The sequence below is a fragment of the Rhipicephalus sanguineus genome, chromosome 5 (assembly GCF_013339695.2).
Source record: "Rhipicephalus sanguineus isolate Rsan-2018 chromosome 5, BIME_Rsan_1.4, whole genome shotgun sequence".
NCBI classification, from domain to species: domain Eukaryota; kingdom Metazoa; phylum Arthropoda; class Arachnida; order Ixodida; family Ixodidae; genus Rhipicephalus; species Rhipicephalus sanguineus.
The window spans coordinates 181,111,182-181,247,261 of NC_051180.1; the positions used below are offsets into that span (position 1 = coordinate 181,111,182).

The 136,080-nt window shown below is 46.0% G+C and overlaps 4 protein-coding genes across 9 annotated transcripts; 2 read left to right on the top strand and 2 right to left on the bottom strand.

Annotated features, from left to right (window-relative positions):
- Nucleotides 1-16,923: 16,923 nt before the first annotated feature.
- LOC119394487 (TRAF3-interacting protein 1) lies at nucleotides 16,924-43,004 on the bottom strand. Of its 3 annotated transcripts, none has more exons than XM_037661790.2 (15): nucleotides 42,508-43,004; nucleotides 42,360-42,428; nucleotides 42,244-42,292; nucleotides 42,002-42,114; nucleotides 41,819-41,914; nucleotides 41,390-41,737; nucleotides 41,256-41,309; nucleotides 39,827-39,944; nucleotides 39,491-39,590; nucleotides 32,715-32,810; nucleotides 30,443-30,557; nucleotides 29,541-29,589; nucleotides 25,687-25,775; nucleotides 23,019-23,224; nucleotides 16,924-17,162 (listed from the first exon to the last, which is right to left on the bottom strand). In XM_037661790.2, the coding sequence occupies exons 1-15, from the start codon at nucleotides 42,640-42,642 to the stop codon at nucleotides 17,003-17,005; spliced, it is 1,797 nt and encodes a 598-aa protein (XP_037517718.1). In that variant the 5' UTR covers nucleotides 42,643-43,004; the 3' UTR covers nucleotides 16,924-17,002. The 3 variants fall into 3 exon arrangements, with proteins under 3 accessions (XP_037517718.1, XP_049271753.1, XP_049271754.1); XM_049415796.1 differs by having other exon boundaries at nucleotides 25,687-25,771; nucleotides 29,537-29,589; XM_049415797.1 differs by having other exon boundaries at nucleotides 17,019-17,154.
- LOC119394488 (protein AAR2 homolog) lies at nucleotides 42,972-66,221 on the top strand. Its single transcript, XM_037661791.2, has 4 exons — nucleotides 42,972-43,093; nucleotides 51,372-51,667; nucleotides 58,014-58,374; nucleotides 64,190-66,221. The coding sequence occupies exons 1-4, from the start codon at nucleotides 43,086-43,088 to the stop codon at nucleotides 64,698-64,700; spliced, it is 1,176 nt and encodes a 391-aa protein (XP_037517719.1). The 5' UTR covers nucleotides 42,972-43,085; the 3' UTR covers nucleotides 64,701-66,221.
- Nucleotides 66,222-75,438: 9,217 nt separating this feature from the next.
- Nucleotides 75,439-79,008, bottom strand: LOC119394490 (cyclin-dependent kinase 7). The gene is made up of 2 exons (XM_037661792.2): nucleotides 78,379-79,008; nucleotides 75,439-75,998 (listed from the first exon to the last, which is right to left on the bottom strand). Exons 1-2 carry the CDS (start codon nucleotides 78,883-78,885, stop codon nucleotides 75,450-75,452), a joined length of 1,056 nt encoding a protein of 351 aa, XP_037517720.1. The 5' UTR covers nucleotides 78,886-79,008; the 3' UTR covers nucleotides 75,439-75,449.
- A 3,249-nt stretch (nucleotides 79,009-82,257) lies between these two features.
- Nucleotides 82,258-108,264, top strand: LOC119394491 (ankyrin repeat and SAM domain-containing protein 3). 4 transcript variants are annotated; one of them, XM_037661793.2, is made up of 8 exons: nucleotides 82,259-82,638; nucleotides 86,508-86,703; nucleotides 89,754-89,875; nucleotides 94,152-94,233; nucleotides 94,562-94,646; nucleotides 96,759-96,842; nucleotides 103,903-104,059; nucleotides 107,686-108,264. In XM_037661793.2, the coding sequence occupies exons 1-8, from the start codon at nucleotides 82,508-82,510 to the stop codon at nucleotides 107,789-107,791; spliced, it is 963 nt and encodes a 320-aa protein (XP_037517721.1). In that variant the 5' UTR covers nucleotides 82,259-82,507; the 3' UTR covers nucleotides 107,792-108,264. The 4 variants fall into 4 exon arrangements, with proteins under 4 accessions (XP_037517722.1, XP_037517721.1, XP_037517723.1 ...); XM_037661795.2 differs by having other exon boundaries at nucleotides 82,261-82,767; XM_037661794.1 differs by lacking the exon at nucleotides 96,759-96,842 and having other exon boundaries at nucleotides 82,258-82,638.
- Nucleotides 108,265-136,080: the final 27,816 nt, after the last annotated feature.

Genomic DNA, 136,080 nt, shown 5'->3' on the forward strand with positions numbered 1-136,080 from the left:
CCACTGGTTTTGAACCTGTGGGGGCGATGGCCCCCACTGCCCCCCCGGTTCCGGAGTCCCTGCATGGCTGTGCCGTAAGAACATAGGTCGGCAAACTCACTCATGAGTCGACTCACTCAGACTCACTCAGACTCATATCGAGACGTGAGTCTGAGTCTCAGTGACTCCGGGTGAGTAGAGTTTTTGTGAGTCTGAGTCCGAGTGAGTTCGGTCGGGAAAAATTTTGGTGAGTCTGAGTCCGAGTGAGTCCGGTAGAAAAAAATTTTGGCGAGTCTGAGTCCGAGTGAGCCCAAAGGCCAAAATATATTGCATGAGTGAGTCTGAGTGAGCTCCACATTTTTTGCCGACCTATGGTCCTGTCTACTCAACTTCAGCATTGCTATCAGCCTTATGTCGTCTCACGTTTATACTCACGTATAGTCCCACATACTTCAACGCGCTACCGTTCATAGGTCAGCTCAATATTTATTGATCAGATGCGTGAGTTGAGGAGGGAGAGGGGGAGGAGTCGCCTTGACCTCTCCCCCCAAACTTTTTCACGGGAAGTTACTGATAAAAATATCTCGTGTTACTGATAAAAACATCTCATTCAATAAAAAGGTCCTTATTGAACTACAAACTCAGATCACTCGTATTTGAAGGTACGAAATCAAAAGATGCTAAGTAGCGCACCGATTATGCGAGATATTGGCGTTAAAGAGCATTGACATTATGCTAGAAAAAGGCTAATTATAGGCTAGCGGACTCATGAGTCGACTCACTCAGACTCACTCAGACTCAGATCGAGCCGTGAGCCTGAGTCTGAGTGAGTTCGAATGAATTATATTTTGGTGAGCTCCACATTTTTTGCCGACCTATGCGTACGAAGAACTTAGAATGGGCTAATCGTTCGAGTTATTACTATTCACTTGCTAGCCCGGTAGTGAATTTCACTAACCCGCATTTTATTATCTTCCATTGCCAAGACGGTAGTGCTTTTGTGACTAGTAAACGGTTAGTATTAGGTTAGTGATGTTGCCGGCCTTTGTTTTTTAAGAGTTTAGCTGCCAGGAGGGGACAGGAGAAAATGGTTTTGATTACTTCCCGAAATTTTCTAAAGTTAAAAATGCGATACATTTGCGAAAAAAAATGGCGAAGTCGAGTGTTGTGCTTCAAATGCAGTGTTTTCTTGTTCCTTTTTTAGCTAGTTACGGCACGGCCGGGCTAGACTGCACGTGCGCGCTCGCTAAGGAAAGAAGCGTGCGCACGTGCAGTCTACCCGGCCAGGCCTCCCAAGCTCGGCCAGGGGACGCTGCGTCGCGCGCGTTTCGCCGCCTTTCTTGCAAAAACCGGTCGCTGCTCTCCCCGCACCTGCCTTTTGACTGCGCTGTCTCAGCACGTTCACGCACCTTGCACGCGCTGTTCTCTGCTCGCCTTGCACGTGCAGCTTCACTTGTCGCTTGCTCTAAAGCCCCTCCATGCGTTTTCCGCCGGCTTGCTCTGAAGGTTTAGAAAGGTGGAAAAGATGGAAAAAACGTTTTCACGGTGTAAATCTCACCAGAGGAGAGCGGTTGATCGACCACCTTTGCGGGACCGAGCAGGTCGTCAAGGACGATGCTGTTTGGGCGAGCGCTACGTGCGTGCCGATGGTGAAAGGCCACATTTCTATGACATGAATAGGGAGGTGACTGCGCGAGTTCTGTAATTATATGTTACCGGTAAAACACACCTTCGTTGCGGCAGTCGTGTCTGCTCGGAGCTGTCAGCAAACAACCACCACGCTTTCGCGTGCGCTTTCGATTGATAACTTTCGATTGCTTGGATGCCAAGTTTGTCGCGTGTCTTTAAATTTATTATGAGCTCAGCGTGAAGAGCATAAATTTACATCTGCCCTGGCAGGATCGCAATGCGCATGCAGTGTTCAGTTTCGTGGGAGTTTCACTTTTGCCGAGGTTTGCATCGGATGATAACAACGTCGGATCGCCTTGAATTTTTTTAGAGCTCCCTTGGATAGCATAATGATGCGAGCAAAAAATGTTTCGTACCCACTTCGACCAAGCATGTTTCTTGCAGAGTCTTGTTTCATTTTGGATAATATCGAAGCCTGATAATGCACCTTGTTCGCTGATTCGAATGTCACTTTGGTTGTTTCGACAGCTCGCTTTGTCAGCATCATACTATACAATACCCACTGGGATCGCGCATATTTATGATAATGCCGAGCTTTGTGCCCGATGCTAAGCCCGTCTGATTTCGCGAAGCCATCGAAAATTAAAGTCATTTCAATCACATTAAAGTTATTTCAATCAATCGAAAATTTAATTGCCGCCTTGGTTTTTTTGTTAACTCGTTTCCAAAGCGGCAGCTGTATATCGCCCGCGGCTCGCGCGCATGCAAGCCTATAATATTTTACTATTCGAAACCATGACATTATTATGAGTCACGCCGTGGTGGGGGACTTCGGATTAATTTCGGCCACCTGGGATTCTTTAACGTGCACTTAAATCTAAGTACGCCGGTGTTACTGCATTTCGCTCCCTTCGAAATGCAGGTGCCGTATGCGGGAATCGAACCCATGACCTCGAACTTAGCAGCGCAACACCTCAGCCTGCTAAGCAATCACGGCGTGTTGCATGCAAGGCCAATTAATATAAACGCTCAGTGCAAACATGCAGCTTAATTCTGTTTACAGTTAGCCGCGACAGGAAATGTACCGCAATCAGCTGAATAAAACACTTGCAGTACTCACGGTGCGGTATTTAAACTGTTGTGCATTAAGCCAACATGCTCCGCTGCTGTCACATTACAAATGGTTGACTCGGAAACAAGCGCGCAATCTCGAAATGTACAGCGGTTGTCTATTTGTTGTAGCTTCGGTTCACAAACGCACTTCCCTTTCAAATGAGCACGATCATCGCGTTTCTCCCCATTAATAGTTCGTAATACTGTGTAGAACAAAAAATTGCTTCAAGGTGACAAGACTGCGAAAGCTCCTCTCTTAGTGCGGCTAACTGCCATAATCCACTCTTGACGCCTCTGCTCCTCGCACTGCTTGCATTGCAAACGGTAGAACTTGACGAGGAGTTTTTGGCTCTTCATCATTTTTAAACTTCTGTGACAGTTCACAATGCAGCAGGGCTGCGTGCCTGCTTTCCAGTACGACGAAGGAGCTGCACCCATAGCGTGAAAAATGCGAAATAAAAGCCCCGGGGAGCACGTTCTCCGCGCGCGCAATGGGAAAACCAAGCAAGCGCGCCCGGTCCGAGCTACCAGAGGTTTCCTTTCTCTCCGCTGGGGCGGTGGACGGCGCTGCGCAAACTTGAGCGTTAGAGTGCCTCGATGCGCTCGTTCGCCTCCGCTCCGTTCAGGGTGGAGACAAGCGCGTCGTCTGCTACAGCGGTCGCCATTACTGATCCCAATCGTCAAGGCGCGCACTGCCGGCGCGCGGATTCGCAGCCTTTTGCTCTCGAGTAAAAACACTTTGTGCTGGATTTGCCCTCGCAAACGCAAAATCGTTCACGGAAGTCGCTAGTTAAAAGTTTCCAGACATGCATCAGAACAAGTAATCGAATACTTTGCGCCTAAAGGTGTCGCAGAACGCAGTGATACTCCCTGCCAGCGCGGCCGCTGGGCTGTGGCTGAGCGGCGCACAGCTGCTTTGGATCCCTGAGAGCTGCAGGCATCACTATTTACTTTTATACTTTGCGGGTATATATGTTCGTGCGGTGTCTTTTTGAAGGCACGACAGTTTAGCTTTATTCAGGAAAGTTAAAGATGCGGAATACTGTCTATTAGAAAGCAATAATTGAAAGGTATCATTCCCGGGACTGCCGAAACGAAAAGCGGTGCAATAATGCGCCTTACATAAAGGCGCAGAATGTATGCTTTCATGTACGTCTGAAATTATTCCAGCTCGAATTCTCGAAACGAGACACGCAGTATTGAGACGCGCAATGCAAATTGCGCGTCTTTCTTAAGCAATCTTTCTTAATTTGAGCGAGAAACGCACCTAGTGAAGCGAACGAATTAGCGAAATATAAAAATTTGAAGACAGCGCGCGCAGGTTTGACGGCTACATTAGAGATATGGAGTGAAAATAAACTTAGATGGAATATACCGGAGCGCAACGTTTCCATCCCATTCATCATTACGGGCTCTCTCTGCACTTGATGTGCAGAGAGAGAATGTTGTCAACATAGCAAACGCACATTTTCAGAGTGCCATACACACAGCATTTCCCAACATCCATCACCAGTGATCAATTTGGTGACGTGAGAGTCCCAAGGTCTACTCGCTGTTCAGCTAAATCTTAAAGCGATTGGAATCCGCGCGCAGGTTCCGAGGCTGCTATTATATGTGACCGATTGCCGGATGTATGCGTCTTCGTGTCCTCTTATTGAATACCTATTTTAAAATATGGCTGTATTTCCCATTTCGAAAAAATACCAGCGAAATTGCAGTAAGCATCAGAATGTCGTTTATTAATCGCAGCGGAAACGACTATACTTATGTAATGTTTCAATGTTTTTCAGCGCTGTGAATGCCGCGTTGAAACTAATGACCGCGTATGGTAATGTACACAAGAAAGCGTTTGTTCAGAGAAAGCAATTCTGGCAAATTATTCCACCGGATAACAAAAAATAACATTCTCGATTTCTAGTTCCTGCTAGGAAAGAAATCACAACTCGTACCAAATACTTGCAGTTCACTATAGACGCGACAATATTCATTATCACACCTTCGTGCATAAGAAAAAAACAAAAGGAGATGCTCGCGACAATGAAAGCACGTTTTCCAAGCACACCACGAAAACAGCGCCAAATTTATGCGAATGGTTCAAACGCGATAAAACCATTTGGCATTACCAGTTCGCTCAACGTTCGATCGTGTTCAAGTGCGACATTGCGCGCTGAAGAGGCACCAACTCGCACTCAAAACCACGGCACACACATAACTTACAATAGTCTATTCTGTGACTGCGTTACTAGTAACATATACGCCGTTTCAGAAATCGTCCCAAAAGCACCCGACGTAGCAAAGGAAAGGTGATGGGAAACAGCAACAAAGCTTGCAATACACACGCTGCACACACGAGAGGCATTCGTCGGCTGCCACTTGTCACGCTTTATCCTCACTGTCCATAAAAGTCTTCTTTTAGGATCCCTTGGGAAAGAAAACATCTTCCAACCATTCCTAAAATGGTTCGTGCACTGTGGCACGCAACATCCAGTCATCCTGCGGGACTCGCGGCGGAGCAGACGGGCGACAAGGCGGTAGGCGCAGCATGCACGTTTAACCAAAGCGCGGCGTGGGCTAAAACATGGCGGACGCGCGAGTCGAGGCGGCGTCGACCCTTTCAAAGAATGACCGCACTCTAAGCGGGGGCGCGCGCATCGAGGCACTCTATTGAGCGTGGGAGCTACCGTATGGCGGTACCGCTCCTCCTTTCCCGGTCGTCGACCTTTTGCCAGTGAAGGCACGTCCTACCTTCCCGCAAGTTCTCCTTTAGTGTCTTTCCTCCTCTCTGTCTTCTTTTCATCCCCTTTCCCCGTGTGTGTACTGGTTGAGGTGTCCTATTCGAGAGACAGTTATCGTGCACACCAAACCCCACTTCTTATTTCTGAACAGAATCACCTATATAAACCCCAACACCACAAAAGCTTTTTCAAAAATTACTGTGGGGTTGTCACGCCTGATCGTTGCCTGTCAGCCTACACATTGTTAACGAGACACCTGTCGTTTGGGGTACGCACTGTCACTGGAACGGGGAGCGGCAAAAGAACCAGCGGGAAAGGAGGAACGCTACCATACTGCCTTACCGATTTGTGTACCGTATTTCAGTAACTTGCTAAAACGCTCTATTAGTGTTTTTAGCAAGTTACGCTAATACCGTGCCCTATACGGTATTACCGCACCACTCCTCCTTTCTCTCTTGTGCATTTGCCGCTCCTAATTCTAGTGAGGGTACATCAGCTCTACAAATGCTTTTCTTCAAAAATGACTATGAAATTGTCACGTCTAAGTGCTGCCTCTCAGTCTTTGTATGGTGAAGGAGGAACCTGTTGTTCGGGGGACCCACAGTAACTGGTACGGGGAGCTGCAAAAACACAACGAGCTAGAAAGGAGGAGTGGTGCGGTAATACCGTACCATATATGGCACGGTATTACCGTAATTTTCTAAAACGCTCTATTCGTTTCTTGTATTGCTACCACGCTTGCAAACGATTTTGTACGTTTGTGTAATCATTTGTACCGTTTGAAAATGAAAACTGTTTTACAATTTCTTATCTGCACTTCTGAAACCATTCCAAAAGAAATGTTGAAAAAAAAATTCAGCTTTGTTTTGCCTACATCTTTTTCTTCGATAGTGAAAAACGTTTAGTGCGAATTTCCTTTCTTTTTACAGTTACTGTGAAGAATGAAGCGGGCGAGTACTAAAACGATCGACAGTTTCTTCCGTCCAGCTGCCAAGAAGACTCGCCAAGAAGACTCTCAAGCCAGTCGTACGGAGACTCCATTCCCCGCTCCTTCGTTGCACGTAGATGAGATTGATGCGAATGTTGTCTGCATGCAGAATGCCGAACACGAAAGCAAAAGATCGGACGCCACGCTCTTGACAGCCAGCGACAGTGGAGGCACTGCCATGGTGTCGGGTTCTTTGGACATTGCAAACTTCGTGGAAAAGCAAGTTGACAACTCCTCCAAGAGGTGTTTGCTGGAGTCCCATTGGCAGCCGCCACAAAATTATAGCTTCCCGCACTCCATCCACAAGAAAGGGGGCAAAGAGGAAAAAAGATATTTGAGCAGTGCACATTTGCTTAAATTTAAGTGGCTTGTTCTGTCGAACAGTCAGAAAGGTCTATATTGCAAATACTGCGCATTGTTCGCAACAGGCGCCGTTGGAGGCTACCAAAGAAATGTTCCACTTCAGAAACTTGTGACGAGACCGCTCAGGACATTTGCGAGGCTACTAGGCAAGGATGGCGATCTTCCTCGGCATGAAGCCACCAGATACCACAAGGAAGCAGTGGAAGCCGCAAAAAACTTTCTTGCTTGTGCTGGTGCACCGGAAAGAGATGTCGCGAACCAAGTGTCCAAACAGCGTCTACTTCAAGTGACTGAGAATAGAAACCGTCTGATACCCATCATAGAAAGCATCATATTTCTAGGGCGTCAAGGCATACCGCTTCGTGGACATAGAGACGATGGCTCGCTTCTCGACAACTCACAAGAGGCTTCACCAGTCGCTAACGAGGGAAACTTTCGTGAACTATTGCGCTTTCGGGTCTCCAGTGGTGACAAGGAACTCGAGAGGCATCTCGCCAATGCGTCATCTCGGGCAACATATATAAGCAAGACAACCCAGAATGAACTAATCACGTGCTGTGCGGAAGAAGTGCTTTCTATGATAATTCAACAGGTACAAGAATCCGGCATGTACAGTGTTATGTTTGATGAAACTACTGACGTTGCTCATATGTCACAATTGTGTCTTGTTCTGCGATATGTCCACAACAACGTCATTCGAGAAGACTTCGTACAGTTCGTAGACATTCGTAGTGATATTGGTAGCACGGCTGTTGGCTCTGGCATAAGTGAGCCCGTTGTGACAGGAATAACGCTCGGGCAACAAGTTATTAAGGCACTGAAGGCATTAGGAGTTGATCTCGAAAAGTGCGTTGGTATAGGTACCGATGGCTGCAGCGTCATGGTCTCTCAGATTTGTGGCGCTGTATCTGAAATTAAACGCTCGGCACCCAATGCTGTGCACTGTCCTTGCTTCAACCACGCACTAAACTTGTCGCTGTCAAAATCATCAAGGCTACAGTCCATTAGAAATGCTGTTGGTGTTATGAAAGAGGTGATTTCTTTTTTTACAGCGTCACCGAAACGAAATATTGTTTTGAAAACCATCCTTGGTGGTCAACTGAAAGGTCTTTGCGAAACGAGATGGATTGAGAGGCACGACGGCGTTATGAGATTTCGTGATTCGCTTGGGAGCGTGGCCAAGGCTTTGGAGAGCATTTCCACTTGGACTGAAATGCACAGTTCGGCGAAAGCTAAAACGCTCCTTGCCGCCATAAAAGACGGCGAATTCCTGGTTACTATTATCTGCTTGGCCGACATGCTGGCCCATACGCTTCCGCTCAGTCGTCTCTTCCAGAGACAGTGTATTGACGTCCGAACGGCCAAGAACGCATTGGTGGACACCATGGCTGTTCTTGATAAGCGAAGAGTGGACTCTGCCGAAACATTTTCGCAACTCTACAAGGACGCCGTCGTCCTGGCAGATGAACTGGAAACAGAGATTCGGTCGCCACGCATTACTAAAAGACAGACGTACAGATGCAACGCCCCTATGCCTGATGTAGAGAGCTACTATAGGACGGCAGTCTACGCTCCATTACTGGACAATGTGTTGACTGACTTAAAATCGCGATTCACTGTTGAGGCGGAAAGTGCCTACGAACTTTTTCTTTTTGTGCCGTCCCAAAGTCACGCCACAAAAGAGGACGACAAAAAGTATCTCGCAAACATTTCTCGGCGCTATTCCGCTTTCATGGGCACAAATGTGTCAACGACAGCAAAGATGGCTGAAGCTGAGCTAGGTTTATGGCGACAGAAATGGATGCGCGAGGCCGAAGACGGAAGGGAAGTTCCCACTACCGCTGCGGGAGCACTGGACACGTGCGACAGGGAAATCTTTCCTTTAATTCACACATTTCTTCAGATACTGGCCACTCTACCCGTAAGTGTGGCCAGTGCCGAAAGGTCTTTTTCTGCTTTACGACGTCTGAAGACGTGGATGCGCTCTCAAATGGGTGAAGAGCGTTTGACTGGGCTGGCATTATTACATGCTCATAGGGACATTACCATTGACACGAGTAAAGTGATTGAGCGGTTCGCAACCAAATGTAGCGGACAGCGGAGGTTAGAGCTTGTGATTTAACCAGCCTCCATAGTTTGAGTCTTTACAAGCTTAATTGCCGAAGATGCCAACCCCGCATGCTTTTCTAACAAACCTGTGAACCTTTTTATCACGAATATACACATTCATTCGTGTGTAAATATCGTTTTTCTGCTGCACATGTTTCTTTCCGACTTTTGTTTTGTTGGTTAAGATTGCCGCCTTTTCTTATGCTACAGGGGTCGTAGCTGTCCTTGAAACCCTTGAAAACCCTGGAATTTTGAAATACCACTTTTAAGGCCTTGAAAACTCTTAAATTCTTGTAGGTCCCTAAATGTCCTTGAATTTTGTCAATACACTTTTGTTGAGCCAATTTTTAGCAATTGCATTTTGGATAGTTCTGTGCCAATAATCGAGCTCATATTACACGGTTCCAATTCGCTATGACATTAATTTAGAATTTGAAAGTATTTAAAAAGAACGAACAGACATATTCTAACACATGTAACCCGCTTTAAAGATGGTTTCACTGCAACACGGGACTGCTGTGCCGAAAAACCACCTTGTCAGGGGAAATCCGTCCCAGCGCGAAGCCACACTTCTGCACTTCAGTCATTCCTTTTATTATCGTCTTATATTGCTTACGTATGAGAAATTTTAAAACTTAAATTATTTTTCCACATATAGTTTGCATCCTACTACAATTCAAATCCCGCTACTATATGAAATCACTACAAAATTATTCGACACTAATTGCCATTCACTTTGAGCCTAGAAAGTTATGTTTGCACGAGCCTACTTTTGATCAGAGGGTTGACGAGGATTTTATTTTGTGGCAGTAGAGAGTGAAGGGAGCCCGACCCCTTTGCATATGTGTGTGTGTGTGGGCATATATGCTCAACAGGTGAACGTGTTCATCGCCTAGTTGGTACTTGCTATATGTGACATAATTGCCCCTAAAATGTCACAAAATAAGTTGCAAGTGCTGCCCATGTTGTCATGTTTGTGTTTTTTCCTGCGTTTTTGTGTTATATTAGCGGCGATTATGTCTTATATACATATAAGTTGAAAAAATTTTAAGGCTGGCAATGCACATTTTGTGTATGTGTCATGTGCACACGCGCTCACGCAATACATCCATATTGTGAGGTGAATCAGTTTAAGCAACTTAGCAGAATAACACTGAAACCCGTGGAAAACAGTGTAAAAAATATGAGCGAAAAAGGAACGGTGAGAATTCCTTTAGTTAGCTATTAATTGTGAAAATGTTCCTTGTGTGCAATGAAGGATGTGCTTCATGCTGTAAAAGCTGGTGTTTCCTTTTTCTACGATCTCAACAAGTGTTGCTTGAAGTCCTTGAAAATTCTTCGTTAGGTGCTTGAAAGTCCTTAAAAACCCTTGAATTGTTTTCTTCAAAGTTGCCATCAACCCTGTATAATGCAGTTATGTTTACTTTTAGTAAACATTATTGTAGTTGTTTTGTATCACTCTAGATACCTCATTGTACTTCTTGTGTATGACTCATGAATGATGAGTGTCGCTCTACTTTCCTATGTACAAAGCTCGGTGAGACTTCGTGTAAACGTACAAATCGCCGCTCTATGCTGGTTAATGCTGCTTGCGTGATTTGCATTCTCTCTTGTGTTCATATTTGTCGCCGATATTACTCAGATTCCTGCGTAAACTTTTAGGTTTTTGTGATATTACAAGATTTGACCATGCCCACCATGTCAATAAATTGTTTTCAAAACTGCACGTGGTTTTCTACGAGATATTATTTTAGATAATGAAATGGCACTGAGCAATGCAACTGAGAACAAAAATAATGAGCATTTGGTTACTAACGTGAAGTTTTAAAGTTGGGCAACGCCCCCCCCCCCCCCCTCCCCCCCCCCCCCAACAACCAACCGCCGCCCCCCAAAGCAAGCGCCTGGATCCGCCCCTGCTCACGTCCACTCACACTCATGAGTACTCACTCATACTCACACTCACGTCCACTCACACTCATGAGTACTCTCATACTCATACTCACAACGTTCAAATGAGTGTGAGTGAGTGTGAGTGAGTGCACTCATGAGTGAGTGTGCCGAGCTATGTCTATCTTTCAGCTTCTTGGAACATGAATTACAATCCTTACCAACCCCCGATAGTCTCTTATGCAAACGTGAACAGATAGTCGCAAGTTTACTAGGTGCGGACAAAGCCACGCGCACCCCATATCTGTTTCCTACGTTCTTCAGGCAGTGCGAAAACTTATGTACATAAGGTACAACCACCAGCCTATTTTCCTTGCGCAGTTGTTCTGTTGTCTTTTTAGCCTTATTGGCACCCTTAACCCACTTGACCAGATTATGGCAGGCTCTCACGATTTCCGTGTCCAGACAGCCGGCCATCTGCAATTTCTCTATCTGGCTCACGAAACTCTCCTTTAGAGAATGACTGCACGTTTTCTGGAGCACGGCGCGCAGTGCCGCGTACACGATACCGGATTTCACCGCCTTCGAATGGCCAGACGAAAAGTTCAAGATCGCCTTTAAAGAGCGTGGTTTATATAACCAGCACAAGTGGTCCTTCTCAAATCTAAGTCTATAGTGTCCAGGAACTGAAGTTCCGCGTCAGCGGGTAGCTCACAAGTAAATTTCAACCCCATACCGCATGCCGTAAAAATCCTTAGAATACTATCTATCCTGTTATGCTGACTGTCACATTCAGTGATGACTAAGAAATCGTCAACATATCGGAAGACCCGTACGGCCAAACTACCTAAGCTGTGGGCTATTACTTTGTCAACGCGGCTAAGGAAAATATGGCTTAGGATCGGGGCCACCCTCGACCCAATACAGATTCCTGACTTCTGAGCAAAGAAGTTCCCTCTCCATTCAACCAACATGGATCGCAAATAAAACGACAGCATTTCCAGAAAACTTTCCACAGAAGTACCACATTTGTCAATAAAGACAAGCTCGTCATTATCGTCAACAATACAAGACTTAACCCCCTGCATGATTTCACTGTGAGGTATCGAATAAAACATATCTTCAATATCTATGCTAAAAGCGGTGCAGGAACCAGGGTTATGATCCTTCAGAAAATCAACGACACCTTCTGAACTCTTCACCGACAATGGATCATGGACATTCAATGACTCAAGTTGTGTTTGTAGGAAACCCGACACTTCGTGCTGCCATGTTCCTCTTTCTGAAATAATTGCCCTGAACGGGGAGTCTTGTTTGTGGGTTTTCACCGAGAAAAAAAAAGGCTCCACTGTGGCTCCACTGTGTGAGGCGACCTGAAGGGTCCTTTAAGTTAGCTAGCCAACACAATGCGTGATGGTCGCTCACAACTTTGAAGGTCCTGCCGTTGAGGTAGGGGCGAAACTTGGATGCAGCCCAGATGATCGCTAGGCACTCCTTTTTTGTTGTGGAATAGTTCGTTTCTGCCTTTGATAGCGACCGGCTAGCATAACTGATGACCTTTTCCTGCCCGTCAGTCTTCTGCACAAATCCACACTGACGCTGCTTGCGTCAGTGTGGATTTCCGTATCGGCGTATTCGTCGAAATGCGCTAGTATCGGAGGCATCTGAAGGCGTCGTTTCAGTTCTTCAAATGCTTCGATTTGCGCCGTTTCCCACTTGAATGGCACGTCGGTCTTCGTGAGGTGAGTTAGTGGTTCGGCGATTCGTGAAAATTCCTTGACGAAGCGCCTGTAGTAGGCGCACAAGCCGAGAAAACAGCGCACGGCTTTCATGTCGGTGGGGGGCGGGAAGGCAGCGATGGCAGCTGTTTTCCGCGGGTCTGGGCGAACACCACCCTTGCTGATCACGTGACCCAAAAACAGTAGCTCCTCGTATGCAAAGCGGCACTTCTCAGGCTTCAAGGTGAGGCCAGAGGTCTTGACTGCTTGTAGTACAGCGTCAAGGCGCCGGAGGTGTTCGTCGAAGCTTGAGGCAAACACAGTGACGTCGTCCAAGTACACAAGGCAAGTCTGCCACTTCAATCCAGCCAGCACCTTGTCCATAACGCCCTCGAACGTCGCAGGTGCCGAGCAAAGGCCGAAGGGCATAACCTTGAACTCGAAGAGGCTGTCTGGTGTTATAAAGGCTGTCTTCTCTCGGTCTCTCTCGTCGACTCCGATTTGCCAATAGCCGGTCTTGAGGTCCATCGACGAAAAGCACCTCGCATTGTAGAGTCGATCCAGGGTGTCGCCTATCCGTGGGAGAGGGTAAACGTCCTTCTTCGTGATTTTGTTGACAGAGTGAACAAAATCACAGAGTGGTCACAGAGTGGCAGAGTGAAGTAATGACCTAGCCTCACACAATGCGAATTACATAACTAGTGGGTCGTAGCTCCCAACCCATTACAAAGGGCTCAGCCGTAATTCTTCATCGTCATCATCTGTCGCATCAACAAAGTGCACATAATGCGCCTTACAGATGGTAGCTCGCTTCTCCGAAGAATGACGAATAATGGCGTAGTGGGTGCTTCCCAACATCACAAAAATTATGATTTGTGGCGAAGTGGGTACGTTGCTAGTGTACTTGCCCCAAGAGAGTTTATAACGGCTCTAGAAATGCCGCTCTTCCAGCTTTCACTGTGACTGTGCTGCGCTTTCCGCGCAGGCCTGGTGTTTTTTTTTCTCTGGCCTCCTACTTTTTGCTTTGACATCATATTGTTCGTGGCGAAAATAAAGGCTGATTGATTGATTTATTGAAGTAGTAGTTGACACACTGTCTGACGGTGTCCACATCACTCAAAAAGATAAACCATAAAGTACTACAGAAGCGCCCACCTCACTTTCATGGAAAATTTCATTAATTTAGATATGGGCATTTGTCCAATCGAACCAGCCAAAATCAAGATGGTGGCCAGCAAGAAGTTTTGAGGCAGTGCTACGGTGGCTATGAAATTGAATAAAGCATGTTTATGTTGAAATTTTGAATGACGGGGTGCACTAACGCCTACTCATTGTCACTAAACCCAGCGACCTACCCTTCCCAGTTGGTGCAAAATGCGAGGTCAATGCATTTGTCGCTGATACTTGCGCGACTTGAACAGACCACTGGCTCTTATGTGGCTGCAAGTCGGTTATTCAAGTGCCCGTTTTCGCTGCTGTTCAATGCAACACTGACCTCACACCCCTTGAAGGATCGGACGACCATCTCTTTGGACACAGCAGCCCAAGCCGTTGACACAGAGTCCAGCAAGTCTTGGCTTCCGGAGGTTCCCTTTAGGAGTCTGCTCTTCCTTCCTCGTGAACTCAGTCCATGACATGCGGAGGGAGTCCTTGAATGACTTATTCCACTGGACGTCCACCGGCTGCACAATTCCCATACATCCTCCTGGAATGTACAGGCTCGAGCGCTTTTAGAGTGAACACAGCTCAGCGTGGCAGCGTTCTGCGAAGTGTCAGTGCATCCGGCGCAGCTGGGCATTGAAATGAACTGGTGCAGGAGCGTGCTGCTGTTGCTGTACTACAGCAGAGCAAGATCGGCATGCTCCAGCAGACGACGCGAAGTACCTCCTGTGGGTCCTTGTACACCTGCATTGCTTCGCTTCGATGCACGGCCACGCCAGATGGACTGGTGCTCTGGAGAGCGCTGCCACATTGAGCTGTGTTCATCCTAACAGTGGACGAGCCTGTACACGATGTCCGTGCTGGTGGCCTTTGCTGCATCAACAACGGCCTTTGTTTTGTGGGTGTGGACTTGGTCGACGATGAGTAAGCGGCAAACATTGTCCTTGTTGGTACACCAAGTACAGCTGAAGCACTCCGGGTACTTTTCGGTTATCCTTGCACCCAGCATTCCTCCGTTCTATCACGTGATACAACAGAAGATGGATAGAAAATTGGGCAAATTGGATACGTTTATAGTTTACAGTGCAAAAGTACGCGGACAAGGAGGAGACCAGATGACAGGAGCGCCGTTGTTGTCTGGTCTCCTCGTCGTCTGTGTCTTTTTGCACTGTAAGCTGTCAAGAAACAGAAAAGCCACACACATATAAGCAATGATGGCAAAGTCCACATGGCCTCTCAGTCGTCACATCTGAGCACAGCTGTGAATCTTGTACTGTTCCAGCCGCCGTGAACTCCAGACGTGTATATCAAGTTAGTTTTCTCAGGGACGCAGCTCTCACCATGTATAGTAAATAGAGAGCGACGTAGCGGCCCTCCTCCTCCTCCTCCTCGACAACACCGCCTCCCTCGGAGCAGTCTGCTCGAGGCTGTAACTGTGAGCAGCTTAATAAAGTTTCTCTTCCACAGGGGCGGCGCCAGGACTTTTTTACTGGGGGGGGCACCCACGACAAGTGGTTTCCTTCAGGGGGGCAGGGAGGCTGGGAACATGCATTTTAATTTGACTATGCTTGCTCTTGGGGGGGCAAAGGGGGGGCAGGCGGAAATTATGGGGGGCTCCAGCCCCCCCAAACCCCCCACTGGCGCCGCCCCTGCTCTTCCACCCTCTGATCCTGCGTTCTTGATATACAACGTAAACCACGAACAACAGAAGAATATGTTAAAAGGGACCCTGCCACTCTTTTCCAGATAATTGTCAAAGGACTTCATCAAAAGAATTTTTAGAATTCATCAAGTATGAACCGAGTTGCAGGCATTTGTCACCTTTTGTACCAGCAAGCGTGCTGAAAGCTACGCAGGAGTGGATGACAATATGACAGCAAGTTATGCCCGTTCATCAGTGCATGTCATGACCTCAAGCACTTTCTTTTCTTCGTTTTTCTCTGAACGCATGGCTTACTTTCAGCGTGATCGTGAGCACGCTGGTGTAATTGTGTACTGCGTGTAATTCTAGTGCTATAGAGCGCAGTGCGGGCAAGTCGCGGCATCCTGTGGTGGCTTCGACTTGCGGCACTCGGTGAAATCTGTGGAAATTTCTCAACCGTGCATCAGACCAAATGACGTCATTATTATTTCCCTGTGTGCCATATTGTATACGAATGTGATGTATGGCAAAATTTTGTCCTTATTCTTGTGCTCCACATTGACATACATGCAGAGCATGTCTCCAGTAGTCCTGTTGAGGCATTCAGTGTTTCTCGCATGGTGTTTAATTTTTCTAATGTTTAGCTCTTCCTCCCTTCATTCTATCTGGTTTGTTTGTGGTAGCCAGTGCCTTGTTTTCTCTTTGTATGCATTTCAGTGTTTCATTATAATAAATTTCATTTGGAAGATAGTTGTTGCCTGTGTCTTTCTGTGTCCATGTTATTACAGTTGCGCCGTGTACCCTTGAAGTAATTGGTTTCAGAATGGTGGGTGTTGTAGCAGATTAAACCAGATCACTTGCCTGTTTCCTGTCTTGGTGCCTTGCTTCTGACATCAACTGCAGCCTCTGAAATTATCTTTATTGTCATCAATTTCTGTAGCCTACATCTGAATTGCTACTTGGCAGTCCTGACATAGTCGTCCTGATATCATCAGGAACATAGCCTTCACATCTCGACCAGCAATCTGTGCGTAACATCTTGTAGTAGATTGTCGCGCACAATGTCACTCTAGATAGCATTGGTGTCACAAATTTCCTTGTTTACATTGTAGTGGATGATAATGGTGTGATCAACACATTCTGTTGACCTGCCTGATGAACATTGTTTCCACGTACTGCGAGTTTTCATAATTTCACGACTTCCTTTGGCAAGTTGTGATGCATTTGGAAGTTTTGTATGTTTAGTATTATGGTGGGCATAACACAGCTAAATGAGATTCTTTTTACCTACTAATGCAATATTATTGTGCTAGTTCGTTGAGAGCTTTTGAAACTTTTGAAATACAAGAGACGATCTCATTAGGCATGTTTCCTGTATTTTCTGTCAGCTTCTTGCTTAAACTCTTTTGTCAGTGAAATAGTTTTATTTACCTTTATGATTTCATAGTGGGTTCTGTAGTTTTCTGAGGTCTCACTTAATGTGCATTGCATAAGCTAGCTGACGTCCATCGCATAAGCTAGCTGTGTAACATTTATTCCAGGTTTGAGCACAGGAATTTTCAGCACTATGTTGCTGCAGCAAGGCCAACAAAGTGAACACGTCAATTAGTGCATTTATTTCAATCTCACTCGGGAAATAACAGCTTTAAGGCTGAGCCTTGCCAAACATGAGAGAGCTTTAGCGACCAAGGTTTGCAGCAGCGAGCATCTTCTCCAAATGTTCGGCATTGCTAAAGATGGCTGCCCTTGTTGCCGAGATTTCCTCGAGCTCGTCACCAATGCGCTGGTCCAGCTCTTCCAAGTTCTGTCGTAGAGGCTCCAGGATTGAGTCTGTTGCACTTCAAGAGAAAAAGATTTCACTAGCATTGCTCAGTTCACTGCAAAACAGTTGAACAAAAAAATTGCCCTACAAGACTCAACACACTGCTTACCAGTCGTGTAATGAAGTCAAAAAGTGACTAATTGCACTGTGCACTCCTTTATATGACTGCCAAGAATAATGACAATGGCATTAGGAAGCCTAATGTCAAAAGTCTACCTTTTCACTTCTATGTTCAAGGAACATAGAAATGAAAAGGAATAAGGTGTGTAACTATGCAGTAGCCATATTATCCTAAATGTTGAAGGAATTTTGACAATGGCCGAACAGCACCACATAGTGAATCCCAGCAATCAATAGTGTGCAGACTATCTCTATCTGAATACATTGGTGAGCAAGGTTTAGACCATGGTGACTTGGAGTTTAAGATTGGTTGGCAGCAGTTAGGAGACCGTAATTGGAGAGGCAGCATAGCAAATTAATAAACATAAGCAATACAGTAATTTTACTGACTCGTTCTTCAACCAAACTGAAAGTGATTGAAGATTAGATGCGTGAATAGCTGATGAAAGTGAAAAATTAAGTTCTTGTTGACGATAAACTAAGTGTGTGGCTTTTGTTTTCATGGTCTCGATTGCGTGAACCTCGTAATGTTTATATGGGTTCCAGATGCAAGAAGCACGTTCTAAAACAGCACATATCAGAGATTTGTGTATTAATAGCTTGGTTTCGTTTGTTGTCTTTGTTAATGTACTGCATGACTCACCCAAGTTTAATCGTTCAATATGTTCAAACTAGACTCAATATGTTCAAACCACGACATGTTAGAAGTGAAAATTAGCAGTCAGGTATTTGTAATGGCTCATCTTCGTCAGCAAAACAGTGATTAAAAACATAAGGGAACTATTTTGTAGAAAATGATGCTATAGCATCTTTTCTTAAAATTCACTTACCTAGTCATGCACCAATTATGAAACGTGAATGAATTGTCGGGGCAATCATGATCATTGGGAGAAGTAATGACATATTATACAAAATGCGGTCATCAGTGTACAGAAGGACTTTAGATGCCCGATTACTCAGTAAATTGTTAAGCAAAATTAGTGGAATGAACAAAGAGCCCTGTGGCACTCCTGAAGTTTGTGGGAACTGTGCCATACAGAAAATGGGCATCTGCAGACGTTGTTCATTTGAAGAATAGACTGTTGGGCGAGTTGGTATTCCACGATGTGCTTGTGCTGTTGTTTTGTCCTCCCTTTGTCTACATTTTTTTCCTGAAAATTGTTCATTTGGTTTTTCATCCTATTTGCTCTTGCGGTATAAATGAAGGGCCAGAAAGGCGACACTCGCTTATAAAGCCTTCATCACATCATGCGCAGACATGACAAGACTTCCACTGTCACAGTTGCCGCGCCATGTAGTGGATGCTGCATGTCAATTCTTGTGATGGTCACTTGACGGGATTAGAAATTCCCACATGTTACATTTCTTATATCTGAGTTGGTAGAATTAAAGCAAATGAACTATGTGCATACATAAGGAAAATTTGAAATCCATGAAACCAAAAGTGGGGTTTTTAATGCAATATTTAGTTTATGGAGCATCTTGGAGTGAAGTACACTGCCAAATGATTGGCAAATGTCAATTAATATGGCTTTCATATGATATCCTAAATATATATTGATAAAAATGTTGTGAGCAGTGTAAACTTGGTTATTTCAGCTACCATGCTGTGATTGCTCTGAAACCTGAGTTGAAGATGGGTTAGAAGGTTATTGTTTTCAAAAAAATCTATAAATTGTTCAATAATAATGTGTTTCAGCGTCTTTCATGCATTTGCCATTAGTGATAGGGACCTGTAATTCGTTAAAAGTTGATTGTCACCTGATTGCGCCATGAAAGAACTTTAGCCACCTTCCATGATGACCGAATTTTACCCCTACTCAGTGAAGTTCTCACGAGATAGCATACAAAAAGTTAGAAATTCTATCAGGTTAAAGGATTTCTTGGTGTTCAGATTCAAGATGTCCAGAATGTTTTTCTGATGTAATGTCAACATTGTTAATCATGTGTCAAATCATGAGGGAAGGTCAGAATGACTAATTTATCGCTAGTGAAGACAGGCCAAAAGTGTTAGAAAACTATTGAAAGTGTTCGAAATGATTGAGGTTGTTTAATCTATAAATGAAGTAGCGATGTTTCGCTGGGTGAGATCGACCTCCAGATGTTCCTACCTAGGGTTAGTGTTAAGGAAATCCAGAAGCTGGATTCCATAGAGGAAACATTTTGTAGCAACTGTTTTGTGATGCAGTTTTTCCTTTGTGTGAATAGAGCATGACTCTGTGGATTACCAGAGAATTTTGAATGCCTTAGCCTTGCAACATGGTGTGATAATTGCAGTCAGTCAGGATTAATCCAAGATATGTAATTATTAGAAGTGTGGTTAATTGGGCCAGTTGGTATGGATTCATTGTGGGTTCAGTGCAGAAAAACAAATGAAACACAGGAAGAGTAAAGATCACAAACAAGTGCTGACTTTCAACTGAAGCTTTATTCCTAAAAACAAGCCATTATAAATGAAATGACAAAATTACATGGAGTCTGCGCAACAGTGGGAGGGATTTTCGCCTCCCATGGCATGTCGTCATTCTATCCCAAGATAAGTTGGTTCTTTTTTGTCGCTGTCATGTAATCATGCATGTGTGGGACAGACAAGGTGCTGTCTTAACACGAGACTTGGAGAGCGTCATAATTCCCCGTTAGGACTGGCAGGCAGTGGCGTAGCCAGGGGGGCCCTGAAATTTTTTTCTGCCATGTGTTACAGAGCAGGGAATGACACTCGACCATGAGGCTGTGCTATCACAGCAGCAAAGGTTTAGCCTAGTTGGTGGTGGTTCACGATTTCTTCTTGTGCTTCGGATTACGAGACAGGGACTACAGGACAGGTGGTGCGCAATCAGCAAAGCCTCTGTGACATTGCACAAAAAACTTATCTGGGGATAATGATGACATGCCATGGGAGGCGAGGCCCGTGAATCCCTCCCACTGTTGCACAGACTCCGTGTAATTTTGTCCTTTTCTTTACAACAGCTTGTTTTTAGGAATAAAGCTTCAGTTGAAAGTCAGCGCTCATTTGTGTTCTTTACTCTTCCTGTGTTTCGTTTGTTTTTTTGTTTTTTCACTGCAGCCACAGTGGATGTTATTAGTATTTTTTTGTTTTCATAAAACAACTGACGCAGGACCAACATCACCTGATGTAGTAAGCACAAACAAGAAATCAAAGCAGTTTGCTAGCTCATCAATAATTGAGACATTATCAGCTTTATGAATGTCCGTATAAAAGGGGCTTGCAGTATGGAAGACATAAGGACAGGATCAGATATTCCAGCTATAATTTCACAATGATAGCCTGAATGTCTGCAATGATAAATACTATGTCTAGAATAACGTTGAGTTGCATAAAATTGTGCAAAAGCCGTCTTAAGCCAAGAGACAAGACGTTCAGTAGGTCTCTCTCATATTGTCCCGTGGTAGGGATAGTGAAAAATGCAGTAAACTCGTAAGTATCGAGCTGTTTAGTGGGTGAAGCTGTGCCCAGCAAAACAAAGCACTCACATACAATGATGGTGTGAGCACGATTGTTGGTCATCAAGAGCCTGACCTACAGACCCAATGCATTGGATTGCTGTACATGAATTGCTGAACATGAATTGCTGTACATAATCACTGCTGCCTGTGTGCATTTCAGAATGTACTACACTGTTTGAACCGTACATATAATCTGTTCAGAATAGCCTAAAACATTTGAGGATTTTAACACACATTTCATTCATTCTAGTTGGTACAGATCCATAATAGTACCACATTTACTTGAATCTAGGCCGCCCTCGATTGCAGCAAAACGGCAAGTTGGGCCAGTTGGTTGGGATTCATTTTTTTTTCTTTCACTCGGTTACAGCGCAACACACACGAGGGCAATGGAAGGAAAACGGACAACACAGCGCTGTAGGCCGACCCCCGAAATTCGCAAGGCCAGAAAAAAAAACTTAATCATAGTACTCGAATCTAAGCTGACACCCCCACTTTCGCACATTGTTTTTTCAAAAAAAACATCGGCTTAGATTCGAGTAAATACGGTAGGTAACGTAAATTTATTACAAATGCACAAACACTGTCATGTCATTGCAGTGTGGCTCTCTTAGCTGCACCTCTCTAAAGTGGAACGTCATTCAGAAGTTTCCTTGCACAAAATCTTGCAAGGAGACAGGTTGCACTGGGAACCTACGTGAAACATGTTGTATTCCTCTGGCGGTAGGCTTGCATTTTCAAAATACAGTCGATGCCTGCTAATTCTATCTCGGCTAATTTGGCGTCTCGCTTAATAATCTGAATGCAGTGAGAAGTTATGCATTGCTATGGAGAGAAAAGTTGTTTATCTCAAATGAGAAAGCACGCTGATTCAGTTTGACACCCACTCATACCCACAGCAGTTGCTAAATACTCGTGAATATCAAGAAATTAAGCAGACTGCTTTCCTAGGCATAAAGCTGTTTTATTTCAATATGTAGTGGCTGGCACTCTTGTGCATAAAGCCGTTTGCTCCTGCTTGTGTCATGTCTGCATACTCAGCCATTTGCTTTGCCTGTGTAAAGTTGCATGGCAGTTACACAGCACTGTCTATCGAGGTCAAGAATTTTTTCAGGATTTCTTTATTGATGTAGTGAAAGATTTAAATTTGTTGATTTTTCCGCCCTTTGTTAATTCGACCTTTTAGATAACTAGACTTTACTTTCGCTATTGCAAAGGCTGAATTAATGGGAGTCTGATGTATAGGTGTGACGTGAGCACCCACTTCAGAATTTAGCCAGTTTTGTCCATACAATTAAATTCACCATAATCTACCACACATATACTATATGACACTTATGACAGACCACACGAGTGTCGTATACTCAACACCTTCGATATGCGGCAGAGCCAAATTACAGTTACGTTAAAGTGTGAACATGTTGCCATGCACGCAGTAATATTACTGAAGGTATTTTGTTTTGTTTTTCGCATGCATAAATAGAGCATGCCGATTTTGCATTGTTGTCTTGCAGGCATTGGTCACGATGACCGTTACTCTTGAATTTTCAGGCACCTAGTGGAAAATTTGTATTATTGTCACGAGCTAACTCGGCATGCTTTATTGAAAACAAAAGTAAAACAATAAATGAGACTGCTTCCACAAGCGATCATGTATCAGCTCATTAGATAGTGAAAAAGGAATTATGCGGGCTACCATGTCCTGGTAAGGCATGTTGTAATTGGTTTTGTGTTCATACTACACTGTAGCAATTTTGGATAGAAATTCAGCACTTTAAAACATTAAAAATCACATGAAAAGCAAATGAAATACAAAGGAGGAATCATTGAAGTGTGCCAGGTCAGAAATGTCATGCTTCAAAAAATATAGATAACTACATCTTTCACTTCATGACACTTAGCATTCTTACAGCAGTAACATTATATAGAAGAGTGAAGTGGGTCGTTAAAGAAAAAAACAGCTGCCTAATACTGAGAGTGGTTGTGAAATTGTTGATGTCGGGAATGAAGGCGGTGGTTGTCCCTTTCGACAAGTGGCATGGCTACGTGGAAATCTGCACGTGTGCTACATCCATTGCACATTCTCACTTGTTCGGGTTCTTTTTCTCGCTTAATCTATCCGTGCCATCTGCTCCGCTTTGGTCAGAAAGACAAGAGGTCGCTGCTTTCTGCCTCAGACACTGTTCTTGTGCTGGGCCTTTTTGTCTCCTCTTTTTGGTCTTGCTGCCAATGTTTCATTTGGCACCTTGAGTCCTTTCAAAGAAGGCCAACATAGGAGCCTTAATACCTTTGCTCAGAGCTGTAAGCCTGCAGATTCTTGGTGTGCTCCTCCTTCCATGAGCTCAACTCCATGTTCATGGAGTCCAGGTCCTCGGAAAGTAAGTCCAGTAGCTTTCCCAGTGGCAGCGCTCCTCGGCTGACCGCTTGAATGTGCTGTCGGAGGGCATCCATCTTGTCCTGTCCTGGTGCTTTCGAAACAATGCCTGGCATAACCTGTAATGAAAGACGCACTTGATGGTGTCAATATAAGAAATCATCATTGCCAGCCAATGACAAGATGAAGGCCTGTCCCATCAATCTCCCCTTACAGCTGTCTCATGTTCTCTGACCAAAGGAATTTCAGTGGGGAGGAATGTAAAATGCTCCTGTTCAGTAACAATCACACTTAACCTCAACACATCTTAAGTGCCTTCTTGCTTCTTCTACGAGTGGTGCTGGAGATTTCCCCTAAGTGTGCCTTGAATGTGCCAGCTTAATTTTTCTGAACCCCTCAATGCTTCTCCTTACTGTTCTTGTTCATTAATGTGAGGTTACTACGAATGAGTTTTCGTCGTGTCAATTGAATCTGACGGCTGTCTGGCTGTTCATCTGTCGGGTGACCGCTCAGTCTGCTGATATGGAGCTCCCACAGTCAGCATGCTGCAGTGGTTCTCATCTATGTACTCTACACATAGCTGCTTCCTGCTCTTAGTACCTCATCACCTCTCTGGGGTATAATCTGCACAGTGAAAAGAGATGGATATCAAATTTATTTTAAGTAGCAGAGTTAATAGGACGCAGAAGCACTACTCTAAACCGAGTACTCCTTAAAAACTCTATACTAATGCACTTGGACAGAAACTCGTTTTTTTTTAATTTTGTGGCGGATAATCAAAGCTGGTATTCCACTGTCAATTTGAAAGTACCGACTCGTGTAAAGGCCACACCTCCAGCTTGGTAGCAAGCATGAAATTTAGAAAAGAGCCAACAAAATAAAGATCATTGGACGAATAGTACATCGCTCGTTTGTTTGTGGATGCTTAGCATATGATTTGCAGTGTCATTGGAAATGATTGTGAAAAACTAATAAAGTAACAGAAATTTTCAACGCCTTAGATGGCACCAAAGGTGACATGGTCCATGAATGTGCTAACAAATTTGGCGTAAGGAGCAGTAGCTGTGAGATTGAAGGTGAATAGCCAAGTGTGTGATGTGCATAAGTGAGTGAATACAGCTACTATGTATGCAGAAGACTACATTTTTTCTTGTGGTGGCGGGCAGGCATGGAGGATTACAGTAGTTGTTATAGTCGTAGTTGTGAAAAGAATTGGATGAAAAAGTTTGGTTCCTGTAAGGGCTGCACCTCATCAAAATCATGAAAAATAAAGTGTGGTCTGTATGTTATGTACTTGTATTTGGGTCACTTTGGTGCAGGTGAAGTCTTTGAAACTTGCCAAGCTGCCTGTGCTTCTTTCACAATGCAATTCCCTTGGCTGATAAATGGCTGAAGAGACGAGAGTAGACACTACCAAAGTTTACATTTGAGCGGACTGGTGGGAGAATACTTTTCATTTATGCATTTTTTTTATTTGTGCACCAGGCCTCCTCTGAGGAAAGAGCGGCCATTTACTAGTGTGAAAGGAGTGATGTACCGATACATTTTAACTTTACAACCCTCCTTACTGCAAGTAGTACCTACCAAGGAGGTGCACTGCGTGATGCAAGTGCTTGACTTTTGTCATCCTTGCCGTCAACTTTTTCTGCCGACACTTTGTGTAGTTGGACAGGTTTACATGCTGTGGTGGAGTATTGGTTGGACTGTGGAGAGGATGATGTAAGCGTCGAGGAACGGGAGAGGGATCGCACCAACATGCTTCATGTACACTCATTCCCACAGTGCTTGGAGTCTGCACGATATTTAACGTGTTCTCTTTTTTCACCGACTGTAATACGGTGCTGCATGCAAGGTGACCACTCCCTTTGTCTCTGCTTGCCTCCTCTGTCGCCAGCTGTGCAACCTGGAGTTCCTCCATCAAAGCAAAAAGGTTCTGTGACTCTCTCTGATCAGCTACTTCAGTCATCATCTCTGAATGCTTTCAAATGTGAATTGAAATGTTTTATTTTGTGCAAATAGTTCCTTCCCCAATAATGTGTCCTGCTGTTTAGTTCTGACTTTTTCACTTATTGCCAAATGTTTCCACTTCATTCCACAATGCACGTATACGATTGCTCATATTTTTGTTCATTTTTACTGCGTTAAACCGCCTTTGTCCACAAATAATCTTTTTGTTAGCCGAGGATTGCATTCGTTTGACTTTGGGATGTCTGTGTCACTAATTATCTTTGGGTGAACTTATTAAACTGAAACTGGTCTGTTTTGATCTGGAAGCAGCCAACATTCCACAAGTGCATTGTAAAAGCTGCCCTCTGTGTCACTAATATTGAAAGCATCCTTACAGAATGGCAGCAACAGGTAGCACAAGTTCCTTTGTAGGAAAATGTAACAAAATAGCATTTTTTTTTTCATTGTTGGAAATGTTTCTGTTATCTGTGGCTGATTGTAGTAGCACCAGTGGCTTGCTTGCTTTCTTGCTAATGGGGTCTCAGATCTTGATAAGACTAACTATCACCTTGGACACCTTGGATCTCTCATCTACCATCCCTTTAAAGGTAAATGCAGCTGTGAGGGCATTTACATGTTCTGCAGTTGTAAAGCCCGTAGATGGCCGCTGGCTTCCTTGTTCCAACTCTTTCTTTGCTTCGAGGATCTGCTTTACCAGGCTTCCTGCAAGCAAGAGGCAATATGCTGTCAGAATGGCTTTGGAGAACTTTATGCTGGCAACAAGCCTGTTTGACAGCAACATATATAATCTCCAGAGTACACGTGACATTTCATTGCACTCAAACCTCAATTTGTATCACAGACACAATAGCATTTTTCGATATAACAAAATCAAAATAGAGTGTCTCTTTGTGTAGGAAACATATACATATGCTTATAATTAGAGCTGTGCGAATAGCAAAATTTTGGGTGCGAAGCGAATTCTAATATTGAAGTGTGAGTGCGAATCGAATCGAATATTTTTTAAATATTTCTCGAATATTTCTAGAATATATTTCAAATACTTTGAAGTAAAATTGCAGTTAGAGAGGATTCAAGCATATTCTTATGAGATAGCAACATGAAAGTGTTTCTTTTCGCTAGGTTGATGAAGCACCAGTTTTCTTATCAAGAATGAGGCAATGTAGAGGCCGAATTCTATTTATGTACATGATTTGGTGCAACCAAAGTGTTGCCAACAACACTTCCCACGTGATAGGCAAAGATGCCATTTCCTCAGCCTCTCCTCCTCTTTCAACTTCCGTGGAAGCCCAACTGATGTGGCGGACAAGGCTGTGCTCTCTTCAAGTCCGGAGTTCCAAATCTGCCTCGTAGACGTCGATATATAAGAACATCTGAAATTTTGGATGCTAAAAAGCTTCGGCTTCCGATTTTTCTGACTTCCTGCCCAAATTTCAGGTCCAAAACAACATTAATTGAGCCCCCACCTCTGCCACATCTTTTATCTCCATGTTGGAACCAGCGTTTTCTTGAGTTAATACATTTGCGACCGTAGCGGAGCTTGAAAGGCAGCTTTGCCGCAATACCGGAGTGTGATGAGGTGAAGCATATTGAAAATCTAGGGACCACTTCCAATCGGACGTTGACTGTGTCTTGGCAAAGTTCGACCGTAACAGAGCTTGAAAGGCAGCTTTGCCGCAATACCGGGGTGGGATGAAGTGAAGCATATTGAAAACCTGGGGACCACTTCCAATCGGACGTTGACTGTTTTGGCGAAGTTCGACCGTAACGGAGCTTGAAAGGTGGCTTTGCCGCAATACGAGAGTGTAATGAGGTGAAGCATATTGAAAATCTGAAGGGGTCACTTTCAATCGGACGTTGACTGTATTTGTTTTTGGGAAGTTCGAATAGTTCGAATAGTAAAATTCCAGTGCGAATCGAATCGAATAGCAAACAAAAATATTCGAAATTTCGAATATTCGCACACCGCTGCTTATAATAAATGTTGAATATAATGATGGTATTTTCATGCGAAATGCAACTTGTTTGTAATAAAGTTGGACTGTATTGAGGACATCCAAGGCATTTCTAGCACAAGTGGGGAACTTGGTGTCGAAGTTTGAGTGGAAGGTCTTGGTGTGACATAGCATCTCCAAACTGTCTAAACGAAGCATTATTCCGAACATGCTAATATTGGAGCTTTATTGTTCAGAATTAAATTACATTCAAAGGCCAAAAAAGACTGAAAAGGAACAAATATAGCAAGCTTCGTGTTGAGTTTCATATGTTCTTGTGCCACTGCCTATGTAACTTAATAATTTGGTTTAGTTGCTAATTACCTCAAACCAAGGAAGCCCTTTCTTTAACATACTGTGACACATATCGCCCTGCTTTGGTGTAAAACTGTATGTCGTCCTGACTGTTGTGTTTGCTGTTAAACTAAGGTGTGACAAGTGGAAGGTCACTTCTGCCTGCGAGTGCAGCTCTGAAAGTCTTCATAAAATGGCAAGGATGTGGTTAACATCACAAAAGCATTGTTTGTTTGTCTCTACGAAACCCGATAACCTTCTCATTCTGCTTTGCATTAGCACAGAGATGTATTCTGAAAGCTGGAATGCATTCTCTGATGGAAGCCTTCCGCCAAAGTCCCAAAGTCACTCCGGTATCGTTAAAATCATTGTTGAAATGTCAAAATTCTGTGAGGGCAGTCTAAAGGCAAATATTGTCAAGCCAAAATGACAAGCCAAAATGACAGAGATGATTGTTCCAAGGTGTAAAAAGCATCATTTTTGCTGAGAACAAAACAAGAAACAGGTACAGTGCAGATGTTGGATTTGGTATGTGCCACTGATGTGGTATAAAGAGTCATTGTGTAACATGTCTTGTTCATAAAAGTGAACCATAGATGACCACTGACAATGAAAGTTGACACTGCATTTCAATGTGCAAAGCTAATGCAGTTAGGTTAATTGATGTCTTTCTGACGCTCACAGTACCTAAAAGTATGGCCTTAATAAAATGGTCTCTCTTAGGAAAGTGTTGCTGGTGTTGCAATGTGGACGCAGGGTGCCTACAGGTCTTTTGAAACCCGTGAAAACCCTTGGTTTCTTTTCTCGGTTTACGCTGCTTTTCTTGGGCCGCATTCCACTTTTCCACTGGCTGTCTCCTGCTTCTCTTGTGAGCACTTCAAACCCTAAGCTCCTGCACTGCTCTTTATTCCAGCAAGTGGTGCACAAAGATGAAGTCCATTTAACTCGTACTTCAAGAAAGTAAAGTGGGGAAGCTCATAAACACCACCCACTACGAGGCAGTCCCAGCAAGGTCAGATATTGACAGCGTAATTTTTGTGTCGCTAGTGCTATGTGCAGTGCTGGAAAGCATTGCTGTAGTAAAGATGTGCTACATGGGATGCTCAAAGGCAGTGCTTTGAAAATTCTTGAATACCCTTGATTTTCTGAAAGCTGTACAAACCCTGGGACATCGCCTGTTGGTGAACTCACTTGTTGCATTATTCTGTCAGTGCCATTTGCGAGCGTGTCCTCCAAATAGGCATTGCTGCTCGGCCTCTGATGTTTCTGGCAAATCTAAGTAAATTATGTCACTAAACAACTGGAAGTGGGAAAAAATTGTGAACACCCTTCAGTTTCAATTCTGTCTGCGAACGATCAAGTCTTTTCCTGTTATAAAAGAAGCATTGTGAGCATTCGAGAAGGGCATTCAAACAATATACCACAGAGCCAATCTCTGCCTCTAGTGTGCCTTTACCGGCCAACAGCAACAAACTAAACTTAGGGCCTTGTATAAACCCGTGTATCCAACAGGACAATATGAAACAGCCTTCATGCAAAATTTTACTGAAGAAACACAAGTGGCTGCTCTACGAAAAATCTCTCAGAAACAGATGTTCATGAGACCAAAAGTGGGAAGACAAACAGCGTCATTATTTAATGCCTGATCCCAGAATATCAAGGTCTACTTTGGCTTCTAGGCTTTGCATCTGTGATTAGGTGGTGTTTGTGGTGCAGTACAAATATTGGAGACGACGTGCTGGGACTTGTGCAATTTTTATAAATAACCCAGTGTTCATTAGAGAATCATGAGCTTTGCAGAGCACATACTCGTTCATAACCAATGTAGGCCAAAAGAAACTTCAATACTATGGGCATTGAAAAACTCAGACTCTAAGGGTAACATGCAATAATAGTAATAATATCTGGGGCTTAACGTCCCAAAACCACGATATGATTATGAGGGTCACCATAGTGAAGGGGTCCGGAAGTTTTGACCACCTGGGGTTCTTTAACGTGCACCTAAATCTAAGTACACGGGCCTCAAACATTTTCGCCTCCATCGAAAATGCAGCCGCCGCAGCTGGGATTCGATACCGCGACCTTCGGGTCAGCAGTCGAATGCCATAACCACTAGACCACCATGGCGGGGCAAGGGTAACATGCAAGCTTATTTGGCGAAGTGAATTGATGGACTTGCCTTGCTCGGACTCTGGAAGGTGTTCTGCTTCAGGAGTGTTCAGCTTAGCCTGCGTAAGTGCGGCCATTAATGTCTGCTCTGTCCTGTTTCAGCTTTGGCCCATGTTCAGCCAAGGGCACACCATAATACAGTCAAATGTCAATATAGTGAACATAGATATAACAGCTTATATGTAGTATACAACAAAGCAAATCTTATTTCGTTGATATCAGCATAATGAATACGTGCTTACAACAGATACAGAATATAATGAACTGCAAGAGGGTACGGTGTTGGGCTAGTTGGTGCTGCATAGTTTGAAGTGAATGACAGCGTGTAAAACAAGGACGAAGAAAGCACGAACGACACCAGCGCTGACTGTTACTGAACGCTGGTGTCGTTCGTGCTCTCTTCGTCCTTGTTTTACACGCTGTCGTTCACTTTCAAATAATGAACTGGCCTTCTTTTTTTTTTTGTAGGATGCTAGAATTTGACAATGAAGTTTGGTTGTACTTTGGTTGCTGAACACGCTGGAGAAAATTAACACAAGACATTGTTTCATCTTAACTTTCATGCCAAAATCTCAGTCTCAGTACATCAGCATTGTGAAAATTTTCAGTGTGCTGCTAGGAAACGGAAGACAACATAGATAGAATCACAGGGCACAACGCAAGCGCGAAAGTGTTGCACTTGTGTTGTCCCCTGTGATTTTATCTATATCGCCTTCCGTTTCCTAGCAGCGTGCTTCACAATGTACAACCAACTGGCCCCTGCCCTGGCTCTTCTAACATCAGCATTATTACAAGAAGTGCAACATAGTATACTTTCTATGCATGCACCCTTGGCTTCAACTCAATCCAAACGTGAGACATGACAGGGGCATGTACTAAATTCAGTTTGTCCCAAAAAAACATTTTGCTCACTAGGACTGGTTCAATTGTAGACTCGGTGATCACAAATTCATCATCTTTGTCGTCTTCATTTTTGTCCTCACTCGTGTCCAGAATTACGTTTTCAACTGGCTTGGCGGTCGGAGCCCTGTAACGTGAGCACATTATTATTATTTTTTAATGGAAGCACATACTGCAGAAGAAGACGCACTGAAGAGTGCTGGCAAGGGTGCTAAGCTAAAGACAGACAAATAGATTGAGCTATATTGTGCCATACTGCGTCTATGACTTCGTTTGCTGTCTTTAGCTAAAACAGATGCTTGGGCGAGTTGGTTCATATTTAGGAACGGTAAAACAGCACTAAAGAGATGGAACACACAGAAAGATGCACAAATACTGCGCTGTCTTTAATTTAATGTTGGAGCTTTTGCTAGCAGTTCTGACAGCAAGTCTAGGATTCCTGACAAAATTTACAATAGATTGGCAAATTAAAAAAAAGAAAAACTGAGCCTCAGTTCTTTAACTTCTGTGCACTAAAAAACAGGCATTTTGGTTTTCTAAACATTTTTTTAAAATTTATTTTGGCACATGAATGCACCAGCAGGACACATCTGTTTACACCGTATAACTGCACCTAAATTTTTCAAATGTCTTGTGCCGTAGCGCGATAATATAGAGCCATAGGTGAAGCTTATGTTTGTGGAACTAAAAGCATATTGCCATAATTAATAGCAGCTAATCAGCTTTGCCCATTTAGGACAGATCGAATTAGGCGGCCCACTCTATTTTGTAATCTGAATTAAAAAACTGTAAACTTGATGCTTAATTCTTTTTTTCATTTATTACTGTCACAAGGCAGTAGTGGGTTAGAGGTCATAGAGTGACCCGCCATGTGAGGGAGACGAAGTTGGAGAACGACGAAATGATTAGGGGGCAGGCCTCGAAGTTCTGTGTTGGTTTTCTGAGAAAATGCAGGCAGGCGTACCCAGCACCTCCAACAATAATTTCACAATAAAACATATATTTACATATATTTACAAGCAGGAGCATTGGCGGGTGTCAGATGGACATCCGCTTATTCAAGGACAATACCTATTCAAAGAAAGATAAGTTAAATGCTTAAATAAAAAAATTTCTCTCAGAAGTTGGTAGATCCTAGTTTTCTCTTTCAAATGCAATGAACTCCTTCAAAGTCATTTTCGTTCGTACCAGAAAGGAATTATTTCTTTGTCAAAAAACATGCAATTTCAGTGAAGCCATTTTGCGAGCTGACATTGGTGTCACAAATAAAACTTGTTTTTCTTTCTTTATTTGATGCCTTTGTTCTTTTAATGAGTGATATGCAAACAAATCTGAATTAAAAAACTGTAAACAAGTAGCCTAAAGCATCTGCTTCTTCAGCCCTATCATTCTTTCCTTCATTCATAGCGAGGGTCTCGTTCTGGCAGACTTGATGCTTTCAGGTGGCATGCGAGGGATTATTGGTCAGCTGCCTGCTCGTAATAAGTTCATGTGCTACGTGACGCCAACAGACAGAAAAACAGTGTTCCACACTCGCCATCATGGCTACTGGCGGCGCTGACTGACGCTCCCACGTTTAAAATACACATATATACCCCATAAAGTGGACGGGAAGATGGCCGCCGCGGTAGCTCAGTTGGTAGAGCATCGGATGCGTTATTCGAAGGTCGCAGGTTCGGTCCCTGCCCGCGGCAAGTTATCTTTTCGTTCACTTTTCTTTCTTCACATTTACATTACATTTACTACTAATAACATCCCCTATACTTTCCTTGGCATTATTGTCTGTTAGTGCTCATTAATATTGTGTATAACAAAGAAAAACGAGCCCTTAAAATTTCCACTTCTTTCCTTCTTGCCTACATTGAATGTTAAGGGGCAATATGAAATGAGGCTTGCTTGTCTAGTACCTCGATAACTACTACTGAGGAATTTTATAAACATGTTATCACTGTGATGAGCACAGCTTAAGACTTGAGACATTCACAACAAGCATTCATTTTCCTCACATTCCTAGGTTGTCTATGACAATGATAAATACACTTCACTTGTTAGTCTGAATGCATTTGGGTTGTGCCAAATAGAAGCAGTAGCTAATATTATCAACAGCCAAAGCATATTTGTTTGCAGGGTACCTAGACTGCCTGAAGAGTGTTATGCAGAAAGAACAAGTTTTGGGATCATATCTCGATTTCACATCTTGTCCTGATAGGTATATCTTTTAATAAAAGAAAGAAGAAATAAATAAAAGAAAGGTAATTCATGAATGAGGTTGTCAATTGCCTACCTGATGGCTGGAGTGCTATCAGCCGAGTTTTCCCTCTTTCGAATTCTTGGTGCAGCCGGTCTGGAACTTCGAGGTCGTGACGACCTCAATGTTGACCTGCCGGATTGAATAAGGAAAAGTTAAAGTTAACTTTCGCAACTGCTATTTATTGACACTCCCAGAAATGTGCAGGAAAAAAATAGACACCTTTCTTGCATTCCTACATTGGGCAAACGGGACGTTGCATCAATGACAGACTGAGGGAGCATGCTAATAGAATAGATAAGAGTGACAGTGCACATCTTCCTGTGCATTGTAACGCCTGCTGCTGTGTAACGTGCTTTGTGCGAGTGCCGATTCTCAGCAAACGTAAGAAACAGACTGCCGTATAGTTGTTGGAAGCCTTCTATATCAAAGAGGAAAGGGTCTCAGTGGCACATCTATAGCACTGTGTTCTTCAGAAATGCACTTTCCTGATACAGTAGAACCCCGCTGATACGTTTTTGAAGGGACCGTAGGAAATAAACGTAAGAGACGGGAAACGTAAGAGCCGAAAAACAGGAAAAAACGGCAAAATATTTAGTGGTACAGAATTTTATTTCAATTCTTACGAGCAGCACGAAAATTGGCGCGCTCAGCCGCGATCTAGTCGATGGATAGAAACGCGGAGCTTAGGACGGCCTCATCCACAGAAATGTAATCAACGTATGTGAACACCAACAGCTGTAGGCATGAAAGAACTAAGCACACACAATCACGACCGGCGCGGCGAGTCCGACCGCGAACCGCACGCACGACCACGCGAGCTCCAACCAGCTCGAACTCCTCCCGTTCTCCGACAAATAACGATGATGATGAGTCTACGCCAACGCGATGGCAGAAGTGAATGTCAATCTCGAAGGCCTTGCTTTCGCAAGCAATTACGTCATAAACGCCATGTTGGTGCAATACAAATCTCAGAGGCTATGCTTTTGTCAATAGTAAATGCCAATCTCGAAGGCCTTGCTTTTGCGAGCAGTTACGTCATAGACGCCATCTTTGCAATTTGAATCTCGAAGGCCATGCTTTTGTTTGCATCAATTGAAAGATTCTGTTGCTTGCGCCTCTCATGCGGCTAATATTACGGTCAAACGAGGCCAAAGTGCGTGAAAATGCACCATGGCCGCTCTCTCTGGTAGTCACTCGGTCGGCTCCGAGCGCACTTCGCGACGTATCATACGGGAACGGTCCGACAGTTACGACGTAACAGCGGGGTTCCCAATACATTGTATCCTATGGGAGCTATGCCGGGACCGGCGGAAAACGACGTAACAGCCGGGAAAACGCAGCAGTGAGGAACGTAACAGCGGGGTTCTACTGTAGTATGTGATGTCGATCATGTTGTTCCACGTCATACCTTGGCTCTTTATGCATGTGCGGAAGGTGTTTTTCTTTCTGTGCGCTTCTGGGAGCATCATTAAAGAGTTGGTAGCTGGCACTTCAGTTTCTTCTCTTTTCTATCCCCCTTTTCACGAAATATGATTTGCGCCACAGTCAAACATACCTAAGCAATTTCAATTAAACCAGGCACATGCATACCAACCTGCCTGTGACAGTGTGACACTCTTTTACGGAGATAATGCATCTCTCTGTCGCTCAGTGCGATTGATGGTGAGCTGACACATGAAGGCTCCCTATGGAATATATCGCAAAAGCATTGTAGATTTCTTGGTTGTGGTTATCATAATAGCAGCTCACGATGCGCATCTGGTCAAAGTTTGGGGTGCAACCCCACTCTGCATCACGAATCACTAAATCGCTTTCTGTTTCTGCTTTGAGGTTAGAATGCTATTGCGGACAGTCATCAATTAATGCAGTGGCCTGTCTGTCCAACGTAGTGATGCCTGCCACAAGACGTGGGTATCTCGCAGACGATTTCAGCCTAGCATGGAACTTTTGCCCACCTTCTGTCCACCTTACAAATAGATAGAATGGAGAGTACAAAAGGATAGTCCTACCAATCTTAGATTACGCCATTATCATACGGGACCCTTTTACTAAGATTTACTAAATTAGAAAAAGTAAAAAGAAGAGCGGTGCATTTCATATAAAATAACTTTTCAAGGACTCCTATGACAAGCCTTTTAAACAGAGCTCAACTTTCACCCTTATCATTAAGATACTGTAATTCGTGGCTTAAAGGGGTCCTGCAACATTTTTCCAAGTAATCATTGAATGTCTTCATTCAAGGAGTTTATTGCCTCATGAATCGACTGCCACAAAAATGTTTAGAATCCGTAAAGTACGAGCAGAATTACAGGGATTTGTCGCATGCTTTGAGTTCTTTCTCCCTCCTTTCGTACCAGCGAGCATGCTGAAAGCTATGCAGGGTGGGGGTGGGAGTCGGGGAACAACAAGAAGGCAAGAAGCTTTTCCTTTTTTCTTTGAACGCATGGCCCACTTTCAGTGTGATCACGAGCGTGCGAGCATGCGGGCACATTGCGCCATCCTGCGGTGGCCACAGTAACTATGCAGCACACAATGCTCAAACCAGTTAATGGCCATGGACATTGGCTTCATGGTGCAGTCATTTGGGCTTATGTGGCATCATTTGTCGAGATAAGATGGAACGATTTCTAGCTGACTTCAATAATTAATTGTAAATTCCAGACCGCGTGCTGCACTATAATGTTTTGCTCGCATGTTCTTGGGAGCCTTGACTACTGGTTGGCAGTGTTTTCTGAAAAAGTGTGGCAGGGCCTCTTTAAAGGCCAACTCCGGCGATTTTTTGGCCATGTCAAAGTAATGGTGCTTTTATGTTCCTGAGACGCTCCTGTTACGGGCCCGATAGCAGAAATACTCGGCAAATTGGAGAATAATTTTAAATAAGCAAAAAAGCGCAACACCGAAACCGAAACCCAACCGAGTGTACTGTCAACGTGTGACGTAGACGTTGTTACGAAAGAACCGGAAGTCGTGCAAGGCATGCCGGTCACACCGGCGCGGAGTATGAAAACTGTGACAGCCGGCACGACCAGCGAAGCGCCGGCCAAACCAACGCTGTCTGTCGCCTTGTGCACAGCAGACGCTCGCTGTAGCGGCCTAAGCGCCGAAGTTAACGGTGCCCTCGGCTGCGTCACTTCCGCCACCTTGCCAATACTGACGTCACAGACGCAATGTTGCCAATAATTGTGGGAAGCCAGGAGGGCGTTTGCAGACAATCTTTAAAATTCATTTGCAAACAATCTGCGCATGTCTCAAGCCTGTAATTTGGCATAAATGACGGAAACGTACAAAAGAACGTACCCAGCAAATTTCACTGAGATCCATCGACCTCGAAAAATCACCGGAGTTGGCCTTTAAGTCTGCGTATCAACTATCAAGTAAAAAATGGTCATTATAAAATCAACATTACCTCCTTTACTACACGCAATAATTGATTTAAGTATTCATTCTTTCCTTGCACCTAATCAACTGGAATAAACTAACTAATACAATTGTTGCAGCACCCTCGTTGCCATTGTTTTCTTCAAAATCAGAAACTGTGGTTCCTACTTGAATTGTGTTGCATTCAGCTGTACATACTTCTACGCTTGTAATCTTCTATTTTTTATGGTATCCACATTTTGAGCTTGCAGGTGAGAGTTTGTATCAGCTGTATATATTGTATAACCTGTGGATATTGTATGTCCATGGATTCGCCATTGTGCAAAACTAACTTGATGTAGCACACTGCTAAAATCACCGAATGGAGATTGCAGTATGTGTAAATAAAAACAAAATAAACCAAACGAGTTGCATATTTTTTCACACATCTTCACTTCTGGGTAGGAAACACAATTTTATGGGTGCCAAACAAACTACTCTGACTCATCTTGTGCAGTGACCATACTGATCCTGTGAGAGATGGCGTGCAAGTAAGGAATCGCGGCCACTATTAGCCCGTCACCCACTAGCGTAGCTTCTGTTTTTGTACAACGACTTCTACCGAGCTTGTCGCCCGAAGTTTCATCAATCAATTTGACGCACAGGTTACATCTATCAGGGTTGTGCCCATCTTTCTTGCCCTGTCTGGTCACACTGTTTCTTGAAATGAAGATTTACAAACAAGCTCAAACCCTATTAGAGGGTACAAGAGAATATGACCGAATGATTAAAGAATTCGCAAGCACAGGGTGGTGTGATTACACAAAACATAGTGGCGATGCAATCAGAGGTTTTTAAAAAAGGAGTTTTGTCATGTACTTGGCTATGTGGAGTAGATAAACCCGACTTCCAGTTGCTTCCCAGTACAAGGTTAACTCCTGTTCGAAGATTGGCAACTTCCTTTCTAAGGTAATGACAACACCCAGACCAAACCAGTTTTACTTCATGTTTGGTAGTATTTAGGCAAATTCTTTTGTTACATGTGTAGCCACCTTAAATAATCTTTGTGTAGGAAGAATAGCCTCTCGTGACTTCTGTAACTTGATTGTTTCTGTACCTGTGAAGGGCGATGATATTTACTTAAATCTTTCAATGAAATTTGGAACTGAAAATTGACTACATTTTGTGTTGTAAACTACCTTTGAATAATATGAGCCTGTTCAGTGGCCTGTTAGGCAAACAACAAGATTCTTTTGAACGCACTTATTACTAATCTGAAAACGAAAATGAGAATTGTCTGTAAATGAGAGTGCCTGTCTGAAGGAAGTGGAAGAGATTCTTAGCAGGAATTGCAGCAGTTATTTGCAATTACTGAACAACGGGAATTGTGAAGAATGTGACAAGGAATAGATAATATCTGGGGTTTTACATGCCAAAACTGCGATATGATTGTGAGTCACGCCGTAGTGGAGGGCTCCGGAAATTTCGACCCCTGTGGTTGTTTAACGTGCACTGACACGGGCCTCTAGCATTTCACCTCCATCGAAACGCCTGGAACCGAACCCGCAATACGATAAGAGTGCTAGAGGCAGGCCCGTAGCCAGGAATTTTTTTCGGGGGGGGGGCCCCACTTGCTGAAAGCCTTGACTATTTGAGAAAAAACGCCTATTTTCATGATTTATTTTTGACAAAACACCATGTAGTATCATAAAAATTTCGGGGGGGGGGGGGGGCGGGCCTCCTGGCCCCCCCCCCTCCCCCCTCTGGCTATGGGCCTGGCTAGAGGATATAAAGGTGACTCTTCCGTAGTGCTACTGGACCTAACCTAGCCCAGCCTAACCTAACCTAACCTAACCTAGCCTCGGTCACTGCAAGGCGTAGATCAGCATCGATGGCATTGTGGCCGAGAAGATTCCCGTGTTAGTGGTTCCAGACGACGCACAAGGTGTCGACCTACTGGTGGGCAGAACCTTCACCGACCTGCCCTTCGTCACTTATGGTCAGAAGCACGTTCCGCTTCTTCCACCTAAACGACTGTCCTTTCTCAGATCTAGTGCCATTGAAAACACAGTCAAACCTGAAACTGAGATGCAGAGAAGGTGAGCTACGATTAAAGGATACGGTGAATTTGATCACTATGTCCACCGATCGCTCTGTCACAAGCCCTGTCATTTCTCAGTGCTCTGGACGTGATGTGCTGCTCGACAAAATAGATGGAAAAATCGCAGTGCCAATATGCTCCACAAGTGGCAGTGAGAATGTCATCCAAAAAGGACAGCCCTTGGAGCGAGCCAGCAAAGTTGAAGTTTTGTGCATCCACGACAACAATAGCCGGGATGTCATCCACACTTGTAGTAAGAACGGCTCCCACGAAGAAGTGCAGAAAATGCGACCTGTTGTTGAGTCAAAAGTCAATGTTGGCAGTGCTGTAACTGAAGCCCAACGCTCAGAGCAGGCGGAAAAACGCAACGAATTCGGAGAATGTTTTGCTATGAATCCTTCGGAGTTAGGATGCACAACAGTACTGGAAATGGATATCCAGGAAGCAAGCTCTTTGCAACGAGACCTTACAAGACAAATGCAGAAGGACGTGAAGCTCTTGTTATCACGCAAGTTTTGCCAGCGGACATCTACCACTAACCGAAGAATCCCAAGAAGGCCAAGAAAAGCCAGTGCGATAACGTTCTCAGTGCAAAGGCTCGTTACCCATTACCATCCAGGCTAGGAGGCTATGTGTCGTGATTTTATTTTATTTTTGCCTGTGCATCTGAAGAACTGCATTGTGCCGTGTGCTTGTGTTGTATGAACCTTTGCTTTTTTTCTCCCCATTTCATTTTTTGTGGCTTTCCGCATCGTCAAGCCAGTCAAGATGGCCGGAAGAGTTCAAGAAATGCTGTGTGCTGTGAACAAATCTCTAGCGTTAGTTGTTGGATTTAGTGTTCGTGTGTTCTTGTTTTTTCTAAACTTGTCAGATGTGAGCAATCTTGTTTTTTTAAACTGTACGTCATTTACGTAGTTCAATGGGAGGATAGCCGAGCGTGTTTATGCAAAATGAGTCAAATAACTTTTGTCGAGGTCGCCTTAACGAGGACGTTAAGGGTTTCAGGACGGCCGCTATAGTGCCTCTATGAGAAGCACGGTTTCTGGTCTGAGCAGTGGAAGAAGATGACGACGTTGATGAGTGGGACTCTCGTGCTGTTCGCCTGTGTGGCATCGTGTAGCCTGTGTGGCTCCCGAGTTATTGAGTTTAATTAAATTATTCTATATCTTCCTACTACGTCTCGGGACTGCTACGACGCCCGAAGACAACATTACCTAACAGACGAGCAACAACAAAAAAGAAACCAATGACAATGAGCAAAGTACAATCAATTCAAATTTGTGTGGATTTTAACTTCAACCAGTGCAGATTATTTAACTGCACATTTACTCTAAAGTAGTGAATTGCTTACCGAGACAGTGGTCTCTCGACTTCTTGCACAGTTTTGTTTTCAGGCTCGGGAGGTGCCAATAAGTGGTCGGCTTGTAACGTCATTTCATGGTTGCTGTTTGCTGAAGAGGAAAACAAGATTTCGGACCTCCTATCAGTAGTTTAGGTTGCCATCACGAAGCAGTGCTCACTAATCTCTCATGTAATAGATAGCGTTTGTATCTTTTATGCATTTTTACCAGAGAGGTACAAAATTATGCATGGAATGTCATCTTTAATGTCTCTACACATACAGCTTCTCTTAAATTACAATTCTCAAACATACTCTGAACAAATAATAAAAATAAGTTTCTCTTACATGTAGGCAGCTTATCCTGGTGACCTTCACTACTGCTTTCGGGAATTTGCTCCTTGTGAGATGACCGCTTTGTACTACGTGGACGTTTCACTTCGGCTTCGTCATCTTGAATATTGGGCTGTAGAATATTGAGGAAACGGTCTACTGATCATAGCTGATAAAACGTCTCACTTTCTTTTTTACATTAATGACCCTAGTTGCATGTAGACAAGCACCAAGAGGCAGCAGCATCAGGTGCACAAAAAGCACACTTTTGTGAGGTTTTTCGATACAGTCAAACCTTTTTAAAATGTACTATAGAGTTATGTTTGTATTTTATTCAATGTTAAAAGAAAGTGTGCTGAGATTATTTTCACAATTTTTCCAGAGATTTTTTTCCAGAACTCAAGCTTTTCACCAAAAAAAGGCTAGTGAAAGTAGATTAAGCCAGAGATGCACATGACAGTGATGGTGCGGTTATGAGCCAATGTGCACTCTAACGAAAAAACAAAAAACAACATTGTGCATCATCGTTCTATCTACAGTACATCTTTACTTTTCTCCTCATTTCTCACTTCTTCGAGGTAATTCATTTAAAAATATCAAAATACCCATACAAAACATCCCTTCTGGTAATTCATTTTTCTTAACAAACTTATTGGGCACGTATTTCGCTTTTAAATGATATTATTACCAAAGATGATGCATGACATTTTTTTTGTTCTCTGTCCCCACGTGGGAGGCTAGGCACTCAAACTGCTGGTTCTCAATAAAATTTATTCCTCCTCCTTTTCTTTTTAATAACCCTGTAAATAATATTACGGTGCTTGCTTGAGTATGAGACAAAATGCTTTCCTGTTTTTACTGGTTATGCTTTTGTTTACCCCTATGTAGTAAGTCAATAAATCACGCTGACACTGGTAAAACTGTTTATCTCAACATGTATATTGTCCTTTACACTATTTATTATGCAGTTTTGTGTCTTGTATAACAATGTTAGTAATATAGCATTTGAATACGAGCCAGTTGGTACATATACATACCTCAAACAGTGCAAAATAGAGCATCAACAAGAAGACACAGGACTAGCGCTGTTTGTTGTTATGATCCATGTTACATCCCCCACTATAGTGTTCTTTTTTTCTACATCATCTTGTGGTTATGTAGGTAGAATGTGTAGAATAAATATATAAAATGACGATAAAAAGCTTAATTACACTCAATTCTAGTTGAGGTGATGTATGTCAGACAAAGATGAAAATGATATATATCTGATATTCATCACACGCATTCTGATATTCACCATATTCATTGAATATGCTGATATTTGCAAAAAGCAGTTTAGGTTGCATAACAAGATGAAATTTGTGCACATCGTTAGACATAGAGATGCCTGAAGTGAAATGCATTTGCAGAAGGCATTAACATAGTTCAAACAATGGCAACTTACATTGACTGCCTGTGGCTGCAAGTCAGTCTTGTCTACCTTTGCAACAACTTGATCCTGAAATGCACATGTGGAGAGGGGGAACCCGCATGTTTAATTCACACTGAGACTTTGTCCCTCCCCAACAGGTACCTCACCTGTTCAAGCTTAGAAATTCCGTTGGGCAAAGCTGACGGAGCAGTAGCTGCAGGCTCTTTCACCTCCTTGGATGATTTTTTCTTCGAGCTAGTCTTAGGCCGTTCACTGCCGGTCTGCTGCACATCATCGCCCTCTGGAGCGGCATGTGCCGTCTTGCGTGCATCAGGCTCTCTAGATTTCGACCTGTGCTCTCCCGAAGTCTTGTCTAACTTGGACGACTTGCTGCTAGATGAGCTCTTCTCCTTTTGCACCGAGGATGTTGACTTCTTGTCTTTACTTGGGTCAGTTTCACTTGCTATTTTTCTTGACTTACGTTCACCGTCAGACTTTTTTGAGACTTTCACTGGCTGGAAAGCAAAATGATGTGATGGGAGGCTTAGTGAATCGGGTACTAAATATTAATGCGATTGACATAAGATTGTTCTCACCTCTTTCTTTTTGCCCGTGTCTTTTTTCTCAGGTTTGCTTGGTGCAGGAGGTTTTTCACCAGTTAGAACCCTTTTCACAGCATCACTAGAGTCCACCTGTGTTTTTTTTTTTTGTACAAAAATAAGAAGCTGTAAATTAAATGAAGTGCTTAATGGCTATCTTATCACGTCTCGTGAGGTCACCTTTTTGGCTGCTAACTTTGCGAGTACTTGAAGAAACTCGTTGGTTTTGTCCGGTTCGTGTCCAGCAACTATTTTTGATGGTCGCACAGGCAACGCCGACCCACTTACTATACCTAGTACAGAGTTCAACGTCAGACAAAATAGAGTGTCATAACTAAGCATGATTGTAAGCATGCGTGCACATATTTTGGAGTTATCCTAAACTTAAGTTCAAAAACATGTGATGACTGTAATACACTTACCAACAGCATCAATGGCCTTCTGTAAAAATGCAATTTTACTTTCCTTGTCCTGGAACAGTGTGTAGAAAATTACATAAACCACGTCGAGGAAGAAGAAAAAGTCGTTTTCGACTTGCCTTTATATTCTCTGACGTAAGCTCATCCTGGTTGTACAGTCCATCTAAAAAACTTGTTGCCTTGATGACCTGCAAAATAATAATTTCGCTGGTGCTATCCGTGGTCGCAGAGTAGCGACATGAAAATAACTTCTCCATGCGTGCTTACGTTATGAATAACGTCATGCAGAAATCGGAACGGTGGTTTCTTGAGCAGTTTTTCTTGCAGAGGTGGCTTCTTTATCACAGATCCTAAGAGGTCTTGCGTTTTCTTAATTACCTTAGCGCTTACCTCCTCGTCCATCGTGCGTCTAATTATTGACGCGCAGGTAGGCTAGCTTGGCGAAGAGAAAGTGATCACATCTTTGGCGGGGCCGAGGAACGCGCGGAATCCGGCAACGTAGTTTCAGTTTAGGATTCATCTCCATGACAACGAAATGGGGAAAAAGGTTACCCACAGGCTCGTATCTCGGCAGTGTAAACAAAATCTCTAACAAATAGCGCTTATCTCGAATAATACAAATATACAATGAACACTAACCTGCAAACATAGTTCTGCGCTCAGAAGAGTTTGCTGCTTCGGCGAAAGTAAATTGTTCGTTGCCGAAACTGAGGTTTCCATTACGCGGCTGCATCAAAAATTCGAACAGTCTGCGGTCTCGTCTTGCGCTTTCGTAGTGCCGGCCTGTGGTTTTGCGAAGAAGTGTAAATTTGCGCAGACTTTGCAAGAAGGACATTGCAGAAATAATGGCTGAGTGAGTATGTTTCCCAGCCTTTGTTTGGCTGTAATGGAGTTAATAGCCGAGTCTGATCTGCCTAGCGAAAAGCGCGGCGAGCTAAAGGGGGACGCGTATTCGCACTAGCCTGTGTATCCGCGTTTCTAATTAACGATTAACTGTTTTTTATATTCCTGCTTTGTTTTTACACCGCGGTTTTAACGTCACCGAAGGCGCATAGCGTAGGAAAGAAAATGTGCCGTCCATCTCGGACGTCAGAGGTTGCCCTTCTACTGCGGGCTTCTGAGCGATCCGGGCTTTCAACAACTGAAAACGAAAAAAAGTCTCGCTTGTAGTAACAAGCGTCTTGAAGACGATCTTAAGCCGCTGGTGCTTGCTCAGTTAAGCAGCGTACCTCTTAAGCGTGGTGATTTAACAACTCTCGGTAATGACCGGAGAGCGTTCGCTTGCTAAATGTTGCATACGGCTTGCACGGCGCCGTTCATTTTTTGATCACCGATACTACACTTAAGGCGTTTCGTTAACTCTCGTCACTTTGTTTCCTTGAGGTAATGCGCCTTTGTGCAGAAAATGGTTAACCAGACCGCTGCAGTTTTTCATCTAAAAGAGGCATATCTGAGGTTGCAAAAATCCCCTCAGTTAACGATAATGTGGGCACAGGCGAGATCCTATGCTCTCACGTTTGATTCAGTGTTAATTTATAGTTTATTTACCTTTAATTCATGAAACTTAACACTTCATTCACTGTTATGTGACATATTGTTCATTTTTATTTATTTTAATTGACGGGAGCTTTGTTCACGGACTTGTGAACAAGGTTGCAATCAGTTTAAGATGGAAGCTGTTGATGGAAGTGATGGAAGCTGTTGAGATAAAAAGTAGAGCTGTGCGAATAGCAAAATTTTGGGTGCGAAGCGAATTCGAATAATAAAGATTGAGTGCGAATCGAATCGAATAATTTCGAATAATTTTCGAATATTTCTCAAACATTTTTCGAATAATTCGAAGTGAAATTACAGAAAAAGTTGCAGAGAATCCCTAAGTATGTTCTTGTGAGATCGCAACATGAAAGTGTTTCTTTTCGCTAGGTTGATGAAGCGCTGGTGGGGTCATATTTCATAGTTGTCTTTCTTATCAAGAGTGAGGCAATGTAGAGGCCGAATTGTATTTATGTACATGATTTGGTGCAACCAAAGTGTTGCCGACAACACTTTACACGTGATAGGCAGAGATGCCATTTCCTCAGCCTCTCCTCCTCTTTCAACTGCTGTGGAAGGCCAACTGATGTGGCGGACAAGGGTGTGCTCCCTTCAAGTCCAGAGTTCCAAATCTGCCTCGTAGACGTCGATATATAAGAACATCTGAAATTTTGGATGCTAAAAAGCCTCGGCTTCCGATTTTTCGGACTTCCTGCCCAAATTTCAGGTCCAAAACAGCTTTACTTAAGCCCCCAACTCTGCCACATCTTTCATCTCCATGTTGGAACCAGCGCTTTCTTGAGTTAATACATTTGCGACCGTAGCGGAGCTTGAAAGGCAGCTTTGCCGCAATACAGGGGTGTGATGAGGTGAAGCATATTGAAAATCTAGGGACCACTTTCAACCGGACTTTGTCTCTTGGCTAAGTTCGACCGTAACGGAGCTTGAAAGGCAGCTTTGCCGCAATACGAGAGTGTAATGAGGTGAAGCATATTGAAAATCTAGGGACCACTTCCAATCAGACGTTCACTGTCTCTTGCCCGAGTTCGACCGTAACGGAGCTTAAAAGGCAGCTTTGTCGCAATACGGGGGTGTGATGAGGTGAAGCATATTGAAAATCTAGGGACCATTTCCAACCGGATTTTGTCTCTTGGCTAAGTTCAAACGTAACGGAGCTTGAAAGGCAGCTTTGCCGCAATACGAGAGTGTAATGAGGTGAAGCATATTGAAAATCTGAAGGGGTCACTTTCAACCGGACGTTGACTGCATTTGTCTTAGGGAAGTTCGAATAGTTCGAATAGTAAAATTTCAGTGCGAATCGAATCTAATAGCAAACACTATTCGAAAAATATTCGAAATTTCGAATATTCGCACACCCCTAATAAAAAGTCTGGATGAATCGTGTGTGCCCTTTTCTACTTGCATCTAGCAGGACCTGTTTTGCGTGTGCAGTATGGCATATTTTCTTCTGTTTGTTCTTGTACAGCCTTCAACTTACTCTGTACGAAATAAACCGTCAGTTGTTGGTCTCCTCTTCCTTGTTGCTCGTGTTCTTTAGTGCCGCTTGCTGCTAAACAATGCACTTTTTTGAAAGCCTCTCTTACCTTCCCATTGCTCTGTTGGAGCCTCTCTTCACTTCTGCAGAGAGTGAGCTACGTGTACCTAAACTGTAAAAAACAGCATATGTTGCCCAATGGCTCCCTCTATCAAAACGTTGCCTCCAGCCATGCTGCATTAAACCTCCATGATCCTTGAACACTGTTTTATTTATATTCTTCACTTAAGCGTGACACTGCAGCCCACAGTTCCTGGTTTTCATTTGTCCTCCTCCACTTGCTAGGCATGCCACTTTTACCATGAGCTGCTGCAGTGCCCCATTGGTTACAGTGTTTGGCTTCCGACTCTAAAGACGCAGCCGAACTGGATTGAAATCACGTCTAAAGACGCGATTTCGATCCTGGCTGCTAGAAGTCTCATTTCGATGGACGTGAAATGCTAGAATCCCGTGTACTGTGTGATGCCAGTGCATGTTAAAGAACCCCGGGTGGTCTAAATTATTCGGAGCCCTCTGCTACGGTGCAGAAGAACATGTTTCTGGGCAAGTTGGTTCTTGCTAACTGACATTTTTGTAGCGCTTAAGCACAGTCACAAGAGAAAGGAACACGTGGTGACGGGACAGCACCTGTCCCGTCGTCATGTGTTCCTTTTTTTTTCTGATTGTGCTTAAGCGCCACAAAAATGTCACTCCATTATGGTGTCTCCCATAGCTCGAGTCATTCTGGGATGTTAAATCCGGTAAACCAAGCAACCGACTTTTACCATGTGACACTAAGCCAATTGTCAGTCCTATAATGAAGGAATGAACACAATGACAGGGGGCTAAACGATCATCATCACGAGCGGAGGCACCACGAGATCTGCGTTCGAACACCGCCATCTTCTTCGCCCTGTGTTCTACTGCCTGTTTCTTAGGCTTGTCCAATAAACCTCGTTACATTTGGTGGATCGTGCCGGGTACCCCCATCGCCTACGCCCTGGAACTCCGATCCCGCACATTGCCGTCGACCATGCTAGCTCATGCTGCCCAACAGACGCCACCTCTCGCAGCCGCTGCCTGCCCCGGGCCGGTTCACCAGCGAGACCCCCCGATATTTGCGGGAACAGAAGACCAGGACGTCGAGGACTGGCTGTCGTCCTACGAAAAAGTGAGTGGACCCAGCCGGTGGGATGACGCTGCGAAGTTGAGCACTGTCAACTTTTACCTCGCCAACGTGGCGAAGCTATGGTACACGAATCACGAGTCTGAGTTCGAGAACTGGGGCGCTTTCAAGGAGGCAATATCAGCCGTTTTCGGTCACCCTGCCGTACGAAGTTACGCGCCGAACAACGTCTGCGCACGCGGGCACAGGAACCAGGTGAAACTTTCACCGCCTATATCGAGGACATCATCGATCTCTGCAGGCGCGTCGATGCCTCAATGAGCGAAAGTGCCAAGATACAGCACATCATGAAGGGTGTCGACGACGTTTTCCAGATGCTCCTCGCAAAGTCTCCTAGCACTGTTTCCGAAGTTGTGACTCTGTGCCAGAGCTATGACGAATTGAGGAGGCAACGAGCTCTCACGCGACGTTCATCCCAGACGATCCAACCAGTCACTGCACTGGACGTCATGCCTGACCAGTCCTACCTTCTCACACAAATGAAAGACTTCGTGTGTGAGGAAGTGGCTCGTCAGCTTTCTCTCCTGCCTTTTGCTCAGCGTCAAGAGCTCTCACAGCAGCAGCCACTGCGGCACCCAACCCCGTTGGCTCCCGTGCTCCAACATGCACTTCAGGAACAGATTTCCGAGGCCATGCCGGTGCCCTTTCCGCAACACCCTGTCACCGCGCCTCTTACCTACGCTGAGGCAGTAAAGCGGCAGCAGCCCTACCAGCCCTCGCCCTTCCGTGGTGTGCCGCATACCTCAGCCTCAACTCAGCTGTCCGCCCCATGGGCTCCTCCCATCGCTGCAAATGCCTGGCGAACGCGTGATAACCGGCCGATCTGCTTCGTATGCGGCGGCCCTGGCCATATCGCCCGATACTGCCGTCGTCGCGTGCCAGGATACACTAACGCCCAATCACAGAACAACTCTATGAACCGTCCTCCCCTGTCTCGTTACGAAAGTCGGGATCCTCAATCAAGCACGTTCTCACGTGACTACCCGCAACCTACGTCTCGTCGTTCACTGTCACCCCGTCGCCGCTCCTTGTCACCAATGCGTCGTCGGCCAGCCCCTGAAAATGAGGGAAACTAGCCGCTGCAGTTCAGGAGGCAAGAACTGCGCTGTCAAAATGCTCAAGTCCTCGAACTTTGCCGTCGAATATTGTCGAAGTTTTTGTAGAAGGCACTCATGCATATGCGCTTGTCGATACCGGTGCTGCCGTTTCCGTTATAGACGCCAAACTTTGCCGCAAGCTCCGAAAAGTGACCACGCCTCTTGATAAGATGTCCTTACGAACAGCGAATGGAGAACCTGTTCAGCCAATAGCCGCCTGTACTGCCCGACTGATCATCGCGAAGGACCACTACATTGTTGAGTTTATCGTCCTTTCATCCTGCTCGCACGACATCATACTTGGCTGGGATTTTTTATTGCGTCATCATGCTGTTATAAATTGTGCCAAGTCTGAACTTGAACTCCTCCCGTTCTACGACCAGCCCTACAACCACACTCAGCAAGCTGCACGCAAGCTAGTCGTGAAAGAAGACACTGAAATTCCCCCGACAGCGGCTCTTCTGCTACCCGTCTTCTACGCCGGCATTTGTGATGAAGCTGCCTTCTTTGAGCCATCAAGCCTCTTGCTCAGTCGGAAACCTCTTCTTCTGCCTTATTCGACCCTCTCCATTTCTTAAGGGAACAGCGTTCTCTGCGTCACCAATCCCTTTCCGTATCCCATCCAACTGTTTAAAGGTGAATCTCTTGGACGCGTGCAGGCCATTGACAAAGGACAAATTTTCACCACACACCAAGATTCATCTGGCATCGACCTCGAAGCTATCGGTGCCCTCAACCCTTCTGATGTACCACCTTCCGACCTATTCAATTCGTCGATCGCAGACGGACTGTCGCCATCTGAACGCTCTGATCTTCTCCACCTGCTGTACCAGTTCCGCGAATCTTTCGACGTTGCTCAACCTGCCCTGGGACGAACGTCTACCATTCTTCACTACATCGACACAGGCTCCAACGTGCCAGTGCGACAGCGACCATACCGTGTTTCCGCCACCGAACGTCAAGTTATTACCGAAAAGGTTGATGATATGCTTAAACGCGACGTTATTCGACCTTCACAAAGTCCGTGGGCATCACCTGTGGTTCTAGTTAAAAAGAAGGATGGTTCGATTCGCTTCTACGTGGATTACTGGCGCTTAAATAAGGTCACTCGGAAAGACGTGTACCCTTTGCCCAGGATTGACGACGCCCTTGATTGTTTACAAGGAGCCGAGTTTTTTTCATCATTAGATTTGCGTTCAGGTTATTGGCAAGTGCCCTTAGCAGATGCCGATCGTCCAAAGACAGCCTTCGTCACACCTGACGGTTTATATGAATTCAATGTCATGCCCTTCGGCCTCTGCAATGTGCTGGCCACCTTCGAGCGCATGATGGATTCGGTTCTGCAGGTTTTGAAATGGAACATATGTCTCTGCTACCTCGATGATATTGTTGTTTTTGCGCCAGACTTCGCAACACATCTTGTATGCCTGAAACATGTCCTGACGTGTCTGAAGAATGCTCAGCTCCAACTGAATCTCAAGAAATGCCGCTTCGCTGCGCGGCAACTCACGATTCTCGGTCACGTCGTATCCAAGGACGGCATACTTCCTAAATTGCGCGCTGTCGCTGACTTCCCCAAACCGACGACTGTAAAGCAGTTACGGAGCTTCATAGGATTATGCTACGCCTCTATAATTGCGCCTTTGACCCAGCTTTTAAGCAGCGCCACCGATGTCTCGTCTTGGTCCTCCGACTGTGAAAAAGCGTTCTCTACTCTTCGCCGTCTCCTGACATCACCACCTATACTGCGCCACTACGACCCTACGGCTGCAACTGAGGTGCACACAGACGCCAGCGGTGTCGGCCTCGGTGCGGTTCTCGCGCAACGAAAGCCTGGGTTTCCTGAGTATGTCGTCGCATACGCAAGCAGAATGCTCACCAAGGCTGAGTCAAACTACAGCGTTACTGAAAAAGAATGCTTGGCGATAATTTGGGCCCTTGTCAAGTTCCGCCCATACCTATATGGCCGCACGTTTGATGTGGTTACGGACCACCATGCATTATGTTGGTTGTCTTCGCTGAAGGATCCGTCAGGTCGCCTTGCTCGTTGGGCTCTCCGACTTCAAGAGTATGACATCCGCGTCGTATACCGTTCTGGCCGCAAGCACGCCGATGCTGATGCGCTCTCGCGGTCACCACTATCCACTCAGACTGCATCCCTCTCCTCTATCGAACACGGTGTCAGATCTTGACGTTAACACCGTCTCCTCTGCCCAGCGTAACGATCCATGGACAGCTTCGCTTCTTGACGTGTTATCTGAGGCACCCACACTTCCAACCACCCGAGCACTGCGACGCCAGGCTTCACACTTCAGCATTCGAGACGGCCTCTTGTACCGGCGCAACTATTCCCCAGATGGCAGGAAGTGGCTTCTCGTTATTCCTCGAACGCTGCGTTCAACAATCTGCGTGTCCTTTCACTCCGACCCGCAATGTGCTCACGCCGGTGTCTTCAAGACTTATGAGCGCTTGCGGAAACGGTATTACTGGCGCGGAATGTTCACCTATGTTCGTCAGTTCATTCGTGGCTGCCACGAGTGTCAGCGACGGAAACAACCACCGCATCCCGCAGCAGGTTCACTACAGCCGTTTCCGTGCCCAGACCGCCCATTCGACCGCGTCGGAATTGACCTTTATGGACCATTGCCATTGACAACGGCAGGTAACCGATGGGCAATTTTTGCTGTGGACCACCTTACACGGTACGCCGAAACCGCTGCTCTTCCCACGGCCACCGCTCAGGACGTTGCATCTTTCATCCTCAATCGGTTTGTGCTCCGTCATGGTCCTCCTCGTGAACTCCTCAGTAACCGTGGCCGTGTATTTCTCTCCGATGTAATTCAAGCACTTATCCACCAGTGCCATATTGTACACCGGACGAGTACCGCCTACCACCCTCAGACGAACGGTCTCACTGAGCGGTTTAATCGGACCCTGGGCGACATGCTCGCGACGCATGTTGCATCTGACCAAACAAACTGGGACCTGGTTCTTCCATTTGTGACCTATGCTTATAACACCGCTACGCAAGTCACAACCGGATTTTCCCCATTCTTCCTTCTGTATGGTCGCCAACCGACGCACACTATCGACACTTTGCTGCCATACGCACCAGATGCATCCGAGTGCACGACCGTGTCAGAAGCCGCCCGTCACGCTGAAGAATGCCGCCAACTAGCCAAGCATCTTACTACAACAAACCAACGACGCCAGAAAGAGGCCCGCGATGACGACCACCCTCCTGCCGCAACGTTCGCACCTGGATCACTTGTATGGCTGCATGTACCGTCCTGCGCACCTGGTTTGTCTGCCAAACTACTTTCAAATTGCCATGGTCCCTACCGCGTAGTCGAGCGCACATCACCTGTCAATTACGCCATTGAACCGCTTACGCAGCTTGGCGACCGTCGTCGGCGTGGACATGATATTGTTCACGTAGATCGCTTGAAGCCGTACTTCGACCCGCTCGTTTCCACTTGTTAGATCGCCAGGATGGCTTCATCTTTCTCGACGGGGGCAATTATAATGAAGGAACGAACACAGTGACAGGGGGCTAAACGATCATCATCACGAGTGGAGGCACCACGAGATCTGCGTTCGAACACCACCATCTTCTTTGCCCTGTGTTCTACTGCCTGTTTCTTAGGCTTGTCCAATAAACCTCATTACAGTCCTATCAACCCACGTGCTTCTGGGACCACCTCAAAGCAGTGTTGCCATGTTGTGGTCCTTTAGAACTTGTTCAGATTCCAGTCTGTGATGGTGGACTTTGTGTTTGCAGGGCAACTGAAGGCGCCAGCAATGTCCAGGTAGATCCGGCTGTAGTGGACCGGTTGTTGCTGCAGGGTGCCACCCTAGTGTTTTTGGACGTGCCACCCGGCACCGAGTTTGGCCTTGACATGTCCACAAACGTGGTTGGGGACAAGTTTCGGGGCGTTAAATTAATTCCTGCAGGCTTGCATTTTGTGCACTACAGCGCCGTGAGCAAGACTGGCACAGCTGCACCCCGCACTGGCTTCTTCCACTACTTTGAGAAAGGCGAAATGCTCGTCAAGAAGTGGGACAAAGCCACTGAGGGTGAGATTTTTTTCTGTTTTGTATGATTGCCTTCTTTCATGCATTGTTTCTGTCACTAAACATTGATTTGTTAGTACTGATGTCATGTGGTGCAGTCTTTCTTCTTGCTCCATCATTGACTGTTTTTTTTTGCCTTTCTTGCTATTTTTGCAGTAGGCATTGTCATATTCATGGGTGTAAATATAGAGCAACTTGCTAGGGTAATTTTGTTGAATTTATCAATGCCGTCAGCTGCATTAAGGCTACTTAGAAGGAAAAGCAAAAGTTCGCGAACATAAGGTTGTGCAAACATCTAGATGTGAAAGAAAAAAAAAAGAGGTTTGCCTGTGTTGCAGTGCAGTGGGTGCAGTTATACATGCAGCTAGTCTTCCAGCATTTCACCCTCTTCACAGACGTGTGCACAGCAGTCTTGTGTTGAGAAAAAAAATGTATTAATGAAAGAGGTAGTCCTATCCGGCTGTTTGTGTATTACCATGGACTTCATTTAACCACTTTCACCTCAGTTCAGGTTTATAGGCAAGCTGCAGTGCCTGGTGTCAGCAGGGCATGGCTGGCTGCTAGAGGTGTGAGTGCACCTGTTCAGTGTGCTGTTTTATTTTTTGTGCATGTTATTTTTTTTTGCAGCTTAGACAATTATGAAGTTGTACAAACCCGCCAAGTCTGTTTATTGCGTGCTATGGACATCTTTCATGCCTGTGGACACTGCAGCACTACCGGCTGTAGTCCTTGGCATGATTAAATGATAAATTTGGAAACGTATTTGAAGCGCTCTGAGTTCTTTGCATGTAATAGTATATATTACTAGATGTGAAGGACTTTGCCACCTGCCATGCTGGCTTCGTGGCTATTAAAGGGACCCTGCTGTACTTTCTGATCACTGTCAGAAAACATTAGCAGTCTGTAGTCAACTATTACTGCACTACACGCAGCAAGGAACTTACAATATTGTGTAAAAAAAAAAACTGCTTGCTGCTTTCTTTGCAATGTTGTCATTAAGAATGCAGCTAGTGGCCTTGTCAGATTTCTTGATCACAAGGACATTGCCAGTGATAGTACTATTGATAATCTTCCCTGCCACAGAAGAGCGGGCCTCGTTCACACCTTATAAGTACCTCGGTGTTCACATTTCTTCTAACCTGTCCTGGAAAACTCACATCGATCATATCATAAATAACGCCAATTGCATGCTTGGGTATCTTCGCAGGAACTTTTATCATTCATCCAGTTCAATAAAATTACTGCTTTATAAAACACTGGTTCGCTCGAAATTAGAGTACTCTGCATCAGTCTGGAGCCCTGGCATTGATTCACTCATTTCAGACTTGGAAGCTGTGCAAAACCGTGCCTGTCGTTTCATACTCTCTATCACCGAACAAGTAGCGTAACTGCCATGAAATTAAGTTTGTCCCTCCCTCCTCTCTCTCATCGCAGGTCTGTAGCCTCATTATGTCTTTTTCATAAAATTTACTGCAACAACTATCTGAAAAACAAATTACTCACAAGGCCCTTGTACATATCAGCTCGCATTGATCACCGCAATAAAGTTGGGACTCCATCTTGTCACACTAAATGTTTTCATGACTCATTCGTACCCAGAACTTGTGTCAGTTGGAATGCCCTTCCCCATGACATTTCTGGCATAGCAGATATTAATATGTTTCGTAATTTATGCTTGTTACTCTTTGTATAATTTCTTTTTCTCTCATTATCAAACTTGTTCTCGTGTATTCCCGCTGCTATTTTCCCTTGTCTTGTTGTGAGTTTTCGCCAGCCACTTTGTATTTTTACGTTTTTTTGTTCCTTTATGATTTGCTGTTTATTGTATTCTTTATGTATCCCCACTCCCCTCTGTAATTAATGCCTTCGGGCCCTGAAGGTACAATAAATAAATAAATAAATAATACCGCTCTTCCCAAAAATGAGTCCATTTTGAACCAAATGCTTCGGCATTGCTGCAGTCAAGCTATCCCAATACCTTCCACATAATTTTCTGTGGCATCAACAAAATGTGTGGGGAAAAAAAAACAAATTTCAAAGTTTCAATTTTGGTTTGGTGTGGCTTCGATGCTCGCAGCACTGAAAAGAGTGTGTGTTATTTTGGATGTTTAGAAATCTTGCAGTGGCAGGAAGTGCAGCTCTCCTTCGAGTCTAGAGCAGCAGTTTTCTGTGGAACGATCAAACTCAGATGATTACAGCATGTAGTTGTATCAGTACCGTACATGGGGATAGTCATGACTGCTACAATACGATATCGCAGATGTGCAAGTATACGTATCTTTGATATCAGAGAGACCCAAAAATTACTTCACATCTGCTCTTCCAGTCTCGATCAGCCGTCATCTGCTAAATGTAGAGCTGTGCGAATAGCAAAATTTTGGGTGTGAAGCGAATTCGAATATTGAAGTGCAAGTGCGAATCGAATCGAATATTTTTCGAATATTTCTCAAATATTTTTCGAATACTTCCAAACGAAATTCCAGAAAAAAAGTTAGAGAGGAATACTAAGCATATTTTTATGAGATAGCAACATGAAGGTGTTTCTTTTCGCTAGGTTGATGAAGCAGGGTGGTGTTTCATAGTTGTCTTATCAAGGATGAGGCAACATAGAGGCCGAATTCAATTTATGTACATGATTTGGTGCAACCAAAGTGTTGCCGACAACAGTTTACACGTGATAGGCAAAGATGCCATTTCCTCAGCCTCTCCTCCTCTTTCCTCTTCTGTGGAAGCCCAACTGATGTGGCGGACAAGGGTGTGCTCCCTTCAAGTCCGGAGTTCCAAATCTGCCTCGTAGACATCGATGTATAAGAACATCTGAAATTTTGGATGCTAAAAAGCTTCGGCTTCCGATTTTTCGGACTTCCTGCCCAAATTTCAGGTCCAAAACAACATTGAGCTCCCACCTCTGCCACATCTTTCATCTCCATGTTGGAACCAGCGTTTTCTGGAGTTAGTATATTTGCGACCGTAGCAGACTTTGAAAGGCAGCTTTGCCGCAGTACCGGGCTGTGATGAGGTGAAGCGTATTGAAAATCTAGGGACCACTTCCAATCGGACGTTGACTGTGTCTTGGCAAAGTTCAACCGTAACGGAGCTTGAAAGGCAGCTTTGCCGCAATACCAGGGCGTGATGAGGTGAAGCATATTGAAAGTCTAGGGACCACTTCCAATCGGAGAGAGAGAGAATGACTTTATTCAGAATATCCTGAGGAGGCCGACCCGGAGCCGTTAGGCCCCTAAGTCAGCCTGGAGGCTCCGCCCAGGATCGTTGACCGTGTCTTGGCAAAGTTCGACCGTAGCAGAGCTTGAAAGGCAGCTTTGCCGCAATACCGCGATGTGATGAGGTGAAGCATATTTAAAATCTAGGGACCACTTCCAATCGGACGTTGACTGTGCCTTGACAGAGTTCGACCGTAACGGTGCTTGAAAGGCAGCTTTGCCACAATACTAGAGTATAATGAGGTGAAGCATATTAAAAATCTGAAGGGGTCACTTTCAATCGGACGTTGACTGTATTTGTTTTTGGGAAGTTCGAATAGTTCGAATAGTAAAATTCCAGTGCGAATTGAATCGAATAGCAAACACTATTCGAAAAATATTCGAAATTTCAAATATTCGCACACCCCTAGCTAAATGTTAAGTCTTCCCCTCTGCTCGTGTGATGTGGAATCTGCCGTACTACATGTATATACTCATTCAAAACACCATGTGACTGCGCCTGCTGTGACGGCACTTACCGATGCATATAGTCATCTCCAAAACCACCAACACGCTCGCTAGTGCATGATGCATGGTGAAGTATTGTTTGGGTGTTGTCCTGCCCTCTTGCCATTTTGTTCAACAAAGTGTTGAACGTGCCTTGTGTGGGTGGTCTGATTATCATTTTCTGTGTGTTACTTGGCGTGGATAGTGCTTACATAAGCTCATAAAGAAGTTGAGCTGTGTATTACTGCCTTTCAGATGGCAGACAGGAAATCTTTGGGAAATTTTACTATTGTTTTCCAATTAATGGGGTTACTATACGTCTTTGGGGCAACTGCAAGTGAAAATAGCATCGGTGAAATGCAGTGCAAGATAAACACAGACGAGTAAGAACACAGGACTTATCCTTGTCTGTGCTTATTTCATGCTTCTATGGAATATACAACTGCGGACATATCTACTAGCGTGAAAAACACACAAAGGACGAGGAAAAGACGGCAGACAGGATGCAGCAGCCTCCTGCGCAGCTTGTGATTTCCTGTTTCTTGTGGAAGTAAATGATCAGTGGAAGTTAGCGCTGCCACCTTTTACCTCGTCCTTTGTGTGTCTGCAGTTAATACGCACCAACTAGCCCAACTCGCTTCTCTAATATACAAGCATGATTAAAATCCTGTTTCTGTATACTTGTGACCGCATGGCATTGAAAATGATTGCTTAACACTAGGGGGTGTGCAAACATCAGATTGTTTATCTTCGAAGCATAATTCAAGTAATGAAAACGGGTGGATAGCTGCTTGGTATGTTTGGAAAGCAGCGACACCGTTGTGCATATCACCATTTCCCCAGACAATAAAAACAGCTGTTTGCTCGATACACTAGTGCCGGTGTGTTAATCTTGTCGTCATAGTTTTATCCTCGAAGTGTGCTTTCTCAACTCAGAGGAGCAATGACACCTGATTCGCACAGTGTTCATTGCAGGCCTTCGTCTTAGGATAACCCAAAGTAATGCTGGGTTTTCTTATTTTTAGTGGCATAACCAATGAGTGAGACCCTTGTTTGTCCAAGCACTTCCGGTTTTGCAAATATTCAGAAAAAGTCTATATTGGAGCATAAATTCACTTCAGAAAAGGGCCAGTTAACTGTCAGGATAATTTTTGGAAAATAATTGAATGAGTTCATTGAAAGAGCAGGCGGTTTTCTTGCGAGCAGCTAGAATTCATTTTAAAAAGACAAGGTGTGCAAACACAGACACAAGAAATAAGTCAGGACACCACAAACGCCGACTAACAACTGAAGAGACGCACAACGGCGGAAAAGAAAGGAGGCACGAAAACTTGTCTGCGCATGCCCATGCAACAGGTGAACCTATCAATCCGGCATGCCTGGGGGTCTACGGGGAAGATAACTGTTGAGGCATTTGATTTCATCTTTATGCAAGTTAATCGACGGTTGGCTCACGCATGCGCTACCACTATTCTCGATATGCCATGCTTCAATCATCAGGCTCGTTTTTTCATTTCTATGCCAGTACAACACTGCGCATTCATGTTCGTGTCTGCACGCCCTGTCTTTTTAGAATGAATACTTACCAACTAGCTCAGCTCTCTGTTATTCTCAGTTAGGATTGTTGCGACACCTGGCGCAGCAGGTCTCAACCACTGGCTTCTTTCTACGTGGCCTCTGAGATCCGTTTTGGCAGTTAACCCAAGGAATGCTCCAGGGCTCATGAACGCCGACGTGCAAGTGCCCGACACCTATGTCAAGGGTCCAATTTATTTAGACATTTCTTCTTAATTTTCATAATGTTTTGGTGGGTTTGTTCAGTTCTACACTCTATTGCAACAATGTGCTTGGCCTCATACAAAGTGCCATGCTCTGGCCGCTACACTTGAATACTTGCACAAGATTTGCAAAAGCACAATGAGGGGGAATGTGGCAACTGGAACTAATTTGTCTATGCGTGCATCGAATTGAGTCCAGTTGTGCAATTCCTTGTGCTGATTTCAATGCTCGTTACAAAGTTTTGTGGTGTTCGAATAGTAAAGGTGCCTTGTGAATCAAGTGCCGAACTATTCGAATAGCATATTTGAAGTTTCGAATATTCGCACACCCCTAGTCAACACGTGTTGACCAGTCGATTGATTCATGTTCTGGTGCATCTTTTAGACTTCTCAGAGGTACTGTTTCATATTGATTTGGACAGATTGTGATGTGCTGTTAGGGAGAAGTAATTGAACAAGGAATGTTGCTGTAGCCAGCATTTCGACAAGAGGGCTTGCCTTGGTCTGGGCGAATTCTGTACTCAAGCTTTTCCTGAACATCCGTCTCGTTTGTAGTGCCATCTGGGAGAGTGTGCTTTTGCATTGTAATCTGGTACTCTCTCTTAACGGAGCCATTTTCTTTGTAATAATAATAATTGTTGGGGTTTTATGTCCCAAAACCACGATACGATTACGAGGGTCACCATTGTGGAGGGCTCCAGAAATTTTTACCATCCGGTGTTCTTTACCGTACATGGGCCTTCGGCATTCCACCTCCATCGAAATGCGTCTGTCATGGCCAGGGCCATTTGATTTGTGTAGTCGCAATAGGTTGTACTGGAATACCTTTGGGTGCTGAAAGTGAGTGAAGGCCTGTCTGTGCAGACATATCGCCAGAGCCAGTGGAGAAGGACGAGGTGGAGCGTCTGCGCTGTAACTTGAGAGGCGACCTGGACCAGTACCTGGCTGTGTTTGCGTACGCCGAGTGGCGCCGCTGGATTTCCCTCACAAAGCACGTCAGCAGGGGAGTGCTGGAGCGGCTGCAGCCCGAGAGGAGTGTCATCTATTCGGCCACGCCTTTTGAGCCGCTCGACTTCTGTTCGCGTCGAGGTGGCGACCTGGCCTCGGTCGATTCCAGGGGTGACTGTGGCGAGGACATCAGGCTGTCCGAGAGGGCCAGGGAGCTGCTCGAGCTGAAAGAGGTGCCCGAGTGCAGGATACGTTACACAGAGATCCCCAAGAAGAGGTGCGTTCTCAGATCAGGTTTGCTGTTCAGCAGTACTGGAAATGATCATTTGCTACTAAGGAGGTTGTAAATGCCAGTGCACACAAAAAATGTATGAACATGCAGTTTTGTACAGACTCAAAAACAAAGAAATGCATCTTATGCTTTAGGTGTGGCATATCAGTAAAAGTGTGTGTGTGAGCCAGTGTTTTAGCAATTTCATAAAGGAGAAATGTCATGCTTAAGTTAAGTAGTTAGCTTAAGTTAAGTAGTTACCTCTTGTGTTGGCCCGCACGTGTGAGAGAGTTAATAGCCAGTGCTTGTGTTGTCTGTTTTTAAGGGCGAAGCTCCTTTGGGTGTGGGTCTGTCCCTCCTCTGTAGTATGTAGTAGTAGTAGTAGGTAGCCACCTCTAGTTCTTGGAGTGTTCACTAGATGGCGTTGTCATAGCCACCTCTAGTTCTCAGAAAGATCCCTAGATGGCGCGGAGGCGCTCGCTGTGTTTCCCCCCTCTCGCCTCGCGAGGCCGACGCAGGCAGCGTTTGCTAGCGAGTTTCTTGATTGAAAAACCGACTGCTCGCACTGCACAACCGTTCACTGACCACCCCGTATATATACGCACTGGATTTTGACCTCCAAGGTAGTGCCTGTGTGAGATTTCTCCTGTGCATGATTAAACAATAAAAATTCACAGCGCACATGTAAAATTAAAGTGAACTGCAAGTCGCCATGACTCTCATCGACCCTTTAGTATAAACACGCCCGATCTTGCATCGATGATGTACTGGGCAGAATTCACGGAAGAATCACATATGGTGTGTTTCATTAGTGGAAGGCAATCGTTCGATTTAGTGCGGCGACGTATGCTAGGGGGACCGTTGTAATGAAGGGACCACGTAAACCAACAGTACAATAAAAGTTTGATGTTTAATATATACACGGTGTTTCTCACGTGTTTACTTGATCATATACTGGGTGAATTACTCGGAGTATTCACGGTTTACCGATGATTCCCTCCGGAGCTTTGCCCTACTCATCATCATTCACCCCGTGGATATGCTGTGGATTTTCTTCTCTTGTATTTGTGTCCACATGCCTTACTTCTGTGATGAAAGTGTCAGGCTGGAGGTTCATATGCTGAATACAAAGGTAATCTTTCATAGTCTGGCAAGGGAATGGGAATTTGTGATTGGCACCAAACCCCAAGAAACTGTGTGAGAGGATGCCCATCTGTCCAATCAGTCACAGGTGGCCCTCATTGCACAAAGTAACTTTGCAAAAAGATAAATATGAGTTTGACTGCATATGGCGTGAAGTAACAAGCAACAGTTGGCAGGTACATCTATCCTTGATAACAAAATTGTACAATCGTTGCATTCTATTGTTTCTACCATATGGGACAGGAACTTGAAGGGTAACAGAGAAGATTGACCAGAAGCTCAAAAAAAAGAAGACTTGGTTCGGGGCTAGCTGATTCACAAAGCTTAAAGGGGCTGTCTACTGCTCGGAAAAATTTTTCTTTGTGGTGAAAATGAGAAGATCGTTCGTCACATCGGCGGCAACAAAGAAAGGAATTATATTTTTAATTTGATGTTGAAAATCGTGTAAGAATGACCGCTAGCGTCACCCAACGGCGATGTGGTTCAATCTGCTGGTAGGACAAGAAATCCTCGCAGGTAGACTCATTTTGCTTAAAAACAAACATGTATAACTTGAAATTGTATTTTACGCGCTTGAGGCACCTTTCGGTTGCGTCAGATAGTAATTTTTTGCCTTTTTTTTTCTCGCGCATCCAAAAAGGTGCCCGGTGGCGCTGTTTGCAACGCCTTCTTCGATTTCTTCTGCTTCAACTCCTGCGCTATGCCATCCGGCTCTCCGTGCTGGTCGTACTGTGCTGCTGTATTGTTGTTAGGATGTCTCACATGTGCTGCGCTGTGAAGGCGCGCATATATTGTCTCTTTTTGATGAATCGACTTGGCTTGGATTGCGGCAGCAGTGCTAAAATAAACGCATAGACTGCGATTACAGCAAAACAAGTGTTCTGTAATCGTATGATAAGGCTTCATTTAACCGCTAGTGCGCTGAAAACGACTGTTACATTCGTTACTATAGTGTTCCACGAAAATAGAGTAATCCTATAGAAATCACATGTGCTTTTGCTTTTAATTTTTACCGGTACTACAATCGTCATCGCGACCACAAACCAGTGTTGTGGGCATGGTTCATGCCAATGGAAGAAGACCGAACGCAGATAGAAAAATTCTCTTTTAAAAATTTCTACTCACTTTCTAGAGAAACCGCTGCAAGGTTGGACACTTCAGATGGTATGCTTTCTATTGCGGTACAAAACAGAAAAGCGATGAAGGACGGTAGACAGTCCCTTTAAAGGACCCCTGGCAGCAAAACTGCACACTCGAGATGTTTGTGTTGTTGGCACCAGTTTGCTAGACACTAGACTTCTAAGCACGAGGCCATAGATTTCAAACTGTGTACCTCTGACGTCTTTCTTTTCGAATTTATTCATTTCTTTCTTGAAGCGATGCTCTTATAACTCGCAGATTTCGGCGGCGTCATAAGCGAAAAAACCGGCACTGGCGAATGTAAAGAAATGTGGCCCTAGAATGTGCACCGGTTTTGTGCATATTTGAATGCACCATTTTCCAATAATTGGTGCTCTCTCAATCACGGGCTTGTCGGCGATCAGCTGTTTGTGATATGGCAGTATGATCTTTTATCGAGGTGACTTATCAATTCACGTTGCTGCATTTCATTGTTACCTGTGCTGTAACAACAGAAGTGTCGTGGATGAAAGCGCAATTCCTGGCATGGACGAAGGAAACAGGAGGGAGCATTGCACAATGCAATAGAAAGAAATAAAGAGAAGTGGTATGTTAGGCACGCGGACGCAAAATTTTGCTTGCCTCCATTTTCTCGATGGGCCGAGGGCTCCTGAATTTCGTGCAGTGAAACTGTCTTTGGGGACCCTGTGCTGGTGTCGTCCGGGCTTCACTAAAGCAGGTTGTGTGATCAGGGGGAAAGGAGGACCCTGGTGAGAAGGGAAAGGGAAGGAGGTCTCATGGTCGAGCAGGTGTGACTGATAGGGGAAGTGAATAAAGAAAACTAATCAAATAAAATAAACTTTCTTGGTGAGGCGGGGTATGAACCCAGGCTCTCTCAATACAAAGACAAGTGTCATACACCACTGTGTGATGGGGAATTTATGGGAAGCCTATGAGGGCCGATGATCACGTGACGAGGAGGACGAGGAGGTCACGTGATCGACTGCTGAGTGGGAGTGTGACAGGAGGATAACGAATGGCATTTGTGGAAATAGCTAATCAAATAAAATAAACTTTTTTGGTGAGGCGGGGTATGAACCCAGGCTCTCTCAATACAAAGACAAGTGTCATACACCACTGTGTGATGGGGAATTTATGGGAAGCCTATGAGGGCCGATGATCACGTGACGAGGAGGACGAGGAGGTCACGTGATCGACTGCTGAGTGGGAGTGTGACAGGAGGATAACGAATGGCATTTGTGGAAAATAGGTCAACCGTAGAGGAGGCAGCTAGACCCCTGCGATCACATTTCATGGTTTGTCCCGAGCGAATGCATTGCGTGCTGGCAGTGTTGGCGCTCCTGTATATCATACTCCCCGAGTGTTACGCACGCAGTGCTGCATTAGAGTCTTTTAGCAAGTTACGGAAATATGGTACGCAAATATGGTAAGGCAGTACGGTAATGCTCTTCCTTTCTCGCTCGTTGTGCTTTTGCTGGTGAAGGCACACCAACACCACAAAAGCTTTTTCAAAGATTACTGTGGGGTTGTCATGCCCCGTTGTTGCCTGTCAGCCTACGCATTATTAACGAGGAACCCGTAGTTTGGGGGACGCAGTGTCACTCGAACTGGGAGCGGCTTAAGCACAACAAGCGGGAAAAGAGGAGCGCTACCGTATTTGCGTACCGTGTTTCCGTAACTTGCTAAAAGGCTCTATCGTCTGCTCTTGCATGGCATTACGAGAGTTGTGGTCGTGGTGGAACGCGACTATCGTGGCCATGCATGTCATGCACGGCAGCTGCGCTTGCAATGCTGCATGTGTTCTAGCACTGCCGTGATAGTAATACACAAGATGTCAGAATGAAATGTTCTTCATTTTGGTTTTAGTTTCTTTCCACTGAAAAGGTTCCGTTCCGTAATGGTTTTTATTTGTATACAAAAAAATTTGAAATTAAAGCAATGATAAAACATGGTATTTATTTTTCCTCTTTAATGAATTACCAATTTTCAGAGCAGGCCGAATGCTTTGCTTGCTGGGGAGTGAGCATGATGTCAGAAGCAGCACGCCATTGAGTGATAGGCGAGGCTGCTGTTCTTATAAAACAAACTTCAGTGCTGAGAATGCCCTCTCCACGCTGGCCTGTGTGACCGGCACACCAAGAACTAGTTGCAATGATATATACAGCTCCGGATGTCATTCTTTTCGTTCTTCTCAAAATTTTGCACATCTTTAATTTGGAATCCCTGCCTGATATGTGCATGAATGCTCATGTTACATGACCTCGGTTGTTCCGGATTGCCAAGTTTTCTCTTAAACCAAAAACCGATAAATATTTCGGTTTCACTTCAAAACAAGATAATAGATGACGTTTTGGTTACGTTTTTGTTTTGGTCAAAAATATCGTTCTTAGTGTTTTCCTTTTTGGTTTCTATTCCGTTCCGTTCGGGCGAGGTGGAATGGGCCATGCCCGCACTTAACGCTCTTAAACGCTGCCATAGCGTGCGCCTGGGAATGAGCATATCGCGCAGGACTTAGCCTGAAGAGCATAGAGGCAACACAGAAATCCTTAGCGATAATATTGCCGAAAATGTGGGAGTAAAATGTAATGCCTAATGAAATGGGCGACAGTCCGACATTTTCACGCCGTGGAACTGGCTGGACTTCTTTTTTTGCATCAGTCTTCTTTACAGCGATTACTGAGGTGAAGACAGAGCACAGGTGTGAGCTTGCGCAGACAAGGAACGGGTGGATAACACAGTCTTGTGAGGGTGATGTGTCCCAGCAGCAATGCCTCTCTCCTCACGTGGTGCACCAGCAAGTATCATTCCTTCTCAGCTTTGTGGGAGCACGCACATTACGTGGTGTTGCAACCAATGGGAATATAGGTGCTCTTTTGCAGGGACAGATGCTGGCTTTTTCACTCCAGCAAATGTTTTGAAGCAGGCCAGGATGTGCAATGTTTCACATAGTACCACGGCAGCTTGTCAGTCCCTCTTAGCTTGAGCTGCACTGATAACAAGGCGTTGCTTATCGCTTGCCTCTCTTCCTTCTGTGCTGCAGTTATGCTCACACATTGTGGTTGGCATCTTTCAGATGCCCGAAATTTCATCCCACTATAATTTTGCACAGGTATGGGTAAACATTCGATTTTGCATTGTTGCTTATCGTTAACGTTAGTCAGATGCAGATTCATAATCTTTATCGTCTGACGTTGTGTCTTGCTTTCATGATGCCTCTTATAAGGATCTGACCATTTGGCACAGGAAATGACGTGCTTTCACTGCGGTCTTCATGGCATTTTATATTTTTTGAAAGTGAACTGCACATGGCCAACAGGGGACACACCTAAAGTCTTTTTGGTTACTCACAATTAGCTAAACATTTGTTGAATATGTGCGAGTTTGCTGCTCGACTTACACCAGGAGATTCACAATGCGTACATACTCCAAATTTTGTTCTAAATGACTTCACGAGATCAACATATTCAACGGTGTGGATGAACAGAACAGCAGTTCCTATTGCCTTTCCTGTTGAACATAAACTCTCTTCCTTTTGTAGGCACCCGAGTGACTCGACACCAGCGGAGATCACCAAGCACGGTATGGACTCGAGCTATGTGTTGGAGCAGCTGCTAGCTACCTGGCCGCACAAGGAGGACCTGCTGGGTGAACTGCAGTTTGTGTTTGTGTGCTTTCTGGTGGGGCACGTCTATCCGTGCTTTGAACAATGGCAGAAACTCGTGCGCATCTTCTGCACGAGCAGCGAGGCCATCGACCGGCATCCAGATCTCTTCAGCAACCTGGTCTCCGTGTTGCACTTTCAGCTGCGCGAGGTCCCCTGCGACTTCTTTGTTGACATTGTGTCCAGAAAGAACTTTCTCACCGAGGCCCTGGCCTCGCTCTTCCGAAACATCGCAGAGTCTAATCTGCCCGACGATTCACCGACGACGTTAAAGATGAAGGCCAACCGTTTCAAGATAAGTTTGACCAAGTTGATGGGCTGGAGCTTCGAGCAAGAAGTGCCCGAGGAAGAATGTCCTGTTGTGGTGGAATTGCCGGGCGGAAACTGAAACGCTGTGACTGTGAGGACAACAACATGTGGGAAAGAATGGAGTTTCACAGACATGCCAATTTAGGAACAGGAAAGCTATCAGCTACCTCTTGTTCTGTTCTACTATCTTGAAATGTTGGCTTGACATGTGATAGTGTTAATTCAGAAATGGGGCACTACCACTATGACTCTGGTTTGCAAACTACTCGAGTGGCATGCTACAATTTCTTGGAGATTGGGTCAGTGTGTAATCGATGAACAAGACTAAGGTGGCTGGTCAGCTGGCTCATTAGAAATGCCGTAAATGCATGTGTAACTATGCAGAGTAGTACTGGTACAGAAGATATGACAAATGTTTGTGACACATCTGCTGGTAATTTGTGTATGTTATCACCTTTTATGTGTTTTATGTGCCGAACACTTTGGCTAAAATTCTTCAAAGTGCTAGACAAAAGTAGCTTTCTATTGAAAGTAATTTCTATTGGAAGCACATTTTTAGTGTGCGCACTGCTAAGCAGTTGGTGGTGATTCAATTCTTGACATTGCGAGTGATTTTAACCATTGGCTGTATACATGTAGTACTGGACAGAAATGACACACTTTTATGTAAAAGAGAGTGGTTTTCTATAAACAAGCTTTTCTTCTAAAGCATCAGCAATGCAGTTTGAAGACTAAGGCAATAATAAACAAAAAAAACAAACAAAATAATGTTTGGGTAAGTGTAAAAAAAAGCCTTCACAGAGGATAAGAAGTGTTGAATCAAGAAGCAGGAATTTTTTCTTCTTTTTGAGGTGACAGTACCATGAAGCACGCCAGTATCCGATTTGCGATATGGCAGTGCTTTTCATTGCTGTAACTGTGCTTGCAGGCTGCTGATGCATTTGTCATTCGACATTGAATGAAAAGTTTGAGTGAGAGTCCATTTGTCATTGTGTTTTCATTATTTCACGATTCCACTTTGCTAAAAATCTTTTCATGACACAGAGTATTACAAAGAGGAACTTGTGGGAACCTCATTCTAATCAAGTATGGCAGTACTGCACAAACAAGTGCCTTCGATCCATCCCCATAAATGTGTGCTACCCCAAATGAGCAGTACTTTCGTTTCTTTGACTATTCTCAGTAACTAATTGTATGTGCCATTGCATCCTATGCAATGGTCTTTTTTTCAATGATGGGACCATGCACAAGGTACTTGTGCAGTGTGCTAATCATTTAATGTATTGGTCTTGTAAAATATTAACATATGATCTACAAATTACATTAAGAAACAAAATGAATTAGCCTATTGAAATGGATTTCTCAGCGATCACTAGTCAGCACTTGTCGACTTCATGTTGTGTGTTTGGTGGTTTGTCAGAATGTTTAATTTCATTTACTCAGTTCATTTGCTGTGATAGCCGTTACTACTGCTTTGTGGGCATAAGCCCTGGCGGAGGTAAACGTAATGCGCCATTGTGTGCGAGACTAATTTCTGAAATGTTTTCTCGCTGTACACCTTGCGTGTTCTCACTGTAATAAAACCTGGTTGTTGACGTGTGGTATATTGCATTAATTTAGTGCACAATGATGAGCAACTTAACAGGCTCCTTGTAGCCATGGATGATCTGGTTGGGAAGTGCCAATATCCTTTTGTAGCTAGTAGTTCCAGCCAGCCACCAAAAATGGGTCGTGGTGCTGTCACTCTGGCCTTTCCCACCTAGATCAAATGATTTCTTTGCATGCAGGGTTTATCCAAGCGAACTAGCTTTTAAAATGGTCGTCCTCTACATTCTTAAGCGTGCTTTTTCCGCTTGATCAGGTCTAATGGTTAGAGCATATGGTTTATGTGCTCCAGCTGTCGGGAACCTATTTCTACATTTACTTGTATTCATCGGCTTCATTATACACAACTTTGGTGTCCTAGATGGTACCACAATCCCTCTCAATCTCTGCAGCTCGCCTCACCCAAAATATGCCTGTTTGTCCAGGCTGTGGAACTGTCTTCCTGCCAATGATGTGCATCACTCCAGCCACACTCTGTCCAAGGCATTCATCGAAACCATTACCGACTAGTTATGCCCACCCTTCGTGTATGAATAGACAAGGGCATGAAGGAAGGAGCCATCGGCATTGTGTTAGGGTTGGAGGGATGCATGCACGATTTTGCAGGGGAAGTAGCTCTGGAATGCTTACCCATTAAAAGAGTAGCAAGCCTATGGGCTTGCATTCCCGCTAGAAATGCCACTGCCAGTACCACCATCGCCTGCCAAGCCACAAACTAGGCTGCTGCTGTGCACAGTCTCATTGGGACGTCAATGTGCGGCCGCCACAACCACTGCTGGATCGGACTTCTATCGATCAACCGTGCTGGCCGCCGCCTCGGTGTCAATCACCGATGCCAAATTGGTATAAATGCTGCACATCCCGAAGAAAGAATATCAAATCATATTACCTGCAGGAGACAGAAAATGTGTCTACAAGCTGCTTCAGGTCACTATCGCTGGCAGTCCACAAGAAAGTTAGCCACTGTTTTATAGCATAAGCTGTTACGAGCTCGCTACAATGGCCGATTTTGGTGGCGATGTCTGCTGGTGTCTGTGTCAGTTGCAGCTGTTGCGCATAATTGGAAGGAAAAAAAATGGCTTGAGCTGGAGTCAAACCCAAGTATTATAACTAATTAATGAAACATAATTAACGAAAAAGTTAGTAGTGGCTACTCCAGTCTACTGGGAACAATATGCACTAAGTTTGCTTTGCATAATGCTGCTCCTCTCTTTTAAAATCGTGCTGCGTGATAGTTGGGAGACCCTGTACATATGTTGCAATTCCAACACCTTGTGGCATATATTAGTGGCATTAGTATTGGTGGCATATTTTAAAGGAGTGCTGACACAAAAGTTTTAAGTCTTGTTTTTTCTGTTGCAATAAGTAGCTAAAGACCCACTCATCATGCCTAGAAACCTTGTCGGAGACGTTTTCATAGCACCCAGCCACAGTTTTGACTTCAGAATGCGCAGAAAGAGGTAGGACGCAGAGCAATTTTCATGTAAAAATAGCTGGCTACATGAGCCCACAAAGCCGCGTGTATATGAGCCCCATGCTGACAACTATTTTCAACAAAGGCTTCCAGGTGCCGCTATAGTCCCCACTGGGATGTTGTAAATATGCGTGACACCCCCCCCCCAAATGCACTGCTGAGGCAAGAATGGCAGCCTTTGTACTTCCATGAAAGCCCATAAAGGAAATGCTCCCTCTTTCTGTTGAAAAGGTCTGCTAAAAGAGTGCTTGCAAGGAGCATGGCAGCCAACGAAACCTTGTGATGCAGGCGGTTGTTAACATTGAAAACAAGTGGATGTCAATTCCATTAGGTGGTGCATTTTGTGTGCACTTGCATGACACTCACTTTAAAATTGATTTTTAATCTGTTATAGGCTATATTGGTCGTTGATATTCCATAGATGATGTGTGTATGTCCACACAAATCTATCCCACAAGTTATCTCGCCTTTAAATTAAGTGCGCAATTATTTGACGTCATTTCAGCCCTTTTCTGCCAATGCACCTCTCTGAACTAAAGAAGGGAAGTATAAAGAGCATTGTTTGTAGCTGTTGATGTGTTGCAATTATGAGATAAAGGTTGAACGACCCTTGTTGTGGGTGCGATCTCAACTGGGGGCAGCTATTTTTCCATCCAAATTGCTTTCCAAGGCTTCATTAATACTCTCCATGTCTCTTGCTTATGTTAACTGCACACTGCTGCCTTTAAACCCCAAGGACTGACAATGTTTTTATCTACTTTTGAAAACCTATTTCTAGCACTGCAACAAAATATGTAATTGTCTCCACAATATTTTTGCGTGCCGCACACATCCTAACACCCTGAAAGCAATAATCATCGTGATCTAATTTATATGCCTTCACCTCCATTAACACGGTGTGTCCGAATCCCCATGCAAGCTTTGTTCACTGTCAACGAGAAGCATCCTGATGAGAAACAAAGAGCCCATTGCGACGTGAAGCACCATAATGGATATGTGAAACCGTGTATGGCAATACTGCACTGCAGGCTACATGGGACAGACTAACAGATGCCTGTGACAACATGTCAACAGTGTTAGGCAACATTTTCTAGCCTTACATTTCATTTATTATACCCTTCAGGGCCAGAGGGGGAGCAGTAATTCACAAAAAAGAAAAGGGAGAGCTGGTGGCCTTCCCCCTGCTCACCATCACATCCCACTTCTTGCTATCCTATGCTATGCTTTACCCTCTCCCCCACTTCCCACCCCCTTTCTATGCTTTCTCTCTCTTTCTATCCTCTTCTCATTCTGTTGCCCATAGCAATGCAATAATATAGTTCTCGTAAATGCTTGTTCTGCTAGTGTGCCTGGATAGCCAAATGGTTACGATGCTCCCCTTAGGATCGTGGGTTCAAATCCTGCCTCACCTAGAAATTTCTCTCTCTCTACTCCTTCTCTCACCCATCAGAGTTATTGCATTCCATGCTGGACAAATCGGCGTACATGTTTTGCGAGCGAAGCAGAAGATGAGGACGAAAAGAGCGTGTGCCGATTCATGATAATTTCTGTTCGCGACTAATGGGGCTTAAAGGTCAACTCCGGCGATTTTTGGCCATGTCAAAGTAACGGTGCTTTTATGTTCCTGAGACGCCCCTTTTACAGGCCCGATAGCAGAAATACTCGGCAAATTGGAGAATAATTTAAATAAGCAAAAAAAGCGCAACACCGAAACCGAAACCCAACCGAGTGTACTGTCTACGTATGACGTAGACATTGTTACGAACAAACCGGAAGTCGTGTAAGGCATGCCGGTCACGCCGGCGCGGAGTATGAAAACTGTGACAGCCGGGACAAGTAGGCGCACAGTGGTGAGGTGAGCACGCCGCGCATCAGCTGTAATGTTTGCGACTGACAGTGCCGCATCTGATAATGACAGTGTCTCGGCCAGCACAGCTGACGCTCGCTGTAGCAGCCAAAGTTAGCGGTGCCCTCGGCTGTGTCACTTCCGCCGCCTTCCCAACAGTGACTTCACAGATGCAATGTTGCCAATAATTGTGGGAAGCCAGGAGAGCGTTTGCAGACAATCTTTAAAATTCATTTGCAAACAATCTGCGCATGTCTCAAGCCTGTAATTTGGCATAAATGATGGAAACGTGCAAAGGAACGTACCCAGCGAATTTCATTGAGATCCATCACTCTAAAAATCGCCGGAGTTGGCCTTTAATGCACAGTTAATAATTAATGAGAAGGAAATTGGGAGAATGGCAAGTGAATCAACGGTGGGTAAACAAGATGACGATAGTTTCTGTTTGCAACTAACGGGGTTTCTCCAAGCTTAAACAGCTCATAATCGTTAATGTCTACAATGTCTGCGGGAAGATTATTCCAGTCATATGGCAAAAATGATTGATGGAAATATACTGTACTGCATGTAATGAATCCGACTGTGTGACGATGGTCTGTGTGACATAAGCCAATTGAGGTATGAGGCATTCGCGTAGTGTAGGAAGATGATACATTTGATAAAACAAAGCAATATGTCACACTTATCTGCTCAGTCAAAATGATGGGAGGGAAAGGTTTGATTTCATGGTAGTTATACTTGCTGAACGACGATAATTAGTGTGAATGAAAGGTGCGGAGTTGTTTTGGACCATCTCCAGACAAGTAACTAAGTTTTCATGAGTAGGGTCCCACACGGGTGTAGCATAGATGTAGCACGGGTGTAGCATAGAAGTTTAGATCACATTAGTGTTTTATACAGCAAGAGTTTCAAGGAAGAAGGAATTGCATAAAAATTTCAAAGTAAATAGCCTAGCATGCGGCTAGCTGTGTTATGTGTTCGATATGCATAGACCAGTTTAAAAACATTAAGTGGTCAACAAATATGTAATGTAATGCTTGATGTAATGTAAACACCTAGGTATTTATATGACATTACTGATTAAAAAAATTTTTTATCAATGTGGCATGGTGGTGGGCAGGTACATTTTCTGAAAGCATGCATGACTTTGCACTTAATAATATTTAGTTGCCTTAACCATTTTTACACCAACATGCGACTGCACGATGATCAGACTGGAGTAAGGAACTGTCATGAGAATTGGTTATCTCTCTTTGAAAATAACACAGTCATCTGCAAATAGTAGAATATTAGAGTTTCCAATGGATGGGAGATCATTAATATAGATTAAGAATAATAAGGGCCCTAGGACTTTAGGAATGCCTGAATGCATATTTGTAAACCCAGAGTCAAAGCCATTAGTGGAAACAAATTGTGAGCAATTAAGAAGAAAGCACACAATCCATTCAAGTAAATTGCAGTCAATATTAAGCGTATTTAGTTTGAGCAGTTGTACTAGTTTATGACACCTTTTTTTGAATGCCTTAAAAAATCTAAGAATATGCAATTGGCGATTGATGATCGGTCTAGACTGTAGAGTTTAATGTAATTCATGAGTAAAGGATATTAACCAAGTTTCACACGAGTAATATTTTCCAAAACCGTGTTAGATTCAAGACAACTAACAATGTTTCTGAACACTCCCCGTAACAATATGCTCAAACATATTTTACAACACCTACTGGTTAGAGAAATGGGACGAGAGATGTTTTGATGCTAGACTTATGAATCGGTATAATCTTCCCAATTTTCCACTCATTGGGTAGAATGGACTTGCGAAGAGATTGCTGGAAATGTTTGGCTAGTATTAAGGCAGTATAGCTTGAAGTGTTCTTGAACAACTTATACTAAAATTATCACAACCGGGAGCTGAACGAAGGCAGAGTTCATCAGTGAGCTTAAAGGGACCCTAAAGAGCAAAACGATTTTTCTCATATTAGTAAAGTACTCTTTCACGATACCAAAAACACCACGCTTGCTGTGAGAAGACGCTTAGTAAGTGAGAATAAACGCAAAAACAAAATGTGGCTGGCGAAGCCACCTTGAAGTTTCCGCACCATTCACCGTGACGCTCATGTTTTGACGGCACCTACTAGGGACTACGTAATTCCTAATCGGTAAAAATGAAGTACATTGTCCTCTGAGGGGGCCATAGACTTAACATACTAAGTTTGGGGTAATTTTGTTGAGCCAATGGCACCAAAATACGATAAATACACTTTGAAATTCGTGACGTTCCGTGGGGAGATTTCAGCGTGAAATTTAAAAATGTAACTTTGAACTTGATTTTCTCCTCTATGATGGCGAAATTAACGACATTAGAGTTCTTAGAGCACAATTTATCGATTTAAACCGATTCATTGTTTCTCTTTAGTGTCCTTAAGAACACCGAATGTACTGATTCGTATAGGCGGCATAGTTGCAAAGGTATGGCTGCGAGTTGTAGCTGTATGAACAGAAATGGCTGAGAAAGTTCTTGGCAAATGTGTGGTTACGAACTGTAGTACAAATGTATGAAGAAATTGGGTCACCAGAAGAATCAGTCGAGGTGATAGTGTCATCGTTTGAGGGCAGTGCATGTGAATTAAAATGTTTTTTCGCACCTTTAAGAGCTTGTATGTATATCACCGACACTGTCGTGTGCGATGCCCAACTTTCACTAATAGGCAGAAGCTTTCTGGCGCAAATAAACACCTGATATGACTGTAACAGGGAGCACTTGTGTTGTTGGTTATGATGCATTGTGGAATGCACTATTCAGTGAGTTGAGTGATCTTAGCTGAAAACATGTTCCAGTTAGCTTGGACACTCCGGTCATCAAAAAAGTCAAGAAAAATATCAGTGAAAGTAGAAAGTTCATTGTTGATTGCCCTAAAATTGCCTCTGTTGTAGTTATGAATTATTTTTTTTGTCAGTTTTCAGATAAGCTAAAATAATGGCAAAATGGAGTAGCAAGTGATCGCTAAGACCTGAAATGTATGTTGTGGGCAATATTATATTGGGGCTAGATTTTAGGATTATGTCTAATGTGTTTGCAGCGCGAGCAGCTATTCTGGTTGCTTGTGTATACACTTGTTGCAAAGAAAATACCGAGCAAACATTTACGAATTCACTAGCTTGGGATGACTGCGGAAATATTGAAGAGGAATGGAAGCAACGATGTTAATAGCATCTTGAAGTTCATTACTGAATGTAGGCAAGGATATGGTTACATTGCAGCATGTGCGGCTTCTCCCCCACGCGTTTGAACACACAAAAGTGATTTTTTTCACACATGGACAAACACACGCGCATCATTGCCCAATAAGCTAGCATAACACGAAAAAAAATACCCATTCATTAAGCCATCCTTGCCCCAAAGGTAGGTTAAATGAGCGCAAACAGTGGGCGATGATGAATCTCTCATGTTTCTTCTGTTTTCCATCTGTATTAAACGTTTAGATAAACCTTCGATTTGCGCTCATCATCTTTTCCCTTTGTCCTGCTTTGTGCTGCACCACCTTAGCATGCTTCCAACCGATTTATTATTTCCAGAAAAACAGCCCTAGATGTTTAGCCATACAGCTGTAGGCACCGACTGACCCAGCAATGTGTTTTACTGCCTGGCTAATATTTACCTTTACGCTTTTGCCTTTCTTGTCTCACAGCCTGCATTGTAGCCTGTGTACTGAATGGAAAGTTGTCTGTTCAGTTCTGCCATTGAGAATAAACATCTTGTCTATACAAGTGAACAGCCCAGTTGGCATCCCCCATATGTCTGGTCCTTTTGATATTTTACACGGTGCTTTTCTAACCTTGAAAGATAACAACACCATGTTTTCTCGTACAGCTTATTCTGTAGTTTATTTTACTACGACAGCAATTATATAGACACTCTCGGCAGGTTTTTGCCATTGTCATCATGTTCCGCACGAGTATATGCATCCCTCCAATCCCTCCAGTGTGACCTGGATCGCATTAACAACTGGTGTAAATCATGGCTAATGACTCTTAACATTTCAAAATGTAAAATTATCTCATTTACCTGTATATCAGTTCGTTCGCTCTTTTCTTACAACATCAATAACAACACATTGGCTAGGACCACATGGTATAAATATCTAGGCGTTCACCTCACACAAAATCTTTCCTGGGTCGACCATATAACTACCATTTCTGCGAATGCTTCTAGATCATTGGGGTATCTTCATCGCAACCTACATTCCACTACTCCTCACGTGCGTAAACAGGCCTACCAAATATTTGTCCAACCCCAGTTAGAATACACATCATCCATTTGGTCACCTCATCCAAAATATTTAGTACAGAAGTTAGAAGCTGTTTAGAACAGGGCTTGTCGCTTTATCACACGGAATTATAACAACTTGTCCAGTGTAACCCAGCTAAAGCTTGAACTTTCACTCCATCCGTTAACAATACGTCGTGACATTGCGCTTTTGTCTCTCTTTCATAAATATGTCACTGCCACTCGATCACCGCTAGCACAATTACAACGTTCCTCTCACTTATCGCACAAATTACACAATGACTTCAGCTACACCTGTGTTTACGGCACCGCTAGTGCTTTTAACTACTTGTCACTCCCGCGTGCCATACGACTGTGGAATGATCTTCCAAACAGCATCGCCATTCAGCGTAATCACGATAAATTTCACGAGCATTTTATCAACCATTTCAGTGATTATGCTTAGCTGGTTCATTTGCTCCATGATTCATGCATCCCCCCTTTATCTTTTTCATCATCAAAGTTATGCTGTTGCATTAAGTTTTGTTTGTTATCCCGACTAGTGCCGGTAAAACTGCGTAGTCTGTTTCACTACGCATCATTCGATCTGTCCAACACGCTGTTGAATTTCTTGTATGTGTTTCAAACTTTCCTACTCATGTGACATACATATGACTAGTTTTTGTACTTGGACATTTTTTGCTGTTGTTGTTGATGTTGTTCCGCATTGTTCTTACTGGCTTGATGTTAACTCAATTTGTTCTTACTTTGTATCGCCCCCCTTACACAATACCTTGGCGAGGCCTGTAAGGTACTTGTAAATAAATAAATAATAAATATAAAACCAACAAAAAAAATTGTCCCGATGAAAAATTTTCCAAAGTGCGCAACCGGGGATTTCAACTCGCAACCACTTGCTACGTGGCACGACGCATTAAGGCCCTCAGCCACAACTGATATATACCCCAACCAACAGCAAGCTGCTTACTATATGCACCATTTATGGTTGGTGGTACGCACATCTCGGAGGTGCTTCAGTCTGTCAGAGGCTTGTTCACCATCAGCCGCAAGATGGCGCACTTTAAAGGGCACCATGTCTTTCATCGTGGCGCATGGATATAGGAGCTGGAGGGCGTTCGGACTTCTACTTGCAGAGTGTGGTCGCCTGTGCTCACACGCTTATGTTAAAGTGGGGTCCAACAGACGGCTCTAAGTTTAGTACACGTTGTGCTCTCATTGCAAAGTTTGCGTTGAAGCCATAGAAAGCATGGAGGTCACTTCACTCACTGCAACTGCTAAAGAAGTGAGCTGCTAGCCTTTCTTCATATAACATTCCAATTCGTTACTGTCACACTCATCGCTTCACCACTTGCGGCGAAACTGAGACTTTTATTTAGAGGCTTGGTGTTTAGAACACACCAACACCTGGTTTTTACTTCAGGCACATCTGCCTGGATATTGTATATTTGTTGGACCTGAACCAAATCACAACAACCAAATTAATGCCAGTGACCCAACTCATAAATGCATTTTGGAATAAAAGCTACATCTTATTCTAAGCCAAACACATGTGACATCGGTGCAGTGCAGCAGTCAAGGCTTTGCACAGACAATGAAACGCACACACATTTGAGAGGCATCAAAATACAAGTTTCTTAATAACGCTAGGGTCATCGCCGCCCTTGTGGGCTCGTTTCAATCCGTGGTTACTGTTTCCGTTGCCACTGCTACTACTGCTGGTGGCACCACCGTTCCTCTTTTGCACCACTGCAGCTGGCAGTGGCAAGTTGGGCCCCTCGGTTGGCGGAGGGCGATTGGCGAAGTATGGCATCTGCAGCGCTTCGGCACAAGTGCAGCGAGACAGTGGGTTGATGGCCAGCATGCGTCCAATCACGTCGAGAAGATCGTCTCCGGCGGCCGTGAAGATGTGACGGAAGGGCGTGCCAGGAAAACTGCGGAACTGCACGTAGTCGGGCAATGCCGGCATACCGGGCCAGTCCTTCTCGGAGGGTGTGCCCAGAGTCTGGAAGATGCGGCTCAACTGGTCCAAGTCGGAGTCTCCGGGCAAGAAGGGCACTCGCAGCAGCAACTCGGCCAGAATGCACCCGACTGCCCACATGTCGATGCCAGTGCCGTAGATGCGTGCACCGAATAGCAGTTCCGGTGCACGGTACCACCTGGTCACCACCTGCATGCCACACTTGGTTCAGTTTGCTTCTTTACAGTGCTAGCAAACTCTGGAAGTGATCACACAGATGCCATTTTGTAACTAAGTCTACATAGCCTCCCCTAACCCTTGCTGTGCTCTGATACCCTGCCACTTTCTGGCAGGATATAAAATGATCGTGTAGGCCCTATCAGATGCCAATAAAATCTATGACATCATGGTGAACTGATGCGGGATCTTCTTAGTATTTTCTTTTTGCACGTTTTCTTGCTTACCAAGGACCTTCTCGAGGTTATCCCGGTGCTTTCGGTACTGTGAAATTGTAATTTACTAGTATGAGAAAAATTGCATTACTCTTTACTGTCTCTTTAAATTACAAAGAACCAAACAGTGATGCCAAGCGTACCAATGATGCAGATCGAGCGATGCAATAGCCATTGCACGATATGTGTGCAAACGTAGCCATAGCATATGCAAGACCTCTAAAGGTGTTAGAATAACAGTGTATGTGCCATTATCCTGGCTGCAAGTAGTTTTCTCTAGCTAGAAACAGTAGAGTTCAAAAGATCAAAAGAGCTGCAACTGAAAAGTGGCTTCCAGGAAGCATTCATGTTTGGTTGTTTTACTGCAATATCAGAACTCATCAAGTTCATGGAAGTTGTAAAACTCGCCCAAATTCCCCCCCCCCCCCCCTCATGTCACGAAGTTGCAAAACTTCAGAAAACAGTTAGCATATAGAAGTGCAGAGAAGGTGCATAATATGCCAGCTGGATGATCCAACAGCAGCAAATCAAGAAGCTGGTCACTCAATCAAAACAAACTCAATATGTTTTGTGTGGTGCAAGTAATGAAAGTAATAGAAGGCTCCACGGAATTCTATAAACTGCCTCAACCTGCCACAGTGGGGCTGTGGATTTGCCCCGCTAGTTCCTTGACCAGTGGCTGCATTGCAAGGGAAGCAGAAAAAAAAAGGAACCCTTGGTTCAAACAAACCAAGGTGCTCGAAATCGAACCAGTCTGCCACTATGGCACCTTTCAGGGTCAACTCCAACAATCAATTTAGCAGTGTGGGTTTCTGGGCCAGTTGGCACATGATGACAGAGTGAAGGGTTCCAGCACATTACGACGCGAGCACACAAAGAGAGGTGCACAGGACAAAAGGCTGGACTTGCAGCTGCAGTTCATTACGAGAGGGTATTCCTTAGAACACAGCCGCGCATGTGTAAAGAATCAACAGCAGTAATCATGCTAACATACAGTCTAACATGCTCCACCCCTATTTTTATGACTTTTAACCAGCCCTTAAACACGTGCACTACATGGTAAAACAATAGTTTCGTCAGATATTGAAACTCCTTATCTGTGAGATGCACCGAACGTTCACTGACACTCAGCGCCCAACTTCCTGATGTGGAAAGCTTCGTATATTTCCCTTTCCAGCCTATATGTTACCTTCACTCAATCGAAACACTGCCAAAAAGTGGTCTGCATCGGCACCTCTTGCAATGCGAGGGAAAGTAATAGACTGGAAAAGGAAATATGTGAAGCTTTCCACATCAGAAAGTTGGTGCTGAATTATGTGTCAGTGAACCTTCGGTGCATCTCACTGACAAGGAGCCTGTAACTTCACCATGTAGTGCACGTGTTAAGGCCGGTTAAAAGTGATAAAAAATGAGGGTGGAGCATGTTAGATTGTATGTTAGCACGATTACTGCTGCTGGTTCTTTACTCATGCGTGGCGGTGTTCTAGGGAATAACTTCTTTTAATGAGCTTCAGCTGCAAGTCCTGTGCGCCTCTCTTGCGTCTTAACGTGCTGGAACTTTGTCCAACAATCAAGTTGCCCAGTGGTCATATACAGCGCACATCCGAATGCTTCGATGGTGGGTCATACCGGACGTCCTTAGTACTCCAAGCTGTCTCGCGATGACTGACGATTACTACCGTGCACAGACGTTCGTCGCCCACCAAGGCTTCCCGTGCAAGCTACACATTCTTCGGTTAGCATGGTCAACGGGAAAACTTCATCTGATACAAAAGACTGGGGCTTATTTGCCAGTTGGGCAATCTCATTGGCGTCTGACTTGACCGTGGCAACACAAGCACGAAACCCGGAAGAAAAAAAAAATCTAATGTTTCTTCCAAAGCTCGCGTGTTTTGTTGTTGTCGTACACTTTTTTAAATCTCGATAGATTGCGAATTTGATTCTTTCGACTGCAGCCCTATCACAACTACAACGTGACATGAAAGAGCGTATGTTTGGGCATGTTGGTAATTCACGTTTCACTTTTTGAGCGCACAAAGGAGCACGGACGAAAAGGCGTCGCTTTTCGTCCTTGTTCCTTTGTGCGCTCAAGAAGTGAAACGTGGTATGATTTTGTTCGCCGCAGTGAATGCCCGTACCTGGTGGGTATAGATGCGTGTGGGTGAGCCGAAGAACTTTGCAAGGCCGAAATCGGCGATTTTGAGCACACCCCGGTCATCGAGCAAGAGGTTGTTGGGCTTCAAGTCACGGTGCAGAATCCAGCTAAGGTGTAGATACTCCAGTCCCTGTAACGTTTGCAGGGTGTAGGACTTGATGTGTCCCGCGGTCAGCACTATGCTCGTGTCCTTGATGATGGCTTCCAGGTCAGTTACCATGAAGTCAAAAACAAGCGACACGTTGGACCGGTGCCCGAACACATCGTAAAGGCCTATGATATTTGGATGAGAGAGCTCCTGCAGCAGCTTGATCTCACGCAAAGCTGTTCGGTTAATGCCATCTTTGGCCTCGGCTCGCGTTCCTAGCTTGATCTTCTTGACGGCGACTATCTCATCTTTCAAGACGTCCCTAGCCTTGTAGACAGTGGCGAACTGCCCCTCTCCGAGGAACTCGATCTTTTCGTATCTCTTTGTCCTGTCGTCAGACATGGTTCGAGGACAGCGCGAACCACTCACACAATGAACTTTGCCGCTGTTGATTTACTAGTCATGGCTAGTACTCGTAATACGCACAACAGCGTTCATCCACCATGCACCGGCATAAACATTCACGCTGACGCTGCTAGAGTGACCTAGAATAGGGGGAGTGTCCAAAGCGCCGCGCGAATACATGGAAGGAGCGAGGGCCTTTTGCGGTGAACTTCCGCGCCGCGGCGCTGCCGTGCCGGACCCGTGGGCTTTCTCCGCGGCGGAAGCCGCGTCAAAGCGGCGGGCGTCTGCTACGCGCGTGATATTTTGGCCGCTAGTAGCTAAAATTGCGGAAACTTGGGCAATATTTAATACTGCGTCACTGCAACATAATACTGCAGCGACTCATCACACAGAGAGCGCGTTTGTTCGTCTGTGTGTTGTGAAACGGAGATTTTGTATATATCCTTTCAGCTGGTTTGTCACCGCATTGGTCCACACTTCCGCAGCTGTTTGAGGAACGCATCCTGCGCGCACTTCATCGTGAGAAAAGACGCTTAACTTACTTTCGTGTGGAATGACGAACGTAAATTTGCTGCAGGAAAGAATAAACTGGAGATAACCAGGAGAACGTAGTACATATGCACGTAGTAACTAGCTCATGCATGCTAACGCGTTTGCACCCTTCATATCCTATCTTTTATTTCGCGCATTCAATTTGTTTTACAAGGCTGCCTCCGGCGCTCTGCTGTTTCAAGCCATTTCATGCGAAGCCGAATGTGTTAGTCGGCGCGGCCGCGGTACCAAAAGTAAAAAATTACTCGCGTAACTCGCGTCTCGTTCACTTGGTATGCACGAAAATTGGCACAGAGGGGCACGAATGTACGTATGCCCAACACGACCGATAGGTCATGGCATCACTAACTTGACATGCTTGCCATTCGCGTAACGACTAACAATAATAATATGATGTGTGGCGCGCAAACCCGCTTTCTGTAGCCAGAAATAATTCTGACGATGTGTGGTCTGACGATTTTATTTCAGTCAGGTTATAAAAAAATTGGTGGTCACCAATATCGATGTCAACATGTTAGAGTTACCCATACATATTGAAGAACTGACCGCATAGGTAAAATGTATGCGAAAAAATTACATGAAAAAAAAAAACATGGTCCCTTATGCATTCGCCTGAGATGACTCGAAAACGAAAGCCATCGTCTTTTTCGTCAGTCAATGCACTGAACCTCCCTCGCCCCACTCCGAAAGCTTTCTGCACATAACGTGGTTTCGACTGCACATAACGTGGTTTCGACAGGATCGAAGGCATTGCAAGCTTTCTGCACCTCACCTGCTTTTACATTGCATCCGTGATCGGCCCCCGATCACGGAGGCAATGCAAAGCGACTATGTCATGTGATGGCGTCATCATATGACGTCATAGTGACGTCACAAGTTCTTTCGACGTCATCGCGTGGTGATTTTGTGCATCACTCGTGCTGGCTACGCGGGACTCCGGCGGTCAATTTTCGTGTTTAATGATGTTTAGCCTTAAAAAAAAAGACAAACCAAAGAAAATGAAACGATACCAGTGCAATATCGTGTATGCCTCACTTCATGTTACGAGCGATCGCCCGAAAACAAACGTGATTCTCAGTTCAGAGCATCTGATTGCACGCGTCTGCGGGACAAAAGAGGCTTGCTTTACCCGTCTGGTCATCTCCTTATATTTATTCAAGAGATGAGCAGACTCGCTATTTAGGTACTCCGTAGCTTCAGCACGAACTTGAGTTGGACGCTATAATGATTGAGGTCATCACGAAAAAGCGGGAAATTGCGGTCGGGTGCCCTGCTGGCGCGCACTCAACTGCCGCAGAAACTTGTATTTTATGTAACTACTCGTCCACATCTTTTCGTAAAGTCTCTGAACCGGGCGAATGCTAAGCTCCGAGAACCGTGAGAACATCTGAAGTTGAGAATGAGTTGTTTGAAATTGTTTTCATTTCGTATGGTTAAGGCTTGAAGCAATGCACGCATCTTGCGCGAACGTTTCATACTGACGTTCAGCGATCCAATGCAACATGCGATAATATATATATATAATATTATCGCATGTTGCATTTTTTCTGGCTAGGTACATAAGGGATCTCTGCATTTGAACAATTTTCTGAAGTGATTGAGATATTACACTTTTATTTGTCAATTTCTTACCGTATTTTCGTTCAGACAGCTTGTGCAGCAAGAACGGGAGCATTTGTAACTTTGTTTCATGATATCTGGATATTTGTTAAGCATTTTCTACATTACGCCTGTTATGCAAAAACTTGTGGAATAAGGTTAGTTTACCTGGCATTGCTTTTCTTTCAAATGTTTGCGCACGGTGAACCTTGTCTTACGCTACCACAGGAGCAAAAATAAGCCAACAGCATTGCGGTCGTATGGCCGTCTCTACTATTTTTTTTCTTTTTTTCGTTTCCCTTGCGTCTTCCCGGTGTGCTCCGTCCATAATATAGAGCTAGTGGAGGCTAACGAATTGTCGAATAAAGCGGTGTGCATATGGCTAGCAAACCAGTGGTGACCATGAGTAAAAAGCACGTAGTGTAGCGGTCACTGCGCGCAAGTATTTCAGCTGACTGCGCGTGCAATTTATTTTTTTTTATTACTCTTAATTCGCGCATGCGTGATGCTATTGCCCGATTACTCGTGCGAATAAGGTTTTTTTTTTCGTTCTTTGCTTGTGCGTGTCTGTTTTGCGCGTTTTTACACACGCACCAGCGTTCTCTAACTCTGTGACTGGAACTACGCCACGCTGATGCCGCTTGACACACTGATTTTTTGCGTTCTGTTGTTGCCCCAGCACTAACACAACGCCTAAAGATGGATAAGCTCCATTCCGCACCGCATTAGAAAAGTTAAGTAGACTTCAAGTGCCCTGTGCGGAAACGCGGCGCAAAAGACTACAGCGCGTAGCAGACGCCCCTCGCTTTCCGCGCGCTTCCCGAGCGCGGAAAGCCCACGGGTCCGGCGCAGTAGCGGCGCGGCGCGGGAGTTCACGGCAAAAGGCCCACGCGGGAGCCGGTGCTTTGGACACTCCCCCTATTCTAGGTCACTCTAGACGCTGCCGTCGAAACACGCATGCAACAACTTGACTTACGGATTGACCGCTACCGGCTACTATAGCAACCAACCCAAAGTCGTTGAGTATCAAAATTGACAAATAGTTGTGGCAAGTTATCAAATGTATAAAGATCAACACTTAAGACAAGAATATTGAATTTTCTTGCACTCGTTTAGAGTAACTTTTCTGCATTACCGGTAATTGCTAATTACTAATTAGTACTGTCTACGACGCTGTGGCCTAGCCACTGCTGGCCGTAACCACCTAATCATGCTCGAAAACGAAAGTAAGAGAGAGAGTTTCTTTAACTGGCCCACGGAATAAGCACTGCGTCAGTGCGTTTTAATAGATATTGGAGACTCTTATGGTTGCAGCATAGTTCTGTGGTTGCGGCAACCAGAAGGAAACGTCGGTGCTCGGAAAGGTTCTCCCTGTTCGTGTGCCGCGGTGTTTGCATTGGTCACGTCGGCTGTAGCTGCTACGGCAGAAGCGTCACTTGCTCGGTGTGAACTTGTGCCGTCATCGCAAATGTCGCTGGACGTGACCACCCTGCCGACGTGGATGTCAGCGAGCGAGTTGGAAAGTGCTGCTTCGTTCGATGTCCACACTGCGGCAACTTTCGGCCACGCGTCGCGCGTGCGAGAGCTCTTGAACACGAGGCAAGTTCTGACAGCCTCTTCGTGTGACATGACCCGCCGGTCGGCATGACACTTGACGCGAGTTTGCGCGCCGCTAGCGCTCAAGTTAAGCGCTTGAATGGTCACATATTAGCTGCGCACAAAACAAAGGTAGTGCTCCAATATATTATGTAGTACAGTACAATCAATATAGAAACATTCTATATTTTCATATTATTATTATTATTAACTTTGTTTTGTCCTGTGCTTTCCACTTTCGTGCTCAAACGCCTAGTTTTTCTTGCACCAATTGCGCATATTTGTAAGATAAATTGCTATTTTATTCCTACTGCTAGCCTGTATTTCATTCAATGCATTTTACATCCGTTTGCACAGTCATCTGAGTACTTGAGTGTACACGCAAATCCTGACAGGAAGGATAAAAATGGTAGGATTAGTGTTCCATGGTTATTCTTCCCTTCGTCTGAGTGCAGAATGTCGTGTTGTTGAATTTTGCATATGAAAACCTACTTTTCTCCATTACAGTGTGTTCCCAATTTCCTCGTGGCACCCTTTAGCCTGTTTGGCCCTTGTAATATTTGGCTTAATTATGTTAGAATTCCTATTGTTAATTGTCACCCCTTGCTCAGAAGCAGCTACTAATAATTATAGTGTAGGTGTAGCACCACTCGTCACTGAGAAAGCAAGAAAAATAATTGGAATAAAATCATTGCATTTTCTTCACTCTTGCTTTGTGGGATGTGTAAAAAGAGATTTGTGTGCCATGCACTGCATGCACTTAAAGAATTCCTGACATTCAAAATTCATCCACAGTTCTTTACTGCTCTGCCTAATTTTAACACGTGAGACACCAGAATTTATCATTTTTTTGCCACATATTCTCCGGACGTATAGTGTAGTTGCCAGCTTTTGCAAAATTTATTGTTACGGGTTTTGTAAAAGTATACATGAAAATGAGTCACAGAAATCTTAAAGGTAAAAGTTCCGCAAGGGGGGAACATTTTGCCCATTCAGTCAATAGTAGCACGGACATGCATGTTTGTAACTCAGGAAATAAACATTGCAGTTGAAGAAAACACTTGAAGAAAACACTTGACTTTCTCTGGGAGTCAAAGCTGACACCACCATTTTTCTGTAGCAGTTTTTTTTTTTTTCACAAACTGCACTAATGAGAATTGATTGACTGTACAAAGCACACGAAAGAGATACAGTGAAACCTCGGTGATACGATCACAGCTCATACGAATTTTTCGTTGGTCCCGGCCAAGGCCCATTGGCCTGCAAGGTAACGGAGTACGATTGTTGCGAACCGATTTTCACCCAGTGATGTTTGATACGAACGTACGTACGCCCAGGTATACGAAGAGGTGCTGTCGTGGAAGACGCGCCAAGCACGTGCGGGCGCGCGAATGCAAGCATGGGCATGCGCGCCACACCGCCAAATCGTCAGAAGCACGGTGTAAGAAAAACACTTTCCTTACGGTCAGAATAAACCTTCACAGATGCGTCACGGCATCTGAAATTGTGTGCGCGAATCTTTGAGACTCTTATGTGCTTCCGTGTGCCTTCGCCTTTAGATTACAGAGGCCATTAGCGCCATGCTTTCTTTTCTAACGCGTCGATGCGAGCTGCTGTTGTTGTACTGTGTTTACACGTGCCTGCCTCGTGCATCAGACGTCCTATCAAAGGTGGACGAGGACCGAAAAAGGCGAGGACGGTCTTGGTGAAGGAGTGAGGCCTCACGACATCAACACGCGCGACTATTGAGGTCGCACTTGTGCGGGCATGGCCGTAAATCTCCTAAAAAACATCCCCAACACCTCTGCAATAACAAAATCATAACACAGAACTATGGTTCTGTAATTTTGTGGCCTTGAGCCATCGCGTCACAGCGCTTCTTTTGTTACTTTCGCTGCAGTACTCCGGTGTCATGCAAGAAAGCATACTAAAATTTAGAATTATAATAATAATATCTGGGGTTTAACGTCCCAAAACCACGATATGATTATGAGAGACGCCGTAGTGGAGGGCTCCGGAAATTTCGACCACCTGGGGTTCTTTAACGTGCACCTAAATCTAAGCACACGGGCCTCAAACATTTTCGCCTCCATCGAAAATGCAGCCGCCGCGGCCAGGATACGACCCCGCGACCTTCGGGTCAGCCGCCGAGCGCCGTAACCACTAGACCACCGTGGCGGGGCAAAAATTTAGAATTGGCTACTGCTGTCGCGGGTCACAATGCACCTGGTGCATTATTTAAATACGCGCGTATGGGCCGTATATTTACAAGCGCTCGTATGATTTCCAACATCTAAAAACTTAACTGACAATCACTCAGGGTTCTTCCTGACGTTGCTGCGGCCCTGAAAAACGATAAATGAAAATGTACGCCAGCTTTCTTTTGTCGCATGCTAATTTTCCATGCTTTCTGGTGATACGAATTTCGGATGATACGAATATTTTTGGTTGTCCCGTGAGATTCATATCACCGAGGTTTCACTGTATGTGCTCGTAGCGGAAGTTTACTGAAAGGATGGTAGGCTGAGTGGACTTGCTATCCCACATGCAGGGAAGGGTTTGTTGGAGTGAAAGGTAAGTTGTGAGTACTGATCAGTCATGCACATTACTCAATGCGTAGCTTATCTACAATCCTCATGTCTACTAGCGGCGCTGACTAACAACCCTAGATTGAAATGCACATATATACCCCATAAAGTGGACGGGAGAACGACCACCGCCATAGCCCATTGCTAGAGCATTGGACATGTTATTCAAAGGTCACAGGTTCGGTCCGTGCCGGCATCAAGTTGTCTTTTTGTAGACTTTACTTTCTTCACATTTGCATCATAATTACTACAAGTAACATTCTCTATACTTTCCTTGGCTTTCATTTCTATTAGTTCTAACTAATGTTGTGCCTAGCAAAGAAAAATCAGCCCTTAAAATACCCCTTCTTTCGTTTATATCTGCAATTGAGCATTCACATTTGTACTGTAGAACAACTAAAAGGAAAAAAAGAATGTTATGCCTGGTTATACATAGCTGGAAGGATTGGTCAAGTTTCGACATAGGGTTTTATCCATGCTCCAAGGTGAATTTTTCGTCATCTGTGAAGATTTCATCCAGAGTGTAAGGAAAAAGCTAGGTTTTTACCAGCCCGGCTGCTTTGTCAGGTTACTTTCCCGATTTCTAAGAAAGTCAGCTGGAGTAAAATTCTCTTGCAGTTGATGTTTGAAGGCATACGTGGGATTTTGAGGCCAAAAGGGCATCGAGATAAAGAAAATGGAAGTCGGGTAGCTTAATGTTCACAGCAGGCGAGGAGGATTGCGTGGTTGCCAAGGGAAGAAATAGCACAGTCGAGGATGGCAGATCGAAAAAAAAAACGAGAATTTACAGCTAGAAATAAAGGGCTTTACAGGAAAGCTGTTATTGCAACTAGAAGTGCTTTGAAAGATGAGTGGCAAGAAGAAAAGGTTCTGCTTATTGTCTTAACTTTTAAATTCCTCCACTCTGCCTAACGTAATAGCTGAAAATGAGAAGTTTTAAATACAGCATTCCCAAAGGGTATTTGCATATTTAGAATGCCATGTCGCGCTTGCATTTCTTTTCCTAGCATGGCACACTTAAAATTGGAGAGAGTGGTGGTCTGATGGCACCTTATAGGTTGGTTAAACTTCAGCTGACATATCTTGCAGTGGAATTCATGTCTCGTGCATTATAAAGCTTCAAGGAAGTTGGAGGTGCTCTTATTTTACTGACAGTATCGTGGTAAACTTTGCCTTGATTCTGCCGGCCTGTACGAGTCTGCTGGACTTTTAAAGAAAGAAGTGAGCGATACGTCTTCAGTCGGGCTCTGCTTTCAGCTTCGACAGCTTGACCTCTCCGTGCAGGAGAGATGTGGACGCGCCGAATCGTGGCGGCTGGACGCCCCTGATGCATGCTGCCTGTTCCGGCCAGCGGGACACGCTGCGGCTGCTGCTGGAGCTAGGCGCCAATGTTAACCTGCGCGGTGGGGGGCACGAACGCACGGCCACCACAGTTGCGGCCATGTATGGACGTCATCGGTGCATTGCCCTTCTTCACCAGGTGGTGCAAGCAGTGCCGATTTCACGAGGGTTGTCTTGAGCAGACTTGTTCAATCGTACCAGTTGCAAAACTCCCAAGCCCAGACATACCGATGGACAAATCTGCAGAGGTTAGTGAACCAATGCATCATCTGGCAGCTTCAATGCAAAACACTGCAGTTTTTAATGTCATTGTGGTGGGAAATAGAAAAAGTGCTTTCAAGAAAGGGTGAACACTTCCATGACCACTATATCATTTGCAAGACATCAGTCGCAAACCCGGACACAATGCTTTTTTTTTTAACTTGTAGTCCTTCGCAACGCAGAACACTCGCCATATATTAGTTTATCCCACAGCCAACTGCTGAAACCCAAATTTGCAGACCTCCATAACTTTGACCAGTGCCGTGTGCGTGTTCTGATACATGGGGCCTTTGGGGTGTTTCGCAAGTCGTATGATTGAACAAGTCTAGTTTTGATCTCCTAGGTTTGCCATATTTTATTGAGACCCCAAGGAGAAAAATCATCATCATCATCAGCATGTCTACGCCCACTGCAGGGCGAAGGCCTCTCCCATGTTCCGCCAATCAACCCGGTCCTGTGCTTTCTGCTGCCACGTTATAGCTGCAAACTTCTTAATCTCATCTACCCACCTAATTTTCTGTCTCCCCCTCACGCGTTTGCCATCTCTTAGAATCCAGTCAGTTACCCTTAGTGACCACCGGTTATCCTGCCGAGGTGCTACGTGCCCGGCCCATATCCATTTCTTCTTCTTGATTTCAACTATGATGTCCTTAACCCCCGTTTGTTCCCTGACCCACTCTGCTCTCTTCCTGTCTCTTAAGGTTACACCTATCATTTTCCTTTCCATCGCTCGCTGCGTCGTCCTCAATTTAAGTTGAACCCTCTTTGTAAGTCTCCAGGTTCCTGCTCTGCTGGTGAGGATCAGGTAACATCAGACCTGTTGAAAGACGGGGGAGAGATTATGTTAGAAAAACTGGCCACCCTGTATACGAAGTGTCTCTTGACGGGGAGGATACCAGAATCTTGGAAGAATGCCAACATCATCTTGATCCATAAGAAAGGGGACGTCAAGGACCTGAAAAATTACAGGCCCATCAGCTTACTGTCCGTTGTCTACAAGCTATTTACAAAAGTAATTGCTAACAGAATTAATACGACATCAGAGTTTAATCAACCAAGGGACCAGGCAGGCATTCGTACAGGATTCTCAACAATAGACCATATTCATACTATCAATCAGGTGATAGAGAAATGCGCGGAATACAACCAACCCCTATACATAGCCTTCATAGATTACGAGAAGGCATTTGATTCGGTGGAGACATCAGCAGTCATGCAGGCACTGTGAAATCAGGGCATCGACGAAGCCTATATAAACATAATGGAAGAAATCTACAGCGGATCCACAGCCACCATAGTCCTCCATAAAGAAAGCGACAGAATCCCAATAAAGAAGGGCGTACGGCAGGGAGACACGATCTCTCCAATGCTATTCATTGCGTGTCTACAGGAGGTTTTCAGGGCCCTAGATTGGGAGGAATTAGGGATAACAGTTTATGGAGAGTATCTCACTAACCTGCAATTCGCTGATGACATTGCATTGATGAGTAACGCGGGAGACGAATTACAGCTCATGATTACTGAACTGGATACGGAAAGTAGAAGAGTAGGTCTGTAAATTATTATGCATAAAACTAAAGTAATGTGGAACAATCTTGGCAGAGAACAGCGCTTTGCGATAGGTGGCGAGACACTGGAAGTTATAAAGGAGTACGTCTACTTAGGACAGGTAGTAACCGCAGAGCCGAACCATGAGAGTGAAATAACTAGAAGAATAAGAATGGGATGGGGCTCATTCAGCAAGCATTATCAAATCATGAATGGTAGTGTACCACTATCCCTCAAGAGGAAGGTGTATAACAGCTGCATCTTACCGGTACTTACCTATGGAGAAAAATAAGTTGGGCCACATTGAAGAAGCCCTGCCAGACTTTTCTTAGTTATCGGACAATGTTATTACACTTTGTTGCCTAAGAAATCTTTTGCTGCAAAAATTTTCAACTCTGTCAAGTATATGCCACGTTATGAGCGCTCTGGAAACTACACATGGGGATATGGCAACAGAGTGATGCACCAACCAAATGCTACGTTGTCGCACGTTATGGCCTTGAACGATTTCTTTTTCTTTAACCGTGCTGGCTACATCCTCTGTCTGCCTGTTCTACTTCGTGATAGCATTTCTTTTGCTCCTCTGCATATTTGATAAGCGTTGACTGGCTAGCCTGCTTCAGACTTCTTTTGTCTTCATCAGTTAATGTGTCAACTGTGTTGGTACGTTCAGTCTTGAGCATCATGACTCACTGGTATTGATCGGCAATAGTTGAATGAAGGAAGTAAGATGGAAAATTTTAATGAGCTACTTCAATGCAGTTGCATGCATCACCGCCATCATCACTATAGCAACTTTTGATGCTAGGCTGGTTCAGCAGTGATGTATCGAACAAAATGTTGATTCAAGCCAAATAGCCACAGGCAACAAAGATCACATGACTGAAGCAAACAGATTAATAAAAATTATTTTGAAGCACATTTGGCAGCAAGCACTCCCAAGTGATGAATGACTTAACAGTATGCTTGAATATGATATGATTATGATTGATACCTCAAGGTTAATTATGTATGATTGATGCTACATAATCAATGCACTGTGTCTGTATTTAGGATAACAAAAGAAGCGTGAACATGGGGCATTTGTGGCCCATGGAAAGAAGATTTTGAACCACGTAAGAGGCCTAGTTGCACATAGTGTAAATGTAGAGTAGCCTAATAATACTGAGTTGAGTGCCTATACCCAAATTATATTTGGCCCTGAAATAGTGAAGTACAAGGACAACAATAATAGCATTTTAGCACGATTGATAAGCATTTGTTCAGTATTCAGGCGTAGCTTCCGCCTACCATGTATGACATCCAGTAGATAGTCGGCTGACGATAAGCATACCCGTGAAGGACGAATAGCCAGTCACCTGTGCCCACCTTGTCGCCCAGTATGGCGCCGACCTTGAGCTGAGGGACTGCGAAGACCGCACGGCTCTCTTCCATGCCGCTGCTTTGGGCCACGCTGCGGTGGTGCAACTGCTGGTCGATCTGGGGGCCAACATCAACTGCGAGTAAGCAGACTCCCGAGCTCATAGGCTGTTCCTTGACTTGACCCAGATGAATGTCATGCAGGAACAACACAAGTCCAGAATAAGCCATTTTTTATTGCAGCGGAGAAAGTAGTCTTGTCCTTATTGTTAATAAGAGTAAAGGGAAGTGAAAGTGTAGTTTTTTGTGATAAATTTAGTTATGAGGTGTAACATCATGAAACTGCACAATGGATTTTGAGGGACACCATAGTGGGGAATTGATTTCGACCACCTGCCGCTCTTTAATGCACACCCAAGTGATCTTCCATGTTGCACTTTATTGACAGTACTTTGGCTGACTCATAAGATGTGTTTGCAAGCAGGTTCTTGTACAAGTCATTGGCATCTACTCTCCGGACACCTTGGGAGGTGCCACATGTTAGGGTCAGCTTTGCTTTTATTTGTATGGTTTTCCATTGACGGTTGCTTGCTTCAGAAAGCTGACCCAGTCAGTGCGCACTTTTAGTTGATTTTTGTTGATCAGTAAATAGTTGATTGGAGTGATTGATAATGTCTCCAACTATTGGGCATCCTATATGAGATACCATGCTAAAGGGCTGTGGACTCTGCCACCTGACAGCCTTTAAAGAGTTCCTCAACCACCCTGTGTGCTTGGTATTTACGAGGGCGGTCCGATAAGTACTTAGCCTCACCGCGAGAGCGCGACTCTATCGCATGAGACATATACTGACGTTAAGTACGCTCTCTTAGAGGGACACATGCGAAGGTCCAGTCGAATCGGGCTAGCGGTTTTGTTTTGGCCACTTGAGGAAGCAGGTGATGTTCGTGTGTCCGTCAAAAATGGAAAAAGAGCAATATCGGTCGGTGATTAAATTTTTGTTTTTGGAAGGGAAATCGTGCAGCGAAATCAAAGAGCAACTGGATGCCGTCTACGGTGAGTCTTCTCCTTCGATGGCAACCGTAAAAAATTGGTTCGATGAGTTTAAACATGGTCGCATGTCGGTTTTTGATGAGCCTCGCCCAGGGGCCCCGCAAACGGCTACCACGGCCGATAACGTGGCAAAAATCCACGACCTCGTATTGGCAGACCGCCGACTGAAGGTGCGCGAGATAGCTGAGACAGTAGGCATCTCAAAAGACCGCGTGGGTCATATCCTACATGAAATTTTGGGCATGAGAAAGCTGTCGGCGCGATGGGTGCCGCATTTGCTCACTCCGGACAACAAGCGCGTCCGTGAGACCACTTCAGAGCAGTGTTTTAAGCTGTTTAAGCATAATCCGAAGGAGTTCTTGCGTCGTTTTGTGAGCGTCGATGAAACATGGTTCCACTGGTACACACCAGAGACCAAAGAACAGTCGAAACAGTGGACTGCACACGGAAAACCTGCTCCGAAGAAGGCGAAGACTGTCGCATTGGCCGGAAAGGTGATGGCCACCATTTTCTGGGATTCTCAAGGTGGGATCTTCGTCAACTACCTTGAGAAGGGCAAAACGGTGACAGGACCCTACTACGCTGAATTACTGGGCTGATTCGACGCCGAAATGCGAAAAAAACGGCGACATTTGGTGAAGAAAAAGGTGCTCTTCCACCATGACAATGCGCCAGCTCACACCTGCGCCGTCGCCATGGCTAAGTTAATCGAACTAGGCTTCGAAATGGTGCCCCATCTAGCGTATTTTCCATATTTGGCCCCGAGTGATTTCTTCTTGTTTCCCAACTTGAAAAAATCACTCGCCGGACAAAAATGTGAGTCGAATGAAGAAGTTATCGCCGCCACAGAAGCCTACTTTGCAGCTCAGGAGAAAACGTATTTTTCTGACGGGATCGAGAAGTTGGAGGATCGCTGGATCAAGTGTATAGAGTTGAAAGGGGACTACGTTGAGAAATAAATCGACACCATTCCAAAATTTTCGTTTTTCTTTTGAAGGCTAAGTACTTATCGGACCGCCCTCGTAAAATGCTGTGGAATGCATTTCATGCCTTCCATACAGTCAAGAGAATTTTTGAGAAAGATTTTGCAGAAGTGAAGAAGATATTGTGAGCCCCCTGCTTCCCTTTTGCATTCTCTCTCAACACCCTTTGTTGTGACAGAGCAGGACTCTGGTGGGGTGGCGCCATTGGAGTTTCCCTTCACTCTGCATTTCTTTACTTTCTGCACAACTTGACTGTGCTGATGGGCAATGTTTGCAGCCTGCATTTCCAGTTGCCTGATGGACAGGTACAAGTGCCTCGTGGGTGATGGCAACGGCCACCAATGTACCGTAAAATCCGAAGCAAGTGCCCTTCCCCTTCAGCAAGTTGAAATTACCAGCAAAGTGGAAAGGGGAGGGGGGGCTTTCCGGGAATGGGAAAGCACCCCCCCACCCTCCACTTGCTTTTTGCATCGGTGCATTTACGATGCTTTGCGCATTGGTGCATTTACGAAATATAGCGATTCACATTTCACATTACGAATTTTTGTTGCAAAAAGTAAGAAATAAGATTTTGACAAGTTACTCACTGTCGACCAAAACTTCGTTGTCAACTTCCATTGTAAGTTTGCAAAGTACAAACACTGCACACAATGCTGCTGAAGCGACCGTAGCTGACTGGCATCCACACTTCAGGGTTTAGTCTGTTCGCTGCTAGGAGCCGACGCTGTTCGATCTCATGGCCAATATCATGGGTTAAAGACCAATATTGCCAAGGAGGCATTCTACGACAACTCCAGAGGCAGTGGGCTGCCGTGCAAAGCTCGAAGTGGTGTGCTCAGGACATGCTCGCTACGAGCCAAATTCGCTGCTGAACTGGACACAACATGCCCCTTGTGGCAGCATGCAGAAGGGACGATCTGGCATATCGGGCTAGAATGTACTGGCTGCATCCTGCGGTGCCTGGTCCTTGGGAATCTACTACCTCATGGCAAAATGCGATGGGTGCAACGAGCAACAACAGTGGTGTGCTGTCGACGGTACTCATCTTCCACGGAATCGGTGAGCCGCCCAGCAGTAGCTGTGGAGGATATGAAGTGGCGGCTCAAGCACTGGTGGAGAAAACAGGCCGAGCAGATGGGAGCGTCGTACAGAGTGTTAATGCGGGCTTGTTGGTACATACTGAACTACGGGTAAACAGCACTACAACGGGACAAAGAAAGAAGGAACAGGACCAAGCAGTAGCAGTGGCTGTGGTGCGTCAACAAGGGCACACCGAAAAGCACTCATGTCTTTTGTCTTTTTTGCCCTCCTTTCAATTTTCGCTAAGTTTAACCTTTCCCTCCTCTTTCCTTTTTAGCCCGATCCGGCACAGCTTGTTGATCTCCTGCTTCAAAGGCAGAAGACGTCATCGTCTTATCACTCTGAGGCTGGGCACTGGCGCGCTGTCTCTGCATTGTATTGCTCCTCCAGTCCGCTGTTTGATTTCCTCGGTCACATGTACATGGGCACGGAAGCGTGTACACTTACACCTAGCTAGACAGGTATACCATGCTACGTGTGGTTGGGCCTTTACATCCTGTGTGTGTGACTTGTTTTCAGTGGTGCATATACATCAATAGCTGGCATAACAGCATGCCGATAAATCCCGTGCTCGGAGTGTTCTAACTCATTGCTGCACACAAGCTGAGTAAGGTGTGAGGTCACTCGTGATATTAAAAATTTATCTAAAGAAACGAGGCACAAATGGTGCAATGCTAAAAGGGCAGTGCAACCAACAGTGGCACAACAGGGAGGAATCTGTACTGTTTCAGGAACTTTTACTACTGGAAAGTTTATAAGAAATAGGGACCTGCGGCCGTAGTACTATTCAAACCCCTCCAAGGCTGTGATGAAGATGCTAGTAGTTGCTTTCTTTTTTTTGCAGTGCCACCGTGGTTAATGCAGATTCTTAACTTTCAACTTGCAGCGAAAAAACACAGAAAAGATAGGCAGAGAGAGCACTGAACAGAGCACTCTGTCCCCTCTCTGTTTCTTGTGCTGTAAGTTGAACCTTAAGATTATGCTTCACAAACAGTGTTAATGCAGAACGTCTGCTGCTCTCGATTGCCCATGCCTCGCATCTTCTCTTATTCACACATCATCTAGTGGCTATAAAATGTATCATGCAATTGCAGTTTGATGACATGCTGCATGCCCAGTTATAGCATTTTCTGGGAACAGGCAAAGAAAGAAAAAAAGCCTAACTGTATTAGGTCATAAATTGTGTTCCTAATGGCGAACATTGTCACCAAGGAAATCTAAAAAAATGGAAATGTACAGATGCGATTGTACTTATTTCCTGCAGTTTGTTTTAATTCATCAGATTGATGTTTTTTGATTTCAGAGAACACTTCAGTGGGCACAGTCCCTTAAGCATAGCCACTGACCAAAACCACGAGAGTGTGGTGGAGATCCTCCTGAATGCAGTGAGTTTTTTTTATAAATAACAGAACAGTTTAAAACCAAATAAGAGATGATCCTTACACATTCATGTTTGAAGCTCACCTAAGTGCAGCTGTCATATGCTGCAGAAAATCTGCCTTTTCATATAAAGGAAAGCTTTGGTGCTTGCAGTCAGCAGACTTCAGTGTCTTTTTTTTTTAAATTTTAGCAAATGTTATTAAAGCAACGCAGTTGATGACAGGCCAAGCAATTGCTATGTTGTAATGCATTTATGTGAAACTCTCAATACAAACATTTTCTCTAATGTTGATTACACTAAATGTGTCGACATTTCCTTTTGCTTAATTGCAGGGCTCAAGGTTCGCATGTACCACAACAAATGGAAGCAGTTTTCACCCTTTACAACCAAGCAATATTTCCAAAACATCACCTTGTGGTAAGATATTAACAGCAGTTTTTGTCCCATTACTGCATGGCAAAACCACCTTTGTCAGTCATGCTTATCTTTCTCTACAGGCTTGATGATTGTTAGTGGGAACAGAATGAACTGCATAAAACAGACTGCACATAATTATACAATTTCTTCTTTAAATAGAAGTGTCTTGCATGAACCAAGAACTTGGTTTCTGCTCCAACCACATTTTCTCTGTTTCACTATTGTCTGCTGCAAATGGGATTGCTGTGAACACATCTGGGGTGGGCGAAGCATGCAGGGAAGGGTGTTTCAGCTCCACTAACGTGAAAACTGTGGAGGGGCGAAGCATGCAGTGTGAACCGGTGCTTCCCACAGCAAAATCACTGCTAATGGGCAATGAGAGACAGAAGAAAGATTAGACACAGAGACCCACAGTCCGCTTTTAGTTAATGTGCATACTGTGAATCTTTATTGTTCAACTACGCACAAGAGAAATCTCCCACTGGCACTACATTGCAGGTCAAGATCCAGTGCCTATATATATGGGGTGGCCGGTGAACGGTTGTGCAGTGCTAGCAGTCGGTTTTTTCAATCAAGAAACTCACTAGCAGACGCTGCCTGCGTCGGCGTTGTCTCTCACGGGCGAGGGCACGTTCTCGTTCCCTGCGAGCTGGTAGTTCAGTGTTCATTGAAGAAAGAGCGTTTCCATAGTCAACGCGCGTTGTTCGCTCTCTCATGCCACACGGCGAGTGCTGAGGCAGTGGTGCCCTCTCTTGTGCTCAAGCAAATGGACCGTCCCGACAGCGGACGACGATGCACGATGCACACCGGCATGCCGAGAGCCTAAGGCGCTTCGCCCCTAAAAAAAATTGCTGCAAATACTCCACTGGCTAGTCAGAGGTGCCTTTTTTTTCCAAGAAGGCAATACATGAGTCGTGATCCTATAGAGGCCCTTACGGAGAGTTTTAAAAAAAATGAAATTCTTCATTCCACTGATCAGGCACAGAACTTGTAGACATTCTGTGTGCGTGAACATTACGTTTTAGCACAGTATAAGTTCAGATGAGACCCATTGAGTATATTTGTGGTGTTTAAGTATGTACTGAGGAATGAATTTATGCATAGCGCTCAATATAAGCTCCACAACTTATCCAACAACAGCCTCAATTATAATAATAGCTTATTCCATATTGGGGTGTTGTACATATCGGGTCTCTTGAAACCAATAAACAATCTTGCGTGACCAGTCCCAGCATCATCAGCATGCAAAAAAAAAATGGCAACAAAAGTTGCATGATTCACATATTATGTTGTATATAAGGAATGGCAGGAACCCAACCGACAGCAACTACAAACAAACAGGAGACATAGAAATGTGAAAGAAAAAACACAGCACGCACATGAAGTTTCATAATAGCTTTTTTAGGCTGTGTTTTGTGGTTGTAGAAAAAACATCATGAGGGATATTATTAGTGATTACGGGAATATAGACACACCTTCTGTCTTAGCTATATCTTGTGTAATTAGCGCTTGACATCTCTTGGCATTTTCTTACGATTAACACTCATATTTAGTGTAGGCCTGTGCGAATATTTGAATGCTTTAAATATTTAAAAAATATTTGAGCATTTCGAATATTCAAACGAATATTAGTGTGCGCTTCGACAATTATGTAATATTTTTTAAATTTCAGAGTATTCGACACGAATAAATAGACGTATTTTACTGCATGTAACCCACCTGAAAAGGTTGTTTCACTGCAGCATGGGATTGCTGTTTCGCCAAACCACATTGTCACAAAGGTGTTACAAGGTTATGTGTGCATATTACTTGAACCCAGATTAATTTTATGTTAAATGTAGCATGTTATGCTGGCTTATATGGGCTAAGTACGGTAATTTTTAAAACTAGTGTGTTTCACTGCCTGTAATATGCACCCTACTACTATACATATCTCGAATTTGCTTTGAAACCATTCGCTTTGACTTCACTTTAAACCAAAGAAGTGACATTTGTGCGAGGCTAATTTGGTGTCATAAGGAGGCTGTTATGTAGTGTACATTATTTGCAAACACAGTCTCCTATGACATACACAACTATGCATTGTAATGAAAGTAATGATTGCGCCTGCAGGTCGTGCCAGGAGGTCACAAGAGGTTGAGAGTCTGGTTCGTCGTTGTGCCAATTTAGCTGTGGAAGGAACGTCACCACGTCCTAGTGAGAGCTCCGTCTGACATTTTGTTCCCGAGAATCTCTCTTTTACGCAAGAGAACTCTCCTTGAAAGAACGTCTCTGTATGTAATGGAACGGGCATGCCCCTATATTAATAGCTAACACAAATGTAGGCATGCGCTCAGTTTTGCTTTGTGAAATATTGAACCACTTGTCTCTTTCTGCCATATGTTTCGGCCTTTTGTGCATGTTGTAGATATGTATACATTTCTAAAGGCAATACACGCATGCAATGCACCTAAACATCATCTCAGACTTTTGAAGGGGCCCTGCAACACTTTTTGAGCATGATCAGAAAACGCTGCCGATCGATAAACGAGGCTTTCGACAACGTGTGAGGGAAACATTATAGTGCAGCACACTTCCTGCAATTTACAATTAATTCTCAATGTCAGCTAGAACTCGCCCACTTTTCTCTTGAGAAATGATGCCATAAACGCAATGTCCACGGCCATTGAGCATCGTGAGTGGCATAGTTACCGGTGGCCACCGCAGAATGCCGCGACATGCCTCCGCGCGTGCTCGCAATCACACTAACCGTAAGCCGTGTGTCATAATGCGTGCAGAGGAACGGACGTAGATCCTTACCCCCTTGTCTCCCCCCCCCCCTGCGTAGCTTTCAGTGCGCTTGCTGGTACGAAAGAAGAGAGAAAGCACTTAAAGCGTGTAAGAAATCCCTTCCGCTCGTACTTGATGAATATGTGAGGGAATAAACTCCTTCAATGAAGCCATTCAGTGATTACTTGGATAAGTGTTGCAGGGCTCCTTTAAGTCACTGCAAAGTACCACTTCAACAAGAAACTGCAAATGAGCCAGCAGTTTTACTGGAAGAACTATGTTAACCTCGCATTCTTACTTTTGCTACATTATGTGTAATAATAATGGGCCTCTTCATGTACCGCTGTGTATGACCGGTGTACACTTAAGGAAAGGAGATGATTCTTAAGGGCTCGTTAACCTTTGTTAGACACAGTATTAATGAGAACTAACAGACAATAATGCCAAGGAAAGTATAGGGGGTGTTACCTGTAGTCTTTAGAATATAAATGTGAAGTAAAGTGGACGAAAAGATAACTTGCCACCGGCAGGGACCGAACCTGCAACCTTCGAATAACGCGTCCGATGCTCTACCACTGAGCTACGGCGGCAGTCATCCTCCCGTCCACTTTGTGGGGTACATATGTGGATTTAAACCTAGGAGTGTTAGTCAGCGCCAATCACAGCCATGGCTGCGAGTGTGGAACACTCTTTTTTCTGCCTGTTGGTGTCACGTAGCACGTGACGCCAACAGGCAGAACAACAGGCAGAAGGTGGTGTACACTTAGATGCACCTCATGCATGTGTCACTCATGATGTTCACTGTGCAGACAGGGGAACAGCCAAGTGGGAGTTTCAAAGGGGTCCATAACTACCTTGGGGAAAAAACACATTCTACGAACTGCGAACACTACCGCCAACAGTTCAGCCAAATGTCATAGTTGTGCATGGCACGTAGAGTTTACGAGTGGAGTGCGAAGTCTCAAGAGCCTTCTCTTCATACACAGGCCCCGTCCACACTCACTCTGGTGGGTGGAGTGCCAGCTTTATATCGTAACAGCGGATTGCTGCTATTGGCTGGTAGCTGACATAAATGAGGAACGGCATTTGTATTTGCCATGGGGTGCCACCATGTGCAAGCATCACGCTATGTAGCGTTCTATGCTTGCACACTAGCAACACTCGCGCACACAGGAATTATAATAGGAGCGAGAAATCGCTTTTCATCACGCGGGCTCAAGGTCTAACACACGCTTCTTTCCCCGGTGTGATCCCTCCGTTTGTAGCTTCTAGCACTCGTTCTAGATGGATTCAAGAAATTTTTATGGCAGTTGATTTGCGAGGCAATAAGGATGATTACTTGGAAAAGTGGTTCGTGACCACTTTAAAGGAAAGCTTTGGTTTGGTCTAGTTGGTCATACTTACTTGTGCAAACATCTAGGCTCAAAGCAGACGAGGACAAGGCAGATGATAGGCAGGATGGGTGCCAGCTACCAACTGATTTTATACATTGCCGAACAAAAGCACATATATGCACCATCAGCACCGAAATATCGAAAGTTGTGTATATGTATGCCTTTGATCAGCGACGAATAAAATCAATTCGTAGTTGGTGCTGTCCTTGTACTTGTCTGCTTTGCGCCTAGATGTTTGCATAAAACCCTTTAAAAGCAGTGTGCATCCCTCCGATAACCTCTGCAGCCCCCAAGATTTTGTAGATTTCATGTAGGTATGAGTGCTGTAGTTGTGATGCTTCTCAAAAATGTAAAAATCAGCCAAGGCAAGATAAGAGAAATGAGGTGCGAGAAATGAAGACTTTTCAAAAGCTGCTGTTTCACGTGCAGTGTACGCATGTGAAATGGCAAAAATTCGGCAGATCCCACATACCGTGGGAGTCGATGTTATGCGAAGCATGCGGCGGGTAGGTGACTGTGGCGTAACTTTTTTTACTCAGCGACACGTTACAAAATGACGCTAAATATTTGTATAAATTTTATACGCACACATATATATGTTGAAGAGCCGCAGATGTGTTATATAACCAGTTGTTTACGGTTGGGTAACGCTGCCAATGGCAACGTGGGTATTACCAACACCACAAGCGGTAAGCTGATATGCAGTGCTTATACGGGTCCCGAGAACACACTCACGTTTCATGAACCCGTGTGCAGGTGTGCAAGAAGTTCTTGAGAGTTCTTGAACAAGGGCATCATCACCAATATCAGTGAGCACCAGCAGCGGGTCATGACTTGTTATAGGATCCGGTCGTGATCGTGTTGACGAGGGGTCCATGTGTACTGAAGTATGTGGTATAGTAGAGCTGTTGGAATTCGTGGATGACTTGGCCATTTCGTCGACAAATTGTCGCTCGACAGAGCCGGCGACATGTCGGAACCTGAAGCCACCCTTCGCGTTGGTGAGCTATAGGTCGTCGAGGCTCGTAGGCCTGCAAAGTGCTACGTAGACCAACATCAGTGGATGCTGTTTGTCGTACCCATACACTACCTGGGCGTATGTGGCCTACGTAGCCTAGTCTACAAAGCGGCTATCAATCAATCTGGCATCATCCTCGGTCAGCATGAGGCCATCGCCCAGCCTCGTAAGAAATGAAGAGGACACTGCATCGTTCTGGTGGACGAAGTGCACTTTACGGTGTGGTGATGTGGATATCATATGTAACTTTCGTTATTGTATTCCTCCGGGGTCGAGCAATGCTTCAATATAGCTTGCTGAATCATAGGAATGCAAACGTAGCCAACACTGGAACTACAGACGTTAACCTGATATGACGCCTGTATCGTAGGAGTACACATCGTAGGAGTACCATGTAATGTTTATTGCTTTCTTGTAAAATTAGATAGCCAGCACCACAACCACAATTGACGTTGCACCGATATTACGCCTGCGTAGGCTGTTTTCCAAACCAGTTTATAGACCTGGCATGGCTCAGTGGTAGAATACCTGATTACCACGCAGAATGCTTGGGTTCGATTCCTGCTGGGATCCCAATTTGTATTAACGCGGTAGCGTTAGAGAGCTCGTGTCGCAGAAATTCCGCTGTCGGCGTCGGCACCGTTGGTTGTGAGCGAAAAATCATCCGTGAGCGAAAAATCGAGAAAGTAGCAAATAAAATAAACGACAAAATCTTCGGTCCCAATGAGGATCGAACCCGGGCCGTTCGCGTGGCAAGCAGGTGTCTTACCACAAAGCCACGATGTTGCTTGCAGCTGCTTTGGACAAAAACACTACATAAATGTCATGTAGTGAAAGGAGAGTCGACGCATTTTGTTCGGCAGGTGTCACGACGAAAACGAGCCCATACGGTAGGCGCATTCGCGAGGCCATCACACTACGTCGAAAAACGCCGGGATAGTGCAGCCATCGCCGCTAAATACACACACGAACTTTCAAACAGCTCTAAAAATGGACAACTATGTCCATCTAGAGGAAAATATATCAAGCCAACGCAGCAAACGCTAGATAATGTGCTGCCATCTGTGAGTAATTGTGAGAAATATGTCTCGACTTTTCATGGCATTCGAGAGGGCCGGCGCGCGGCGTATATCTTGGAGGCCATGCGACTCTTGCTTTAGATCGAAAGCCTGTAAAATTCGCGCGCGTGCGTGCGTGTGTGTGTGTAACAATACACATTAATAAGTATGCACTTGGTGGTTGAAGTGCGCACTAGGGGCCGGATTTCGCTATCGCGTTCAACTCTTAAAGGCGAAGCTTAAGGGTCCCCCAATTTTTCTTTCCATTCGTTGAGTCAACGCTGCCTATGTTGGTTTTCCTTAACGCTCTAGAATTTAAGGTACCAATGTCTGTTCTCGCCGTTCCTGGGTAGATATAAACTGTCAATCACCTGTGGCGCATACCCGTACACCGCGGCCCGTGGTAAACGGGTATGTGCCACACGTGTCTAGTGGAGAGGGTTTGACGACGTACGCGACAGGATTTTAATGTTATTCATGTAATGACCCGGCAATCATATTCGTCAAATCCTCTTACCCTCCCATGCAAATTTTGGTCTACACCAAGTGAAGAAGGCGATCATGAGAGCACCCAGACGTAGGCGGCTAGATAGATAGATAGATAGATAGATAGATAGATAGATAGATACGTAGATAGAAACGCTCAAAGTGCCAAAGGTTCGCTAAGAAATGCTTCGCATTTAAAAAACCATCGAGCATTTGGTTTCTGCCCAATGTTTTTTTTTTTCGTATGAAGTTGGCACAGAAGAGAGGAAAGTTCATTAAGGAAGACGTAAATACAATAAAACATACAATGGAGTAAAAAATTTTTGCTGGACATTGGGAGCGAGTAGAATCACCTCAACTTTTTCACTGCCTCTGCCAATGCTCTCTTTAGCTTGAACTCTAAACTAGAGGAGGTGTGTGAATAGTGAAATATTGTGTTGAATCGAATTCGAATTGAACAGTGGTGAATAGTGGCCAAGTATATTGAATCGAATATAGAATACAAAATATTTCATTGAGAAATGAAAGAAAGAACGAAGAAATGAAATCTGCCCCTGTCCTCGAGCCTTGAGCGACTGCTTCAGAAAGACTAGTTTTCATGCAGAAACACAAGCTCTTCGACATGACCTGGCTTCAGTCCCTCTCGCCATGATGTTACAGTTTTTACGGCTCATGTGACAACGGTAATTTTGTGCTTCATTGCCCTCAGTGCTCCGGGCCCAAAAATCTTCAGCCCATTCACAGCATCATCTTAACTGCGCCCCAGAACGATGGGAGTTTCTGAACGAGTGGTGCGGTGCAGCAGTGGCAACTGCACAATGTGACAAATTTTCACATGTGAAGCCAATCACCGAGGGTTCTGCGAGCCAAAGTTGTTCTACGGCACTCGTGGCATACGCAACCGAACTGCACAAAGAGTCCGTGCCTTCGTTTCGGAAGTGAAGTTGTGAAAGGCTTGACAGTTTTATTGTGTTTTTTCACGCACAGAAATGACATAATCTCCTTTAAAATTAAAGTGTGCTCTCTAGAACCAGGATATCGGTGGAAGTTTTAACAAAAGGCCTGCTGTAACGACATTAGCATTAATTTTAGCCACTCCACCCTAACCAAGTTACACCATTGACCTGTGTCGCGTTTTAGATATTTGTCCTGTCGAATTATTCGAAACTTCGAATACTAGCTATTCGAAACTCAAATTTAATTGTTCGATAGGGTATTATTCAATTCGAATTTGAAACTCGAATATTTGCGCACCCCTACTCTAAACAAATGTGTTTTCCCCCTAGAGTTTGCATTATTGAGGTTCTACTGCGTATTAAGTACAACCAATGGCCCACTAGCATTCTTTCACTTAATGGCCTGTTGGAAATTGATGCTAATGAATAGGCCAGTGCAACGGAGTTGTATTGGGGAGAGCAACTAGCAGGCACTCTATTATACGAATTACCTTGCACATATTACTGCTTGGCAAGTCCAGGTATTGGATGGGTCAGCACCTATCCTTAGACTGTGTGTGTGAGTGGTGGGGTGGGGCAGGGGTAGCTACATAGGTTGGCACATTGGCACCATATGCAGAAGATTGGTTTTCAAAATATATTTTGTGTGATAAAGTGCCACAGGAGGAGGCAGGAATTGTGGTATGGTATGAACTATTGATAAATATTCTAGGTGTGTATAAGCATCTCATTTTTTCAGTACTAATGAATGATCAAAGTGCCTGATTCAAGAATTACAGCTAAATATGTGGTGCCACTGTGTTTACTGCAGCCTACCTATTAATAAACAGGTTCTATGCATGTGCAAGGAAGGAAGAAGCAAGCGGAAGGACAGGGAGGTTAGCCAGTTCATAGACCGGCTGGCTGCCCTGTGCTTGGGTAGCCAGGGGTATGAAAGATGAGAGAAGAGAGATGTTACAAAAAAAAAAAGATCGGTGCATGTGGTTGCTTCAAATGCCCATAGGGAGCCTAACAGTAACCACTGTGACTTCATTGTTCTTGTTGTCTGGTAAGCGACCCACTTGAAAGGGCCTCCAATTTTATGCATTGAAAGAGAATAAGTTCCACATTTTCTCTCCATGTCCCACCTAGAGGCTATGGCATTCTGTTGCTGAATTTATGAAGTCACAGGTGCAGTTGTCATCTTTGGCAGTTTCAGTTTTATGGGAGCAAGATGCTCAAACTCTCCGGCCATGTGCTTTAGTTTTGTGTACTAAACCAACCCAGACGGTAATAATTATTGCTGAGCCCTGGCGCCATTTACGTATAGCCCTTTTGTAGTTTTGGGAAACACACCGTAACTCTGCGATTTATTTAAATTATTCCAGATTTTTTTGCTTCTTTTCTTACATAAAGAAGTTAAGAAGTCGAAAATATGTACGTTTCAGCATTAAAGAAAGTCTCACTGCCTTCACAGGTATTGAGAATCTGTATGCCAACGTGTTGCTAAAGAACAGACAAGAAATTGTGGCATGGATTTGATTGTATACGCCGCTGCTGCTGTTGAAATTGCCAGACTGCATTTCTGTCTCGCAGATCTGAACCTGCCTCCGAAATCGGCTGTCCACAACCTCGCCGACCTCCTTGCTCACCTCGGCCTGTCCAAGTATGCACCCATGTTGGAGGCTCAGGGCATTGACCTCGACCAGTTCCTGACATTTGGCGATGCCGAACTCGAGCAGGCAGGCATTCGGTGAGTGTGTTCTCTTGTTCTGAGCTGCATCGTCGGTTGAAAGGGATGCTGCGAAGAACGAGGTCGTGCCGAATTGGATTTGCATTTATCTGGTGTAGAAAATGTATCTCAGGAGGAGAGTGCTGAAAGTGAAAAACTATCGTCCACTCAACTGTTACACAAATCCTTAAAGAAAACACATACCAGCTTTTTCAAAAGAATGTTTTACAGCTGAAGAAAAATTTGTTCTGCTCAGGGGACAGAATCTAGTGCTGCCTTTCTGGGACAGTCGCTCTCCAGGAGGCTAGTAGACTCGTGTTGATAGCTCCAAGCATAGCAACACGAAATATCAAATCATTTGCTTTTTGTGAAACCTATATACATGTTTCTGGAAGTGCGGGTCATTGGGCTAGTTGGTCACACATTTGTAAATGGGAAAAACAGCGTGAAAGGAGATGTAGCAGAAGCGAAGCCTGACTATGCCCACTGCAGGGCAAAGGCCTCTCCCATGTTTCACCAATGAACACGGTCCCGTGCTTGCTGCAGCCACGTTCTCCCTGAGAACTTCTTAATCTCACCTGCCCACCTAACTTTCTGTCTCCCCCTCACGGGCTTGCCTTCTCTTGGAATCCATTCTGTCAGTCCTAACGACCGGCGGTTATCTTTGCCTTTGCGCTACATACCCTGCCCATGCCCATTTCTTATTGGTTTCGACTTAGATGGCCTTGACACCCGTTTGTTCCCTGACCCACTCTTCTGGTCCCTTAAGATTACCTCTCCATGTCTCCATTGCTCTCTGTGTCATCCTCAATTTAGGTAAGTTGAACCCTTTTCGTAAGCCTCCAGGTTTCTGCTTCGTAAGGTGCAGCTGTTGTATACCTTTCTCTTGAGGAATAGTGGTAAAGTACTGTTCATGATCCCAGAATGCCTGCCAAATGTGCTGCACCCCATTCCTATTCTTCTAGTTACTTCAGTCTCATAGTTCGGCTCTGCGGTCATTTCCTGTCCTAAGTAGACATATTCTTTTACTAGTACTTGCAGTGCCTCAGTACCTATCCCAGAGCACTGTTCTCTTCTGAGATTCTTGCACATTAGTTTCTGCATATTAATTTTCAGACCTACCGTTGTGCCTTGTCCAATTCAGTAATTATGATTTGCCATTCGTCCCCTGAGTTATCATCAGAGAATTGCAGGTCACTAAGGTACTCTCCATTAACTCATATTCCTAGCTGTTCCCAATTCAGGGTCCTGAAAACCTCCTGTAAGAATGCGGTGAATAGCATTCGAGTCATCATGTCCACCTGCCTTACACTCTTCTTTGTTGGAATTTTGTTGCGTTCTTTATGGAAGATCATGGTGGCTATGGAGGCGCTGCAGATTTCTTCCAGCAGTGATTCCACTCCTGTGCCAACTATGCCAAATTGCACCAAAATGGATTTACTGCACCATCCTGATAAAATCGCCGTAAATTGCGCCAAGCTGCGCCATACTCTCGGGTTTGACAGCGTCTATCACCGGCGATTGCAATGCCAGTGCAAAATTGCAACTAATATGTGGGCCAAAGTCACAAACATGCACCAAGAATTATTGGGCAGACGAACAGCGCTCACACCTGCATCCCAATTAAACCATGATGCGATATGCACCGTGCTGACAAAGCTTTTGTTATGCAACTCGGCTCGATGGCAAAGCACGCCCTCTGCAGAGGCTCGTGACCTCAAGGCCAATCGATGGCGATCAAGTGTGGCGGCGATCTTCAGCTGATGTCACATGCTTTGGAAACGCTGCTGGTACAGTAAAAGCTCGTTAATTCGAATTTCACGGGGATGCCCAATGAGTTCGAATTAAACCGAATTTGAACTAATGAAATTCATTAAAAAAACAGCAAGAATTGAGACTGGGTTGTTGGAAAATCACTCAAAATATTTATTCGCGAGAATAATCCGCGATCACTGTCTGCTTCTCTTCTTTGAATACCATCGCCATAGCCTTATTTTCCAACACGCGAACGTGGCGGAAAGCATCCTCTTCGCCATCCTCGAAGCTGAAGAATAGGCACGTGACACGCATAGCCTCCATTAGCTCCGAAGCTGAGGGCCGTGTTGGCATCTCATCCTTTTCCGCGAGAAGTCATACTGTAGTAAGTACAGATATGCTAGGTCCAGCAGCCGAAGGCACCATCACAAAACCCACGACATGGCACCGAACGACTTCGTAGCTCTGACGTACACGAGGCCTAGCGACTGAATGTGCGGCACACAGAGGACACGGAGACTACACAGACACGTCCGGCACGAACCACCGCACGGTGCGAAGAGCTTGCGTAATGACGCCACGTATCCAGGCGCTGCGCTCAGCGCTCGTGCCATCTATCGTTGAGCCATAAAAGCTTGCGGCGGCAGTATAAAATACCACCACGCAGTGGCGCGCAGTTCATATTATTGATAGAGGAGCCGATGCGCGCGTAATCTAACGGGTTGGTTAATTCATAGACGCCTATATATCGTGGCCAGACCATGACCATCAGTTCGAATTAACCCGAAAGTTTGAATTAATGAGGTGCAAATTAATGAGCTTTCACTGTGGCTACACAACACACCAAAACTAGCAAGCAGATGTTTCGAAAAAAAATTGTCAGTTTCGCAGCAAGGGCGGAGCAACAAAGGCAATAGCGACAAATGGTAATGTTATACGAAGTAAGGCTAGTAGCTAAGTAATTTGGATCCAATCTTGTATAACTACGAAATGCTGGTGTTAAAGAATATGGCCGCTCCAGGGAGAGAAGCTGTTTTCGTGCTGTCTGTTGCCTGTAAGCGGTGAGAGCATGGCATGTATACAAGCCGTCTTCTGATGTCTGCCAAGACAGCACGCGTGCCAGTGCTCGCGCCCTTATGATCAAAGTTGCTACTCAAGCAGCACAGCCCATCCATAACATGCTGGGCAATGTTATGGTATGTGGCCTTCGTACGACAGATTGCCGGCTCGTTTCATCACTGCTTCAGCCACGTATGTTCACCCCAAGTGCTCATGCGCTGTTACTCTCATGTAGAACATATGCGCATGGTGATGTTATCGATTTGGACTTCATACGGAACATGGCAGCGACAGCGAAAACTCATCGAGAGTGTCCATGTGATTGCTATCGCAATAAAAGTGTATAGATATTTACGTGTGTATGAATGTTATGTATGCAAAGTATTATTTCATAATGTACACAGCCGAGGTATACCACCTTAACAGCTTCACAGGTAATCCGTGCACATATGAATGCGCCGTATTTTATGCATCAGTCATCGAACCTTCCAGCATTATCGCTGGTGCTTGCGTAAGCTCTCGAAAGAAAAACCTTGACTATTTGCGTCCTGTATGTAATCTTAAGAGAATGATCTCAAACAATCGCGAAGCTTCCCAAACATTGTGCTGCAGTCTGTGCCGAGTGTTACTTACAGTTTTTTGTGGGTGGAATCTGAATACATGAAAATAACGCAATAATCGTGCATGGCGATATCATAGTAAGTAGGTCAAACTTTATTCACTTTGTGGCTCTTGACCTTGCTTTTCTTTTGACAGTGTGGTAATGATTCTATTTTCCTTTTCGCTTCAGCAATGCTCCTTCAATACTCTCTTTTGTTCTTGCATTTTTGCAGCCTTATTGGCCCTAAAAGGAAAATGGCCATTGCGATTTCCTGCTGGAATGAACGGGAACGCCAGCAGGTGGAACACAAGGGCACAGCGCAGGAGCACTTGCGATGACTCATCTTTATTGCAGTGTCAATTTGTAGTTCCTGCACTTTAAAGCACCTTGCCAGAAAGTTTGCTTATTCGCTTGAAGTTATGTGAGGAGTGCTGAATAGAGAGTCTGTTTCTGCAAACATTTTTCGGATGTGTTGAGTAGTATTGAAGACAATGTGAATGAAGTGTTGTGAGAGAGGTGAGAAATGTCCACGATAGCATCCACCGTAGTTAGTTTCCTACATTGTGTTGATCGATGCCTTTTTTTTCCACTCACGCCAGAGGCCAGAGTTCGTTAGCCCTCCTCTCTTGCTCTTTAGTCCACGCTGTACAGGATATATTCCCAGTGGTAGACTAGTGCATACATTTCACGAGAATCCTTGTATTGCTTGTGTTGATGTTTACTGTTAGTGTGCTACTAGGGAGCCTGTGGTGTGGCAGGCAAAATTTGTAATGTCGCCTCAGTTTGCAATGAAGTGGTGTTTGAATTTTCAGCTGGTTTCTCGTGGCGCATTGGTGGAATCTTCTCTAAACTTGTTCATTGACACATCATCTACATGTTATGTACCTTTGTTTGCAGTAACCAAGCAGGGCGAGACGCCTTTTAAAATTAAAAAACTTTAGCAAGCTTTTTGTCAAAGGCCTAACTTGTCAAAAGTGTTGATTGTGCAGACATCTGGACTTCCTTGAGAAAATCACACTTTTTGCATCTGAAAGGTTCAACAGAAAGCAAGTACTACGTAAAAAAAGAATTCATACTGAGGTTTATTGCCTATTATGGAAGCCTCCCAATGTGAATAGTATTTCAGACTTAGGGGTGTGCGAATAGCGAATTTTAGAATCAAATCGAATACAAATCGAGTAGTGATGACACCGAATTGAATAGGAATATGAATCGAATGCTATTTGAATAGTTTTCTAATAGTAAGCCAACCATGTTCAAAGCAGCTCTAGAATTTCATAACATTTATTTACAACAAATATCCATTAACTTTAACAAAGGAACATTACGATTAGTTTTAACCGATGAAAACTATTACAATTATGTAAACTGAGGTAAGTTTGCATGCATTAGCGATAAGAGCATTCGGGATATTTTGTAATTATCCATTGAAATACAGCAGTGACTACAGTATGCAAGGTGGCTCTTGGCACCAGCCTTTAAATTAAACTGAGGCATAAGAATTAAGCAATGTTGAACCAAACACTGCACATGCAGCTAAACATTTAATGAAACAGATATGTCAGTTATCACATCATGGGCCTTAGTACCAAAGGCAGGTAAATATCATTGTTGAAAACTTCATCTGCAAGAAAATTTACATCAACATAACACTTGTGTCCATTGTTAGTCTTGTGAATGTGTAGAAAAATTGCACTTCTTTATCCGAATGCAGCTGTAATCCCCACCATCCCATGACCAACCCTATGGGGAGGGATATATAGTGGATTGACGACACATTCGCTCTGGCGACACTGCTGTTTTAAGAAAGAACATGTCAATCCGGTGATCAATATAGCGTCCATAGTCTCTCAAAAGCTGGGGCTACATGCATCTCACTAGTTTAATTGTTAAAACAAGTAAAAATGACCCCTCGCTGTTCCAACTTTTCATTGCTTCGGGCTTTTCTCATCTGTACTAGTTATTCAAAAAATATTCGAAACATATTCCATATGTTGAGGCGTTTATTTGACGGTAGTTGGCGACGATATGCGATGGCGACAGTCAAGGCAAAACACGGACTCGGAGCGCGAAGAGCCAAAGAGGATGACCCACTAGCGCAACCCACTACTCATCTCAAAGGCTTCGCTACAATTATCCCGGGTACGAAAAGGGAGCCGTCCGGCCACCTAACAGCTTGTCAATATGAGTGGGTCATAGTAGGCCTTGAAGCGCTCCACGTTGACGATGTCGCGCCCTCGACGGCGCATGTTCGAAGACGGTTCGATGGGTTTTATCACGTAGTTGACCGGGGATGTGCGCTCGACGACCCGGTAGGGGCGTTCGTATTTCGGCAGAAGTTTTGAAGAGAGGCCACTTGCAGTGGTAGGGACCGAGAGCCATACGAGCGCTCCAGGGAGGAACGTGGACTCAGAAGTGGTGGTTCCACAGCGAATGCTCTTCTGCCGCTCTTGTTCCTGTGTTCTAAAAGTCTTGGCAAGCTCGCGACACTCTTCCGCAAGCCTGGCTGTGTCAGATATCGGCGCACACTCAGTTGAATCCGGCTTGTATGGGAGTATCGTGTCGATGGTGTGCGACGGGTGCCTTCCGTGTAAGAAGAAGGGTGAATAACCAGTTGTTCGAGGGGCGGTATTATAGGCGTAGGTGACAAAGGGCAGAATGGCATCCCAATTTGTGTGAACGGCAGCGACGTACATTGAGAGCATGTCGCCGAGCGTGCGGTTAAAGCGTTCGGTTAGGCCATTCGTCTGCGGGTAATAGTAGTTTTGTGGTGAACAGCATGGCACTCTTTGAGAATGGTTGCGTACGACTTCCAAAAAGAAGACACGGCCTCTATCGCTGAGAAGCTCCTGGGGTGGACCGTGACGCAGCATGAATCGGTGTAGCAGGAAGGAGGCAACATCGCGCGCTGTAGCCGCTGGGAAGGCGGCGGCTTCGGCGTATCGCGTTAGATGGTAAACAGCGACGATGGCCCAGCGGTTACCAGCCGATGTCAGGGAAGTGGTCCGTACAAGTCGATGCCCACGCGCCCGAACGGACAGTTAGGGCAAGGTAACGGTTGTAGACCGGCGGGTGACACATGCGTTGAAGGTTTTCGGCGTCGGCAATCGAGGCAGGAGCGAACGAACTTCTGCACGTAGCGGTACATCCCTCGCCAGAAGTATCGTTGTCGAATGCGGTGGTAAGTTTTGGATACCCCAGAGTGCGCGCATTGTGGATCAGAGTGGAAGGACTCGCATATTTCAGAACGCAGACTGCGGGGTATCACAAGTAGCCACTGGCGGCCGTCGGCGTTGTAATTGCGTCGGTGCAGTAGGTCGTCACGAATGACGAAATGGTGTACTTGACGCAACGCGCGAGTGGTTGGTGTTGCCGACAGATCAGTGAGCAAGTCTATCAGCGAGGCGATCCATTTATCCTTGCGCTGCTCGGTAGCGATGGTGTGAACATCGATAGAAGAAACGGCTATGTGAGATACTGAGCAGGAGGCATTGTCGTCAGGCAAGGGGGAGCGCGAGAGGGTGTCGGCGTCAGCATGCTGGCGTCCGTTGCGGTACAGCACGCGGATGTCGTAGTCTTGTAGGCGAAGTGCCCAGCGGGCGAGACGGCCCGAGGGATCCTTCAATGACGACAGCCAGCATAGTGCGTAGTGATCGGTGACGACATGGCGACCATACAAATAAGGTCGGAATTTTGTAAGGGCCCATATGATCGCCAGGCATTCCTTTTCGGTGAAGGTGTAATTGGTCTCGGCTTTAATAAGCGTACGACTTGCATATGCCACGACATATTCAGGGAACCCTGGTTTGCGCTGCGCAAGGACAGCGCCAAGGTCAACACCGCTAGCGTCCGTCTGTACCTCTGTAGGGGCCGTATCCCTATTGAAAATTCATCCACCATGAGGAATGGTGGATTCCACCATCCTGATGATGATGATGATGATAACTGTGGCCTTGCCCTTTGTAACGGGCGATCAACGAGCATATACAGCCCGGATCTGACCTTTAAAAGGAAAAATATCTATTCGTCTGCACTTTCGGGAGGAGCTGGCGGATTTCTGGTGCGCCACCAGTGCTCCAGCCGTCGTTTCGTCAATTCCACCTCTTTCCAGTTAGGGGGCGCACCCTGTTCGTGGAATCCCAGCGCCGTCGCCAAGGCATTGGGGCAACTGGGGTTCGTCTGCTCGAGCGGAGGCCCGGGCTGCAGGCCAGTGCATTCGAGCACAACGTGTTTAATGGTTTCCTCGGCCGCGCTGCAGCGGTGGCAGGTCGTCGACGTGCTCGGTGTGTATTTGGCCTGCAGGGTGCGAGTACGAAGGACACCTCCACGGGCCTCGGAGAGGAGACTGCTTCCCCTGGAATTGTCGAAGAACCGTTCTGGTTCAATGGCTTGTTTGTTTGCTCGGTATACTGAAAGCGCCGACTTTGTCTGAGCCGAAGTCCTCCATCTTTCCAGTTCAGCGGCTCTGACGCGCTCCCTCACTTTGTGCCTTTGGCCAGCTTGTGGGGCGGTCGTGAGCTGGATGGTTTCGACGCCAAACCGTTCGGAAAGGATTTTTGTTCGAGTTGCCCACTTGGTGTTATGGGATCGTAGGTAGATGTACTTGTACATCTGCCGGGCCCACCGGTCATCGGACATCCCGCTTAATCTCCGTTCGAAGGAGATTTTTGCCACGGCCTCTCGCGCTTCAAAGGAGGACCAGCCAACATCGCCCTGTACGGCTTCATTTGGCATGCTTCTCTGTGTGCCGAGAGCCATGCGGCCGACCTCCCTCTGCCGGGTCTCCAGCGCCTGCCTTGTGCCGGACGATAGGCACAGCACCGCATTTCCGAACGTTAGGCCTGGCACTGCCACTCCTTTCCATAGCGCTCTGCACACCTCGAAACGGTTGAAAGACCACAGTGCCCTAGAGCCGAGAAAGGATCGTCGGGTCTTCGCCTTGGCTGCTAGATCTATCTCGTAGCTCTGCAGGTAGTTAGGGGCAGATGTGATCGATATCCCCAGATACTTGTACTCATTGGTCCAAGCTAGGGGTTTTCCTTGGATGGAGAGTTCTGGAGTCTCAGGGGGGGCCGCTGGTCCATAGGTCATCACCGCTGACTTTCTGACACTGAAAGTGAAGCCTAGCTTTGTGCCCTCCTCGCCGCATATGTTCAGGAGATCCTGCAGCTCATCAGGGTTGTTCGCCATGAGGACAATATCGTCGGCGTAAAACAGCGCCGGGATGCGTCGTAAGTTAGTGATACCGTCCTCCATGTAGCTCACGTCAAAGCCAAGCCCACTTTCTGTCAGACGCTGCTCTAAACCTGCAACATAGAGCATGAAAAGCAGCGGTGACATGGGACAACCTTGTCGCAGGCCCCTAGTCACTTTGATGGGGTGCGAATTCTTCTGACCCCACTGTACAACTGCCTGGGTGTCGGTGTAGAGGGCCTTAAGCAGTGCCACCACTTCCTCTGCCGCACCTAGTTGTGACAGTGTCGACCACAAATTAGTCTGCTCTACGGTATCGTATGCCTGTGAAATGTCCAGAAAAGCCAGACAGACCGTACGGGATTCCTTTAGAGCGACTTCCATTGCCTGTGTGACAACGAAAAGATTGTCTTCCAGGCATCTGCCAGGCCGGAAACCGTTTTGTAGTTCCCCTAGGACCTTAGCCTCGGCCCACCGTTGTAGCCTTGCTCGCACGATATGGGCAAACAGTCTGTACATGGCCGAAGTTATTGTGATGGGTCGATAGCTGTCAGGGAGAGACTTGTCAACCCCCTTCTTAAGGATGAGCCTTATGCGGGCGTACCTCCATTCCCTCGGAATGTTGCCAGACTGGATGACATAGTTGAAGGCGTCTCGCAAGTGCTCTCGAGTCTTCTTCCCAATTCGTTTCAGTAGCAAAGGCGGAACACCATCCAGCCCAGCCGCAGATGCACCAGACAGTCGCCTGAGGGCTCGGTCAAGCTCTCGCTCAGTGATACCATCGCACTGTGCCAGGTCAGGAGATTGAGGCCTCTCATCCAAGCCAACACTGAGCTCAGCTTGGCAACCCTGTCCACCATTATGGTGGACAGGGTTGCCAGGTACTCGGAGAGCTACCCGCCAAATTTCCGCCCGTTAATAGCCCAAAAGTAGCCAAACGTAATTAATAAAAAATAGGCCAAAATAGCCAAAGAGAGCAAATATAGAAAAAGGTTTCTATTTATTATAATTTATACACAGAGAGTTTATACATGTCTCCAATTGTGCTGCTGCTTGCAAGATCGCGTGTGTGGTGCAGGTAGCAGAAATAGAAAGGAAATGTCACTTTATTTGCTAGAATTTCTGTTTTCTTGTTGCTCTTTATTAATTTGTTTTCTTTGAAGTGACGACACAATGTGAGGATTGTAGTCAAAGGAATGAAGAACCCCATGGAGGAGAACCCCATGGAGGAGTAATTGCTCATTTGGTATTTCACTACGTTTTTTTTATGTAGCGGCCGTGGTTTAAAGCAAATAACTAAAGCTAAATGATGCGGATCACATTCAGAGCATAAGTTGGAATCCACATCAAGCTAAGCTAAAGTAAAGCGGTAAATTATAACCTTTAAAATCAACGGTGATGCGTAAAATCTGGTGATAGTAGGCATAGCACAGAAAAACGTTACGAGGGTCCAAGTTACTTCTTGCGTGCTATCTTGTACGCTTTATATTTAAATCCACAAATTTATTCGCCATGAGAAGGAACAACTTAGCAGCATCGCGAAACCCGGCAAAAGAAGCTTCGCCTTAAAAGTCAGGGAATATATTCATTATTACTGACTACCGTAATTGTCTGGTGGACGCTGCTGATACCTGAAGAATGCAAACACACAGGTAAAGGATAGTAGAAAGAGTGAAGTAAAGATAACTGTGTACGTAAACACTTGATTCACAACGAACTGGAGGCACAAAACCACCACTAAAGAGGAGAAAGGGCACTGAAAAACAAGCGTTTGATGCGAAGGCAGGTAATAGCCCAAAAGTAGCCAAATAGCCAACGACAAAAAATCCCGCCAAGTCCACAAAAATGTAGCCCAATTTGGCTATTTATAGCCCAACCTGGCAACCCTGATGGTGGATTATGGTGCTGGAAGATGGTGGCACGTGGTGAATGCTGGATGCTGGCGTATGATGGATGCTGGAGAACGGCGGAACGTAAAACGGCTCTACAGCGTCGGCTACATCGTGCGTAGCCGTCACACATAAATAATAGTATAGAAGGCGATGTAGAAAGCACTAGTACAAAAAAAAAAAGAAAAAAGAAACGTACGCGAAAAAAAAAATAAACTTCCGCCACCGGGAATCGAACGTCCGACCTGCGGATCCCGAGCCGAGTACTTTACCACTACGCCACGCTGACTTTTTTTTTTTTTTCTTTATTACTACGCCACGCTGACACTTGCTTAGCGACTTGCAAAATGACTAGTCAACATACTAATACACCGTTTGGCTTCAGCTCTGTTGTCTCATACTGGAGACAGACGCGCTCTTCACATCCTACTAAAATTTGCGTAGTTATTAAACGCAAACAAACTGCTGCCGGTAACGAATGGCACGTCGATAATGGCAACAGCGCTAACTTTCTTTTAGAATTCACAACGTAACTCCAAACAAATATGTCAAGTGGAGCGAGGAGCGTAGTCAACCGGCTGTACTGGGAAGTTTTAATAGCCGTTTCTCGCTTTTTCCAAAGTGCGACATCTGCAGAGGCTTTCTGTCGACTCTAATCTCATTCGATAAATACGCGCGTACAATTGATTGAGTATTGTGATGTTTTTCTTTTCGCGCAACGTATGCAGCGCAGCCGTGCCAGCGCACTGATCTGACGCTGTATCATTAGCTACAACTACATAACAGCTGGGCCAAAACAAGTGCAGTGCGCGTGAAAAATATGCCATCATATTGGTTCAGTAAGGCGTACGGATTGACAAGTCTATGTTCTCGCATACGTGTCAGAGAAGCGCCGGCGAGTGCGACCGGCAGCGGTTGGTGACCGGAGGCGTTTGCTGGAAGCGCGTCGCATCTATGCTCATCGCTTCTTGTGCGGACACCTTACACAAGAAAAAAATGCTTTATTTAGGTTAGCCGATGCCACAGGTGTGCTGTAAAGTCATTCGTGCTCACCGGAATTGTGTATACTGAAACCAGAAGCGCCGATAACACGTAGACGGACACGGTCGCTACGCTATGCCTAACCTTTGGTGGCAATCATGGTGGTAGAATATGATGGTGGTAGTCATACTTCGTGGGGCTTATCTCGACGCAGGCCGAAGGTAAAAGTTTGTGCATTTTAGCTTTGCATGCATTTTCACTATTACCTTAAAGTGCCGCTGAGGTAAGTGAGTGTGCAAGAATTGCCAGAGTTGCGTTTCAAGCGTGGCGGTATCAAGCGGAGGCTGTTTTCTGGTCTCCCCGCTGGAAGGACTCATTTACTTCTCGGCAAATGCGCGGCGATGTAACACAGTTACTGTCGCTGTTCACACCGACACTTCTAGACTTGTAAACATCAAAATGCAGCAGCAGATCGCGGATGTAAACCTGATAAGTACGTGCGTAAAATGTAAAATGTAAAATGTAAACATTCACGGCTGCTGTGCTCCAGAAAACTTGTGGCGGTTATTGGCGCCGTATGAATAAAAAAAATAGTGCTGGAAAGCTTAATGATCGGTGTTGGCTTCTTTGAACTGCATATATTTCTGCACATTCAAGAGGAAAACATTAGAACTGACAGCAACTTCACATAATGTCACGTTCACTTCCATCATGCCACCGTCATCCACCATGCTTCCATCCTGCCACCGTCATCCAGCTTGTTCACCAAGTCGTCCACCAAAACATGTTTTGCTCACCACCATCAACCAGCATTTTCCACTTAACACCAAAAGAAGCTCGCGACCACCACCACCATCTGCCACCATGTTTTCCACTCTCGCCATCATCAGCCATCATGACCACCACAGCTTCCACCACATCCACTATTCTTTCCACCTTGTCCACTATTGTTTCCACCATGTCCACCAAGATTTCCAGCATCCACCAACCAACGATTTTCAATAGGGATGGTCGTAGTGGCGTAGTATGGGAGGCGACGTCAACAAACGACGGAGCTTTGCGAAAGCGTCGTCGCACTCTGAAGACCACGAATGGAGGGGCCCGTTACTTCCGAGTAGCTTCGTCAGCGGTGATATGATAGTCGCGAAGTTTCGAATGAAGCGCCGAAAGTAGGAACACAGTCCTACGAAACTGCGCAGTTCTTTGGCGGACGTAGGTTTCGGGAACTCGGTCACGGCCCGAAACTTGGCTGGATTGGGGAGAATTCCGTCCTTGGACACGACGTAGCCGAGTATTGTCAGCTGCCGTGCTGCAAATCGGCACTTCTTTAGATTCAGTTGCAGACCAGCGTCGCTCAAACGCGTCAACACATGCCGGAGGCGTTGGAGATGTGTGGAGAAGTCTGGAGCGAAAACGACGACGTCGTCGATGTAGCACAAGCACGTGTGCCAATAAGATTTTAAACTTCAACTACATATTCTTGGCGCATCCCCCAGAGTGGGTACGTGCCGTAGAACAGAAGGCAAAACAAACAAAACAAAACGTGTGCCATTTCAGGTTGCGCAGAACAGTGGCGGTCGCATTACACAGCCCAGGTGGCGGGCGCATTACACAGCCCAAGCGGCATGACGTTGAATTCGTACAAGCCTTCGGGCGTGAAAAAGGCGGTCTTCGGTCGAGCGTCATCAGCCATAGGTACCTGCCAGTACCCTGAGCGCAAATCGATAGATGAAAAGAATAGTGCTCCTTGTAGGCTGTCAATCGCGTCGTCTATTCGCGGTAGTCTATACACGTCCTTACGAGTGATCTTGTTGAGTCGTCGGTAGACCACACAGAGCCGCACAGAACCATCCTTCTTCGCAACACATGTTTCGAATATACACTAGTCGATTCGAATACCGAATTGAATAGAACACTATTCGATTCGTTTTTCGAAATTTTCGAATATTTGCACGGCCCTATTCAGACTCCTTATAACACTTAGTATTTGACATTGTTTAATTGAAAAGGTTGATCACAAGCCATGAATACAGGACAGTCTATACAAATGACCCATGAAGCATGTAAAACGTTGGGTTCCAAAGGTAAATTATAAAAGCTAAAAGAGGAAAACCGACCACAAAAGAATAAGAAAATGATCTTTGAGCTCCCTGGCCGGAAGCCTTCACAAGAAAAGCCGGGAGCCGAAACGTCTTTTTCTTGTTCTTTCGTGGTCGGTGTACCTCTTCTACCTTTTCTGATGTTACTTCACGACCAAATGGGCTTCCGTCAAAACCTTGACTTCAAAGGTAAAGTAGAGGGAAAGCAGTGATCTTGAGTTCACATTGTGTCATTGCAATTGCAGACTGTGTATTCTTATTATGGTAGCAGTTATTACAGGGGTGCTCTAGGCAAAGAATTCTCTGTAGTCATGAGGCTCCACACAAAGTGCAACCGTTTTCATAATTCGCAAGTGCGCTTGCCTGCTGTCGCTGCACATTCGCGCAACTAATGGCGGCACCTGTTGTGATCCAAGTGGAGACGAGGTCTTGGTTGCACGTGCTGGGGCTTGTCTGTCATGCGCGCTCATATAGAGCGCTGTGGCTACATATTGCGCATCATAGCACAAGCAAACTGCTCTTGAATACGCTGTTTGCAGAAGTGACTAGCTGCCATTATTTGGGCGAACTGCATAGCAAGAAACCTGCAATGTCCAGGCAACCAGAGGTGGCCGGTAGGGGATTTCTGCAGCGCGTTGCGTAAGTCACGTGGTACACGGCGCTGTGCGTCTGTGTTGCCCTCTGCCTGCGCGCGCGGAGTTGGCGGGGATGCAAGCCGTTGCCCAGGCGAGCGAGACCGGCGAGACGCGTAGACGCGGTGGCTCCGGCCGTCGTATCGATAGTATGCGCTCCCCTTCTGCGGTAGTGTTATGGTATTTCGGCAGAGTAAAAAGCTGGGCTTGGTATTCCCTGACTACTAACACATACAGTGCTATGGAGTTGGGAGAGGCTAGGATAGACGCACCTCTTCATTATCTTTGTTTATTGCTAGCGTACTGCATGCTTGTTGTTGACATTCGACGTTCGTGTTACATATCGTGCTTTGATTGTGGTGTTCTAATGCGGCCGGACTGCTCGCACTGAGCTTACAAGAGTGCCCCCTACCTCTAGGCCGGACACCTTGATTTAGCAGACTTGTAACTTTATTCATGGCTGCGCTAAAAACACGCACAACAAGGTCTTCAACGAAGCATGTCAACTAGATAGGAAATCATCACTAGCTCAAAGGGTCCCCGTAGCACAGCCTAACCAGCCGCCAGCATTTATAACCAAATACTCAAATGCACTACCAAACATAAATAATATCCTCCGTAAGTATTACCCAATACTGGCAAGCAACGAGCGCCTTAGAAAAGCGTTTCCCGGAGTACCAAAGGTCGTGTATCGCCACAATAAAAATTTTAAGGACATGTTAGTGCACGCAAAAGTAAACCCTCATTCTACTGCCCACATAACACCGTGTTCTCGTCCAAGATGTAAGACTTGTAAGCACCTTCAAGATGACGTTATAGTTAAAAGCACCGGAAGTGATTACGTCCATCATATAAAATCTAGTTTCACCTGCACTAGTTCAAACGTTATCTACATGATCGAATGTTCATATTGTCAAAAACGGTACATTGGCGAAACGGGACAACCTGTTAATGTTAGATTAAACGGGCATCGCGCGGACACAGCGAAAAAGTTACCCAAAGCAGTGGCACAGCATTTTAATGTAGCAGGTCACAACTTCGAAGATCTCAAACTTTACATACTTCAGTCAAACTTCCGGTCCCCAAGAGACAGAAAATATACAGAGTCATACCTTATTCACAAGTTCAATACACTCCAGCCAGCAGGCATTAACGTTTCTAAGGGGGCTCTCGAATCTATTCGATATGGTACATACACAACGAAAACGAATGAGAGTTAATCCCTTCTTCTAGGCATTTCGAACCTACTATTGTTAAAATGCCACGTGCTTCCATTGACAATCATTCAGTGAAACGTACACCCTCCCGTCCCCCCCCCCCCACCTTTTCTTTTTTTTTTCTCGTTCCTTACGACTCACCCAGTCGTCGCGGTGGCCTCTCCCCCCACCCCTTCTCCCCTCTTTTGGAGAGGGCACGAAGCATATACACACGATAGCTAAGGAAATCAGTTCCAGCCTTGAAGAAGACAAGTCCACTTGTCAAAACGTTGGCTCGAGCATCCACCCCCTGTTTTACGGATTTATTCAGCACAACAGAAGAGACGTACACACTGCGGGCGCCTGTTCTGTTGTCCGTGTTTTTAGCGCATAGCAGCCATGAATGAAGTTACAAGTTTGCACCAACAGGCCCAAGTGAAAGCGTTACTGCATTGATTTAGCAGCCCTAACACATGCTTCATTTAGTTGTTACTGCAAGAATAAATTCTGCGTGAACAAAGAAGTACAAAAGCGCGTCGGCGACGAGTATGGCGAGTACGAACAAGCTTGGTTCTGTTTTCGGGAGAAGAAGCGGCGCGGCGGGAAGGATGATGGGAATTTGCATGAGCCCAAGGGCGTCCACAGAACTTATTGCAGGGGGGTGCAAGGGGGGGGGGGGGAGAGATCCAGCACTGACAGCTTTCAGTGCCGTGACATGACCTGCAAGATTAATCAGTAGTGTGCAACGTGCGAAATTGCTTGGAAATAGAGAAGGCCGGGACCTGAGTATGCTAATCAAGCTGTGTAACACATTGCTACCGCACAGAAAAATATTATCCAAAATTCCAGGGAGGGGCAGCTGCCCCCCTTGCACCCCCCTCCGGACGCCCATGCATGAGCCCAACGACGACGGGCCGACCTCGAGTTTCGAATGAGGGAGGCGGTGTTGCGGCAACTGTACGACAAAACTCATCGGGAAGAGAGGCGTTCGGCCGCCCAGCAACGGAGGGAATCCGATCCTGGCTTGCGAGTGGCCAAAGCACCGACCGTTTATTGGCGTCATATTATCATCGCTGTATCGACGGCGGCTAAAATAGTACTTAGTAAAAAAAATCCCCCGCACCTCCCCGAAGGGGATTGTGAGGAAATGCGAATGCATTTGGGTGCACCCGATGAGTGTGCGATTAATTAATGAAGAGAGACGAGAGTGTGCACGTAGAAGCGTAATGCTCGAGTTGCATTGTGTTACACTTCGTCCTAGTGGTATCGTTGCCGCGAGAGATTCGACTTCACCGACTTCCATCGCCATCAAGACACCAAAGCGCGCGCTCCCTGCATGATATATCACGGCCGGGCTAGACCGCACGCTCGAGCGCGCGTGCGCGGTCTAGCCCGGCCGTGGATAAATATTAGGGGTGTGCGAATAGTGAAATTTCATCTCGAATCGAATAGTGCCCAATAATATCGAATCGAATATCGAATAGTATATTTACACGAAACGTGAACCGCCATCTACGGCATGACAAAGGAAAAATCACTGACTCTACAACGTGGCGACAGCTTTATTACGCGCTTGTTCGGGAGATTTTTTTTTCACCGTTTATAGGCGCGCAAGCATGTTTATAGAGGAGCCGCCATCCCACTGAGTAAGCAGCGCCACTCCTAACCTCCTAATGGCAAACAGAAGGGGGTACGGTAGCTAGTTTTTTTTTCTCCTATGGTAGCGTAATACGACTAGGGTACCGATATGGGCTTGTTGGTACATCTTGAACAGGCTAGTAGCATAGCGCGGGAAGACACACGGACAAAGAAGAGGTACGATACGAACACAAGCGCTTGTGTTCGTATCGTACCTCTTCTTTGTCCGTGTGTCTTCCCGCGCTATGCTACTAGCCTGTTCAAGCGTAATACGGCTCATCTTACAGTGGTAATGTTGTGCTTCATCGCAATGGGTGCTGTGGGCCTAAAAATCTTCGGGTGCCCTTTCACAGCAGCGTTTTAATTGCGCGCAATAACGACGGGAGTTTCTGAACGAGCGGTGCGGTGCGGCTGTGGCGACAGCACAGCGTGAACAAATTTTCACATGTGAAGCCAATCACCGAGGGCCTTGCGGGCCAAAGTCGGGACGTTTTACGGAGCTTGCGGCATACGCGACCGAACTACGCAAAAAGTTCGTGGATTGGTTTCGGAAGCGAAGTTGTGAAGGGCTTGACAGTTATCTCATGTGTTCTTTCTTTTTTTTTTTACGTACGCAAATGACATAATCTCCTTTAAAATAAACATGCGCTCGCTTTCGAACCATGATATCAGTGAAAGTTTTAAGGAAAGGCCTACTGCAACGACGCTAGCGTTAGTTTTAACCAACCCACTCTAACCAAGTTGCACCGTTTGCCTTTGTCGCGCTTTAGGTATTCGCGCTGTCGAATAATTCGAAACTTCGAATACTAGCTATTCGAAAGTCGAATCGAATTATTCGATTAGCTATTACTCGATTCGAATTCGAAACTCGAATATTCGCACACCCCTAATAAATATAGGTCCGAGCGTGGAGAGGAGGAGCGCCCGAGCTCTCTTTCCGCCGAGCAAGCTCCGCGATGCGAGCGCCCTCACCGGGTACACTCCTCCTCTCCCTTACCCTCCGCTGATGATGATGATGATGATGTGGTGCCGTTCCCTTTATAACGGGTCGCCGCGTGTATAGCGGCTTGGCAATAAAAAATACAGGAGTATAAAAACCCCAGCTAAGGGAAAAAGAAAAAAAGGGAGAAAAAATTCGATTAAGGAGGATTGAGGGACGACATATACCCCGGTCACACTGGCAAGTTTAGTGTCATTTTGAGCGAGTGCACTAACGCCCCCAGAATGGCACTTTGGCAGCGCGCAGCTACACGAGAAAGGGAAGTGTACTTTGAAAATGATTGTAATGGCGATGGGTACTTAAGTAGAAAAACAGGTATTTGTTATTTCAGGCAATGTTTCTTAAGTAATACTGTGTTACAGCTATAACCACCCCTTAAAATAAAATTTACATACAAACGCGGCGGCTGCAGCCATTGCACGGCGTGCGCTGGGCATGCCCCTGGCGGTCGTGGCTGTAAACTGCCCGAGAACGAGAATAGCAAAGTAGTTTTTTGTATTGTAGTATGTTTTAATGCATAAGAATATTCCTAACAAAGAATACAATATTTCAAAAATGCTATGAACTCGGCTTCGGATAATAACTTATTTATTTTCGAGCCACTGCTATTGAGGCTAGACACTCCGCCTCGGCGAAGCGAGTTTGGCGAACGCACTCGCCGGCAAGTGCGCTTTGCAGCGAGTGTCACTAAACGTTCCCGTGTGACAGCGTGCGAATGACACTAGTGGCGAAGTGCACTCCCTCAAAGTGCACTTAAGTTGCCCCGTGTGACAGGGGTAATACTCCCCACTCTATGAAAAAAAAAAGAAAAAAAAGAAGGGGGGGGGGCGGTCCGTTAACTTCGCAACCCTCTGAAAAGATCTTTCCAAGCGCTGCTTAGTGCGCTCCACCGCTCCTCTGTTCATCTCTCCACCATCACCCTCGAATCCCAGTGCGAAATGCAACGGAGTGTCTCCTCTACATTGGGGTTCGATTTCCTTGCACTGCACTACAATGTGTTCCATAGTTTCGTCAGCACACTCACAGACACTACACAACGCATCCCGCTGCTCACAATCTATAGTCCGCTGGCGTTCCAAGGTGCGCAGGGCCCCAGCTCGCGCCTCGAAGAGCAGGCTGCTTCCAAGGCTATTGTCATATATGAACACCGCGCCAATAGTCCGCTTGTGTTGTCCATACAAGGTCGTAGAGCTCTTGCCCCCCATCCCCTGCAGCCACAGCTCCTCCTCCTTCTCCTGGACACGGTCGCACACATCCTTCACATATTGCTGCCATGTGTCCGCCTGTATAGGTGCCGTGAAGAAGCCATATTTCTTCTCAAGGCGGTATATGCGGTTTGTCCAGTTAGTGCGCATACACGTCGCTGAGAGGTAGTGAAAGACCTGTCGGGCGAGTCGCTGTTTCCGCAGAAAAGGCAAGCGGCCACGGTAGGTCAGCTTGCTTGCCGCCTCCCGTGCCTCGAAGGTGGACCACCCGAGGTCTCCTTGAACAGCCTCGATAGCTACTGCCCCATGCGATCCCAAAGCAGTGCGGCCGACCTCTCGCTGCCGTCGTTCCAGCCATTCCCTGGTCGCATGAGACAAGCAGAGAACGGCGTTGCAGAAAGTCAGTGCCGGCACATGCACAAGCTTCCACGTGTCGCGAACCATGAGATATCTGTTGAATCCCCATATGCTTCTGCGCCGGTGTACACACTGTGCCCGCAGGGCCATCCGTCTGACTATTTCCTCGTGTTCACTATAAATGTCGCCTCCTGCACGCAGCGTCACTCCGAGGTACTTGTACGATGAGGCAACCCCCTGCGCCTTTCCGGACAGTGTCAGGGTTTCGTTGCCCAGTGTCACACCCACCAGCTGTACTACTGTCGTCGTCTTGGCGTTATAGCGAAGCCCCAGCTTTTCGACTTCCGCTGCGCAGATGTTGAGTAGTGTCTGCATGTCTCGATGATTTTCTGTCATTAAAACGATGTCATCTGCAAACGCTAGTCCCGGTATCTTGTGGTTTTCGTCTATACCGGTGGTGCTGTATTTCAGGCTGAAGCCAAGGAAAGCCCTCTCTATCGCTCGCTCAAGTCCGGACACATACAATAGGTATAGTATCGGCGATAGTGGGCAGCCCTGGCGGAGACCCCTCGAAACCTCCACAGATTCTGTCGTGACCCCAGCAAAGGACGTCGTAACTGTGTTGCCGCTGTAGAACTGCTTAATTGTTGTCAGTAGTGTTTCCGGGAGACCCAGGTCTCTCGGGCAGTTAAAGAGACTGGCATGCGGAACATTGTCATATGCTTTCTCCACATCCAGGAAGCAGCAAAGCAGTCCACGGTTTTCTTTTCTGGCCATTTCGGCACACTGCGTAATCACGAAGAGGTTGTCTTCCAACCGCCTGCCCTTTCGGAAGCCATTCTGTAGTTCTGTGAGGAGACCTTTGGACTCCGCCTACCCGTAGACCCAGTCTTTTATCACTTGCGTGAAGGCTCTGTATAGCGTGCAGGTGACTGTCAGTGGTCTGTAGTCGCTTAGATGACTTGTATTGCCTCCTTTCTTGGGGATCAGCACTACTCTGCCGAGTCGCCATTCTTTGGGTATCTCCTCGCCATCCATCATGTTGGTGAAGAAACCAGCCAACTGTTCTGTGGCTGTGTGCGTCCGAAGGCGGGATAGTGCGCGTTCGACACTCCTGTGTGAGAAAGCCCAGTTTGTCTCCGAGAGGTGCGGAGCGGTCGGCACACTTCGAGTCTTGCTTGTAGGACTGTCCTTTGCGTCTGCAGGACTATACAGGGCCTCTAAATATGTTGTTACATACCCTTTAAGGTCTACAACCTGCTGTCCTGTTTCGCGGTCCATGATTTGGAGCTCTGGCTGTTCTTTTCTATCAAGCGACCGGACATATTGCCACGCCCACTTCTTGTCTTGTTCTGATGTATTCGGGTTTGACCGGCAGGGACGGTTATCAACGCTCGACGCTGTCCGCGAAGTAGTGTTCTAGAAGCGTCGCGATTGTAGTAGATCGGTTTGTTAAGATTGCGCCCCGCACGCGAATGTTCCAGTTTTGTCTAGAGATAACACCGCCACCAGCGATATTGCTGGAAAGTTCGATAGCGCCTGTATAAAAGCCGACGCGCTTGATCGCTTGTCAGTTGATCGACGGACGACGCCCTGTTCGCCGCTATCATTGTACAGCGTGCATTGCTGTAGTTCTAGTTCTCATTTTCCGGCCACAAGTTCGGCCAAATAAACAGTTTCATCCTACAAACGCCGACTGCTGTGTTCGTCGACGTCACGACCACGTGACATCTGGTGGAGGTGCTGCTGCTTCCATGATCCGGACGCCCCCGCGAAGCGCTGACCCAAGCCCAAGCCGCGAGGAGGACGACGGAAAAGAAAACCCGGATCGTCGAACAAGCCGCAGGCAGAAGGGACTGCAGCCAGAGTACGGGCTCCTTCCCGAAAACACCAGGCAGCCCCAGGTCCCAACACCGACCGCAGCGACGATGACCGACCCCGTGCAGCCTGCGCCGATACTTCTCCGGCAGCCCAAGGAGCCGCCAACTTTCCGCGGGTCGTCATTCGAAGACCCGGAAACCTGGCTCGAGACCTTCGAAAGGGTCTCAGCGTTCAACAACTGGGACTCCGAGGACAAGTTGCGCCACGTCTACTTTTACCTGGAAGATGCAGCAAGGACCTGGTTCGAGAATCGGGAGTCCACTCTTCGAACCTGGGACGCCTTTCGCAGCGCTTTCTTGGAGACGTTCACGAGCGTCGTCCGAAAGGAAAGGGCCGCAACCTTGCTGGAGACACGGGTTCAGCTCCCGAACGAAAACGTGACCATCTTCGCGGAAGAAATGACCCGGCTGTTCCGCCATGCTGACCCCAACATGCCTGAAGAAAAGAAGGTTCGTTTCCTCATGCGAGGAGTAAAGGAACAGCTCTTTGCTGGCCTAATGAGGAATCCGCCGAATACCGTCCAAGAATTTGTCTCCGAAGCAACAACAATCGAGAAAACGCTTGAGATGCGAACAAGGCAATACAACCGCAGCTTCTCGACCACAAGCTACGCCGACGTTCAAGCGCTAGGATCCACCGACCTGCGTGAGACGATTCGAGCAATCGTGCAAGAGGAGCTGCGAAAACTTCTACCTTCGTCGCAACCTCAAGTAGCTTCCATCGCCGACGTCGTGCGCCAGGAGATCCAGCATTCACTCGGTGCGCCTCAGCTAGCAGAGCCGCAGCCGCAAGCTATGAGCTATGCTGCTGCAGCCCGCCGTCATGCTCCTCCTCCACGCCCACGCCAAGACGACACACCGCCGCAGTACCGTCGCCAGACGCCGCCAGCGACGCCCTACCGTCCACCTGTCGGCCAGACGCCGCCGCCGCCGCCACCGACGCCCTACCGCCCACCTGTCGGCCAGCGCTACACCCCGAGGAAGACCGATGTCTGGCGTGCCCCTGACAACCGCCCGCTCTGCTACCACTGCGGGGAGGCCGGCCACACGTACCGCCGCTGCCAGTACCGTCAGATGGGGCTACGCGGATTCCCCGTCAACGCGCCGCGCCCGCAGCCAGGCGAACGGCCTCGCGACATCGACGACTACCTCACAGGCACACAGTGGCAAGAACGACGAACTTCCCGCTCACCGTCGCCCGGCCGCTACATGTCACCGCACCGCCGGCAGTACACTGGCCCAAACCGGGGCCGGTCGCCTAGCCCGTATCCGGAAAACTAAGGGCAGCAACCGATGGAGGTGCGGTTGCTGAACGACGAAATGCTGAAGATCCTCCGCCGTCGACGACGACACAGCGACGAAGTTCCGAGCCCCCGCCGCACGCCGAACGACGCCGACGTCCCGAAGACGAAACTTTGCGACCGGAAGCAGACCTGACGACGCAACGCGGAAGCAGCGGTGCAAACCGACGTAGCCGTGACCCGACGCCGCGACGTAACCGCAACGCAAGACGGCGGACTAGCGACCTCGACGTTCTGATCGACGGCCACAACGTCACCGCTCTCGTCGATACTGGAGCCGACTATTCCGTCATCAGTGGGCCGTTCACAGCAAAGTTGAAGAAAGTTAGGACTGCTTGGGAAGGCCCCGAGATCCGTACCGCTGGAGGCCATCTAATAACGCCGATTGGTGTCTGCACGGCGAGAGTCACTATCAACAACCGGACTTATCCTGCGAGCTTTGTAATCCTACAAAACTGCTCCAGGGATGTGATACTTGGAATGGACTTCCTAAGTGACCACGGCGCCGTCATCGACTTAAGAACCAAGTCGATAACCCTATCGTCGGAGAAAGCGACACCACCGGATACGAACCCATGTCAACATGCCCTGAACGTGCTCGAGGATCAAGTCACCATTCCTCCTAGATCCAGCATCATAATTCCCGTCGGCACCGAAACGGCTGAATGCATCGAAGGTGTCATCGAGAGCGATCAGGGTTTGCTGCTAGACCGTGACGTTTGCGTCGCAAGAGGCATTGCTCGGCTGTATCAAGGGAAAGGAAGCCTGATGCTAACGAATTTCAGCCAGGAATACAGACACCTGAGCAGGGGCACGACGATTGCATACATCGAAGAAATCTTGGCCGTTAGCGATGCGTTTGCCTTTTCAGATTCTGACGAAGCTACGACGACGATCCCTGAGCCACCCTTCGACGTAAACCCAAGTCTTCCCGCTCGCCAACAGCAACAGCTTCGACGCCTTCTGCAGGAATACAGGGACTGTTTCTCGTCGTCGTCGCGGGTCCGACAAACGCCCCTTGCTAAGCACCGCATCATAACAGAAGAAAATGCTCGACCACTCCGTCAGAGTCCCTACCGGGTTTCGACGCGGGAACGGGAGGCCGTTAAGAAACAAGTCGATGAAATGCTACGCGACGACATCATCCAGCCGTCCAACAGCCCGTGGGCGTCTCCCGTGGTGTTAGTGAAGAAGAAGATGGGACCCTACGTTTCTGCGTCGATTATCGTCGCCTGAACAAAATCACAAAGAAGGACGTATACCCTCTCCCACGGATAGACGACACCCTGGATCGACTCCACAACGCGAATTACTTTTCGTCGATGGACCTCAAGACCGGCTACTGGCAAATTGAAGTCGACGAGAGAGACCGAGAAAAGACCGCCTTTATAACGCCGGACGGCCTGTTCGAGTTCAAGGTCATGCCCTTCGGTCTTTGCTCGGCACCTGCGACTTTCCAACGAGTCATGGATACTGTATTAGCTGGCTTGAAGTGGCAGACTTGCCTTGTTTACTTGGACGACGTCGTTGTGTACTCCTCGAACTTCGACGAACATCTCCAGCGACTTCAATCCGTACTTCAAGCAATCAAGAACTCCGGGCTCACCCTGAAGCCAGAAAAGTGCCGCTTCGCGTACGAGGAGCTCTTGTTTCTGGGTCACGTGATCAGCAAGACTGGAGTGCTCCCAGACCCGCAGAAAACAGCTGCCATCGCCGCTTTCCCGCCACCCACCGACAAGAAGGTCGTGCGCCGATTTCTCGGCTTGTGCGCCTATTACAGACGCTTTGTCAAAGACTTTTCACGGATCGCCGAGCCACTAACGCAGCTCACGAAGACCGACGTCGAATTCAGGTGGCAAACAGCGCAAGTCGAAGCATTTCATGAACTGAAACGACGCCTGCAGACACCTCCGATACTTGCGCATTTCGACGAATACGCCGATACGGAGATTCACACCGATGCAAGCAGCATAGGACTCGGCGCCGTCCTTGTGCAGCGGGCGGGCGGACTGGAAAGGGTTATCAGTTATGCTAGCCGGTCGCTGTCTAAAGCAGAGGTCAACTATTCCACAACAGAAAAGGAGTGCCTCGCCATCATCTGGGCTACGTCAAAGTTTCGCCCCTATCTCTACGGCAGGCCCTTCAAAGTTGTGAGCGACCATCACGCCTTGTGTTGGCTAGCTAACTTGAAGGACCCTTCAGGTCGCCTCGCACGGTGGAGCCTGAGACTTCAAGAATTTGACATTACTGTCGTGTACAAGTCCGGAAGGAAACACTCCGACGCCGACTGCTTGTCTCGTGCCCCCGTCGACCCACCAACGCCCGACGACCAGGATGATGACAGCTTCTTGGGAGCCATGAGTACCGAAGACTTCGCCGAACGACAGCGAGCCGACCCTGAACTGAAGGGTCTAGTGGAATACCTAGAGGGCAGGACCATCGTTGTCCCAAAAGTATTCAGGCGAGGATTGGCATCATTTTCTTTGAAAAACAACGTCCTCGTAAAGAAGAACTTCTCTCCGGCCCGAGCCAGCTACCTTATCGTTGTACCTTCGGGACTGCGACCAGAAATTTTGCATGCCCTGCACGACGAACCGACGGCTGGACACCTCGGACTTTCCCGAACGCTCGCACGAGTACACGAAATGTACTACTGGCCGCGCCTTGCCGTCGACGTCACTCGCTACGTAAGGACGTGCCGAGACTGTCAGCGACGGAAGACACCGCCCACAAGACCAGCAGGCTTCCTTCAGCCGATCGAGCCTCCTCGGCGACCATTCCAGCAGATCGGGATGGACCTCCTGGGGCCGTTCCCAACGTCGACTTGCGGAAATAAATGGATCGTCGTGGCTACCGACTACCTCACCCGCTACGCCGAAACAAAAGCCCTGCCCAAAGGCAGTGCCGCTGGGGTAGCCAAGTTCTTCGTTGAGAGCATCGTCCTTCGACACGGCGCCCCAGAGGTTCTCATCACCGACAGAGGTACGGCGTTCACGGCTGACCTAACTCAGGCGATCTTGGAATACAGCCACACAAGCCATCACCGCACCACCGCGTACCACCCACAGACCAACGGCCTCACCGAGCGTCTAAATAAGACCATCGCCGACATGCTGGCCATGTACGTCGACGTCGAACACAAGACGTGGGACGCCATCCTTCCGTACGTGACCTTCGCGTACAACACGGCCGTACAGGAAACGACGCAGATGACGCCATACAAGTTGGTCTACGGACGGAGCCCGGCAACGACGCTCGACGCCATGCTACCAAACGTGACCGACGAGGAAAACATCGACGTGACCACCTACCTACAGCGCGCCGAAGAAGCACGACAGCTCGCCCGCCTACGGATAAAGAACCAGCAGACGACTGACAGCCGCCGCTACAACCTTCGACGACGCCACATGGAATACCAACCCGGTGACCGTGTATGGGTATGGACGCCAATACGCCGACGAGGACTTAGTGAGAAGCTTCTTCGACGATACTTCGGACCGTACAGGGTACTTCGACGCCTCGGCGCACTCGACTATGAGGTTGCCCCTGACGGCATTACGAACTCTCAGCGGCGCCGTGCGCGACCTGAAGTCGTCCATGTCGTGCGCCTTAAGCCGTTTTTTGCGCGTTAGCGAGCCTGGGGACTCTATGTTTTCCTTCGTTATTGTAATTTATTTGTGTATGCATTTGTTTTGTTTTGTTTTTTGTTTTTCTCTTCTATGTTCTTTCATAAGCATCGGGACGATGCTTTTTCAGAGGGGGGCAATGCCACGCCCACTTCTTGTCTTGTTCTGATGTATTCGGGTTTGACCGGCAGGGACGGTTATCAACGCTCGACGCTGTCCGCGAAGTAGTGTTCTAGAAGCGTCGCGATTGTAGTAGATCGGTTTGTTAAGATTGCGCCCCGCACGCGAATGTTCCAGTTTTGTCTAGAGATAACACCGCCACCAGCGATATTGCTGGAAAGTTCGATAGCGCCTGTATAAAAGCCGACGCGCTTGATCGCTTGTCAGTTGATCGACGGACGACGCCCTGTTCGCCGCTATCATTGTACAGCGTGCATTGCTGTAGTTCTAGTTCTCATTTTCCGGCCACAAGTTCGGCCAAATAAACAGTTTCATCCTACAAACGCCGACTGCTGTGTTCGTCGACGTCACGACCACGTGACAATATTTCCAGAATTTCGCAGCCGTTGACTTTCTCTCCTCTCGCAGGTCCTGTAACATCTGTTTATTGGCATTGGCTAGCTTCATTTGAACCAGGGCCTGCATTTCGTGTTTCAGCTTCACGTAGTGCTGCCATTTGTCGCTACAAACCTCGGGGTCTTTTGCCTTGACCGCACGGCGGTGGGCACGGTTTGCCTCTCGGCGCGCCTGCCACGCCTGAGCGACTTCCTTGTCCCACCACAGTTTGCGCGTGTGGCGCGCGGGGTTCTTGTTTCGGGACATGTGTCGTCGCATGATGCTGCGCAATATGTCGACGTATTCTTCGTACGTTTCCGCCTCTCGTCGACGTTCACTGTCCTCAAATTCTGCAGCCACCGCTTCAATAGCTTTAGCCGGAAGGTGCATTTGACCCTCGGATGTCATGCGGCGCTTCGGTTTGAGGTGTGTTCGGGAGAAGTCGATCCGAATACGATTATGATCGCTTCCAATGCTATAATCTCCTTCTTCATCTATATCGAGGGAGTTGAGGAGGCGAGTTAGGTTATGCGAACAGAGGACATAGTCTATAGATGTTGCACTGCCTCGTGCACACCATGTGTGTTTTCCCTCACATCTGGGATCAAGATTAGCAATATCCAATTGTAGGCGTTCCGCCAACTGCATCAAGAGGCTACCATTTGCGTCCGTGTATCCATCCAGTTCAGATATATGCCCGTTAAAGTCTCCAAGGATCAAAACTTCCCGGCCGTCGGTCACGCACTTTGACTCCTGGCACACACAGTCTATCAGCGCCTCGTTGGCCTCTAGCCGAGTACCGCTGACTGCCATATATAAAACGCACACCGCGACAGAAATCCCCATGATCTCCCCCATTATCCACATATGGTCGTTGCAGTTTCTTCCGGCACCTTGCCATTGGGCGTCCCGCCGCCACAAAACGGACTCCTCCTCCTTTGCGGCTGGTTCCGGATATATTATTTCCCAGCCAGCACCAGTCTTCATGTATAGGTGGTTCTTCGAGGTCTCTCAGGTGGGTCTCCGTCACTGCATACAGTGAAATCCTTTCAGCCCTCAGCATGCGATATACTTCCTCCCATTTGTCCACTCTACGTGCCCCATTAAGGTTCAGGTACGCCACCCTGAAGGTACTGTGCTTCTTTCGTCGGAGTCGTGGGCGGACTTCCCTGGAGCGCTTCACTGGAGCCGGAGGGAAGTTTGCAGAAGGAGATGCTGGCGGACCAGGTTCCCCACTACGTGAAAGAGGTCGGCGGAAGTGGCTGGTACCGCAGTTGATAGGGCTGGAAAACTGGGTGCTCTGGCTGGTTGCCGGTGTCCAACCTGTGCATCTGACCCTCGGTTATCTCGTGCGTCTGGGGAGGGTTCGTTGTGTGGCCCTCCACGCCGTTCCGAACATTCAGATGGTTCCAGGGGGGCTCCCGAGCTGCAGGGTGTGCGAGTGGGGGAGGCACTTCCTTTGACATCTTTGTCGGGTGCGAGTGGTGGCGGACCGTCTCCTCTTTCGTCGGCTCGTCTTTCGGCCGGCCCTTGCGCCTGCCTTCTCGCACTCGTGGTCTCTTTCCTAGTCCTAAAAAAAGGTCTCACATGCTCTGCTAGCTTATCCGCCACGTTTCTTGCTGTTTCTGCACGGAAGTGCATGCCATCTCGTGCCAGGCACCCTTCCACTTCCAGGGTTTTTGATAGGTTCACGAACTTGACCCCCAAGCTAGCGCAGAGCTTTTTCAGTTGGGTGTTCAACAGCACTGCTCGAGCCTAGGCCTCTTTTCCTTTGGTGGAAATCTCGGGCACTGAACACATGAGAAAGCTCGGCCCGTGGTGTGCCATCTCTTCGTGAATACCCGCCAGGGCTGCATCTGTCTGTACATTCTTAATAGCATATCACTCACTCCAGCATGAAGAATGACCAATCTTTTCTTCTGGCCCACCATATCACAGTGATTACGCAGGAGGCCTATCGCCCCCGAGAGGGTTGTGCCTTTTTTGAAGAGCGTCTTTACATTCACCTCGCTCTTGACCTTGCGTCGTAGCGCTTTAGCGATGCGAGGCGCATTCCCGTCGCCGCATACAATTATTTCCCTGTCGAGACCATTTGTGTGGTAGCCTTCACGCTCACGGTGCCTGTTTCCGTCTTGACTATCCCCTGTGTAGTCTGTGGCGTGGACGTTAGGGGTTGGTTGGGCTCCGCTTCCTGTTACTAAGGGCCCAGCCGGATCGGCTTCCTTCCCGAGTTTCGGATTCGCGTTTCGTACGCTCAATCCACCACTGCCCCCAGTAAGCCGCGCCGGTGCTTGTGGATGACTGTTCATTCCCTCATGCACGCTGCTCGTGTCATCCTTCGGTTGCCCTGTCTCCGTTGCAGCAACTACTGGCTCCGTGAGTAGGTCACCATCGGCGCCCTGGATCAGCTGGCGTCCTGGATCTGCTGGCTCGCGGCCTGTGTCCTTTGGTTTAGCCTCTGTCTCTGTTAGTACGTTCTCTATCGAGTGATCGGTGTGAGAGTTCTGATGGCTACTGCCGCATCCACTGTGCCCCTCCCCAGGCTGCGTTGAGTCGCGCATCTGCCTTTGGAGGTGCTGCACGAGTTCGCGAAGAGTGACAGTCTCCGCCCGGAGGACCTCCAACTCTGTTTGAAAGACATTCTGTGTCACACACAATGTACACACTAACTCTGCTGAATCTGCTTCCTGTTGGCTTTGGATATCCGTCTCGTCAATGAAGGCCCACCTCGAACACTTGTCACATTGGATTTGGAGCTCGCCGGTGTTCTGCCGGCGTTTCCCTTTTTTCGCCATGGTGATGCGGTAACTGGCGCCACCTTTCGTCCGCAGTCTGTACCACTATGCGTCGGCGTTGCTGTTTCGGCGACCACTAAGACGAGGCCGGCCCTTTAAGCCTCGTCCCACCTTAGGCTTGTACCGCGCAACTATACACTGTCACCGCACATAGATAGTATCCCGATGGTCCCCGGGGCTCTACGAGACACTCCCCGCACCCCCGGAGCGTAGGATTTGCTGACATACGCCTTCAAGCGCCATCACACGCCCGCGCGCTCCTCCTCTCCCTTACCCTCCGCCGCTCACCACCTGCTCCGGTTGCTAGGTGCGGCGCAGCTGTTGCTAGGGGCGAGGAGGAGCGCGCGCGGAGAGATAACACCTGTGCGCACGCCGGCCAGGGGCGCAGGACAACCCCCGACTAAGAAATGCATTCGCAATTAAAAAAGGCACCTAAGGAAAAGCCACCAGCGCCACTGTTTCATCAGTCTTCGCGACGCCAAGTCAGTGAAGCTGTGCTAACTCTTGAATGTTGCATTTGTGAGCTGTGACGTCATGCAGTCGATCCTGCAGCTCATGCAGTTACTGCGTCATCGCAATGCCGACTGAATACGAATACACTGTTGTAATAACAAAAGGAAACACGGCACGCCGCAGAAACAAAGCTGCACCCGCACAACCCAACGACGGTCGGTGTGCCGCCGCGGCCGCGTCTTCGTCGCCTAGGCAACCGCGACCGCCGCGCGCGGAGCACCTCTGTGTACCACGTGACTTATGCAACGCGCTGCCGAAATACTCTCCCGGCCTGTAGCTTTGTGTACCTCCTTTTGGCGATTTTAATCTAAACTACATGACATCTGCAGTTGTGCTGGAGCAACTTCTATTTGGTCTTTTGAACATTTTGCTTGGTTTCTCTTGTGGCATGCCGAATTTCCTTTCTAATGTTTCATCTAGTATTCTACCGTTTATCAGCTCAAGTGAACACTCTTATTAATAGTTATGTTGTTAACTAAAGAAATATTGTGATTTTATAATCTTGAAAGTTGTGAATTTGAAAGAAACGGCGGCGACACATGTCATTGTCAATGCAAAAAACAGTGCACACGATGCCTCAGTGAACCAGTGATACATATCCTTGTTCCCTTGGTAATAAAACAAAACTAGGGATGACCGAATAATAAATTTGAGGTTCGAAGCAAACTGAAAGTGAACAGTGATAAGATTTTTATCATGACCCAACTTACTTGCACAATTAATGGTTTTGAAACTTAGAACTGGGCTTGTCGCTTTTTTTTTGGCCTGAACTGAAGGCGAAGCAAATTCAAATAGTACCAGGATGTGAGTAGAAATAGAGTGTAAGTAAGCAGTAAAATGTGCAACGTATTCAAATTTGCTATGATTAGCCTGCTTCGAGAAATGCATGTGTTCGAAAATCATCAAAAATATGGGAAATAGAATATTTGCTCGCTGCCTCCATAATTAAATAATGTTCTGTAGTGGGAGACATCTTGAGATGACTAGACACAGCATTTACGGCAGTAATTAAAATAAATTATTTAACTTTTTAATTAGCGGAGATAGGCGGTCGGGTCAAACACGAGGGTTGCTGTCCTTCCTGCAAAAGAGGCCATTGGCGCTTTGAGATTTTGAAAACTCTGCCTCTGGTAAAAAGTATTGCGGAGTGATATAATTCAACCAACTTTACCGGTGAAACGGAAACCGAAGCTCCGACGAGCGCAACTAGCAGACAACCAGGATGACATCACTGTTCACGACGGCGTTGTAGTGGTTCGACTTCTTCTGGATTTGTTAACGTACGTGCGCTATACGTGCTCTAATCGCAAACGAAACCTGCACAACTACGAAGCGAAGTCGATCGATGGTTGGTGCAACGACGCTCGCTGATTATGGACGTCTAGGAAGAGTGCGACAGTTCCGAGTTTCGGTTTCGCCGGTGAAATTGGTCAGATTGCTTTACTCGCTAATAATTGCCAGCGGCTGCTTTTGCGAAATCTGAAAGCGGCAACAGGCTTTTGACTGGAAGGCCTACAATTTTCCCGTTTGACCTGACCAGCTGTCTCACCTACTCGTCTTGAGAAGCCTGCCCCCCCCCCCCCCAAAAAAAAAAAAAAAGAAAAGAAAATGTCATTATGAAGGCAGCGTGAAACTATCTCATTTTCCTTGTTTCGGAGGGTTTTCGGGCACATTTCTTGAAATGAGATTAATTGGGGTGCAATGTACACATAGCCTTGAAATATGGCTTCACGGTAGTGCGGATTTTTTCTAAATGGGTGGTTTCAC

Excerpts from the sequence above, each read along its gene's own strand:
- LOC119394488 (XM_037661791.2), top strand. Across the intron at positions 51,668-58,013 it reads GTGGGACAAAGCCACTGAGG|ACATATCGCCAGAGCCAGTG; the intron begins GTGAGATTTTTT and ends CTGTCTGTGCAG. Across the intron at positions 58,375-64,189 it reads ACAGAGATCCCCAAGAAGAG|GCACCCGAGTGACTCGACAC; the intron begins GTGCGTTCTCAG and ends TTCCTTTTGTAG.
- LOC119394487 (XM_037661790.2), bottom strand. The coding sequence starts at position 42,642 with ATGGACGAGGAGGTAAGCGCTAAGGTAATTAAGAAAACGCAAGACCTC. Across the intron at positions 42,429-42,507 it reads TGCATGACGTTATTCATAAC|GTCATCAAGGCAACAAGTTT; the intron begins GTAAGCACGCAT and ends ATTATTTTGCAG. Across the intron at positions 41,738-41,818 it reads ACACGGGCAAAAAGAAAGAG|CCAGTGAAAGTCTCAAAAAA; the intron begins GTGAGAACAATC and ends TTTGCTTTCCAG.
- LOC119394490 (XM_037661792.2), bottom strand. The coding sequence starts at position 78,885 with ATGTCTGACGACAGGACAAAGAGATACGAAAAGATCGAGTTCCTCGGA. Across the intron at positions 75,999-78,378 it reads CACGCATCTATACCCACCAG|GTGGTGACCAGGTGGTACCG; the intron begins GTACGGGCATTC and ends TGTGGCATGCAG.
- LOC119394491 (XM_037661793.2), top strand. The coding sequence starts at position 82,508 with ATGTCGCTGGACGTGACCACCCTGCCGACGTGGATGTCAGCGAGCGAG. Across the intron at positions 86,704-89,753 it reads GCATTGCCCTTCTTCACCAG|TATGGCGCCGACCTTGAGCT; the intron begins GTGGTGCAAGCA and ends CTTGTCGCCCAG. Across the intron at positions 94,234-94,561 it reads TGGAGATCCTCCTGAATGCA|GGCTCAAGGTTCGCATGTAC; the intron begins GTGAGTTTTTTT and ends GCTTAATTGCAG.